The following is a 101,617-nucleotide window of genomic DNA, read 5'->3' as shown; positions in this document are numbered from 1 at the left end:
TGCAGGTTACATCTACACCTGTAGGACTCCCAAGTCCCTGCTCTTTGTCATGTCTTCTCATGTCATTTTCACATGGATTTCTGGAAGAATCAGGCTTTGTCTTTTTTGGAACTCTGACCACATTTTTGAGTTCTGGTTGGCAAGTTTCCAGCATATTTTTTTACCAAACGTAAGGATAAAATCGTGATAGTGAAAGTGAACTTTTCCTGTGAAATAACAAATCATAAAATGTTATGATCTGAATAGAACATCTACTTCTTCTCAGACCTGCATCTCTTGAAGTTCTTTTGCTAATTCTTTTACTAATTCCCTAAGTTTGTTTCAGCTTAGGGAATTAGCAAAAAAGAGACTCTTACCTTTTGATAGAGGCATTTTATTGCACACTAGTCACTAATTTGTGCTAAGTTTTCATACTCCTAATCATATTAATTTAATTAAATAAGGAAGTTAAGGAGCATCTACTCTGGAATTTATAAGGTCTTGTTTCCGCTCATACTGATTTCCATGTGTAGTACGGGTTGCAGTGCATATCAAATTAGGATAAAGAAGAAAAAGTAGCAAGTAACATGCAGAGCAAAGTATTTTCTGTATTAATAAACACTCAAGCAGTGCTGCCAAGTCTAAATTTGCAGTTATCTTGCAGGAAAACAAGTCCAAAATTTTTAGTATTGATCAACCCTTCACACTGAGATATCCACAAGAAAGACAGAAAGCAGATAATGCCTCTGGTTAATACGGCTTTAGGCTAGGCAAAAAAATAAATCAAATGCATTCACCATGTTAAGAGCAGCCATCACAAAACAGAGAAGTGTTCTCTTTCTTGAGGCACTTCTTTCTTGGTCACTGTTGTCAGGTAATTCAGAAAGGGTATGTATCATCCAGAACATACTTGGATTCCTCCTATTTGTGTATGTTGGATCACACAAATCATACCCAGGTAATGATTAGAGATCCATTTGTTGTCTACAGGCTATCAAAATGCTGAATGTTTTCTTTCTTGTGCATATGTATGACTAAATATAGGATTATTAGGAAGTTCTGATTTTTCCTGTTTTCCAGTGTGACATCTTCCTGCAATTAGTTTATTCCCAAGTAAGGAGAAATTCTTATACTGTGAGCATGTGTTAGTTACTTAAGTCCAACCAATTTGTCCCATATTCTCATGCTGCAGGAAAAAAAACCTAACCAGGTTCCTCTTGAATTATACTTTTGTGATGATCTCTTTGCTTACTAGAACAAGTTCATTTCAATCATCTTTAGTTTTCTTACATCACATGGGCTGTTCAAAATCAGATTTTGAAGGGTTTTGTCACCTACAGATATCCTGCAGAATTTGCAAAAGCAGCTTCATTAAGCCAGCTGGATTTAGAGTACAGGGTGCCTGCAGACATTCCGTTTGTCATTTGCTTGCATTTTTCAGTGGCTCTCTGGAAAGCTCTGGCTGAAGTGACCGCTATGATCTGCATTACAGATTTGCTTTGAGCACAGGTTATGTGTTGTCATTGGAATGATGTAGTTCAGTGACAGCTACTCTTTGGACAATGGCAAATTCTGGCAAAGATACAGCTGTAACAGCACAGAATTCCACGATCCATGGGTTTCAGATTTTGTCAAAGACCTTGAATTAGCCTGAACTCAGCTGGATAAATGGGAGCTCTGTCATTTTGGTGCAAGCACTTTTCCTTGTTGTTTTTTGGTTGTGGGTTTGTTGTTTTTTTTTTTCCCTGCAATTGCACATGGCAATGTGCAACTATCTCAGGATTCTGACCTGTTTTCTCTGTGTTTCAGTGCAACACAGAACCTTTGGGTAGTAACAGGGCCTCTGCACAGTGAGGAGAAGTTGATCACTGGTACAGAGCGGTAATGAGATCTCCATTTTCAGAAACTGAGATCTCAAATAGAGAGGGCCCTGAATACCCCGATTTCGACTGGCCCAGCTTTCAGCAAGACAGTGGTCCAGAGATATCTGGAGGTTCTGTTCAACCTAAAGTGAAGCTGCTCCCCTACCCATATTCTTTCCAGTCCTTGTGTTCCTGTGCTGCATCAGGCAGGACACTGACCAAAAGCCCTCACTGGTGCAACAGGACAATTTTCCATATGGATATGCCTGATTGCTATCCCACTGGGATGCCACTATTCAACATTAAATTGAGAATGGTTGTTCCATAATTCTTCTTATCAACTGCAACTGTAGGGACAAACAGACTCATTTGGAGAATGTCAGCAGAATGATGGAACTGGATTGTAATTACAATTAAAGAACTATTTTTTAAAAACATTATTTTGTGATCAGCATAGTATAGAATTTTATGATCACAGTAGTGCAGGATTTTTTTTAACTGGTATCAGTGTAGCAAGATTTTACAAGTATCATAGCACCAAAATTGAAACCACATCTTAACTGATGTTTCCCAATCACCTGGGCTCTCTGCAGACTGGGTGGTTGGCTTGCAGTGTAAATAAAACAATCATAATCTATAGTCAATCTTCAGAGGAAGCAGACAACAGAGGAGGAGTCCCTCGCCACTGAAGGATTGTGGGTTTTGTTGTCCAGCAGCAGCTGCGGGCCAAGTCACACTTAGAGCTTGTATTTCTCCATTTTACAGAGTGCTCTCTCTGTGTGATGTTATGTTTCATTTTTCTGTGATTGGGTCATCCCAAGTTGTTTGTCCAGGTGCCTGAGACCTTCAAGGCTGTAAGGAGGTGAGAAGGTGGGCTGGAAGTTCCCAGGAAACTTGGGGATGAAATAGTGGTGGGTAAGTCTGCCCAGTGTGTGGTATCTTCGACCTGATAAAGGGGAAGAAGGGAGCTGACACATGACTACTCAGTCACAGGAACAGCTCTTTGCCATATTAAATGGCATTAGTTGTGCTAATCATATTGCCATGTATCAGGAGCACAGAAATGTGGCACCAGAAACTGTGCAGGGAAAGAACAGACCCCTAGATTCAATAATGAGGGAGATTTCTGATATAACATAGGAAAAGGCACAAGATCCTGCTGGCAGTGGTCCTGTTGCATTGCTTTAGGTCCTTTTTTCAGGAACTGTGATTTTGAAATCATTGCAGTTAAATTCCAGAGCCTTCTGATAATAAAATTTAAATTAATTAATAAAAAAAATTCTCTTCATTCTGAATTTATTTCTAGTTTCTGTGGACTAAATAGGTTTTCTAATTAGGAAACACATCTGCTTTAAAGGATTTCACATCATATTTTTGGAATGTGTGGAAAAAGCAATTTGGAGTCTCACAAAGAGCTCCCAGATTTGCTAAAAAATTGGAAAAAAATTCTCCATTCCTTTTAACTCTTGTTCCCACTAGGCTTGGGATACCTAATTACTTTTTCAAGATGATAATGAAGAAGAAATAATACTTTACAGGCATCAACCTGTGTACTTCTCAAGAAAATTATCAGAATAATATCAGAACATGAGGATAATTCCTCATCATTTATTAATGACCAGCTTTCACTGGTCAGAGATTGGAAAGATTTCTTCATAATGAGCTTCTCAGCAGAGAAGTAGAACAGAAGCACAGACAGTTCTGCATGCTAAAAACCATTTCACTTCCTTAATAAATTGCAGGGAATTGAGGTATAACTCAAGTACAGAGACATCAGGAAACTAACACATGCAGCCATAAACATTCCTCTGAAAAGCTGAAACAGACACTGCAGCACAATGAATACAGCCTCAGCAAATGGGCAAGTAATCAGACCTCTGAAATACATTAGTGGCAACTACCAGGACAAGAGATGTGAGAAATTTCATAATCTTCTTTTCAAACTGGTCTGTATGAAGTAGGAAGGAAGGTGATATTGAACACAGGCTTCCAACAAGCCATCCATATATCTGGTGCAGTAATTTAGTCTGGATTCTATGAAAACACAAAGCATCATTTTGTAATTAAAGGCTAAATCATAGCAAGTGCAACAAAGATATTAAGTTTCTGCATGCAACTTTGACTTTAACATTTGCAAATCTACAGCGCAGGCAGACTATTATGTTATCAGTTTTGTTTTAACATTTCCCTGGTTCAAGCAGAACAACAAATTAGACTCTCAGAAGTCTTGTCCTACCTCATTTTCATAAGATTTTAGTTATCATAGAAAGAGGAACAGCTCTGCAGTTTTATTTTTCACATTGGCCATACATGTACTACTATTGGAAGATGGGCCTGCAGATTTTGCTGTTAATATCTTGCTGTTTGTGGATCTAATGAAGAAGAACGCTATTCCAGATAATCTGTGTCAGGTGTTGCTTCATGCCTCTGAGATTCAGCAACAGTCATTTTCAACATGTTTGTCTGTCTTGGTGCTCTTCTGTGCAGTAAACAGCTCCTATGGTCCTTCTCTGGCCCACAAGTTCCCTGATTCACAACTTTCCTGTCAGGTTCTGAATATCCATCAGGAACACAAACTGTGTTTGTAGCTCCTGATTGCAAACTGTATTGACAAAAAGGACTTTGTCTCTCTAACACCTGCATTTTCTACAAGTACATTTTGTAGGTTATTTTTCTTCTGTAGCTTGTACAAAAGAGGAGAATGATCACTAACCAAATCAAATACTGAGGAGTTTCATATTAATCAAGCTCCTACAATGGAAACATACACACAATAGCTGCTGGAGCCTGAAATTCTCATTCTACAAAGGGAGATAGTTTGGTGACTTGTACACCGGCACATGCTGCAAGACAACCAAGACAGCTCTGATTCTTTAATAAATTACTCCTATGCCTTGAGTCACTGTCCTCCTCTCTGACATTTCATCCCATTGGACTCAATGTAAGCTTAATTGCTCCCAATTAATGTCTACTGGCTTATGGATCTCCAAACGTGGCCGTTTTACATAATGAGAGATTTTGCAATTGCCTAGTGAGTAATCCAGACGCAGATTTGCATTTTAGCATGCTTGGAAACCATAAAAGGAGATTTAAACAAAATCAGATTGTTCAAATGCAGTCCGATGGCTGACTTCTCAGTTAGGATAATGTAACTCACTCAAATAATATAACTCAACCAAATGCCAGGGATTTTTCTGCACACACCTATTATAGCCTTTACACTTGTATTTGGTCTGGCTGAGGTGGAGTTCATTTTCCCACAGCAGCCCTCCCATTGCTGTGCTTTGCTTTAGGAGCTGAAAAGGTGTTGACAACACAGCATTGCCTTTGCTGCTGCTGAGCAGTGCTGGCACAGCACCAGCCTCTCTCTCCAGCACTCCACCCCACAGAGGCCAAAGGCTGGGGGTGGGCAGGATCCTGGGAGGGCACATAGCTGGGACAGCCAACCCCAACTGAACAAAGGGGTATTCCACATCATAGGATGTCTGTCCAGTTACAAAACCTAAGGGGAAGGAGGAGGAAGGTGTGGCCTTCGTTGTCTGTGGTGTTTGTATCCTGGACCATCTGCTGTGTTGAAGCCCTGCTTCCCAGGAAGAGACTGGATATCATTCACTGGTGGGAAATAAAGAATAAAATCTTTCAGGTTTTCTTCCCCCTTTGCTTGCACACGTGCAAAATTCTCTTTTGCTTTATTAAATTGACTTTATCTCAACCCATGAGAGTTTGTTTCCCATCTTCTTTTCTTTATGCTCCCACTGTGCTAAAGAGAATCATAGAGAAGCTTAGTTGGCTCCCAGGTCCCAGACAAGGTCAATGCACCATATCACTGTCCCCTTGAAGCCCCCAGAGTTCACCAAGTTTTTGAATATTCATAACAACAAAGAGACAAGAGGCTGCTGATTATCCACTGAAGACTTCTTAACAATCCATCTTTGGCAAAGAAACCTTTTTCCTTTTTTTGAGAAAAAGTGTTGGTTAAAACATTCATTGCAAATTCAAGTGGAGGGTGTCTGTCAGCTGGTGTCTGTGATCACTTTTAATAAAGAATAGTGAAATGCAGTGGCCTTTTAAATATAAAAAAGTATTTTTAGGGTGTTATATACTTTTCCACTGAAACATAAATGAAACTTGGGGAGAATTCAGATTAGACTTTCTTCTTCAACAGCAAAACATGAGGTACTGAATCATATGAATAGTTTAGATTTGAAGGAACATTTAAAGGTCATCTATTCCAACTCAGCCCTGCAACACACCTGAGCAGGGACATTCTTCAACTAGATCAAGCTGCTCAGAGCTCTGTCCAACCTGACCGCTTCTGGAATGGACCAAAGCAAAAAAAGCAGTATTTGCAAATTATTTCCTGAGGACTGCATCTCTTTAACTATCCCAATCCCCTACAAATTTTTATGTGGAACAGTAAGGAATGAGTACTACATCAGCTATTATAACTCAGCAAAATTCCATCTGTCAGTGCTACCATGTGCTTTGAAGGAACAGACGTACCAAAACTAGAGTTTATCTATATCTGCCTGTTGCTAGCCCTGATACATAATGCTCTGTGGAGAGAAACAATAAGAGTGTACATGCACTCTGCATTGCTCGAAAGCAAATAGTTTACTCATTTTTAGTTTCTCAAAGAATTGGTCGTTCATCCTCTTGAAGTGGGGAGTAGGTGCAACAGAAACTTTCGAAGTGAACTGACAGAGAAACTTTCTCTGCAGGCTGTGAATCTCATGGAGCCTTATGTGCGCCACTGGTTCTGACATTACTAGATGTCTGCTGGCAAAAAAGAAACAAAGAATAGACTTTGCTACTATTCCCACATGTGTTGTTGCCCAGAGGAGACATTGTCACAACTGTGGCCATAATGCAGCTGCCTGGAAGAGGGGATCTCAAGTGTATACAGATGCTTCCTCACTTTTCAGTAGCCAGTGTGGTGGGTTGACCCTGGATGGATGCCGAGTGCCCATCAAAGCCACTCTGTCACTTCCCAACTTCTCAACTGAAAAGAGAAGAGGAAACAGAACCAAAGGCTCGTGTGTCAAGATAAGGTCATGGAGAGATTACTCACTAATTACCATCAGAGATAAAATTGAATTGAGGAGATTTGTTTAAATAAAGACCTTAGAAACACCTTCCCTTGCACACCTCCCTCCCTACCAGCCCTACCTCCTCCCACTCAGCAGCACAAGGGAATGGGTGTTGTGGTCAGTTCAGCACATATTTCTGCTGCTGCTCAGGGACAGGCATCCTTCCCCTGCTCCACTCTGATGCCCCCCCTCACAGAAGATAGCTCTCCATGAGCTTACCCTATGTGAGTCCATCTCACATGCAACAGCTCTCCACAAACCACTTCCACAGGATGTAGTCCTTCAGGCACAGCCTGCTACAACGTGGGTCTCCCACAGGATTGAAAGTCCTTCCAGGAAACCTGCTCCAGCACTGGATCTTCTCTCCACTGGTCTGGAGGTCCTTGCCAGGATGCTGTTCCAGCTTGGGCATCCCACAGAGCCACAGCCTGCTCTCAGGCATTCACCTGCCCCAGCATGGGGCCCCTTCATGGGGTGCAGGTGGATCTTTACATCCCCATGGATCTCCATGGGGTGCATGGGAACAGCTGATTTACCATGGTCTGCACCATGGCTTGCAGGAGAATGTCAGCTCCGGGGTCTGAAGCACCTTCTACCCTTCCATCTCCACCAACTTCAGTGCTTTCAGAATGGTTCCTCTGACATATTCTCATTCCTCTTACATATTCTCACCCCTCTCTTCTCTGTCCACAGTTACATCTGCACAATAACTTTTTTTCCCTTCTTAAATATGTTATCAAAGAGGCATTACCACCATTTCTTATTGGCACAGCCTTGGTGAGCAGTGGGTCTGTCTTGGAAACATATGGCATTGGATCTGCCACACACAGGGGAAACTTCCAGCAGCTTCTCACAGAAGTGATTGTACCTCCTGACTATCAAAGCTTGGCCACACAAACCCAGTACACGAGCATTAATTCATGAATCAAAACCAATGCATGCCTTTCCGTATCTCTTACCTTAGAGGTTTGGTGAAACACAGTCTCATGAAGATTCACTTGGAAAGGCTGGCCTTCTGTTATAAGGTAAACTGAACTTTACCATAGTGGTTACAGTACAAAGAACTGACATTTTGGTTAATATTTAATAACAGTTTGTCCTTAGGTATAGTCTTTATTTTGTCCCATCTGCTGCTTGTCAGCTGCAATAATGTCAAACAAGGCCACTTCCAATGTAACACATCTCTCTAATTTGCAGTTCTTATGCTTGCCATGTAATGGGAATGCAAATGCTTTCATTGACCTTTTTTATTCCTTGATTCTGCCAGCTGGTACATTTATATAGTACAGTGTAGCAGTTCTGCTCCCTGGTGAGTGATGAAAAGTTCTCAGGTATTTTTTTCTATCGGCCACTCTTTTTATGGACCAGAACACTGTACCTTGCCTCTGTGATCTCATGTTCTTAGAGGCTTTAGCTCGTGGGTTATTATGAGCTACCCCAGCTCAGCAGTGAGTGCCATAGTTGGTTAACAATTAGCTTGCTCAGGAAGAACAGATTGTCAGAAAGGCAGAGTGATAAATAGCCGGTGAAATCATCTCTGTCTTGTATATTGGGCAGATTTCCAGCTGCTTGAAAATAAGCAGTATGCATGTTCATTCAGCTGTTATCTTGAACTGGAATCGTTAGCTTCTAACATGAAAATCTGGCTGCCTTTTGTATTAGCCAAGTGTAAATTCATTGGAGGATTAATAATGAGTGAAAATACTACCTCGTTATATGCATGTGAAATATTTACATTGCAGATTTAAAATTCTGAGTATTTTCTTTAGTTTTTATAAAACCCATATTATATTCATGAAAAACTCCACAAAATCATGGACAGTCATCTCACTGCAAGCTATTTTCTGAATTCAAACACAGACTTTTATAATACTTAACCACTAAGTCAATATGAGAGAAAAATATCAAGTACATTAACTTGACTACATTAAGTACATTTAACAAAATCACAGCAAATATTATGTAAGATGGCTGTTGCAGAGACACTTGACCCCCACCCATACCTTTGTTCATACTGACTAAGGAGAAACAGGCCTCATGCCCTGTGGTGTGTGCTCTTAAGCTCCTGGCTCCTGTATAAAGGAGTGAAAACGTCTCATAAAAACATTTCCAGAGACAGTTTCAAAACCCAAAAGTACAAGATAACTAAAGCACAGAACAAGACAGTACAGCTGAAATGAACACATCTGTCTTGTCTTTACTACTGATTAGCAGCCAACTACTTCACTCTGTAAATATGACTGTCAAAATGTGCCCAATTTGAGCTCTCCCTGAACTGCAGCTGAACTACATGCCAGGTGACTCCCCCATTCAGCACCAATGCCTCATGAGGTTTGAAATTCCTTACCTGAGATTAGGATAGCCTTCCTTACCCAACATGGAGAGATCCCTTATATTTGACAGATCCTCGGTAAATTATTGAAATAATGCTGATTTAATAGTAATGAAAGATTACTAATACATGATGATGATGATGATGATGATGATTGTTATTATTACTTTGTTATTATTGTTGTTGTTGTATAGGTTAATTTCATTGCACAAAACCCCAACACTAAGATTGGACTTAGCCCTCCCTAGGATTCCTAAGGAATTTAGAAAGGAAGGTGGCCTATTCTGAATGTTGTGACTTAACAAGGGGGTCTACCTCATTCTTTGTGTCTCTGGTCTCTGTGTGATTTGTTCTAACTGAATTCACTTATATTTTAGTAAAAACAATTTTTTGCTTCCTGAAATGTTCTACTATGATACTGTATGGTTCTTGTTCCTTCAGCTCAAGAGAGTTAAAAATGCTGGAGATGACTAGTACCAAAAAGCAGCCTGTTCTTTGAACTGCTCAGTAAGTAGTCCTCAATGGCATGTGTTCTCACCCGATTTAAGTGATTTGCAGCTCTTTGAACCTTCAAAGGAAAAATACACTTGCAAATACAGAATGATGTCAAATCTCTAAAATCCTGTCAACATGGTAATACTCTGATTATCACAGATGGTGTTCATATCACCAAGAAAACTCTGAGGAAGCTGTAGGTGCTTCTCTTCTCCTTCGATTGCCTCTGACAAGCAATGTAGTTCTATTCAAGTTGCATCAGTCTTCTGGGACAGCCGGATAGCTACAGAGCTATCTCCTAGCCAGATTTACTACTCAGAAGTGCTTCCCAATGTGATTCTAGCTTTATTTTTTTTTGTCGTAAATCAGGTTTTAATAAACTGCATTTTCTTCTTCTTTTCTTTTGCACTTTTTAAAATATCAGTTATTCATAATGTAAACAGCTGTCAGGACCAAGGAACCATCTCTTTCAGAGACAGAGAGAAACAAACTAGAAAAGATAGTTGATTATCTACTGCAACTGCAGAAGAAATGTAAGCATTAAGTTCATACATTCTTCTGAGAAATCAACAAAGAACTAGATAAAGACAACAGTTTTAACTTAATTTACAGAGTGATTAAACTGAGTCATTCTTCTAATAGTAACAAACAAATTAATTTTACAAAAATTTTGTCTAACAAGTCACTCTTACTGGCTGTCACAGTAAAGAAGTGATTTTAATTGGAATGATGTTGTACATAAAAGGAAATGAAAAGAAACTCAATTACAAGAAACACAGCAAGGATACAGTTCCAATATTATAACTATTGCTGAAAAATAGTTATATTCATCTTCACACATTTGAATCAGCTTTTTTCTCTTTCAGAACTAATTATTCTGGGAGTGCATTTTACTTTTTCTGGGGGTAAGTTAGAAGATGTTTAGACATAACAACAAACTGAAAGCATAGAATACCTCAATTAATCCCATTAAACTTGTGTTTTAGAGTATTGGAACATGACTGGATGATTAGAGGAAAGAAGATGAAGTAAAGTTTGGATATTTAGCTAATCAAGGTTAGCAGTTTTGCCCAATGTCTGTGTTAGTTCAGTCTTCATCTCTACAGTATGATATGAGCTAATGTCCTCCAAATGTATTGCCATAGCAAATATTTCCTACTACTGCAGTATGTGTAGCTGTAACTGTATTTGTGTTCAGGCTTTACTTTACATAGCTCACAAAACAGACATGCATATCATCAGTAATCACTGTGTCACACAAGTTTTCTGGAAGCTAAGTTGTGTTTGTTTTTCTTCTTTAGTTTCCTACACTTATTTATTAAGCAGTGGGCTATTTAGGGACCACAAACTGTGCCAAAGGATTTAAAACCGAATGCAATTTTTACACTAGTAAGCTCTTATTAAAATCAAAGTGAATATCTTATTGAGGAAACTGCCCTAGAAGGAGTTATTTTAGTCCCTATTAAAAAGTTCTACAAAATTTGGTAGGTGCTCTATTGCATGGTACAGGAACTTCCTCTGTTCCTTGATATAAAACCTACCTCAAGAAAGATGTGGTCAAAAGACATGAGCAGAACTTATATAAATTAGAGCCATAATGGGCTGGAGCATTGCTTTGCAGAGAAACAAACTCATCTTACTCCTGTAACCTTACGAATTTTCACAAGTCACTGGTAAGGAAGATGCAGCCTCTCCTCATGCACAGCCTTAGAAGTCAGGATAATAAAAACTCACAATTCACTAGTGTGGTTACATAGTTTAAAGTCACGGTTTACCTTGTCTACTGTATTTGATAGAAAATATTCTTCTGATAGAGATGCTTGACTAAAGCTGACCCAGATCAGGCACTGATTGATAAGTCTTTACTTAGTTGTCTGTAAGCCTCTGGGTAACTATGGACTGTGACTGTAAACCAGCGGGATTGTGTCAGATACCATCATTAGAAGCATCAGACAGCTGGGCAAAAATATCAACAGCCTCAGACTGGCTGCTGAATCCAGGTTAAAAATTATTGATATGATGTCTGATATATATGATCTAAGCACTGTATCTCAGTAACATCTTGATGGATCAGATGAATCTTTAGATTTAGGATGAGCTACTTTCTTATGAGTATTTTACAGGCAAGTGCTAAGCCAAAGAACATGGCTGATCCAAGTTTGACAATTCTCTGTCTCCAGTCACCCTGCTCCCCAGTTTCTGCCCCTAGTGATACGACAGAAAGAACAACAGAGTGGACAGTCTAACAGGGACAGAACAAATCATTGGTACCTCTTATTCAGCACAGTCAATGATTGTCTTCCTCAGGCTGAGTTAAAGATCCAATGTAGACATATCTTAAGATATCTGCATTTTAGAAGACTACTGTAATTAATTATTATTAATTAGATTATTTTCTCTTTAAATCCATCTAGGAATTCCACATCTAATGTCAAAATGCTTTGCCAATTACCATTTTATTGCTAATGGCACATTTCTGGGGAAAATTGCAGTTTGGCAAGCAATGCCTTTCCAAACAGTATACCGTACTCTGAAAGCTTTTAAATGGTTCTAGGAAGTGTCCAAGTTTTCCTCGAATATTTTGCCATTTCTCACTGCCCGTATTTCCAAGCATAAATGTACAAGATGTATGTCAGAGTATCTCCAATTTTTAACAGTTGAAGCCTACATTTGTTCTGTAGCTTAAATACATTGTCCAAAAGATGAAATATACCAAATAACTGGATCTCAAAAGTAGCTAAGTGCATGGAAATATTTCAATATTATCAGGCACATGACACCTTAAATTTATTCTAAGAATATTGTATTCCTGGCCTGTTATTGATCAGTTGGCATTTGAAAAGGGGATATAGAAAAACCCTAATGTGGCATCATCTCATCTTGGTGGTATAGCCTCAGGGTTGTTTTTTTTTTACTTTTTTAAATCTAACTTCTTGCTGGTATCTTATCACAACTGAATGAAGAAATAGTTATTTTCCTTAGCTTGGCACCTGTTTTTCAGTAGGATGGTATTTTCTGGTGCTTATAGGAACAGAAATTGAAGCAAAATTAAGTAAAGCTAAATATATTCAAATCTGAAACAAACACACACTTTGTAAAACCAACTAACATCACACATAAACAGTACATGCATAAAACCATCTCATCATATGTGTATATTTATACCTTTCACGTGCCTAAGCACTTTTTGTCTTTCTACTTGATTTCTTTTTCACTTGGATTTGTAAGAAGCTAAGCACCTGCATTTGCAAGACTCTTTTGAAGCGGAATATGGATGCAAGAAAGTTCCTTTACAGAAGACTCCAGTGTCTTCTGAGGAATTTTGTCCAAGCATTTAACGCAGCTCAGGTGCCACATTAGTGCCATAAAGCTAACTGTCTTGGGGAGGCAGTATGCTCCTGCTGCTTTCCAGCCCCAGCTCTGCTTGTTTATGATCAGCTCAGATTTCTCCTCATGAGGGTGTGCCCAGAAACCTTTGCCATAGAAAGAGATTGTGTGAGGCAATGCTATTATTAGATACCAGCGTCCTTCAGGCACACGCTCGTCTCGCACAATTTTTTTGTTAAATATGGAAGTGACATCTTGTCTGCTGCCTATGGAGATTTTTATCTCTTAGTAGCCTTCTCATATTAATGTAACTGATTTTGTTTGCAGTTTGTCTTCTCATTTGGCAGTTGCAAAGCATTATCTATGCTTGGAACATAGTGCTGTGAATCAGAGCTAAGTGATTCGAGGCAGTTGTTGGATGTTCAGTTGACTACCCCCCTACATTGTTATGCGCTGATTATATTGCATATTCCTAGTATTATATCCCTTCATAGAACAGTGGTGTTTCAAAATGCATGCTCTCCATTCCCGACAGACATCCTATCAGCATTATTCTGTTCTAATACTGTGTGCATCTCCTGGTGTTCATGAGGGTTTTGTAAGATTCCCTCCAGACAGGAAAAGTACTTTGGAAGTTTCACCTACAGAATAGTCTTACAAGCCTTCTTATAACCTCTACACAGTTCTCTTCCTTCAAGATACTGATATTTTTCCAAGGTAGCACCAGGGAGTGCCAAACTTCTCAGAACAGTGACCACAAACAGGCTGGTGCACGCATAATCCAAGTCACACGAACTCCTAAGAAACATGACTGCAATACTCTTGGATGTAATTCACAACCATCTATTTTATTTTCAATAGATATGCCCTTCCTAAGACTGTTGAAGTAACTATAACCACTATTTGGTCACTGTTGTTGCTGTGTCCCTGTGGATGGCTGTGGGTTAGTGTGAAATGTTCGTAATTGCAGCCTTCAAGTGAGCAGTTCTCCATACACCATTTTTGGGAGCTAGGTCCAAGGTTTCTGAACAGTAGCTTAGGTTTTCTGCCTAGGTTTCCTATACTATTGAGGTTAATGAAGTGGTTGGAGAGGGTAGGATAGAAAGAATGCCATTTTAATTATGAAAGGGACTGATAAGTGCAGACATGTTGTGGGTTTTTTGGAAAACAAGCTATGATGTTACAACATCAGGCTAGTAATTGCATAAGCATACTTGCAGTTAATTCTAAAGAATTATTGCCTTGCCTTGCCTTGCCTTCATCTGAGTTGGAAATGTACAGGTGCAATGGAGTATCCTAGTTCACAAAATCATGACAATTAAAACTACTGTGAAACGCAGAGCTCTGTTTCTCCTCTCACTGGCTGGCAGCTATGCTGGAGATATGTTATTGCATCATACTGGTATCATGTTTTATTTCCATGGTTTCACTTTCAGGAAAGAGAGTAATTTTTTCACTCTCTCATACCAGTCTATGGGAAAGCTAGCCATCATTCCGGAAATTATGTAGTTAAATCATTAGCTTTTGGAATTAATTGTAAAACTTCTGAAGGCCAATAGAGCTACATCAGTCTACTCATTCATATCCACAGTGTGGACCATTAACACTATAATATACACATAGTCTTGAGGACTGGGGTCTGTGTAAAACGTTTTCAAAAATTGATGCATTTAAAGTATTGTGTAAAGGAATAAAAGTAGACAGGACCAGTTAACTCTGAGTCCTTAGGCTGACATTTAATATTATTTGATTCTTACATGTTATGCTCTATTTCTTTCTTGTGTATTTTTTTTCCCTCTGAGACAATATCTTATTTTACTGTATGACTCAGTTCTGAAGGAATTACAACAGTGAAAGATGTCAAGAAAATAAAGGGAGCACCAGACCCTCTTTAGTGCATGAGAACTTCAGATAAATCCCCTCAGGAAAGCTGAACTACAAAATTACTTGTTTTCTTTAGTTCAAGGGCTTGTCAATACTTGAAAGGTATTGCAGATAAAACATTATTATCCAGTACTATGTCTTATGCCCAGAAACAGTTTTGTACATTAATGGTGCTTTCATTGCTGGTAATTACTCCCTGCATTTGGAGCCAGAGGTGGGAGGATTATGAGTTTCTAATCCATACCAAGTTTTGCTAACTGATAGTGATGCCTATCTGCTAAATGATGTTGCTTTTCAGCTATTTGGATTGTCTGTCAGTTCACATCTATAGCGTCTACTGGGTCAAAGTTAGCCTGACCAAATAGCCAGTTGATTTTTAATTTATGTTTCTGTACACCACCCAGAACTATCTTTCCCATCAGCCATTAGCTGCAAATTTCACATACCTGTGTGTGTGATTATATTTCTTACCCAAGAGTATTCATGCTACTATTTTGTGACTCAGGCTGCATTTACTTTCTCTGCAGAAGTCTTGTAAATATACTGTTACTCTAATAAGAAGAAAACCATGAAATCAGTATTTCTTAATGTGGTTGTGGACTAAATGTATGAACAGAGAGTTTACAAAGGACAGATGTAGACTATAATTTTAATATCAGCAACAATTCTATAACTAGTTTCTCACTAAAGAACATAATTAGCATCAAGCAGCAGCAAAAAGTCCCCATTAACTTCAATCTACTGCTTAGAATGGATAACAGGAATAAAAAGGAGCTAAAAGCATTACAATTTAAGCATTAGGATTAGCATTTAGTATGAAAGCATTACCATTCAAGCATTATTCCTTAAAAGAAAGAAAATAAAAGGATTGTATTAATACCTGATTTTTTTTTATTTAAAAACTTTGTAAAATAATTACAATGTTTGATCAGAAGCAAGGATATGTCTCTTCAACACAATGTTATTCAAGTAATTTGCTACCTGTCTTTCTCAAAGATTTGTTTTTAAAGGAACACTGCCAACATATGGATAGACTTTCAGTGAAATAAATACACCACTGAAAAATTCACCACAGGCAAGTCAAAAGAACTCTAGTTTCTGAATATATACTTGAACTAGAGCTCAAACACACCGGCCAGACTTTATGCTTTCTTGTTGTCTTGAGATGTTTTAAGTTAGATTACCTTGGCTTAATAGATGCCACTGGCATGGGCACCTTATTTAGCATATGGCATGTTCTCTATCCTTTAACATATGTGATCTGACTGAGGGCTACAATTTTGTTGCAAATAAAAGCTCTACAGTTTACTAAATAATTTAAGACTGAGAGCATCACTGAAGTAGGCTATTTTGCTACAGAAGTATTAGTCACAATGTTTTCACACTATTTTCTTTTATAATCTTTTTAATGGGTGCAAGGGGTTTTGTCCTCGTTGTCCTGTGCAAATAGAATCCAACTAGGGGTGTCAACACTGAACACTTCAGAGAAGTATGTGTAATAATACACATGGGTTACATGGTTTTACACTGACCATTCAACTACACCTGGTGCTTACTTCTGCTTTATGGAAGATCGAGGACACATCAACCAGCTTAGTATCTTATGGTAGGCATGTTCACAGAACTCAGCATATCAGAAGCAAAGTAACCCTAGATGGTTCATCAGTCTCATATTTCTCATATTCAATACTTGCCTGATTCACATCACTTAACTTTATAGTACTAGACAAAGATTAACAAATACATTAATAAAAATACATTAAATAAATCATGCTAGTTTTTTCACGACATCTGATAAGTGGCTGATAATTTCAGATCACAGCTCTTCAAGAGCTTTCCATTTTGAAAAAGAGAAAGTAATACTATTCAGTTGCTTAATGGGGTACTTTGGAGATGAGCCATGAACATGGATGACATAAATTCCAGTTTTATTCTGGCTATGGGGTACTTATGTTTGTATCTTATTTATCAAGCATCTTGTTTATATCTTATTCATTAAGAGCAGTAATTGAAGTTCTAAAAATCCATAACCATTGTTGCTTTACTACTGTTGATGTCATTTATTGTTGATTTCAAGAAAAAATAAGTCTTGTCAATACTAAGTCCTTTTAAAATGCTCTTTAAATGTGGATTTATTCTGGGCAGATTTCCTACTTTATAAAACTTCTGTCTTAGTGAAGCAATTTACTACCATTTTTTTCTCAGTATTTAAGAATGGATATTTTCAATGCTATATAGCTTCAGTTTATGGTGGATAAGAGAAAGTGACTGCTTCCTGAGCTGAATTGAGAATGGAATCACTGGAAAGAGAGACAAATCTAGAGATGATCTGTGGATCAGCTGAAGACCAGAACCCTAAGGGGCAGACTGGCACAGACAGTTCATTACTGGAAGCAGAGGAGAATTCTGAGCTGAGGTCACTTAGCTGCATATGTATGAGCTCTCTTGTTGCTATTATTATAAAGATACTTTGCAGATTCTGACAAAACTCTATGACCCAAAATTAATTTACCCACTGTTTGGTGAACTAGTTTTCTGCCAGGTCAGGCAGCTGAAGAATTAAAATCAGCCTTTAGAGGAATATAACAAGAACTAGAGTTAGTGTAAGGTAAGCAGTGAAACATGAGGCAAGAACTGAGCAGGGAAAAGGACATTGCCATTTTGGAAAGTGGCAAGCTGTTAGATCTGCCTAAACCATCACGCTTAATTGTATCCTAATTTCTCCTATGGAAAAAGCAACTTTTGAATCATGCCCCATAGCATGCCACAAAAACTGGTAAATTACTTCTGTGCTACCTGGTGGATATATTTATAGTAGTTTCTAGCTAGTACATGCTTTTTTAAAGAAATGAAACACTAGATGGAGGTCTTTAGAAGTTAATTATAAATATGCTAGCAATATGCCAAGAGAAAGAGAAAATTACACTGGTTTAATTGAAAGTTCTTACAGTAGTTTATTTATTTTTATGAATTAAACAAAATCAGCAAAACATGAAAAGCATTTATGGCAAAGTGACTATACTGCAATAAAATGTTCCACTGTTCTATCCCTGTTATGACTCTTCCTTACAATAGCTTGGGGTTTTTTTATCTGTAATGTAGCATTGTAACCTACCCAAAGGCTCATGTGCCACAGGTGTTTATTTCTACATAACTATTGAGAATGGGACTGCAACTGGGGCTGGACACCATGTCAAATCCTTGTTCTAGGCCACAGAGAACAAAAGCTTTCTGGATTCAAAGAAAATACACAGTGGACTAAATGTTTCTGAAAGAGACATGGAGAGAGGCAGGGTAACAGTGTTAACTTAACCACACTCTATTATAAAGAGGAACATAGATCTATGAAGTATTGCTGAAAGGTAGGTTGTAATATAAATAAAAAGCAGATAGCAATGACACTTCTGTGGAAGCAGCTGCTTCTTCTAGCAAGAATTTGCAATGAGTTAAGGTATGTAAAAACAACCATGCCTCATTTATCTCCATTGTTCACAAAATTATTTACTTTAATTATTTAACTGGATACACCTGTAGAAATAGATAGACACATAGATAAGGATATTTATTTTGCCAACACAGTGCTATGGATTGCTTGGGACAGTACCCTGTGCAAAAAGTGCCTACAAGGGGCTGTAGTTCCTGCTGGCAGGGGATGAGGGTCTCAGATTTGTTCAGAACGGTGCACGCAACAAAAAAACAAAAACCCAAAACCTCACATTCAGGAAGAAGTTAACGTATTAATCAATAGTACTAACCACTTCAGTCAATGAATGAAAAGAACTTCCCTATTCCTTATCTCACAGTTCAAGCTTTAGGCACAAGTATTTGTTGGGACAATTTTTTCATCTTATTTTAAGGTTGTCAGCCAAATGATTCACCAGTTCCACACCTGAGTCTGGGCTTCTTCTGACATGTTTCAGCAAGACTGATGAACCCTCACCATCCAGCCCCTGGAGGCCTGGCAACTTCTCAGCTACAAAGCTTTACTGTGTGTAGTTGCTTTCTATGTGCAGATACGGTTGAAAACAAGTGAAGACTTCCCACTGTGTCAAAGCACCCAAGTGTCTGCTGACACTTGTACTGTTCATGAAACATCTGTGCCTTTCACAAGAAAAATAAACCAGAAAAAGACAGTCTGAGTTATGTTTTCATGTGCCTAAAAGCTGGACAATCTAAAGCATTCTTTAGAGATGGCTTGTCTTCAAAGTTAACAGAAAGTGCAGGGTTGCTGCATAACATAAACATACTTTAACCCATGAAAAAAATCTTAATTTAGGTATTTTTGAATGAATGCTACCAAACTACGACACAATACAGGTTATTGCACATGCTGTAAGGATATATTTAGGGCTTTAAGCAATCACAGGAAGGTTTTATTCTGCATCTTTAAAAAAAATAAATATTGTGGTAATAGTTGACTTAAAATTTAAAAAAATGAACAATTTAAAATTCTTAATTTCTACAAACTCACAAGCTATAACTTGAAACTGTATTTATTTTATAGTGGAAAGGACCTATAACTTTTAGGTACTTTTTAAAATTATATTGTAGAAATTCTAGCTTTTTACCAACACAAGCAAAGATGGACTTTTAAATACATTAATTTTTTTTCCTAAATGATGTTATACAATACTACAGCAAAACCTTTATTCTTCTACTACAGTACAAATGGTGCTACAGTGAAATGAGCTCTATAACTGACTAATTCTGTATGACTAGTTCCCATTGTATTATCTTAAAACTCGATGTTAATAGGAAAATCTGGATATAGAAATCTCTGCACATGTAACGGAGCATGATCTTATTTTACCCCTTGCCACTTTCTTTACCCAAAGAACAATTAACTTCAGGGTTTTTTTAATTTTTAAAATAAATATGGGACAATAAAATTGTGTTCTTTGGGAGGAATCAATTTCCATTTTCTTCTTTCCCTAAGAAAAAGTCAATCAGATGATAGCAAAAGCATAGCTGTCAGGGAGCAGGGGGCAGGCAAGTCAATAATGAGGCTAGGTATTGAATGCATTTATATACATTGAATTATAAATTGAATGAATTTATATACATCCCTTTTCCAGGTTAAGTGTAGATGGCCTGTCCACCTTGATCAACATCAGGGAGTTTGTCCCAAATTGATGATATGTGACATATCACAGCATGATTCCTTTGTCATCTCTACACATAATCCCTCCCTGATGCCAAGAGGATTGCAGCAGCTTTAGGTTCATGGTGTTTGCCTTCAATCTTACGGCTCTTTGTTGATGTTCAGCCATAATCACAAGTTTTGTCTCTTGTGCCCCAAATCCTCTGGGGGTGCAGGGGCTGGCAGCAGGTATTACTGTCACCTATCAGTATTTCATTATACGTATTACAGCAATAAACACAGTAGTACAAGATGTTATGCAGATATTAAATATTATGTAAGTTAAGATGATACAGTACTACATGCTTTACTAGCAAACATGTACATAATGTCCACAGAAGTAAAAAGTGCCTTGAAAACCAAAGCATGGGTAATCCTCTGTCCTCAAACTGGAGAGACCCACGGCCTTCAAAAGTTCACAGTTGCCAAGACGCCACTTCCCATGTGTGCCAAGTGTAAAAGCCATAAATATAATATTTGTAGCATGTTTTAGTTTTTGAATTTGTTCCTGAAGATGTTTCTACTTTTCTACTTTTCCCACAGCAGACACTTCTAATGATGTTTTAATACTTTCATACTTTCTGGTGATATCCACCATGGATTCCTGGTTCTCTTTAACAAATACCAGGTCCCGTTTGTGTAATTCGTTATTTTGATCTCCTGTGTTTGGTTCCTGGAACACTGTCCAGTCTTTCTTTGTAGCATCATTTGATCACATTTCACACAGTTGGTTATGCCTTTTGATTTCTGCGTCTCGCACAGCAGAACACTACCAGATGACAAGGGAATAATTTATTTATTTGTTTAAATAAAAAAGTAAGGTTAAATTACGACGAAGAGGCACGGCAAGGAGATGCAGGCAAAGCCGGCCGGACGGCACTGCCACGGCCTGCGCGGCTACTGCGCCGCGGGCCCGGGCGCCGCCGCGGCCGGCTCCCCCCGGCTCTGCGGAGCTGCCCAAGGGCCGCCACATTCCGACACTCGCTCCCTCGGGTCCGGAGCCCGCCCCGGCATCCCCGGCGTGAGGCGGGCCCATGCGGGAAGGAGGCGGTGCCGCGGGGCCCAGCCAGGGGCGAGGAGGAAGCGAGCGTTGAGGCAGCGGCGGGTGGTGGCTGGCGGGAGCTGCGTCTCCTGAGAAAGCTGCCGAGCAGGGAGGGAGCCGCGGGCCGATAGCGCTGCGGCCCCCTTGGGGCGGTGCTGGCGGTGGGCAGGGACTGAGCCCGTCCTGGGAGCATGCGGCGGCAGGAGGAGGAGGAGTGAAGAGCTGTGGTAGCGCCTCCGCTGAGAGCGGACTCCGGGAGGAAGATGGAGCCCTTTCCCAGCGGTGAGTACCCGGGCCGCCGCCGGAGCCCGGGACGGGGCCGCGGGGCCTCCCGGCGGAGCCGTGTCCAGCGGGTGCTGCTTGCCCAGAGGAAACGAGAGGCTTCGTAGTCTTGCTGCCCCTGTGGTCTGCGGCTTGAAAATTGTCTCAGGTTAATTAGCAATAGGTGTCTTGAACGCCAGAGGTGAGAGGAGCTCCCTCGCTTTTCGGCGCTGTTGCGCTTATCGCTGCCCGGCCGGGGTCTCACTGACGCTGGGAAGCCGGGGCTAGCTGTACACCAGCTGTACATTCGCCGTGTGTGGCACCAATGAAGGAGCCTCATAGGCGTCTGGGGTTCCAAAGCCATAGGAACCAGACCCGCTGTTCATAGCATTTTCCTGATCGGGGCATTCTCACCAGAGCGTGCCTCCCCCACCACCCCCCCTCCCCCCGCCCCCCCGAGCAAAAGGAGAAGTAAAATACAGAACTATTAGCGGTGTACGAAATAGTGTTTCAGGTTGTTCATGAAAGCCAGAAAGCTTTCAGAGCTGCCCGTGCACTGACAGAAGTGCTTGGAATACCGACGTGGTTTGCATATGCTTAGACATAAGCATACGGGAGCGTTTGCTGGCATCGTGATACAGCAGTGTGTATGCATCCTGTGCTTGTGCCTGAAATGAAGCCATGAAAAGTCCGTGTTGCTGCTGCCTCTACTAATAGTAACACATTCTACCCGTCCAGGACAGAGGAGGAAATGCAGCTCTCAGATCAAACTGAAACTGAAGTATGTTTGGTTAGATTCACCATGGCCAAATATGGAATTAGACAGTGGGTAAAAAACTAGCCTTTCTGCTCAAAACGCAGCACTTTTGTTACAGGTGGGATTTGGTCTGTTAAATGACATGTTGGATAGCCATCGCTAGAGTACCAAGTAGTGTTTGCTGCATCGTATTTTAACTCCTCGGTGACCTGCCAAGTCAGAGTATGAAATTTGTGTCAAATTCAGAGACGACCCCATGCACTAAAATATAAATTTTCTGTCTCATGGCAGGGGGGTTGGGTGATCTTTAAGGTTCCTTCCAATACGTTCTGTGGTTCTATGAACCATGTCATGAATCTGAAAATACATCGTCATTGCTTTGCATTTCCCTTTTTTCAAACACATGAAATATCTCCTATAATTTGATGTTGCTGTTTAGAATCTGAAAGAAACTGAAGGTTATGAGCTCTGTGCATATTTTGGTGGCATAACTAGCAAGAGAGACCTTTTCCCTCTTTCTTCGCTTTGTATTGTCATGTCAAAATTGCAGTTTGTACAGTTGATGTTTTGGCTCTCTAGTTAATCTTGGCCTTGGTACAAGGTCTTTCAACTACAGCCTATTTCAGTCACAGGATTGTATTCTGCATTCTTGTATGCATAGTATAAAGAGCTTGTCTTTAATAGTAATGCAGTTCGGGGGAGAATTTTATTTTTAAGTCATCCTGCTATGGCCAAGCCCTTTGAAAGAGATGAAATGTTGTTTAAAAGGTCTGTTTGGCATAATACTATTGCTGCACTGTGCAACAAAACATTATAAAAATTCTCCTCCATGCAAATGGAAGAAATGGACCTGTGGGCTTGAGCATGTACTGAAAAGCAGTCTTCATACACTGAGCTTCCTAATTTTGTTCCCTGAAATGAAAAGCCTGCAGATGGTTAGAAGACTGGAAGAAAATATGGACCTGAAGTTGGTCAATAAATTTCTTTCTGAAAGCTCTGCTGGAAAGGACACTACAGAGAATATGCAAATATTAGAGCAAAGATGTTGCTCCGTATTTCTGATGATCTTGAAGGATGTTTGGTGCTCAATAGCAGCTGCAAAAATCTGAAATGAAGAGGATGCTTGCATTATTGGCTTTTTGAGTAGAATTTTCATTTTCATACCTGGAAAGCTTTTGGAAGCTTTTGTGGGCATCAAATTTTTCAAATAAACTGTGTTTTTGTTTTGTCTTTTACAATAGTTACGAGTTTTGTTTGTGAGTCTATGTGGACTTGCCAAGTGCTGTTTAAATTCAGAAGAAAGGATGCCTATCACCGGAAGCTTACGATATTATACTTGTTGATCTCCCAGTTCTTTGGGGCTTTTAGCCTTGTAAAACACAGAGAAGAGAGAAAAGACTGAATCTTAAGATTTTGCAAAAGCATTTTAGTTGGATTCAGAACTCTGATGCCCACTGGGAAAACTAGCAATGAGACAGTTTCTTGTTTCACTTTTTGGAAGTAGAGCTGTGTCAGAATGAGTATGTATCTTAAAATAGATTTTAAGGCAGCAAATGCACTATAGTGGATATAAAGCCTGGTTTCTCTAGTCCAGTATTTGGTGGGATATTTTTTTTCTTTTCCCTAAATAAAAGGAAAAAGCGCAGCCATTTCAAAAGTCAAAGAAACCCTTATCCTTTCTTTGAAATCCTAGTGGGTGTGCTAAACTCTTTACTGTTTGAATAGCTTCTCCAGTGGAAATGCTCTGATAAACTAAACTTTTTTTTTTTTACTTCACCCCTTACCCCTGTACTGTAGACTTAGTTTTGGACCTCTTTGAAGAGATCTAGGCTGTGTCTTCCCCCCTGCCTAGGAATTTAGGTGGAGATAATGTATGAGGTCTGTAGCTCTAGAAGAACTGTTAATTGCATATTTATTTTTAGCTCCTGGAATAGCTGAGTTAATCATAGAGTATCTCAAGTTGGAAGACAACTATAAGGATCATTAAGTCCAACTCCCTGATCCTCTTAAGACTACTTAAAACTAAACCATATAACTAAGTGTGGCATCTAGTTCCTTGATCTCTGGCAGGCTTGATGCCATAACCACATCCCTGTTCCAGTGACCAGCCACCCTCTCAATGAACAGCATTTTCCTGATGTCCCATTTGCACTTCCCCTTGAAAGTTATGAATGCTATAAATTAGTACCTATTCTAGAAATGGTTACTGGTAGGATTTTTTATGAGATGGATCCCTCTATTTTGCATGACTGTTCTTAATTTGAGATTTTTTCCTCAAGAATGTGTAATCAAAGTTTAATTAAAAGTTCATTAAAGTCTTCTTTATTGTTGCACATAATTATTTAAGTTATATGATCTCACATTCCTGTGAATTCTGCTCTGAATCAATGAGCAGAATTTATTTATTTTGACTAGTCACTTGTTACCTAAGCAGTTTCACTAAAATTTAAAGAAACAAATAAAAACAAGTGAATGAAGTTAAATACAGACTAAAGGGAATATGTAATGTAGTTTTGGACATATCTATTTTGGCCATCAATGCAAATTATTTAGCAAGTCTTTTGCTTATTTTTAAGATTGTATGTGCTTCTGGAAGGTCATTTAGTCATTTCCTGTTGAATATATTAAATATGTAAGTTTTCTACTTGAGTCGGAAAAAAGAGGTACAAGTGAGCTATTACTGAGTTTCTCATTTAAGACAAGTGACATGCATAAACTTGCAACTGCAGCTGGGATAACTTGTGATGATCTGTTGAAGTGCAAATAATGCTCACTTTCACTGACATTCCTGAATTATTTTTATCCTTTTCATGCACAACAGATGCAATCTTTGATAAATTTATGAACAAAATAAAAAGACTCTTATGGGAAGAAGCGTGGGATTTTTTTTAAAAGTAAAAATAAATCAAGTTAGGTAATGCTCTTTACAAAATGAAAATGTCATTTGCAAAGTCTAATTATTTCAGGTAGCTCCTGTCAATTCTAAAATGTTCTTGGTCTTTGTGTTAATTTTGTTCAGTACAGAAATGTATTGGAGGTTGCAGGAGCGTGTTCCTGTGTTGATAGCTTTAGTTGTACTGGGGGCAGAAGGCATAGCCTTGACTACCGATGTTTTACACTGTTGTGTCATGAAGCAGAAGGGTTCCTGTTTGTCTTAAATTGTTACTCAGTCCTAAACAACAGATTGAGTAATCTTTTTTTGGTAAGAGGTCAGTTCTTAATGTATTTATTTCTGACCTGTGTTTTGCCTATCCCATCAATTATTACTAGGAAAAAATGCTGGTTTAATCTGTTGATAAGTGTGAGTTTTATGTTGAGTGCATGGTGCTGGGTAGTAGTTTTCCACAAAGCCATGTTGTAGTATCTGCTCTTGTGTTCCTGTGTCAGCTCAGCTGAACAGGAACCTGTTTTTTTTAATGTGTTGGGTATGTGTTTGCTTTTAGTGCTTCACTGTGAACTCCCTGCCAAGCAGTGGATGTTCAGAAGGGGAATTCAGTAACTTAAAGAATGTCTAAAGATGAGAGTATAGGTGCTAACATTTGTATTTTTCCACTAAGTTAGTGCAACTTGCAGAATTAAACCATGGAGAATTTATGCGTGTTTATCTCATAAGTAAAAAGATGATGAATGCTTATGTTGATCACAGTATCTACCTGTAAAAGTATTCCAGGACTGTCTTGTGATCTTTTTTGGGAAGATAATGTAAAGTTGAGTAAGCCACATTGTTGAAGCTATGTCAATGTGTGGACAAAGCCTTGTAATGACTGCCATAAAAAATGGTAGAAACAAATAAAAGCAAGGATAAAACCGCCTCTGTTTGTTTCACTATTCAGAATACTTTTTTCATATCAGATGGGCATTGGTGTAACAATTGCATACAAAGAAGCTGAATTTTTCTTTATTTAAAGCATCATCTGATTTCAGTAGTGATGAATTCAGAGAATTCAAGTTTCTCTTTTCATCCTTTACCCATTGGTTTAAGAAAGTTCAGTGAATTTCCAGTTCTCCAGCACAATTTCTTTTTCATGAAGTACAGAAGTAAAGATTGTATAGAAGAACAAAAACATTAAGATTTCTTTATGATAGGGAACAGTATTATTCCCTTGTCTATCTAGAAATGTATGCATGGCAGCTGCTACTTAGACTTCTTTCCAACAGTACTTTAAAATAAGACCATACTAACTTTTAAAATAAACCAGGATTTTGTGTGATCTGGGTTTTAATTGCCTCAAAGTATTAAACAGTACATATGTATCTTTTGAAGTTGTGTTTTGACTACTTATGATACTGCTTTAAATAATGGAAGTATATTAACCTTAAATTGTAATAATCAAAAAAAGATCTGTGATTTGTGCCTTTTTGTACACAGAAATATGGATATTCCTGAAGGAAATTTGAAGTAAGGAGGGGAGGGAAAATGTCTGGAAAAGTCATCTAGTTGATCAGAGACAGGAATTTCAGGGTAATACAGTGTACTGGGTTCTGTGCAGTTTGTGTCTGTGGGGCACAGCTGATTCTTTATTGCTTCATGAGTGTTGTCTTAAAATAGATGTTCAAGAAAGACCTCAGAGTCTTCTTATGGATTTTTCAGGGCGTGTAGTAGTCTACTGAAGCAGTGGTGTACTTTACTACATCTGGTGGAGAGTGAAGAAGTGGAATCCTGATTCCACTGAAACATGAGATGCTTTCAATCACCTGTTTGTTCATGTGGAAATAAAGTGAGTTCTGATTTTGGGATTTGTTTTTTTATTCCAATCAAAACTCCCACCAAGATGTTTGGAGGAATATTTCAGTGTGCTTTACTAAGTAAAACTGTATGCAGAGAGCTTTCTTTTGTTTGTAATCGCTCTAACATTGAAGGATTATATAACATATATTCTGTTAACTGGAGTTCTTGTGTAACAATACTTCTACCAGACTGCCATTGACTTTTATGGAGAATCAGTTATGTTCAAAACTCAAAATTCAAAGAATGCCTAATTCACCTACTGTTCTAGGGACTAATAGTGGTTTCTTTTTAAACCTTTTTTTTGTATAAAAACTGACAGTTTCTTCAGTAACAATGAGTTGGTAGCGCATTAGTAGAACCACTTTTACTATTTTTCATGTGTCAAAAACAAAAGTTCTGGACATAGGACTTGTGTTATTGGGAGATCAAAACGTTTTGATATGCTTTACAGGCCTCATACTTCTGACCTGTAAACCATTACAAGAGAAAAACAAAGAGTAGGTTTTTAGAAAATGGGGGTGTGAATACAGTATTTGTAACCTGTGAGTTGCCATAAAAATTTCTGCTTTTTATCATTGATGGAGATAATAATGAGGCTTTAGTATCTTGTGTGGCACAAATGAATAATCATAAATGTGAATCATTGAATGATTTAGTTTGCAAGGGGCCTTCTGAAAAGTGTCTGATATCTGAGCTGCCCACACCCCCATGGTGATGGTTGTTATGATGATAATTTCAAAGCTGATATATCTGGATAGGGTTTTAGAGCAATTTACATCTGAGTATGTCCTAAGCTAGCAGGCAGGCACACTGCCACTTCTTTCTTTATCAATGCCTTTGTCTCGTTATATCATGAGACTGAGAAAAATGTAGGTAGGTGTATTTTTGCTCTGTTAAGATGATACAAAACTTACTCTGTCAAGAATCATAGGCAGTAACCTCTAGATACTGTTGAGTCTTGCTTTCTGTGAACTGGACTGCCCGTTACGGAGCAGTGAATGCATAATATTTGCTTGTGACCTACAAATGGTTGGCACGGTTGGAATTGTCAAGTGTGTATTAAGCTACAGTAGTAATCCAGAAGGCACATTGGGTTGCTTCAATAGAGAGTGTTCAAGACAAGAGGATGTGATTCTACCCATTTATTGCTAAAAGCAAACAAAAGAACAAAAAGATCAGTCAAGCGTGAGTTTGTGTACAGTCTATCAGATTCTATACCTAACTGTTAGATGTTTCAGAAAACTCTCAAATTTTTTCTTCTGAACAACTGATACCAGCAGAGAGATGTTTTGTATCCTTAGCTGTGATGAGCCTGGTATTTATCAGTCATGAAATTTATGGACAGATGTTGTGAAGAGGATGGTCATGAGTTCTGAATATGGGAATTGAGTAGCTCAAGAAATTTGAGACACAACTTCCTGGGTGTGTCTTAAGATTCAGGACCTTTTTGTTAGATTGTGGTTAAAAGCATTTTATGTGATTTGAATTGCAAAACATGTCTTCAGTAAGATTGAAATCAGGAAACTAAAACAGCCATATTCTATAATTAAAGCCAGAAGCTTCTTTCCTATCCATTTTTTTGTTCAACCAATGGCTGAGGATTGAACACTGCCTCAACCTTGTGGAAGGTTTTCCTTCTCAGTAGTTTACAAAGCGGAAAGTGTAATTTAAAACCACTTACTCTTTCCTTCCCTCCACTTCCCCACATTTTCTCATAGGAAATGTAACTAGTACCAGATTTAAACTTGAAAATATATAGTTAAATGTGAATGGATGTGATAGATATCTGTTGGATATCAAAATCTAGGCTAAACTTGGTTTGGTTAGCCTTAAGTTCTCTTATTTCCTCTTAGGTCCAGATAAATAATTATGACAAAAATAAGTCACAATTTTTTACCAGTTGTACAGGAGTACTCAGTAAATGATCCAGTCACTTTTTCCCTTCCTATGATACTTACTTTTTATTGATAACATAAAAATGAAAATTTGAGAAGAAGTCTCAATAGTAGCTTGGATATTTACATATAAATCTAATTGGTAAATGGTGATATGTAATTGGTCGAAGTGGTTCTTCAGCCTGAGGCCCTACTGAAGAAAAAGCAATGGTACTTTGCTTAAAAATCAGGAAGAGACTTTCAGAGAACCATTCAGAAGCGCCCAAGACTAATAAACAGTGACTTCCTTGAAATTACACTCCTTGCTCATGTTTCTTATGGCAACTTTAGATAAGTGAGGGTCTTAAAATACACAATCACACATTGCTTTAATTCCCATGATACAGTGAATTGGAAGGGTTTTGCACCAGTCTATGTGCAGAAGCTTGTCATTGAAGTATTTTTCTCACATTCATTTTAAAAACTCACATGAACAAGTAAACAGCAGAAGTAGACGTTGCAGGATAGCTTGAAGGGGCAAGTGACCTTGTAAGACTTGGAACTGGAGTTCCCTTTCACATTATGGAGTGGAAAGCAAAATTTCTCCTCCTTTGCAATACAGGAAAATCTATTAATTTTCAAGTTAGGTTTTTTGTTGTTTTTTTTTGAGAAAGAAGTTTGGTTTTTTTTTTTTCCCAAAACAAGCATCTGTTTTGAAGACCTTTTGTCTTTCCAGTGGAAGCCATGATATATGATTAACTATACAGATTCTTGTAAATTCTACCAGTTATTTGTATTTTGAAATCAAACCCTTGCAGAGTGGTTCAAGTTGTGAGCATATATTAGGTATTGTCTGCCTTTTGATAAGAATATTTATTAAAATCACAGAGTCATCCCATCTGTTTGCATGTAGATGTTGATACTACAAAAAACAGCAGACCCTCTTTTGTTTTACTGGAGTCTTTGTGCCTTATTTTTTTAAATTATTATATTTAATTATTTTTAAAAATTATTATTATTTTTTGTTGTTGCATTCAGCATACAGAAGTATATATAAGCATATATATGTCCTATTTCAGTCTATTAAAAATATGCAATGGATATATAGTTTTGCTGCATAGTGGGAATTAAGAACACGCTTTTAGCTTACCTGTTGCTTCTGTTGTGTATCTAAAATGCCGGCAAATCTCATGGGTGATTCAGGTTCTCATACCAATGCTTCATATTGCCTAATACTTCTTCATTTAAATTTTTTTTCCATTAGATTATTCTTTTTTTTTCAACTGAATTCAGTAATTTGAGAGAGAAAAATGGTGACATCTATCTTGTAGCAGCCTAACTTTTTTTTTTTCCCACAGAAATGTTGTTAGCCTGTAAAGGTTCTTAAAGTAAGGTTTAACACATTCTAAATAACTGCAAGCATGAAAGTTTTTTTTCCTAAATGTGCTTTCCTGTAAGTGGATGTATATTAACCCTTTACATTGACTGTACCGTGGAACCATGGTGAAATGAAGGCAAAGGTCTTTCCAGTAGGACTTGTGATTTCCTTGACATTCCAGTGGCTTGTTGTGTCTTTGTTAGCTGAGTAAAGATTATAACTATCTTCGTATTGCAGATAGATGCAGATTTGAAATTACGTGAATGACATTGTGTACTGTCCTGCTTTAGTAAGAGCAAATAATGTTTCTGTGTATGGAATTATTTTCTGGCTCAGAAGGAACTTAAAATGTATGGAATGATTAGGGAGACACAGTAAAGAAGGAGGAAATCTTTAGTCAGAATCTTAGCATAACTAACGTGTTTGTGGACATGGGCTTTGTTTGCTGAACAAGCTTGTTGGAAAAGATAAGATAAGCTTTTCTTCATTCCCTCCAAACACAGAATTTTTAATGGATGATTGGAGACAGCCTAGAGCGTAACAGTAAGTAAGCAGGAAGTAATCGGCATTATAGAAGGAAGAGCTAAATTGATATGACAGGGAATAACAATCATAAACAAAGAGGTTTTTAGAGCATGCTGAAAAGAGTATAAAATTAAAAGGCAGCCATGTAAAAAATCAATGCTTTCTTCAATTCAGTAATTTTTAATGTCTGGTTTGATGTATCTACTGATATTTACAAGAAGGAAAAGTGTAATGCAATATTTAAGTGTCAATACAGTGACCTTAATCACTGCTTTTACAAGACACAATTTTGCAGAAAGAATTTTGAAAATAAGAAGATTTTTACTTGTTTTACTATTCACTTATGTTTCACTTACACACTGTTCCACTAAAAAAGTACAGTATCTTTCAAAAATTAGATTTAATTTTTCAAGTAAATCTTCAGGAGGTTCTTTTGCCTGTAAATGTGTGAACTCAAATTTTAGAATGTCTTGAGTTTAAGGAGTTGTGCCTGTCTCCTATAAGATCCATGCAGTCAATTTTCAGAGCTTTTATGTTGAGTTCTGGCTCCAGAAATGGCATAAGATGAGTAATTTGCTTACATTAAGACTTTGAATAAATGTAACTCTTTGCTTGACATTCCTCCTCACACTTTCTTTCCTCTGGGGGTGGGTGGATAGAACCAGAAGCATCACTGCTTGCCTGACCCACAAAAGCTTGAGGTTTTACTTAGGATTTCAGATAGATTTCCCAATATACTGAGACATTTGGCATGTGATCATCAAGATCTTGTGCCAGTACCCTTGTACTCTTTCTGCAAGTGAATTTCTGTGTCCCAAAGAGCAAGCAGGTGGTGACAGGGATCTTTTACTGCCTATGCTGTAAATCAATTGTCTACGAGCAAAATTCAGCAAAACTGATATAACTTCTGTAAGGTGATATTTTAGAAGAACAGAAAAGCAGTTTTTAAAATTAGTATTTGTTAGTCAAGTTTTTTTTTCCCTTCAAAGTTGTTTGTTTTAATTGCTTCCTCCAAAATTTTGAGGCTTTTCTTTCCAAGCTATGACCAGACAAGACACACAGTGACAGAGCAGGGAGAGCTGGCAATTAGAAATGCTGATTGAGTACTATATCTTTGCATGGAAACCAAGGTAAGGAAGGAGGTAGTTAAGAGTTCATGACTGTCCCAGAGTTTCAGAATAAGTAAGTGCAATAATTCCTATGTTAACTGCTCCTGGAAATAGGCGTACAGTCCTACAGTGGATCAGTGAATGTAGTGCTCAGAGGAGAAGTAGGAAGAGCTTGCTCACATTTTTAATTATTTAATCTTCTGCTGGATAGGAGCACCTGGATGTCCAGAACTGTTACTCTGAAAGGAGAAAAAGAACAAAGAGGAGGATGGAAAGCAAGACAGTGTCTGCATTATCCTGAACACAGGTGTCTGGGAAAGGATAGTGGGATGTGGTGACGGGGGTAATGTGCCTTCTGTTAGAGGAAGCGGTGAGCTGGGTCGAGGAATAGGCCAAACAATGTTCAGGGTGATGTTCTACCAGTTTTAACAGCTGGGAGTACAGGATGGCATCAGCAAATAAATTGAGATAGTCTACACATTTTGCAATTTACTTAATTTAAGATTAACTTAAGATTTATAGAATTTATACTTAATATTAGAAGTACCCGTGCTAAGCAATTATTTATTGAATCACAGAATCATTTAGTTTGGAAAAGACCTTTAGGATCATGGAGTACAACCATTAACCTAACACTGGCAAGTCCACCACTAAACCATGTTCCTAAGTGCCACTTCCACAAGTCCTTGAATACCTCCAGTGATGATGACTCCATCACTTCCCTGGCCAGTCTGTTCCAAATCTTGATAATCCTTTTGGTGAAGAAATCTTTCCTAATATCCAATCAAAACCACTTGAACTTGAGGCCATTTCCTCTTGTCCTGTCACTTACTACCTGAGAGAAAAGACCAACACCCACCTCACTAACCTCCTTTCAGGTAGTTGGAGAGAAACTAAGTAACTTGGAAAATTCCTATCCTACTTAACTGTGGTTTGTTTTTGTGTTTTGATGTGGTTTTTGTTTTTTTCCAGAAGTAACTGGAATTTCGTGTAAAAATGTGAATTCTCTGTCTTGTGTGGAAATTGACATGCAGTTAAGAACTTAACTCAGCATTTTGGCTCGTCGTTTTTCCTTGTTATTTCAACTCTCTTAGATTTAAACTAATTTACCAGTTGATAGAAAATGAAATGAAAAAGAAATACCCCAAACCAGATTTAACCAAATAAGAATTAAATTTCTGGATAGAAGACATGAAATTTAGATGTTTTGACCCCATGCCCATACAGGAACTCAGACTGTCTGAGAACTTGGTGTGGAAATGCAAATGGAAAAGTTGCCTGTCAAGCCTCCAAATTGGGGCTTTTGTTTTTCAGCAAGAAATTAGTTTTAGGCTTCTGTTTGCTTGTTTCTTTTTTCTTTTAAATAACTCAGTCTTTACCCATATTTGCTGTATTTGAACAGCAGAAATCTTTAAAACACAGTCTGGGTACTTTCACACAAGTTTTAATTGAACAGCTACAAAAGCAGAACAGTTGAAAAGTGGAAATGTCAGTAATAAATAATTTTCTGAGTATTTTTGTTGGTCTTAGTTGGAGTTTACATATAATGAAATCGCAAAAAATGACTTTACAGGCCAGGAAAAAAGGATTGACGAACACAAGACACTGTGTGACTGTTCTTGGAGAAATTTGAGGACATCAGAATATCTGCTGCATAGAGGAGAGCACAGATGAGATGCTGTTTTCACTTGGACTGCTGAGATTCAAAGTAATTCATCCCAGAGAAGATCATTGATGAACTATCAAGTAACACCTTCATCTCTATTTTAGGCCTCTATTTTATAAAAGAGGAGAGAGGCCTACGCCTTGAAGAGCTGGTATCATTATGTTGTTGAGCATAGCCTTTGATTTTATTTTTCTGTTGTCTGCATCAGCAGTTTCAGAAATCAGACTCTCAACACCTGTGTGATGACAAGTTTTTAGTACTTACTCTACAACTTCAAGACTTGTTGAGCCACTAGAAGTCTTTTGTGTTCAGTTAACTGATGCCCAAACCTCTAAGAGCTGCATCTGACTCAACAGCTGTCACTGAAGGTGTCTACTCTCACTGCAGCCTAATCTACAGGCCAAATTAAACCTTTAGGCCAAGGGTTCCCTTGGAGCAACTTAATCTAAATGCAGATAAAATAGGAGTAAATGTCTTTAGAGGAATTATCTCAATTCTAAATAGATTGGAGAGTTTGTAAACTAGGGGAACTATTTTAAACCTGTCAGAATTTTATTTTCCAAAATTTTATAGTCTTGGGCATAGATTTATAGAATGCTGCTTGCTCAGACTGTCCAGAAGAGCTTATCAGGAAGCAATGAACAAAGAATTTAAGATGAAATCATATAGCAGTTCTCCTAACTGTTAATAAGCACAGGTCTGACCAACTGTTACTACCATTTCCTGGTAAAGGTATAAAATGTCTGCCTTTTTTTTCCTTTTTTTTTTTCTCAGTTTCAACTCTTTTGTTCCTTTTTTTTTTTGTAATCAATCTACAGCAACCACTGTGTGCTGATTTTGACTATCATGATGTACACAATTCATCAAGGAAAAATAGGACACTAGATCCCAGCAATTAACAGTTCATATAAAAGGCAAATCTAATCCTTAAAGAATGGTTGCTAGGCAGTAATGGGCAACCTGCAGTTTTGGGAATAATTCCATTCTGAGTGTGGAATATTGCTAGCAAATAAACTACAGAAACTTTGCAGTACTATCTGTAGCATTAGTGATACAATTGAGTGTTTATTTTTAAGTGCGCCTTTTTTTTTTTTTGTATGCTGAAGACTTTTTTCCTTGAGGTAGTTAAGTAATCAGTGAAATAGACAGAAGGTAGTGCTAAGGCACTGTAAAGGGTTGTGGGATACGGCTTCAGATTCATATATTGTCACTTTTTTTGGTGGGGGAATGGAATTACATGTAACATCTGTCTGGATTGACCATCAGCTGTTTTGTGTGTCTGTGACAACAGCAGCAACTGTATTGCATAGCTCCAGTCTGGATCCAGTCAGTACTGTACTCCTACTGTTAACTTCTCTGAGCAGAGACAGGAGCCAATTCTGCTTCAGAAGTGACTTTGGAGTTGGTCTCCTTTCAGATGCCAAAAGGTAATGGAGCTTCTATGTACTCATACTCAGTATTCAGGTGGATGGAGAGAGAGGCTCCAACCCATAGTTCTGGTCTGGCCATAAACATTAATATGACAGGTACTTCTGCATATGAGTGGGTCTGTTTGTTTATCTGTTTGCTTAACTACCTTTAAAAATCAAGGCATCATATTTATACTCCATGGTGAGAAAGCCCTGTTTTCCTTCCCTAGCTGCTGATGCTTCAACCACAGTGAATTGCAGTTTAAAGGTTACATACCAGTATGGTTGCTTTTAGCCAGTTGATTTAAGTGTCTCTTGTATAATTTTTGTTCAGATTTTGAAGTGCTTGCCTGAGCAAGCAACCTGTTGTAAGCCTTATTACAGAGCTGAGGTTATTTCTGATTTGATCAGTAGGTTTTGAAATAGCAGTAACACAGAAAGCATTTCTGAATCTGCATCCAAACATAGTGGAAGGCTTTTGATACCAGGAGGGTTTTTTGTCTTAAGCATTTACTTGTATACTGAGAATTTACTGGCATATGCTGACAGAGATCAGTCAATGCTGATGATTTGTATTCTTTGAGAATGTTATGAGAAAAAATTAGATTCACCTAGTGATGAGATAATGTCATTTATGTGTTAAAATCCTGTGCCAAATATCTTATAATTCGGCATATAAATAGGACATAATAGATATATATGGATTTGAATGATGCCTAAATAAATAGGGAAGTGGGATTGTGAAAAACAAAAAACCCTATTGCCTCAGTCATCTGTTGAGAGTTTTAGTCTTAAAATATTCATAGAAAACACTGTCAGTTTTTAAAGTTGTCACTTCTGTTTATTGATCTTTGTTTTTCTCTTATTTCATTTGCTGAAATGGTTAAGTAGGGTAGAATATTGATTCCTTCCCTGCTGAGTTTTTGAAACTCATTTCTATCATATTAGGTTATACAATTCGTAAACAGCACTAGGTAAAGTTTCCAGCCTTCTTTCATCTTTAGTTTTAGAAAAATTTATATCTAAGAAAATGTTAACAATTAATGTTTTAAGTGCGCATTTTCAAAGTCTACCAATGTAGCTGTCAATTTAACCTCTTCCTTACTGGCCACTTTACTGTTGGAAAAAAAAATCTGATAGACAATTGTATTTTATCTATACCCCAAGCTGTTCTTTTTTTCTGTTTAATTAAACTGTAATGGTGATTTGCACTAATAAAAACCCTTAACTAGTGATGTTTGGAGCTAGTGATTTTTAGTCTGCATTGAGGAAGTGATTGCTCTTTCTGAAATATTTCTCACCTTTTGGATTTCCAGTTAGTATTCGGAATCAAAATTTTCTTCAAAATGTATGCCAGTTTGAGTATCTGTGAAAATGAATCCGTTTTGGCACTCTCCTTTGGGTTGCCAATCTCTCATCTCTCCTCTCAGACAATGTAGAAACAATAACCAGGACAATGATTTGGGGTGGGAATAAGATGTAAGATTTGGAGCACATCTTAAGCAATTGAGTCTGGCATGAGGCGCACAAGTAAGAGTGAATGTTCCCTTCTGTCTTCTATAAAAACATTAATGTCTGGGAGTTCAGAAGTGGGGTGTTTGCTGCTTCCTATTAAGTAGAATTAGTGAACTGCCATTATTAAGAGCAGAGCCCAAGTATATAGTTTTAATTTTTGCAATTGTGTTAAAATTATATTTTCACTAAGTAACTTGGCATAAATAAATAGATTTATGGCTTTTATTACTTAGATGTATTTAGTTTGGCCTGTGATGAATTTAATTTTAAAATCCCCCAAACTTAGAAAAGGTGATTGAATACCAGGTGCTATGTTGCTTTTCCGTAGTAGCGCTTCTGAAATTTTAGATAGGGCAGTCCAAAGAGATTTGGTGTAGTAAGCATTTCTGTCTCTACCATCCCCCTATTTGAGGCTGAAGATTTGCATCAGACAGTTCAAGAAGAAAAGTGTAAAGCTTTAATAGTGTTTCCAAATCCTTAGTGCCTCGGATGTCCTTAAACACACTTTAGGTGACTCTTTAAAGTGAAAAATCATGGTTTTGTTTCTACAGTCAAGTCAAGCCTTTCTAGGAAAGAAAGGAGTATCCAGCTTTTTTTTTTTTATAGTGACAGCCTTAGTGGTTTGTGCATTTAAAATGTTGAGTTATTTTAAATTTAAATTGAAAGTAATAATAGAAACACATAACATTTCTGAAAGCTTGCTGAGTATCCAATATACTGTTCTCCTATAGCTTGTTTTGTTCCTTCTTGCATGCAAACTGTACAATGCAAATGCATCTGGTTTTAATTGGTTTTCATATTCAATCTTGTTCTGGTCACTAGCTTGGGATGAGTGAAAATGTAAAATTTGTGTGAGCAATTTCACTAAGTAGGTATATTTTTTGTTTCCTCTTTCATAAATATAAATGAGTACTGTACTGTGAGTGATGTGTTCATCTTTTCCCTAAAATAACAGATTCTGTGGCAGGTTCACCTATTATTTGCAAACTTTCTAGAGCCATGTCTGCACAAATCATATTACCTCTTAAAGGCAGTGCAGTTGTAGCAGAAAATTTCAATACATTTGTCATGACTAATAGGTTGTTCTAAATTTGTGCAGTGTTTTGAATTTTTTCCCTGATACAATGAGAAATTATTATTTCACTAAGCAAAGTATAAATTTTGATTTTTTTTTTTTTAACATCTGATTTTCACTTTTCAACCTCTTTTTTTTTCTTCTTTTTCTGGGAAATAGTTAAACTGAATGCAGTGCTTTTGATACGAGAGAGGGCAGTGACTCCATATGTGTCATTATTTCTGCAAAATTCCTTCATTGGTTTTTCCATGTGGTATAATGTTAGTTACTGGCAAGGACTAAATAACTGAAAGAGAGTAGATTTGCACAGTTTTCTATCCATGGCTATGTATCAGTGACCTGCTTTAGTTGTAACTACCACATTCCTTTCCCTTACTGCTTGTCCCAAAGACCAAGTAAAGGAGAGAAGGTCAGGTTCCATGAACTCTAACCAGCCTTTCTATTTTTAAAGTTGAGTTAGACATACATACAAGCATGTATCTTTCTGCTTGGAGCGGGCTTACATGCCATACACAAAGTATTTGGAAGTACTCAGAAGTGCTTCAAATAATTCCTCAGAGTCTTGGAAACAAGGAATTTTATGCTGTTTGCTAAACCTTAACAGGGTAGAAATAATTCTCCAATTATTAAGTAATAGTGGAACCTTTGTTCTTTTAGTTTTAGACTGTGTGATACAATATTTGTGCCAAATACCATCTTCTCCTCCAATTCACTTTACCATCCTGGTAGCAAGATCATTCATGTATTAGGAATTATATACTCTGATCTTAGTTCCTGTACTGAACTCTTGCAAATGTTTCACTGCTACTTCTAGCTGAGGTGGCATTTAGACAGTTACATGAAGATAAAACATATCTTTAGAGAGGAAAAAAATCCATCTGAGGTTGCTTTTTGCCCTGCTGGATGGCCTTAGCCAAAGAATCAGGCTTTTAATAGGAGCAAATTTATGTGGTTTGTCTGTGGAATTTGCTGTTTTGTCAGCAGTTGCTTCTGCCAAGAAAAGGGCCAATACTTTCAAATTTGGACATAAAAATTAGGTATACAGAACAGTATTATGGCTCCTAATTATTAATGGCATTGTTAAACTTCTATTCCTAAAATCACTGGACAAAATTATTCTTTGACATAATATCAGTGAGTTGCTTCATAGCAAAACAAGTAGCTTGGCTCACAGTTTTTCTGTTGTTTCCTGAGCCACCAGGCATGGGTGTCTGGTTTTGGGCAGGCTTAACTCTGCACCTTCTCTCCTATTATTTATATGCAGCTGCAGTAGTTTACGTTCACTGGGAATCAGTTTTTATTCCCGTTGGTTCCCACGCTTCATACTGCTTTACATGTTTGGTCTGGCCTTGTGTTTTGCTACTTTTGCTGATACATGCTATCCGATAGTTGTTTTGCTCCTAGGTTATTCCAGAATTACAGAAAGGTTCTCACTTATCTGCAGTGAGAGTTTGGTTGCTACAGCATGTAAGTTGTTACTGTATTCCACTAACATTTTTTTCAGTTAAAATATTGTATGATATCTACTCACTATTTAAAGATTGTATTGTGCTGAATTTCAGTCTCAGAAAGCAGCAACAATCAGTATGACTTGGATAGGATTGAATACCTGAAAAGGTATTTTTAGTTTTAGCCTTTTAATCAGAATTGAGAAATTGAAAAATAAAATGCCTTTGAGCATTTTCTGCATATCTTTTAAAAAGAAATGAACTCAATTAATGGGTAACATAGATTCATGTAAGAATTTTGAGTGGTGAGATTTCTACTCTGAGGTAGAATACCCAGACATGATAGACATAGACAAGAGACTACTGATTTTGTTTTGCAAGGGAAAAGTACCTACATCGAGAACTGAAAAGGTATCAGTAGCATTACAGGAAGATACTGTCTCTGAAATATAAAGGAATAATTTCTTTTTGTAGTCTACAGAATATTTATAATCGATTTCAAAAACCAAACATCATGAGATACTTTGTTGTTGCACACTCTAAGATGTAAAATATTGTGTTGCCTGTTAAACTTCAAGGAAAAGCTTACATTCTTCTCCTTAATGCAATTGGACCTCTTCAGACAAAATAAATTCTTGGAGCAAATGCTAGACTACTGTTTTACTCCAACACCTGATTATTCTCATAGGATCATGTTTCATACTGAACTTGAGTAGTGTGGTGAAGTTGCTTTAAAAATTTAAAGACTAACTTGTGAAAGTGTGTACAAGTGGAGAATGTATGTCTTGTAGGAACAAGCTGTGTGCCTAATTAATGGCTTGCCTTTGTGTCCTTAAGTCATACCGCTCTGTACCGCCTAGGTCACTTTACCAAAACCTATGGAGATTACATTGTCAAAGACTGCAGTACATATAGCAAGTTTATTGTACTGTTGTCTTGGTGCAGACTGCATTTGAAGTTCACATCTAATCATTCTGTGTCTTCACAGAAAATAATAGACCCAGCTTGTTATGATCCCTGAATATTGTAATGAGGAGATAACTTGCAGTGGGGTTTTGGGAATCTGTTATGCAGGAGGCAGCTCTAAAGAAGCTTTCAGAGCCATTCAATTTTGAGAAAATGTCTGCCTTCCTTCAGTTTTTCAGTATGAGGAAGATTAGTTTTCTGGATTTGTCGATCATATAGTAGTTAACCTCACATCTTTTCTCAGAATTGTTTCTAACTGTGAGTATTTGTATTATTTACCATTAAATGTGATGCTAGATCATGTATTGGGGAAGGTGTTTAAAATGTCTTGCTTTCAGAATAAAAATTTGTAGAATTGTGTAAAATCACTTCTGTTTAGGTGTGTTCAAGCTTTTAGCTGATATAGCTGAAAGCTTAAGCTTTAACCTTTAGGATCTTAGCATTTCATTAGTGCATTTCATTAGAGAGCAACAAGACTTGTCTCCAAGACTTTTTTCTTTTACCTCCTTGTTTACTCTCACACTAACCTGTGTTCAGCAAAGATTTAGATTTAAATTGCCATGCTTGATGGCAGATAGCTTTTGTAGTGCATTTTAGTAGCTCAGATCAGTACTTCCATTTTTGTGGACTGTGTAACCACGAATGTCCCTAGCGCACCAGCAACCTCTGGCATGACAGTGGTAGTTCACTGGAACCAAGCAGCTTCTTTCCAGGTTAATTTTCCTACTCTTGTATTTATGCTAATTTGTCCTGTGTTTTATTTGGAATCTGAATTTATCAGCTTTGTATGTGTTTTAAAATGGGAATGTTTGCTGCTTGGCCATACATGGTATGAGAGATGGCAGTGAAAAGTGATGCTTGCAATCATGCTCCTCAAGCTTCTCCTTACTCCTTGTGGCATGTTTCAGTTTAAGAAAACTTTTTTTCCCCCTTCATGTGACTGTTCAGCTCATGTAACAGCTCAAGGGTTAAAACTGAAATGTCATAAAAGTTCAATGCACTCACACTATCATGTTATCAGTGTCAGTGAACTAGCAGGAAGCAAAGAATTCAGTTTGTCTGAGTGTCAAACAAATTTTCCATGGTTCATCTCCAAAAAATGTATTCTGTGAATAAAGAAAATGATAAAAAGACTTTTATGTCAGCATAAATAGCTCTAGTAAGCTTTTGATAACTTGGTCTGTGTTCTTTCCAGTGCAGAGTAGTAGTCTGGTGATGCTTTTGATATGCAGTGAAGTTTTGATCTTACAGATTTTGATTACTTCCAATTTCTGCAAATATTTCTGTAGAAACTGTCTGTAACTGTTGTTTTCCTAGAAATTGATGTCTCTAGGTATTAAAACCGTGACTTGTCTTGAAGCTAACTTCTAGTTTAACTTTTCTATCTTAGTTTCAGTTTGAGACTTCTTAGTATAATAGTTCTTTTTGACTGAAAAAGTTGTTAGTACCTGCATGTGACTTTGAAAATATTGTCTTTAGATGAAGCTATTAGAGAATAAGCTCTTTGAAAAGCAAACTATTTTTTAAGCATCAGAGCTGATGAAACCTACTTTCTGCTAGATTTATGCACTTTATCTTTCTCCTCCTTCCCTCTGCAGTGCCTCCCCTGTCTTCTACCTCTTTTGCTGGCCATGCAGCTGCACATGCCATGGCTGGGGTTGGAGCTGTGTACTGATTGACTGCTACCTTTTGGAGTGGTTAAGATGTGAGTCTTAATACCTGCCTTTTCTACATAGCAGATACGGATTTGGGTGTCTTCCACCAACAGTTGGTTGTTTTGGGGTGGGATTACATTGGGATTTGAAGAAATTTGGTCTTGAGTCTGTTTTCAAATTTGATCAAAGCTAGTCAGACTTCAAAAGTGAACAGCTGAGGGTAGTAATCAAGAACTTCTGTTAGAAGTAGTATAGTGAATTCCTGATAAACTGCTCATGGGGAATTGTAAAAGGGTTTCTGCTGCACAATACTTTATTACCATGTTTTTCCTCCACTAGTTCGCCTGTGTGTTTTCACTTGTAACTTGGTTTTCTGTCCTCTCTATCCTGTGTGGCCCCCAATTTGACGTGTAAGTGCTCATGCTCCAGTGTAGAGATCATAGTGCTAGACTTGTATGCAGCTGCAGCCTGAAGGCTGCATGAGCACTGTGCTGGGAAATGCCATAAGAATAGAAAATTCTGCAAGCTGCTTTTGCCTCGAGGTTGGAGCAGTTAACCTCCTGAAGTCCCTTCCAGCCTCAGATATCTTGTGACCCTCTGATCCTGTTCCTTCTTAGAGCAAGTAGATCCAAATTTCACCAAACTCCCTGCTTTCATACCTCACTGTATCTCCTGTTCAGGTTGACTAGTTCACCTTTCTCTTACTAAATTTTCTGGGGAAAGATTTTTTATTTTCTTTTCACCCTATTTTAAGGCCTTTTTGTTGCTACAGCTACTGACACTCCCGTTTTTGAGTTTGTGGCCTTCAGCCAGGAAGTCTTGATACATTTAGACTGAATGTTGAAGAATTTAGTATATCTGGTTTGAAAACATTCTTGCTATATTTTCTGTAAAGTGTTCTGTTTTCACTTTTGAGATTTTCAGCCATATAGAAACTTGACTTTAATAAAATGAAAAAGAAAATAAATAATACATAATAATACTAGGATATTTATAGATTGCCTAATGTACGTTCTTGCCAGAAATTAATAAAAGTTACCCTACTTTACAGTATGTTTACATCCAGAACAAAAATCAACTTTCTTTTTCTGGAAACAAATAATGTGGAAGGTAGAGGTGTGATGTGAATATTGTTCAGTTGACAGTAGACATGAATGTCTGAAAGAGATTAGGTTCATTTCTGAACCCTTGCAGTTGGGCAAAAGTATTACTTAGTCCCTTGGATAGAACCTGTGACAGGAGACTAATTAGCTAAGAGATAACCTTTTAAATAAACTGTGATAGATATGATCAGAAGTGTCATTAAAATGTAACTGCATGCTATAAAAATGTGATTTTAAAATTGGTTATGAATTTCAATTCCTGATTTATATTCAGTGATCCATTATCTATTAAGGACAAATTTTATGGAGGCAAACAGTCTATTGGCACAGATTTCACTTTTTAGATGCGTGGATTGTTTCAACAGTTCTATGAGCTAAATCCTACATGAAGATGTCAATTGGAACTATAATTTTTATACTGATATTTTTACATGAGAAATAGTTTTATCTTTTTGCAATGTTTGTGAAAAATTAAGTTTAAAAATGTCAAATGGATGCTTTATTTGTGTGGCTGCCATTGGCAGATTTTCTTCTTTGCTAAAGAACTCAAAAAGTAGTATATGTGAAACACTTCTAGGGCTGTTATTGGCTGCTGTGCTTTACTGTGCAACATAAGAAATAATACTACTTAAAGAATTTAGTTGAATACAAATATAGTTTACTGGAGTAGATGAAATGCAGCCAAGCCAGTGACATCAGTGGACTGGGAGAGCAGTGCAGTGGTATAGCTGACTTCCAGTTATAGTATAAGATGCTTTTGATTACGCACAAAGAAAGCAATCTTTTGAAGATACTGAAAGCAAAATTACAGTCAGCAGAAAAGCATAAAAATATTTCCGGGACACAAACTTAGGAGAGGAAATGGAAGGCATCTTGATGGTATATATATACTGTAATTCAGTAAAATGTGTTAGAGGTGTTACACTCAAGACTGTTGTTTATGATGGTCATTTCTTTTTCAGATCGAATCCAGTTACCCAGGAATATGATTGAAAACAGTATGTTTGAAGAGGAGCCTGATGTGGTTGACTTGGCAAAAGAGCCTTGTTTACATCCACTGGAGCCTGATGAAGTGGAATATGAGCCAAGGAGCTCCCGTCTCTTAGTACGTGGCCTTGGAGAGCATGAAATGGATGATGATGAAGAAGATTATGAGTCATCAGCAAAATTGTTGGGGATGTCCTTCATGAACAGAAGCTCGGGTCTGCAGAATAACATGTCTGTATATAGACAAAATACAAATGGACCATGCTCAGTGCCCTCTACGAGGACCATGGTAGTTTGCACAGTTGTTTTTGTGATTGCATTTTCATTAATAATAGTGATTTATCTTCTTCCCAAGTGTACATTTACCAAAGAAGGCTGCCATAAAAAAAATCATACAATGGAACTAATATACCCTTTGGCAACCAATGGAAAACTATTTCCATGGGCAAAAATTAGACTTCCACCTGATGTTGTGCCACTGCACTATGATCTTGTCTTGCAGCCAAATTTAACTACTCTGAAATTTGCAGGCTCTGTAAAAATAGTTGTCAACATCCTCCATGTAACTCAGAAGATTGTACTTCACAGCTCAGGACTTAATATCACCAAGGCAACAATTAGTTCAGCACAAGGGCATCAAGCAAAGCCAGTTGAATTCCTGGAATATCCATTGCATGACCAGATTGCACTCATGGCTCCAGAGTCTCTCCTTGCAGGACAGAATTATACTGTCAACATGGAATATTCATCTAATTTATCAGACACCTACTACGGCTTCTACAAAATTTCTTACAAGGATGAGAACTCTAAGCAAAGGTATGCCCACTAATACAGCTTCTCTGTTCTGTCACTTCTAGATTGTGCTTTGATAACAGAAGTAAAAAGGTTGTTTTTTTAATTGGACATTTTATGCAAGTTATTCCTGTTGAGAAAAATAAGTCTTTAATTCTCTTGATTAATCTACCTGAAAATGTCTTTCATGGATGAGTTCCTTAAATCAGGGCAACCTCTCCCACTGTGAAATGTACTTCAGTGTGGAGGTTGTTGGTAGCCGTAGTGCGGCTTTTTTGGTTTGTTAAATTTTTAATTTCCCTCTTTGGAAATTCTTCCCACATTCCTTGAGCCTTTGAGCTTCAAGACAGGGACTGAGGAAATTAAGTCCCGTCATCATAAAAAGAGGTCAGGTTCAGGACCACCAGAGGAACCCTGTGGGGCCCAAAGGGATGCATCACACAGTCCTAGGGGAACTGGGAGATGTTATTGCCACGAAGCTCTCAATCATATATGAAAACGTCATAGCAGACAGGCAAAGTCTCAGGTGACTGGAGAAGAGGGAAGCATCACACTTAATTTTACAAAGAGTAAATTAGTGCTTTTTATTGAGGAGATTATTAAAAAATGGCCCTCCCCACTTCAAATGGGCCTTATGCTGGTCATGTAATTAACAGGGTTTGTACCTTTGTGGGTAAGTAACTATCCACACAGGTCTTCTAGAAACAGTGTGGTGCAATAAAAAAAGTGTGGGTCAGGTAAGCTATTATTGGAAGCATTGAAAACATGCATTCCCATGAAGTAAGCAGGCATACGAGTGCTGTGGGTGTAGAAGGCAAAAATCATGTAAATGGTTGAAACTCGGTTTTTTCCTATTCTGATGTAGCTGCAGCTTTCTTTTCTTTTTGTATTTACTGTATTAGAAAGATAATGCATAATTGTTCACAGAGAAAAAATGTGGTCTTCGAGTAATTTTTTGAGGTTTTCTCGCCTTCAGTCCCATGCTACCTGCTTTTGTTCAGGAGCAGAATGGTAACACATGTTTTAACCCGTGTGTTTTTCAGTAAATACTTTTCAGATAACTCCTTAGTTAGATTTAATAATTTCCATTGCCTTGTCTGCCTCTTCTTTTTGCAGGGGCATTATCTCTGTATGTCTGTTGTCTGTAGTTCTAACAAAAATGCAGATTACTCTGATAACCTCTGTTGTTACTGCACTTTCTGTATAAAACTCAAACTATCAAGTTGATTTTGCAAGAAAATACATTTTCTTTAGTTTAGTTTTGCTTTCTTTTGGATATCAAATTACCAAATGGCAAAATAACTCACTTAGCTTGTTGCCAAAAGCAACATAAAAAATATATAAATTTGGCCTTATTTATATTTTTATCCAGAATGGTTCTTTATTCTTTGTTTTTCTTCTGCACAATCTTGGGGTGAAACTATGTTAATTTGTCAGGGGGAAGAAAAGAGTTAGAAGTTGAAAGTGGGCATGCAGTTTAATCTAGTGAGTTGTCAGCACCGTGCCTTTTCAGAAATGCTGTATATTCAAAAATGGTTGAATCATGGTGCAGAAAAAATAAACCCCTCAAACACTTGTGGGTAGCTTGGCAGGTTAAAAAAAAAAAAGCAAGGAAAAAAAAGCACAATGTGTACCATCTCCATTTAGCTCCAGTAAATAGTTTAATTAAAAACTTGTTGAACTTTTGTTGTCTACAGGTGCAGAAGTCAGAGATGCTCTCTGTCAAAAGCTGTAATTTCTGTGGGTAGTTAGTATAAAAGTAGTGGAGAAGTCCTGAGAAGTTTTCTTGTGGTATGAACAGCTGTTGAATTAGAGACAGGACAGTACATGAACTTGGACAGAATCCATTTAACTAGCCAACGCAGGGAGCAGGCATGCAGTTAGATGACCTGTGGGAACATCTGCAGGAAATGGTCTGGCAATTACATTAAAAACCTTCCTTGCAGTCCAATCTACTGCAGAGGCTTCCGAACTCTTATTTAGTAGGCATGCTTGCTAATTTAATTTTTCAATCTTCCTTTTGTTCCCTCTCTCTGGAAACTGGCTGGCTTGTATTTTGGCGATTGTTTTGTAAGTGTGTTACTCCAGGTGCATTCTTCTTTGTTCAGGAAGCAAAAAATAGCCAAGAAGATTACTTCTCAGTTAAGTGTGTTACTGGGTTTTAAGGAAAAAATTGAGAATGAAACATTTATTCTGACTGGCCCAGCCTTGTCATCTACTGTTCAGAAAGCTATTCCCATAATAAGCTCTTAGAATGTTTGGGAGGAAAATTACTGTTCTTTCCTAAATAAACTGACATTTAATAATTCTTATTTTCCTCTTCTCCGCTCTTCCCATTAGGTGGTTTGCAGCAACTCAGTTTGAACCTCTGGCAGCAAGGTCTGCTTTTCCATGCTTTGATGAACCAGCATTTAAAGCTACTTTTTTAATCAAGATCAAGAGGGATGAGAAACTTTCCACTCTGTCAAATATGCCAAAGGTACCTGCTTTTGTAGGGAAATTTTGGTAGAGCTGCTGCCTAGGTTATCTGTTTCAGTGTTTTTGACTGTGTTTTTACTGCATTAATGTCCAGGGGATTAACCTGAGTGGGTAAGCTGCAAACTATATTACTTTATCAACTGTTTTGTTTTCAAAGACCTGAACTTTGCAGGGAAAACAGCTGTTCAATGCATTGCACAGTGTAAGATGTTACTGACAGGCAGTTGAATGATTGAAGGATTCCTGTTGAAATTTAATTTTTTAATTTTTTTTATTTTTTAAATTTAATTTCTTAAATGGACTGTCACCTCCTTATAAAACAAAAGCTGTAATAAAGGCAGAAATTTATTAATTCACTGGAGAAATTCAAAGATGGCATCCTGCTCTTATATAATGGTCAGAATAAATTATTATGGTGGTTATATCTTCAGGTTTAAAAATCCATTTCTCTTTAAGGCTGACAGTTAAGTTTTCAGTGACAGTTAAACATCAAAACATTGTTTGGTTTCAAATGATCTTGTCTAAAACTAAGGTTATTGTTGTTGGTTTTTAAATGCTTGTGGGTTCTGAAAATAAAATCATATATGAAGTTTCAGAACTTATGAACTGCTATCTCTCTCTGCAAACCTTTAGAATTCTTCACTGTAGTGGTTTTAAACATTTTGTGTTATTCTTTTTGTATTTTATGTTTTTGAAGGAATACATAGAAAAGTACTTTAAGGCATATAGCATGCTTTTCTAGGATTAGTATTAAAAATGACTGCACAAAAAGTAAGTTGAGGTATGGTACAGTATCTTGCTTCTGTATGGTATCTTATTGTGTGCTCAGAAAACTGGGCAAGCAGTTACTTTTGTCAGTGTGTTTAAGCTGGGCATGTTTTTGCTTTAAAGTTACTAAGATCTTAGGTTTTCATCAGTTTTCAAAATGTGTTCTCGATTTTGATTTGTAAAAGTGCTTCTGAGGAATATTTTGTTCGGTTTTAAAATAGTAAGCATGTCTGGTTATCTAGTTTTGCTGAGACTTACGGAAAGAGACAGATATTTAACTCATGTAACACCACTATTTTTAGTAGGCTGTGCTGAACTGTGTCTTTGATGTAGCCTAATGCTCCCTTGAATTAGTGCTGATCTATATGTTGACTTTAGATTATACTGGGACTTTAAATGTGAATCAAATTAGATTAGTTTTTCTACAACAGTAGTTATTTGGTAACAAACAGAGTTATTTGGTAATAATTCATAATAAAACTTGACAAATACTTTTTGTGTATATAAATGTAAATGTTTCATGTATTCTTAAGTTTGTTACATTGTTGTAAGCATCATCAATCTCACTGAAATACACCAAAAATACAAAGATACTATGTAAGCTTGCCTATAAACTGTTCATAGCATGAAATAATTCTATAACATTGATTTATTTTATCTCTTAGTGTTCTTTTGTCTGCATTAACAATATTTCATTTCCCCTGCAGAAAGCCACAACACCTGTGACAAATGGAATTGTTGAGGATGAGTTTTTTGTGAGTTTGAAGATGAGCACCTATCTAGTAGCTTTTGTTGTTGCAGACTTGAAAAACATCAGCAGGGAAACTAATGGGACTCTGGTATGTGTTTGTTTCACTTTAAGTTCTCCTTCACTCTTCCCAAGCTGACCAGGCTACTAAACAAAACAGGAAGATCCCCAAACCAACAAGCAAACGGTATCTTTTAAATTTATTTATCTTCTTGGTTTGATTATACTCATCATAGGTAAGGGACAGAAGCCATTCGCTGTAAAGTGGACTGTGGTCATACCAGACTGCATATACTTTTACAGCAAGGGACTCTGCATCAGGTCTTGTTAACAGTGGAAATTTACAAAATATAAAATTCCTAAGAGCTTTCAGAGCTGGAAGCCTTCAACTCTTCACTGCTTCATCTGTGAACAGTAATGTCATGCAAACCAGGAGATGTTCTGAGGATGTGAATAAATGTGAGAAGTTTCCAGGAGCACCTACACTGCTTGTGGTTTCCAGCAGTGCCACAAAAATTTTCTGTACCTGGCAAGATAACATATCTAAAAAACTTATGCCCTACAGTAAAGCAAATTTACGCTGACTTTAAATCTGCATTTAGTCACTTAAATACAATTATTTAATTCTGTTTTTCCAAAGGTTACAAACATCACACAGTGGGTCCTGCTTGAGCTTTGTCCTTTGCAAGTATGGCCTCTTTCTACAATGTGTGCCGTTAGAGCAACTAAAGAATAAACATGGTAACATTAGTAGTTGTTCCTTAATCTTACATTAGAAAGCGCAGAAGTTGCATGTAAGCAATGACTTCCGTGAATCTTAAGCAGAAACTGCCCCTTTGTGGTGAGATGTCAGAAGTGCCTATGAAATGTGCTATTTCTATGTGCTACTAGAAAAAGCCAGAGGGAATAGTGCCAGTAGCATTGTAGAAGGAGAAGCCCTCTCTAATCCAATAAACAAACCCAAGTAAGGATACTAGACAGGTTTTGATTCTGATCTAGACAAGTTTTTCTAATGAAAGCTGAATAGAACAGATTGTTACACTTTTTTGTTTCGCCTTGTGGCTTTTATTCAGGTCTGTGTTTGAACTGTACTCTGGTAAAACCATACAGTCAGTTCTTTGAGGCAGGTAACTTTTCAATTTAATATGAATACTTCCTACTTACCTTTAACTTATTATTTTCAACTTCTTATTTTTTTAAAATTAGTATTTTAATCTTACTAAGAGTACTTGCTACCTTGAAGGGAGAAAGCATAAGAATACCAAGTAAGGCCAGAGTTTTATTAGGTCTAAAGTAGTCTCATCAGTGTTTACAGGCCAATGAAGTCAGTAAAAAGGAAGCATATATTGATATCTTCCAGGAAATACTGGCACAGAATGCTTCCAGCAATTTGTGACTGGGAGATCGAAAGAATCTGAGCTTCACACAGAAAAAGTTTGTCATGAAAGCTTTAAGATAATATGGAGTTGAAATAACGTTGCTTCATGCTTGTAATTCAAGTTGAGATTTTTCTCAACTCCAGACGATGCTGGGAGCCTTTTATGTTTTGGTTTTGGTTTGGTTTTAAAATTTGCAGCAAATAATACTTTTGTATTCCAGGAGCACTAGACTAGATTATTATTTACATGTGCTTCATTCAGACTCAAAAATTAAAAGGTGACCTTTTCCATCTGTTTGAAATGTTGTTTGTTGAACTAATTTACAGCACAGGAAGAGGGACTCCTTTTTAATAGAACTGGAATATGGTTTCCCATATATTTTTTTGTTTGTGTAGGAAAGGGTGTCCGAAATGTGAATCTACCTGTAACCTAATCAAAGATTTTTTCTTGATACAGACAATTCAACATGAATAGAGGGATATTGTAACCTCTCAGTCTTCCTTCTTGCATCATGTCTAATGTGGCCATGCCTTAACAGGATTGAGCTTTATGCCAGTTATTATCTTTTGAGAGAATTTCCTGCAGATTATACTACTGCTATCATACTATAAATGCTATCATAGCCTAAAGATTATTTGAGGTGTAACAGGAGGGTCACTTAATAACTCATAAGGGATTTTAAAATTTATGTTATGTAGACCCTTCTTAAACACATTGCTTAAAGTTTTCATCCTTGAATTGTTCTTCCATACACAGAGTCTGTATTTTGACTAGTTAATAAGTTCTAGTAAGAAAAATAAGCTTTTTATGAGCAGCTTCATAAATACTGTCTGTAATTTGTGTATGTACTCACAAAAATATGTCTTATCTGTTTCAGGAACTCCTGTGAGGTCCTTCTTCAGTTCTAAACCTTTTGTAGCTATAAGTTCCAAAATACTTTCTCTTCTCTGTTTGGACTAGGTATCTGTCTATGCCATACCGCAGCATCTAAACCAAGTTGGGTATGCCCTAGACACAGCAGTGAGGCTTCTGGAATTTTACCAAAAATACTTTTTAATGAAATACCCTCTTGAAAAATTAGGTAAGTTCTTTAGGACTACTTTTGTAAAAAAAAAAAAACAAACAGAAGCAACTCAGATCTGAAAAATGCATGGGAATTTTCATATTTAAAAAAAGTATTACAATTACTAAATTATTTTTAAAACTAATTGCATGTTTGTCTGAGTGCAAATATTAAGTGAATCCCAAACTGGAAAGCTTTTGTAAGTTTTTGGAACCAGATTGCTTATATTTTCATTGTAAATTTACACAGAAGAACTTCTTTAGTGGTACTCAGCTTGGTAGTGAGGAAATTCTGTCAGTGAACCACGTTCACAGCTGCAAGATCTGTAGCCTGACTCTTCTACATGCATTAGTTTGACTGGAAAGATAGTGAAATGCAGTCTTCTAAGACACTACTTTTCATTGGTGTGCTTTTCAGGCCATCTCATTTCCATGTTACTTTTGTTCATGCAGGATCTATAGGCAGGGTCTCTTTAAAGTTGTTTGTATTAGAGTTCTGCTAGAGAAACATGATCATAAATCTATGGGGCTTCTGTACTTGAGATTTGAGTGTATATCCACATCACAGGGTTTAAATAATGAATTTTTTTAATGATTATATCATAGAATAGCTAGGCTTGAAATACAGGATTGCTTTAACTATCAATTTTCAAAATCTTTTTTCACATCTTTTCCAGATCTGGTAGCAATTCCTGATTTTCAGTCTGGTGCAATGGAAAACTGGGGTTTGATCACCTTCCGAGAAACAACACTCTTATTTGACAATAATACTTCTTCAGCAAGGGATAAAAAGCTAATAACTGCAGTGATAGCACATGAGCTTGCCCATCAGGTAGTAGTCTGGGAAGGTTATTGTTTTCTTTTTTAATTTCTTTGTTTTTTTAAGTGCAATTCTGTCCTTAAATTCACCCCTCCCCTCACTGTGACTGATGCCTTGAGAGGCTACCTAGAAGAGAGGCTAGATAGCGTTAAAAGAACAAAGTAGTTACTTATTAAAATATCTTTCAAAGGATACACCTGGGGCAGTACAAGAGCCCAGCCGTGGCTACACCCGAGATGGACGACGGGTCACACGTCTTCACACTTTTATAAGTTTTGGTTCATTTCCATATCGGGGCTAATTGTCCAATTACAGCTTCAGGTTATGAAGTTCCATCCTCCCAGATGACTCTCCTCAATTCACTGTTTATACTTTTTGAGCCTGAAAATGCAATGGTGTCCTTGGTTCTCGGGCTGGAAAAGGATTATTTTGTCTACACTGTGAAGAGAACTTGCTAATGCTCTATATGAAGTTCAGAGTATATACTAATGGAGTACAGAATCTGGAAAATATGAAAGCTAAAACTTCAGGCGTCATGACTGTGTATTGTATCTGTTCAGAAAACCTGCAGGTGTGTTTTCTACAGAACAACAGGCAGAGTGCAACTCTCATGCCGTGCTTAAGGAGTTGTTGCTGCAAAGGCTTTACTGTGATTTTAACTGACCTTCATTTTACCACAAGATAAGGCAGAGGATGGATTGAGTACTTCTCATTTGATTTTAATTCTTAGAAAATAATGATGTTTTGGTCTTTTGTAGTGGTTTGGAAATCTAGTAACTATGGAGTGGTGGAATGATCTCTGGCTGAATGAGGGATTTGCCACGTTCATGGAGTACTTCGCCATGGAGGAGGTTTTTCCAGAATTACATTCAGTAAGTAATTTCTGTAATTACATTTATTATTTTCTGTATTACCTTCACTATTACCTGATTTTAGTGCTGCCTATAAATGACTGATACTTACTGATACTTCAACTGATATTGAAATTAATTTTGGGCACCATTGAGATCATGCTACATCTCTGATTTGGCAGTTTATTATATTGGAAGTGTCTTTGAGAAGGGTACATTGTTTCTGTGGGGTTTAAAATTTTTTCTCTGGTAGTAAGCTACATGCAGTCTACTGTGTTTTGTGAAGGTTATATTCTGCGCAAAATGGCTGGTGTTAAGACATGTAGATGTCTATATATAAAATTATAACTTAAAATCTTTCTAGAACAAGTCCAGACGTGTTGTTGAACAAGTTTGTCTACTTCTGCTTTTCCTAATGGACCTAGGAAGCTTTAGGCTATTAAGTATGCCTGAGGTTGCAAGCACATGAAAGAAGCCTGGTCTGCAGTCATGGTATAATTTATTATTATAAATATGTTTATGTATTTATAAATACGTAACGTTTATTAGAAATGCACATAGTTTTTATAGTATTTACACTATTGGGTTAAAATAGTGTGAGGCTGGAAAGCCAATATTGTAATTGTTAGTAAGCTTGCTAAGCAGTAATTCTCCTGATGAATTCCCTAATAGTAACATCAGACTTTGCTCTTAAAAGATAAATGCTTATAGTTCTTTCTGCAAGCTGCTGTGTACCTGTTACTTTTTACATTTTTAAAAACTTTGTTACATCTCTACTGCTTCGACTGAATAGTCTTTTCTTTCTAACTAAATGCTTTTTGTTCTCCCAATTACAAGTTCCCTTTGTTTTCTTTCCCTATATATCCCCCTTTCTTTTTTTACTAAGTATAGCAAAGCTAGTACAGTGTGTCTCTGCATAAGCATTACCTGCTTTACATTTTGATGGATAAGCTGTTGAATATGAGAAAATACACATGGTAAACATAATATAATTATCAAAAGTGCTATGAGTCCTACTAGAGCAAAACCAACTACATGTTTGACCCAAGGTCCAAAGTGAAATCTTCCCAGCCTGAAGAACAGGCCGAAAGGATCCCATCCCTGATTTGACTGCAATTCTCCATACAGCTCCTTCAATTCCTCGATGCTTTTGTGAGTGGGTTTGGGGTGGTCACTCAGGTTCATATAGCACATTCCCTTGAAGTCTTCACAACCATGTCCTTGCGCTAACAGTAAAAAGTCTATTGCTGCAGTATTTTGCAATATTGCATGACGTATTCAGTTGACATCTGTTAACAATCCTGTTAAAGCATTCTAATTACATTAATAACACTAATAGCATTCTTTTCTTTTGCAAGCCAACAACCTAGTTTATTAATTGTGTTCAAGGCATGTGCAGTATCAGTAGAGTTAGCTAAGGAATTAAAAAATCTCTTTGCTCTATTTCAGAATTCAAACTCAGAGTCACAGTCAGACTAAATGACTCAGCATCATGTTTATTTCGTCTGTGTCATTGTGTCCAATTAGAGTTTTGAGACTGGGGTGAAACACAGTCAAATGACCAAAAGTACATGGACCTCCCACTGCTTTACTTGGAATGCCTTTCTATGCTCTGTTGCCACATATTAAAAATATGTTATCAGGCAGGCTTATTGCACTGGTCTCTGTTGAGATTTGTAAGGGAGTAGTAAAATTGCACCAGGCAGAAGCATTACAATAAATGCCAGTGCCACTTAGGTCAACCCCTGTGTTGTCTGCTTTTGGATCATTTTTAGATAATTAAGGTAAAAGCACACAGGAGCTTTTATAGAGCCTAGTATGTCCAGCTCTTGAGGCTACAGTGAGAGAGCAGGGAAGTTACTTACTTTTTTCATGCCTTCATCAGTATTGCCCAGGTACCATCCCACAGACTCTCCAGCATTAGCCTGCCATCATCCAAATCACCACAACGATCTACACTTACCTGGAGTTATACAATCACGTTAAGCTGATTGTAAAACTTGCTCCATTCATCCTTCTTCAAAGAAATGCCAACCAGACATGCCTGAAGTGGATCACTAGGACTGGTCATGGATATATGAAGGGTAGATTGGTTAATTGCTTGGTTGATGTGAGCCAAACATTGGTCTTTGGTCAATGTTTTGTTCACATTCATTGAGAATATGTGGAGGGTGCTAAAAAAGGTCACATATGTTGTGTCCAAACCCATTGCAACTGATTACCAAGCCAAAATTGTGATGCCTTCCAGTCTTCATTCCTTCTGTGGTGGGTTTTATGTTCTTCACAGGTAGCCAGTGAGCTCCTGTGGATAGAGAAACACAACCATAACCACACCCCCATGTTAGCAAAAGCACAGGGCCTAGCCATTGTCCACTCTGCAAGTCTTTGTAATAGACAGGTGGCTGAGAATCCATTAAAGCACCATGGGAAAACCTGCTTTCATTTGCTGTTTTCTTATCAAATCTGGAAATATTTAAGAAATTGAAAGCAAATGTTACTTTGTCCAGTTGTTCCTGAGGCATTGTACCAAGGGCATCCCCCCTCTTTTGTTTAATAAGCATATTCTTTAAAAGGGCATGCCTTTGTTCCACAACAGCTTGACCTGTTGAGGAATGAGGTAAACCAGTTAAGTGACATATACCCCAACAATGAAAAAAGGTTTTCATTGGTTGTGAAACATACGCTGCACCATTATCAGTTTTCACTACTTTCAGGACTTCTCAGGTAGCAATAATTCGCAACATGTGTTTAATGACATCTCCTGCCTTTTCCCCTTTATGAGTGCAGGAAACAAAAAATTTGGAATATGTGTCAACTGATACATGCACATATTTTAGGGTGCCAAAAGAGGAAATGTGTTGCTCTATTAGGAATGGCGAGAAGAACAACACAGACTCTCTGGGGAGTCGATCAGGAGAATTTCTCCCGGTTTATTGCTTTAGATCTTTTTTATAGACCGATACGTGGAAAGTACAGAAAAGAAACTCTTATTGGCTAGTTAACTAACACATCACCATCAGTGGTCAGTGGGGTACACCACCCCTCGACCTTCTCTTGCCAGAAAACAAGGAACAGACAAACAGCACCTGCAAGGCTGTTTTCTGTCTCTGAGGATTGTTTTAATTCCTCCCTATGATTTCCCAGGCCACTTTCTCAGGCAAGACTGAGAAAGCTATGTGGCCTGCAATTTCTGCAGGCACTATTCTGCCTGCTTCAGAGTCAGCATCCATAGAAATGTGTGTAGCATCCATTTTCCAGACTTCATTGACACCCAAACCTCTTGGATTTGTACCTACTGTGGCAGGTAAGAGTATTAAATGAGCACAATCAGGACAGGAATGAACAATTTATCTGGCTTGAGAAATGGTAAGATCAAATTGTTTACTCAAAGATTTTGCATTCTGGTGATAAAAGTCATGTGACAACTTTGATTATATGATTTGATTCGGAACTGTTGCCATCATTGTCAGAGGATCAGTGGCTGCAGTGCCTTCCACCAGAGGTCCAGGCAATGATGAGTGAGTCCTGAGATGCATAACATAAAAAAAAATGAGATGATATGACATCAAACATAATCATACAGAGTAGGTAACAGCATAAACAAATCCTTGTTGAGTACCTGCTTTAAAAGGTAATGTTCAATATGGTTTAAAATACCTACTACATACAAGGAATCTGATATTAAGTTGAAAGGTTGAAACATATATAGTCACTAGAAGTGGCTTCTAAACCTACTAATTGTGTTAACCTTGGCTGAAAAATCACAGTTTTCCCAGTCCCCTGTGGAGTTTTTCCAAACAAAAACTGCTTTCTGAGTTTTACCAGAGTTATCGATGAAAATTGTCTTTGCTCCAGTCAGGGACTGTGACGATGTTAGAAAATGTGTCTGTGATGAAAGATCTTTTAAAGATTGCAAAAGGGTTTTTTTTTTGCAAAAAATTAACAAGGTTTCCCAAAAAGTGTATCAGGGCAGCCTGTAAAGATAATGATTCTCAGAACATACCCTGAAAAGAGATAAAGGAATGTGACAAAGGAATGTGGATGTGAGAAGGACCTTCCCCACTAGGGTCTGGCATAATTTTCGTGCTGTGGAAACAAGTCTAACAATCACATCAAGCAGTGTAGTTACTGTTTTTGAAAATGTGTGAGGTAAAAATACCCACTCTATCATCCACAGTTGTTGCTTGTACACCACTGTGCAATTAGTTTGCATATGGTTGGAATTGAGCCAGGATAAGAAAAAGCCCCAGTGGTAACTGCTTGTCATCTGGATACAAAAGAGGTCTGAATTTCATTTGTTACAGGTTGCAATGCTTCAGGGGCTTCTGCATCCAGCTTGTGAGGAGAGGAGATAGTAAATCTGTGTCTCCCTTAAGTAAATTAAACAGGTGGCAGTTCCTCAGTGAACATACCAAGGGTAGGTCTGAGCCAAATAATAGTTTCTAATAATTTTTGCAAATCATTTAGTGTTGTAATAGAGGTCTTCAGCACAATGGACTGAGGAACAATTTTCTGTTTAAGTAATAGAAACCCAAGGTATTTCCATGGTGGGACAGTTTGAACCTTGCCTGCTGCAATACAAAGACCAAATTTATCAAGAGAAAGGCGCAAAAACGCAAAACATTTTTGCAATACTACAGAGTCACCTTTTGCTAGTAGTATATCATCCATATAATGATACAACAGAACCTTTGAAAAGTGCTTTTGCACTGGTTGTAAAGCACTTGCACCACAAACTGGCAAATTGTAGGACTGGTTTTCATTCCTATTGGTAACAAAATCCAGTGATACCTTTGCATAAGTTCAGTGTTGTTCAAGGATGATAATGAAAAAGCAAAATGAGGTGCAGCATCAGGGTGTAATGCAATTGTGAAAAAACAAGCTTTTAAGTCAACGATTTAAAGTTCCCATGTTTCAGGGATCATTGCTAGATTAGGAATTCTGAGTGTCCATCAGGGCTATTAGTGCACTGACAGCCCTCAGATCTTGTGAGAGTCTCTGTTTGCCAATCTTTTATGGAATCACAAATACTGGGGTGTTCCACGGGGTTCCAGTAGAAACTCTATTTCCCAGATCCAGCTGTTCTTTGACCAATTTTTGTGCTTGTTGCAGCCTATCTTTTTGAGGGGCTACTGAGGGACCCACACTGGAGTATTCATGTTCCATGTGAGTTTAAGTCTCAGCTGCACATCAGTGAGCCCTTTTCAAAATTTGTTGTCAGTCCCCACTGTGATAACAGATCTCTAGCCCACAGTGTGCATGTAGTAGAAGGTACATATATATGGTTTGAGCTGGCCCATATACCATGAGCCCCTTAGCTGGCTGCTGGGGCATCTGCTGACCTCTGATGCCTGTGACGGTCACTGATGGCATTGACAAGGGCCAGGTAGGTGGCCATTCACATTCACTGATGATGGGTTTGTCAGCTCTGGTATCTATTAATCCTGTAAGAGACTTGCCATCTACAACACAGGTTAGAAAAGGTTGCTGTACAGAATGAGTTTAGGCCAGTAAATGTGAGGACTGCCTGTGCTCCCAAAACCTCCAGTGCCCCTGTCAGCACTGACAGATGGTATCACCTGATCAGTTGATGGTATCAGTTGATCAATGCATGATCCTGCTGGAATAGTACAAGGTGGATTAGGAGTCCAAGCCATGATTTTTATTTTGCCACTAGAATCAGAGCCAATGATTCCTGGTGAAATAAAAAGCCCACCTTTAGATGATGATGATCTTCCTAGTAACAATTCATGACATTCAAAAGGAAGGGGTCCATTTAAACCTGTAGGTATAAAGTGAGCCAATGCGTCATTTACTGGCTGTGGTGGAAACTGCCAAGTCCATACCAGCACTGCCTGGGGTTCCCTGATGTTCCTTGAGCTTGAGCTGTGTGGGTTTGCTGTAGTTGTTTTGTTGCAGGGCAAAGGATTCTGAGCCTGTCTTTGAGTTTCCCTGCTGCAGCAGAGGTTTTCCATTTTGTTATACTTAGAAATGGCATTCATTCCTCCAGTGGTAACCTTCCTTGCATCTAGGGCAAAGTTTACTGGGTTTTTTATTCCCTTGTTTATTCTTTGAGTACTGCTTTTTCAGATGACCTTCCTCTCCACAGTCAAAACATTTGACTATTGCCCTAGCAACCTGTAGCTGTTGAGCTAAGGTGGTTGTTAGTAAGTCTACTTTGTATTGTTCTGTACCAACACATGCACAAGCTTTCATAAAGTCATGTAAGGAAACATCAGGTTTGTATTCAACTAGATCAAGGGCCTTGCGACGGTCAGTATTAGTATTTTCATAAGCTAAAGATTTGAGTAAAACTTCTGCTGCATCTGGTGAATCAATTTGCCTTGTCACAGCTGTCTGCAAACGATCAATAAAAGTAATGTGGGGCTCTTGAGGTTCCTGCCTTATAGTAGAGAAGCCAGGTTCAGTTTTATTAACATCCAGCACTCTTTTCAGAGCTCTTATAGCCAGCTCCCTTGCTTGGTTATATGTTTCTGGGGGCATCCTTAACTGTTCTCTTATCATTATCTGATCTCCAGTCCCTGTCAAATGATCCTTTCTTAGCACAGTGTTAGCAGTCTTTGTTAGCCCACACTTGATCTTCAGAAAGCCCATTGTACTCTGTTCACCATATAGAATATTGTGCTGCTGTCATAATTGATTTAAATAAAGCTTTCCAGTCAACAGGTAACATAACGTAGCTATCTGTGATATCTTCTATGTATAGGAAGATTGCAAACCATTCTCTTTCACAGATTTTCTTAATTCTTTAACCATTTCATAGGAAAGTTGCTTGTGTTGAGGCAGATTGCCTTGATAAACCATAGGCAAGGGGTGGAGCAATTCAACATCCCCTTGAAGCAAAGGTGTTTTTCTACAGGTATCTAAAAGGTATTTTGGCCTTTTGGCTCAGGGAGCAGCAAACTATCAAAAATTCAAAAAAAGAAAAAATTCACTATCAGTCACAAAGGGTTGTTTTGGCACCTTTGTGTTAGTAAATGGTGCTGCAGCCATAATTTTCAGCTGTTGTGATGGTATTTTAGAATGCGAATTGTAGCTTTTTCCTACAAGTTCGCTTTCTTTTTCCTCCCCAGTGGTCCCCTCCACATGCAAAGGAAGTGAATTAGAACATGAAAGCGTTGGTGTGGATGCAGGAGAGGCATCTGCAGGAGAATTTACTGTTTCAGACTTATGAAAAACTTGCAATACAGAATATATAATTTTCCATGTTATGAATTCACCTGAGTTAATCTCAGGTGTTTGTGTTTGATGTGCTTTTAAAGCATCCCCCACTCACTTCCAGTGATTGAGGTCATAGGACTCTTCAGGGCGGGTACCAGGAACAGTTAGTTTTCACCCATACAAGAAGTTGTATTAGTTTATTTTCCTGAATTTTAAGATTTTGCTCCTTTGCCATACATAATAAGAAGTCTTTATAGAAGGCTTCTAGTTTAGAGATATTTTATGAGGGAATTACCCAACAGTGTTGCTAACCTGTTTATTAGCCAGCAACGGAAGGAGGTCCTCTGTGATCCTTGGAGCTCACCATTGGTATAGTCAGGATGCACTGCCAGTCCAGGATTGCCTTAGGAGATTGTCTGTACCTGTTCAAGGACCCATTTGCAAGCACTTGAAGAAAGCCCAGTCCCCAGTCGTGGTATAGCCAGAGACGTTTATTAAAAGCGCAAATAGCTTTTATAATATTTTCACCATTGGGTTAGAGTAGCATGAGCCTGGATAGCCATTGTTATAATTGTTAATAACCTTGCTGACTAATAATATTCGTGATCAATTCCCCAGTAGCAACATCAGACTTTTCTCAAAGGTAAATGCTTATAATAATAGGTCCTTCTGCGAATTGCTGTGTACCTGCAACTTGTTACATTTTTAAAAACTTTATTACATCTCTGCTGCCTTGAGTGAATAGTCTTTTCTTTCTAACTAAATGTTCTTTTTCTCTCAATTACAAGTTCCCTTTGTTTTCTTTCCCTACAAGAGGTAACTTCGGTCTTCCCATCATCATGGTACTTGCTTGTGTCTTAATCAGTTTGGGTTTCACAAATGAGCTGACCTGGCATAAAAGAATCAAATGGCCCACCACAAAGGATTCTGATAGCACTAAGTTACACTTAATACAAAGCACTGCTCCCACAGGCACTTCTGTTTACATATATGGCTGAAGGATAGAATCTTTCTGATATAATAATGTACTGATTATTTACAAACTCATTCGGATACTAAGTGACCTAGCTTTTTAGACACTGGAAAACATGATGGATTCAAATTTGGTCTCTCTTCTCCAAGGAAAGGATTTATAGCTACTGCTAGAAAACTTTCTTGTCACTGAGAATGACAGACAGATAAACAAAGGTTAGTGGAATTAAATGTAGGGGGTAGTGTTGCATTCAGGATAAAGATATCTCCAAGGAGAAGACATACCTGAGCCCTGAAATCAACTTCTAGGAGTGTTTATGTGATTTGCTTTAGTCATGGGATTAAAAACCTGATTTGTACTAACTCTTTCCTGCCTGGATAGATTGTGTTCTTCTCAGCATTCTGGAGAAGTGTGAGTTTTGTGTTCTTAAATCACTCTTACTAGTATTAAGAAACTTGAGTTGCTAACTTGGTACAGTAGAATTCTTTTACAGCACTGGATGTTTCAAAACTTCTTCATTTGGCCTAGCTTGGTTGTTCAGTTGGATTGTCACCAAAAGTACGTAGCCATTCTGCTTGTTGGGTGCATATGTGCTGAGGGTGGGAGCCAAAAGTAGTGTCCTTTTTTAACAAGGACACATCTAACATCTGTGTACTTCATTCCAAAAGCTGTCTGACAAGCTGCCTTGACCAATATCTCATATAATTGTTTGATGGTGCCAGAATGTATTTTGGTAAAAATAAAAGACGTTGTCTTGAACCTCTCCACTCAAGAAGAATAGCCTTCTATTTCAGCTTCTGTTTTAACCAGCAGTTATTTTTATTGTATTTCACAGAGGGTTTTCATGGATTTGTTTCGTTGTTGTTGTTATTGTTGGGTTTTTTTGGTTTTTTTAAATTCTACTGTATAGAGAATTATTTGCTTGCCTTGATGAAATGAAATAGACAAATACCAATATGATCAGCTTCTTTTCAGAGTTTGTGGTTTTCTTGTTCTGGTACCAATGTATTAAAGTCAAATATCTTCATTCTAGAGGAAAATAAGTAAGGGACTCGTAATACTAGATAAGGTGGTGCTTATATTCTCCCAAACATTACAGTAGTGAATAATTTCTCTAGACTTCATGTTTGAGGTACATGAAGGTCATGTTTTTGTATTCCCTGCCTTCAGTAAATGAACTGAAAACAGTGGTGAGCCAAATGTGAAATTAGGCACACACTTAGAAGATGCATTTTGTCCACTGACACACTTGCCTGAGACAGGGGCTTAAGGGTCTGTATAATGATGCAAACTCAAAAGTGAGATTCCGCTGCTAAAATGTGGCTGGGAAATCATAGCTTTTATAAATGATACCTTGACAATTCTTTTGCCGCCTAGAGCAATGGAGGAGCAAAGCAGAGAGAGCTTTTACTTTTCTGCTTAACACATATGTTTCAGCTTTCTAAACAGTTAAAAATGTTTCTCTTCTAGGATGAAGATTTCCTTACTCTAATTTTCAAGGCTATGATGAAGGATGCCTTGAATTCTTCACATCCAGTCTCTTCTGCTGTTCAGTCTTCAGAGCAAATCGAAGAAATGTTTGATGCTCTTTCTTATATCAAGGTAACTAAAAATATTCCAGAATATTTGGAAAATTATACATTAGCTATTGAAAATATGAATGTGGAATCGCAAGTAAATAGGCACGTATTGACAAACCTTTGGAGGTTATTTACACCCAATTCAATGCAGGATTTCTCAATGTTTTTGAGAATCTATTATTGAGAGACCACCAGCTATTCACAACTCTTCACAGAAGTAAACGTGAATGCCGTTTATTTCTACCTTTAGCACACTTATATAGGGTTTTAGAGGGTCCATGGACCAAGCAAGTTACTGTTGGCTAATACACATAGGTTTACATTTTTTCTCCTGTACACAAGGATATTGTTTTGCTTTACTCTCTATTCTGCAGGAAGGTTTCAAGGACTTTAGCCTTTAATATCACGACTTATTTCAAAGACTGGTTTGTGCAGACAGGCCTTTACTAATATATAAAATATAGCAACAATCTATATAGCATTTAATTAGGAAAATATTATGTATTTGTGGCATTACTTACCACCTTGTTGAATGCTTGAGCACAAAATACAATACTCATGAAGATGTAAGAGGGGAACCAATAAATGAAGCAACATAACCAGCTATGCATATATTCTTCTGATAGCAGACTGTAACAAGTGATTGAAAAAAGAGTAAAAACAAAACACCACAAAAAGTGTGTGAGTAATCACTCAACTTTATACTCCTGCTGGTTTAAAAACCCGCAGTATTTTAGAGATATCCTGAACTGGAGGTTTACCTCTGAATGCAGATTATTATATTGCATATCCTGATGGTCTGAAATTGGATTATTTCTAATGTCTAGTGAGAGTTGTGTGTGAGGCTTATGTTGTTAAAACGTCTCAGTGCCTTGCTTAAAAATGCATGAAAGAAATATCTATATTTGCAGAATTTTTATTCACATTGTCTCAGGTTTTAGATATCAGATTTTGGTAGTGTTGGAGGACAGACTTTTGTTTGTTTATTTTGGATTAGCTGAGATTTTTTTCTATCACTGTCTTGTACTTTCATCTAATTGGAAATCATGACAACAGCTATTTTCTGCTAGAAAATAGTCAAATACTACATCTTCCTCTGCTTAGTGGAATGCAGTTCCCATAACAGTCTTGGTTTGTTTCCTCTGACTTCTTTTTGCAAGTCTCAGCATGTTATCTGGCATCCTTGAATAATATGGGATGCCAAATAGACCTTCGGCAGTGATGTGCTTCCATTTATTTTGAGCTCTGTTTTCTCAACTGCAAGAACAGATAGGTGAGATTTTCAGGTTACCTTGGTTGCCAAATGAATTTGGACTCTCTCCTTTTATCAAAAGGCATGGCTGTTGTTTCATGCTTCAGAGGTGCTGTCTCAAGTAATTCCCTTTTTGGAGAGCTTCTGGAAGCTATGCATTTGGCGTGATCATGTCTTTAGCCAACTTTAGAGATACAAATTCTGTCAGTCTTTGACTGATTGAAACTTCTGTATATAATTTTACTGGAAAAGTTCAGCAAGTGATTGGATTGGAGTTTCAGTCAATTAGTATAACATTATATTTGGAGAATTATTTTATTACTTTATTGCTACTAATAAGTATGTGCACATTTTTAATAGAATTGTACCAGCCTACACCTATAAAAACTGACCAAAAGAGGTTTTGCACATTGTCAGAAATAGTGTTTTCACAGTTGCTTTCTGTGTTTCAGAGGATTTCATTGCATGTCTTTTCATTCATGCATGAAGTTTTTGTATTCTATTGATCTTGTCCCTATAACTTACGTGAAGTTCTTGGCAATTCACATGAGAAGACACTTGCAGTGTAGTCCCTAATAAGCAAAGAGTTGTCTGTTATTGAATTGTTCGGCATAATTTGTTTTACTGGTCTGCCAACTGACACAGATTAACAGGTGACCTCTACATGGTACTGTCTGGAATAGAAATAATTGTACAGTATTTTTTTTAGTCTGACTGTTTTGCAGACTGCTAGTAACACCCATGGGTGGGACAAGATCCACCTGTAACAACAGAGTGTATGGAGGGATATGACAGTAGGAAAAAAAAAGGAACAGAACTGTAGGTTACGTATGGATGCATACAGGAGAGGAAATTGCAGCCATATTATTAAAACCTGTAGTAAGGACTATTCCTGATGTTTGATGAGTAGTGAATAACCAGGCAGCCTTCAGTTTCAGATGGGATGTTACTCAAATTCCAGAACTTGAGTTCAGAATACATGAGAACAATGCATTATTTCTTGAATATTTTGTCCTTTACTTCTTGTTTTTTTCCTAGAAGTAGTACCAAAAAATAAAAAGTGCACCTTTAAACTATTCTTGATCTATGGCTGCTCCTCTGTGTTCAGTTCTACAGTATGCAAGTTCTCAGTAAATTTACTTATTGGTGGCTTTGACAAAGAAGCATTCACAGCCCTATTGATACTAAAACTACTCAGTTACTACTTTTTTTTTTTTCTTTTCAAGACATGGCTGTATTTAAACACATCAAAGTGTTCTTGTTCTTCTGCAGTCAATTCCAGTCTACCAAGTGTATCTCATCTTTTTCCTGTGTTTTTAGGTTTTTGATACAACTTCACATCATAAGACTGTTAAACACTGATTCGCAAGTGCAGTTCTGTAGCATACAGATGAGCATTGGTAATGAAAAATGGTAGCCAGAAGAGACAGAAAGAAGACAATATTTTTCAGATTATGTTAATAGGAAAAATTGTCAAATTCTACTTGTCCATTTTGTAATTGTAGTTTGAGCCTTTAATTTTTTTTTTTCCAAAGCAGCTGAGAAAAGTTTTCAAACTCCATTAACCTTTTCTGTAACTGTATTTGAGTTTATAAAATAGTAAAAGAATATTTTTCCAAGGTAGCAGAGTGTAAAAGTAATTATTTGTAGGATAATATTTGGAATAAAATCTGCTAGCTTCTCACTTACTCCTGTACCGTGTAAGAGCTGTAGTATGCATATGCTTAAAAAAGTTCTGTAACTTCAATTTACTGATTCATTTTCCTCTTTTTTTCTCCCTAAAGGGGGCTTCACTTCTTTTGATGCTGAAGCATTATCTCACTAAGGATGTTTTCCAAGCTGGCATTGAGGTGTACTTGCATAATCACAACTACGGAACTGCCCATAGTGATGACCTGTGGGACAGCATGAATGAGGTATCAATCCTTGATTCGCTGTTCTTTTCTTTTTTTTTTTTATCTCCACTTCTTTAAGAGTATCATGTTTTTATTTATTTCCTTGTTTATGAAAAAAATAGAATAATGGACTGCAGATAAATACTCTTAATTTTTTTCTCATCCTATTCCAAAGTTCTCTCATATGCATAGGGAGACTACTGAAGCTTCTAGAGGTACATTGGGTATCATCCCAAAAAAGCACTGTGAGTGGGTACGTACTGCCATGCATGTCCATTCAGTGCAGACATACCCTCTCTAGAATTACATGGGTAGTGTGTTAAGACCAGGATGAAAGTAATAAAATTCAGGATAAAATTTACACTCAAGGAACAGCTAAATCCAGCCTTGCAGAGGGTTACTCTATACTACTGTAATTTTTTTGGTGATAGCTTCTGTTTTAATAAGTGTGATGAAATTTTAGGAAAGCAGACTGTACAAGCAGCTCTCAAATTAGAAGGCAGGCATAAGGCTGTGTCGAGTTTTAAAGTGAGCGTGAAGGGCTCAAGGAAGCATGGGTTTGGGCAGAAGAGAGTGAAGGCTAGAGACAGCAAGGCTGTGGGAGTCAGAGAGGCCAGGGAAAGGAGGGTGGAGAGACAGCAGGAAGGATAGGGGAAGGACTGAGGGTCCAGAGAACTACAGGTCTGCCTGTTGTTTCATGCTTCAGAGGTGCTGTCTCAAGCATTATACTACCCTGGCCTGAACTGAGTGCCAGGGTAGCTCATGGAGCAGATCATCTTTAGTACCATTACACAGCACATACAGGACAACCAGGGATCCGGCCCAGCTAGCATGGATTTAGGAGGGACAGGTCCTGCCTGACCAACCTGGTCTCCTTTTAAGATCAGGTGACTTGCCTGGTGGATGAAGGAGAGGTCGATGTTGCCTTCCTGATCTTCAGCAAAGTATCACTTTGATACTGTCTTCAAAAGCATTTTCCTGGAAAAACTGGCAGCTCACAGCCTGGACAGGTGCCCTCCTTGTTGGGTTAAAAACAATCTGCACAGCCAAGCCCAGAAAGTAGAGGGAAATGTACAAGTTCATTGTCAAAATGATTGTTTACAGATGCAAAACCATGCTACCACTTAATTGGTAACTTAAGAAGAAAATGAAGTGTTCTCCATTTGCTATTTTCTTGTTATGATTGTTTTTACAGATTACCAATGGAACACTAGATGTAAAGAAAATGATGAAGACTTGGATTGTGCATAAAGGATTTCCTTTAGTCACTGTTGTCCGAAAGGGAAAGATTATTTCAGTGCAACAGGAGAAATTTTTGTATCGTGTAGAACCAGAAAACTGGACATCAGATACAAGGTTATTACCTTCTTAATACCTTTTATCCGTTAAAAGAAAGGTGCTGTCTTAAACCTTGTACATCTTTCTCACTTGTATTCAGGCCTCTTAGTATTTCCTTTGAAGGCAGGTCGTAATAGAGAATTCAGCACAGAAATGCACACATATAGTATCTGCCTGATACTGATACTGATGTCTATTTCCACTGAATCAACTGGTAAAAATCAGTGACACCCTTTGTAGTCTGAATTTCTTACGTGCATTGTTTTCCTGAAGCTTTTAAGCTTGACATCATGAGATGGTTTTCAATACCAAAAGGCAGATCTCATAAGTAAAGGTTTCTTTACATTTGAGAAAGTTCTGTGTATCTAACAAGACTCTGTAGAAAGTCAGGTTAAGTAAGTTTTACAGAAGTTACAGATGCATGTATGCTACTTCAGAGCCTCTGCTTCTTACTTCCAAATTTCAAGTGTATACCTTGGGCTTTGCTACAAGACTATAGAGAAGCTAGAATCAATGCTTCCTTGGCTTCAGAATTATAAGATGACACTACTGCATGACAACAGGTGACCGAATATATAACAGAGACAATATCCATTGTACCAAAACCTAAAAGGAATTACATATGCAAATACTGAAGAAGATGTGGCAATTGATAATTTTAAAATTTTGTTTACTGCAAATGTTACTCACCTTATGACCCTCAACAGTGTCTTCTAACAAAAATATGTAAGTGTGAATTCTTTTGAGATTTTGCTGGTTTTATTCAGTTATTTGGAGTTTTAACAGGAACTGAGTCCATTGTATCTTCTTTCAGAAAATTAGATCTGTAAAAGAAATTTGTCTCTTGAAACATAGAAATTTAGAGGATTCTGTTTTGTTTTTATTATGTGGAGAAAAAAAAGCAATGTGGGGTTGAAAGGTAAGGGAAGAAGGAAGGATTTTTAAGATACATAATTTCTGTTTCTAGTTGATATAGATTTGGGGCATACATGAAAAGGTTTTGAAAAAGAGCACTCTTTTTTCAAAAAGAATCTTCTTTTTTACATGTGAGTCATATGTACATACAGAGGGGGTCCCTGTCAAAATCAGATTAATATGTGCAGTGTCTTTGATCCCACCCAGATTTATGTTTTTCTCTAAATAGACAAGTTCTTACCATCATCATGAGCCTCCTTATAATTTATTCTTCCAGCTGACAGTTTACTTAAGAAAGTCTTCATGGTATACAATTAATTATGATTTCTATACAATGATTTGGAATTTGAGTCTTGTACTTGGATAATATTTTTATTTAAAACTTGTAAAAGATCAGAAAAACAACGTTGGACTCAGGTAAAAATAATACTGGATGAATTTCTGATGCAGCCAGAGATTTACTGTAAGATTTTATACAAGCTACCTAGCATGCTGGAACTGGGAAAGAAGTACAAGGAAAAGTGGAGTCCATCAGGGACTAGTGTGGTTTAAGGTCTTCATCAGTGACATACACAGTTGGATCAAGTGCCCCTGCAGAGAATTTGTAGATGACACCAAGCAGAGTGGAGCAGTTGGTGTGCCTGGGGGAAGGGATGCCATCCAGAGGAATCTGGACAAACACAAGCAGTGGGCCCGTGGTCAGGGCAACCTCTGGTATCAACACAGGCTGGGGGATGAACAAATCAAGAGCAGCCTTGCAAAGGAGGGCTGGCGGGAGGGGCATGATGGTACTAGACACAGACCAGCAGTGTGCATTCACAGCCCAGAATTCCAGTTGTATCTTGGGCTGCATCCAAAGCAGCATGGGCAGCAAGGGGGAGGGAGAGGATTCTGCCCCTCTGCACCTCTCTGGTGAGATTCCACCTGGAACCCTGCATCCAGCTCTGGGGTCCCAGCACAGGAAGGACATGGACCTGCTGGAGCAAGTGTATAGGAGGTTCACAAAAACAATCAGGTGGACAGAACACTTTTCTATACAAGGACAGACAGACAGTTTGGGCTGTTCACCCTGGAGAACAAAAGGTTCTGTGGAGACCTCACTGCATTTTTTCAAGTACTTAAAGGAAAGATGGTGACAGACCTTTTAGCAGGTCCTGTCGTGACAGGACAAGGAATAATGGTTTTAAAATAAAAAGGATAGACTTAGACTAGATATAAGGAATAGTATTTTTACAATAAGGGTGGTAAAACAGTGGCAGTGATGGCCCAGAGAGGTGGTTGATGCCCCATCCCTGAAAACATTCAGGACCAGGTTCATTGTGACTCTAAGCAACCTGATCTAGTTGAAGATGTCCCTGCTCATTGCAGGGGAGCTGAGCTAGGTGACCTTAAAATGTCACTTTGAACTCAATCTATTCTCTAAAATGTACCCATTTATCAACATGGTGGGATTTTAGAAAATAATTTCTATGAAAGCTGTGCATTTATTCTTTCATCATATTCTGACTATATAAATGAGATTTATACTTTATTATTTTACACAGCATTCAGTGATCCTAGTATTATTAGTATACAGAAGTGCATAGACTAAAACAAAACAAACCATTCAAGGGAGATAATATGTATATAGCATGTCAGTAAACATTTTTTTTTCTTTGCAGTTACCTGTGGCATATTCCTCTCACTTACATAACAAATAAGTGCAACTTCACCCATTGTACTAATGCATTTTTACTGGATCAGAAGTCAGGTACGTGAGTAAAAGCTTTGGTAGCAAGTTATGTAAGTGTTACAGATACATGATTTTTCTGAGAACACCCTTGAGTAAGATGTGAAGCTGAAGACACACAGGGTACAAAATAATTCCAGAGATATGAAGCAAAGCATTGCTGGTATTTTCACCATCAGAGAGTTGGTTTCCTGTAGCACTGTGTGTATAAATACATGACAGCAACTGGAACAGAAGCACAGGTTTGAAATTTGTAAAAGCCTGTGCATTTCATCACAGTGCATACACACAGTCTCTCAAACTGCATGTTCTTTAGAGAACAAGTTATGTGGAAGTTGATCTGCCAGTTTGCTGAAATGTTAGGAAGTAACTTTCCACTGAAATGTTCATTTAATTGTATAGGAAGATACTTTATTTGGAATAGTAGATAAGACTGTTTGAAAGAACAACTGGACAAAAGGAGAAAAATTAACTGACACGACTTGGGGCAGACTGTGATAATGTTCATTCAATCAGATGTAGGAAGAAGAATGACAAAGTACAACCTGGAATTTTTGAGACGTCTTTTGAAACTTTTGTACTGGCTTTTCCTTCTTCATTGTAGAGGCCAATAGTGTGAAATAATTTATTGTCTCTCTGGAACTAGTCTACTTCATGGACTTTGAACAAACAGTTGCTAAATGTTTGTTTCTGCTGATAACACATTGTCTGTCCACTAGCTGTCATTGAACTTCCAGAAGAGGTGGAATGGATAAAATTCAATGTGGACATGAATGGCTATTATATGGTACACTATACTGAAGACTGGAAAACACTGATTGATCTGTTGAAAAAAAACCACACGGCTCTGAGTCCTAAAGACAGAGCGAATTTGATCAACAATATCTTCAACCTTGCACGGTAAGACTTCTATATTGGAAAAGGTATTGAAGGTGTTTCAAGGTTTTTCCAAGTCAGCAAAGATCAGGTTTAGTTTCTAAAGACAGCTACTTCAGAGAAAGTTTAATTCAGTCTTCAACAGCCTGGTCACTGATGCTCTAGATGTTATCTCCCTCTTCTTTATAGTACCATCTGTTTATTTGGATCACAGCCACATCATAGTTTCCATTTCTGGAAGACACTATTTTGTTTAGTGTCCAATAATCTGCCTGCTAGACTCTTTTCCTGTACTCTAATGCTCCACTTCAGAAAAGTAAGCTGTTTCCCTCTTGAATTTTTACGGGTGCCCTCTCATGTGTTCACCAGCACTGTCAGAACAGGCGAGGTTGAACATTATGGATAGTCTCTTAAGAAGCTGCTATTCTATCTGAGTACCCTTATTTATGACAAATATTTTCAGACATCCTTGCCACACTTCTTTACCCATTTTCAATTTTTTTTAATTGAAGGCATGTTAGTGTCCATTGTTGCTTTGTTGTAATCTTACTGAAGTTAAAAGTATGAAAAGTTCTACATGTAAATTGTTTCTTATATCATTCCCTCTATTTGCTTATCTCTCCATTAATGTAATGGAAAAGCATCACTTTTGATTGTTTCAGGGAGTTCTTCTGTTTCGTAATCCATTTTAATGCTTGTGTTCACTGACCTATAGTCTAGGAAGAGAGTCTCTGGAAAAGGCCTTTGAGTTGATTGATTACCTCAACAAAGAGAACAGTACTGCACCACTTACTCAAGCTTTGTTTCAGCTGAGTCTTATATACAGCCTTTTAGACAAAAAGGGTGAACAACAACTGGCAGCACGAGTCATGGTATGTCTTTATTTTTTATAAATGATAATTTTAAATAATTAGCTATAATGTTCTTTTTAGTTACATTCTCTTTTTACATGTTGACTGCTTAACATAGTCATTAATTTCACTAAGTTAGATGGGGATTCTAGAGAGTTGCCAGTCTTGCCAGCTTTTTCTAATGATCTCTTACCAAAATGCTACACTTTTTGGACTAGCTTCTTTCCCACTCCTTCCCCTGTTTCCACACCATACCCATATGTCCCAAAATGGTTGTAGGGAGTGTGGTGCAGTGGGAACACAGTGGTGTCTGGGGCTTTCTTAAAGTTCCCATACAGGTCAATTTAGTATAAACATGTAATTAAACAGATTCCATGTACTTTTTTTGTACAGAAAAGTTATTTTCAAAAGTAAGAGTGGCTAGAAATCGTAGATCTAATTGCTTTGTAGAGAGACAAGAGAAAAAACCAAAACTGTATACTGTATAAACAGAAACACAAGGATGGGTGTCACTGTCCTGTTCCAGTTGTGCAGTAAATACAGTAACACAATACAGTTTTACAGACTTGACAGTGAAACCAATATTGTAGGTTCAGTTCTTGATGATCATGTCTTTTATTCCTCTGTTTACCTTCTTATTATGGAGCTTCTTCTCCATATTCAACTACTGGTTTAAAATCACCTTTGCTGCTTTACGGTGTAAAACATCAGTAAAGAAATTTAGTTTATAAGAAAACTATTAAATTATTATATAAAATAGCAGATGATTTTTCTTTATGCTAGATAGGAATAATTAGTGAGTGCTTAAGTAAACAAGGAAAAAAAGCACTATTTTAATTTACCCAAAGTTGTTATGTATCTGCTATAAACATCCCAAGCTTTGGTTTGCAGTGTCAGCAGTTTTATTTAAGTTCAAAAGTTTTAGCTGAGATGTGGTAGCTGATCAGGCATCCAGCTGTGGTTTTGGCAAGCTGCAAAACTACAAAACTGAAAGATGTTCAGCCTGCAGACATACAAAAGTAGTTTCTTTTTGCTAGACAAAGGTGTATTTACTGTGACTTGATGAAGTTAAAAGCAGTTAAATATACAGAAGTTGTAGTATGTTGAGATTGTAAGCTGATTACAAGCAAGTCTGAGCTTTGGCTCAAAGAGTAGTCTTCAGTTTCCATGTGCAATTTAAGATGTAACTTGGCACATCTTTTGGATTTATGTGGTATCTGATACTTATTCCTACGGTTAAGAAATAGCACTAATAAGTTGGAAAACTACTACATTTAGCTTCCACAGTTCAAAAGGGTTTTTTTGGGGGTTTTTTTTTGGTTTGTGTTTTTTTTGGTTGTTGTTGTTTCTTGGGGTTTTTTTTTCTTATTTTAAACTAGTTTTGTGTATAGAAAATCCTTTTGGAAGGAATTAGCTATTGCTAGTAACTTTTTCCTCCTTTAGCATAGGATAGAGCACTTGCTTGGAGATAAAATTGATCAACAGCACTGGACAGATGATGGGGCCATGTCTGAACGAGATCTCCGGTCAACACTGCTGGCTTTTGCCTGCACCCATGATATAAGAAACTGTAGAGCAACTGCTGCTGAGAAGTTTGAGACATGGATGAAGTCTAATGGAACAATAAGGTACCACAAAAACTGACCTTCCACTCCCTTTACCTATCTAGTTTCCCGTTACATTGCCACCATTGGCAACAACACCACCATTGGCCACCCAACAACAAAAAGAACAATTAAAAAAAAAACCTTCACCACACCACCAAAACAACTTAGTATTGATAAAGAATGCAATTCTATCTTTAACTGTTCCATGTGTAGAAGGAATTGCTGTTTCACAATGAGAGGATGACTGCTAGACTTTATCTCCACTCTAATTAAGTTTAACTGCAAAACCAGCCATAAAATTTTCTTTCATCTCCATTTCCTGAGCTGCATGCTGAAAGAAGATTACTTTGTGGCAAAGCCAAAGCACACCTTTTATCATGCAGAATTCATTCTGCTTTGGATTCATGTGCATTTTGAGCCATGGAAAATTTTTAGTTTTCTACACAATTTTCTTTTTTTTCATGTGACTAGATGATTTGCCTTTTCCTAGTGACAGAAAGTATTAGATTGGCATGAAATTGAGTCATGACAAATCTTACCAATTGCTACAGAATCAAATTTCTCCAAGAGAAAGACATCTCCTTCCAGTTAATCTTTTAATTCTGTGACTTCTTTCCTCAGGTAAGTATTTTTCTGCCCCCTTTGCTTATTTGTTTTGTTGCTTTTGTTTTTCCCTGTAGTCTGCCTAGTGATGTTCTGAAAGCCATATTTGCAGTTGGAGCCAAGTCTAATGAAGGCTGGGAATTCCTCCTGAAGATGTACTTCTCTTCAGTTTCTGAAGCAGAGAAAAGCAAAATGATTGAAGCCTTGGCCAGCACAGAGGATGCCAGAAAGCTGATCTGGTATGAAGGAGCAAAAAAGTTGTATGCTGTGTAAATTACAAATGATAAAATGTTCTTGGAAAAGTACATTGCCTTTTTTCAATTGTTGAAAAAATTTCTGATTGCTAAAGAAAATCCATGCAGATGTTTTGCACAGGCTTCCATACACAGGAAGAACCTGAGATTTTTGACTTAAAAATTACTTACGTAACAGAGCAGCACAAAAAAACAAATTCTGAATATGCATAAAGAGAAAAGAATTGAATGTAAAGGCTTTGCACTGCTGGTAACACATAATTTCAGATTTTGCAGTGCAGGTAACAAAATTGCAAGCTGTTCTGTAGAACCCTAAAAGATTGATATGTCTTTATAATTCAAATAATAACTAGTTGAGGTATATTTTTTGTTTGCTATTTTTCCTCTTCTTTTTTTCCATTTCTTTCTTTGGGTGAAAATTTGACTTTACATTATATTCCTCTCTGTAGACTAAATCTTAATACTGCATGGAGAACACAAACTGCTAATTTAGTCTTCAGCTTCCCTCTCTTACCTCTTCGATGTATTGTTTTTCTTTTACAAGTTACTAGAATTTACTTCATCTTTTCCAACACCAGTGAAAATTCAGGTACTTGGATTAAAGCTAGGGTCACTCTGATTTCTGGAAATTAAAGCTAAGTAAATGCAGTTGTTGTGGTAAAATGTAACATTAATTTCTCCCAGATGCCAGAAGCTGCTTGCTTGAGGTATTATATCATCTTTTCCATCTAATTGAGGACTTTCAGGAAACCCATGTGGACATATGAATAGATGTTTTTTTCCTGTTTCTTTGCATATGCTTTGTCTCCTAGGCTAATGCAGAACAGTCTTGAAGGAGAAATCATCAGGTCACAGGAGCTTTCACATATCATAGCAACTGTTAGCCAGAGTTTGCCTGGATATTTGCTGGCCTGGGACTTCGTCAAAGAGAACTGGGAAAAACTTACACAAAAGTAAGGCATTTGATGCAGCTGAAACTTCAAACTCACAGTGGCAAAAGCACCTGTTTGTTTCTTTCAAACAAGACAATAAATAGTATCATTCATCTAAGAGGATTCATATAAAAATTCTGAACCATATTTTAAAATCAGAGTTTAAAAATATAACTTGCTACATAAAATTTGAAGTCTCAACTCAATTGTACTAAAGCCTCAGAGTAACTCTAAACAATCTTGATCTTAATTTCTCTTGAAAGGTTTCTGTCTCTAAGATGTTTGGTTCAGTTGCAAGATATTTATGTGGATCAAATGGATCCAAAAGGACATCCAGAGAATTAATGCAGTATTTATTTTTTTCTGAACTGTCACAGCACTCCTAAAACCAAGTAACCAAAATAACCCACTTGCTTCAGAAATACATTCTTTCACTGGCCTTGAAGGGTACCCAGCAGGAAAGCTGGCCCTGCAAGTCCTCAAAAAGCCAACAGTACTAGAAACCTCTGTTTCTAAATTCCAGCTTTGATTTTTAACAGTTTCACGCTGCTAAAAATGTTTCTCCTCTGTGAAAACTTCTTCTCTAGCAAGCTCTTTGTAACCAATATTACAGAGTTACCTCGCTTGGAAGAAACCTGGTAGCAAGTTCAGTTCTGGTAGAACTTCAGTGCACATACAGTACCACAAATACAGATCTTGATATTCACTGTGTGGTGTCCTCAGTTCTTTACTATTTGATCTGTGATAGAAGTTGGAAAATTTTCCATGGCTTTTGCTCTAACATTACATTTTTAGAGGGAATAAGGAGCTAGAAGCTTGGATTTCTAAGACCATGTATTTCTTTTGAAAAATAAGGTATGTAATTGTAATGTAAGGTATTGAATTTAACTGCTTTTAATATTTTCCAACTACTAAATAAAAAAGTAGAAACAGTAGAAAAGAATGCATACATATACCAAAACTGCATCTTAAAATGTCTCCTAGCTGAAAATACTTGTTTGTCTTTCAGGTTTCACCTAGGCTCATATACCATCCAGAATATCATTAGCTGGTCAACTTCTCAGTTTGCAACAAAGGCACATCTACTTGAGGTTGGTGGCTCAATCTGCTAGAAAGGGGTATTTTCTAGTGCCAGTGCTGTTTTCTTTTAGTTGAAGGATGAATGAAGCACATGTGAACATGTTATTTATATTCTTGACACCCTGGTGCAAGTATTTGTATCAGTTGCTTTCCCTGGTTCACACATGGCAAATATATGCATAGACATTGGGGGATTATATACTGAGTCTGTGACAGAGGTGCATTACAGAGTTGAACCCAGTTACTGGTTTTTACTGTTGTGTTTTCCTGTGCACTGGAATGCACCCTGTTCCTGCACCCTGTCTCACAAAATAATGATTTGAATTACATGTAATTTTGGTCTAGATTTTTTAAACAAGCTATGCTTTCTGTATTTCTGAAATGTGTTACTGTGCCATAAAAATTGCTTTATGCCTGTTTTTTTGTCAACAATCCCAAAGAGTTATTGTGGAAGTTGAGTATCTGCCAAGAGTTTAATAGCTTTTAGAAAGCTCAGTTGTTTTCCCTAAAAAGACCTTGAAGTTATTGTATCAAGAATCATTTACAGTTTAGTCTAGTGTTTTCATTCAGATTATTTGGTAGAGATAGGTGTTAATGGTTTGATCTATAAAAATGTAAGTGTTAGCATTGACAGTTACAATGATGATTGGGTGTGGAAGCTGTTCCAGAATGCTGAACAGGGTTGCTAGCAACGACCAATTCTTTGTCACAGAATGGAACTACTCTGTGTACTCTCTGTTAGCTTTGTGATAGGGTAAATGAATATCTGTTTATTGGCAAAATTGTATATTGAAACCAAATGAGTTACTGCTGCTGTATCCATGAAAAATGCTTTCCTTGCATTTTGGGAACTCCTTTGAGGGGTTTGCTTACTGCAGAGATACAAACAATTCTCAGAAATGGATTTCCTGCAACACGTGTATATCCTTTGCTGCTGAACCTATTTGTTTGGCTGGTGTTAATTTTAATTACAATTTTCTTTTTCCTTCTTTATTCTTGCTATGCAGGTCAAGTCATTTTTTGAGTCAAAATCAGAGGAGAGTTCTCAACTGCGTTGTGTAAAAGAGGCAATTGACACAATTCAGCTCAATATCCAGTGGATGGAGAGAAACTTGGCAAAGCTACAAGAACTGCTGTAGTGCATATGATACTGTGCTGTGTCAGCCATTTAGCAGCTCTGTGAGCAGTTACTGTGTTTCATTTGCAAAAGCCAGGGTGAAACCAGGCATCATGGCAACATTGCACTATTAAGGAATCTAGATAGCTCAGGGCATGTCTCAGATAAATTTTTATTTTCCTTTAAGCATTTTGAGCAATATATAAGTATTTACCCTGAAACTTTTCATCTATAGACCAAACATCTGCACAAATGATTAAATATAATTTTATACGTGAAACTTAGACCCTTCCTTCAGAGTTGTGTTAGAATTTCTTGGCAGTGGGTTAATGCTGACAGGTAAGAAAGAAAGAATTACCGTGAACTGTTACTTCTTTGCTGACTGCTCACTGAGCAGTAGATTTTTTTCTTAATGCAATACTGTATGTGGTTTCCACATTTGTAGATACAGAAGCTGTTGTGAAACAGAATTATATTTCGGATATGTAAGTAGTAGTGAATGTTATAAAGTTCAAGAGGTGAAATAAATACAATTACAATTCCATTTAAGTTTGGATTTTTTATTTTCATAGTGCTCTTTAGGTATTACACATAAAAAAAAAAAATCCTATGCTAATAATATGCAATTTGATATATAGAAGCAGCTGGATGGTAGTGTGGAAAAGAAGAAACAGCATCAAAAACAAGCATTTTTGGGATGTTTCCAGAAACAGTGGTGTGACTTTGGAACTTCTACTTTGAATTTATTAGAAAATTTTGAGAATCTCATCACTTATCATCAAACTTTAACTGATTTTGCTGTATTGGTCTCTGAACAACTGCACAAAATAGTATTTTTTCAGGTGAGTTCATTTGTTAGGCTGATACTGATTTGTGCCCTTTTGACTACTGACTGCCAATTTCACCACTTGTTGCAGAGGGTTTGTAGTTGACAGATTAGTTGTTCACTTCATTTTTGTAAACTTCTGGTCGTTCATTGCCTGGTAACTTGTAAATCACTGTGTAATTAGTCATCACTACTCACTCTTCATGGCATTAGTTTTAAGAAAGCTTCTAATTTAGATTTTAATGATTTTACTTTCTACTATTGTAAAAATATCTTGTGAGACAAATCCTCAAAGTCTTTTGAAGAATAGGAGCTAAAACCCTAATGTGCAACACTATAAAGATGAAATACGTGCAGTGCTGTCTATGTCTTTCATAAGTGGTGTGAAAAAAGCCATTTGGGAGGTATAATATATATATATATATATATATACAATATATTCAAGAGTAAACATCCTTTTTTTATCTTTTCATTTCACTTCCAATATATCTTTTGTGGATTCGTGCAAGCAGATTTAGAACTATTGTTAAATTATGGAATAAGAATTGCAATTCAGTATATTCTTGGAGTTTTTATACTGTCACGTGTTGCTACTTTGATTCCTCCTTTATTTTAAATCTTTGAAATTCTACAGAAATACTATTTCCATCTTTGACTATTTCTCTGTGTGTGTATATGTATGTGTTTGTATGTGTGTATATATACATATATATGTGCCAACTTTTTCTTCCTAGTCACTTCTTAAATTAAATGAGAAGTCAGTTTTAAACTTCTACTTTTCTATCCCTGCTGTCCCCTCACATGTGTTTTATTTTATCCCTGACCACAGTATTGAGTCTTAAAAAAATTAAAATCAAAACTGTGGAAGAGGATCCCATTTTCTGTTCTGGAATTTTATAAAATATACTATTCTATTAAAATGCTTTAGTAACAACTATGAAGCAATAACATGGAGCTGAGTTTTAGACAGGAAAGTGTACCAAGAAAGTTGGGGAGGTTTTTTCATTTTACCATTTGTCTCATACTTTTGTTATGTCAGTAGTAGAGGTCTTACAGAGAAACAATTTTAAGGGAGAGTCTCCTGCTCTATTAGTAAATTGTACTGGAGTCAATTCCTCCTTACATAATAAATGCTTAAATATAATTCTCCTTTTTCTGAGTGTATTGGGAATTGATGAAGTCTGAAATGGCTAACACCCAGTGCAAGGCAGACAGCTCATGGCAAGGCTCATGTTGGACATGTGCTTAGAGCCAGGGTGAGGGTCAGGAAAAGGGTGAGGTGTCAATGAAAGACAAAGAGTAGAAACGCAGTGTTAGGAGGGCTTGGAAAAACCCCCAAGGGAAGGTGAAGACTGCCACTCCACCCTGAGAGCCAGAAAGACTTGGATGTCCCATTAGCTGGATGCTGGTTAGGGCTAGTGTGAGTATGGCTAGCTAGTACGGCTAGTTAAGCATGGCCATAGATGCAGGACAAAAGCTTGAACCATTCGAGCTAACCCAGGTAATGCAGGATCATGGAATTCTTTGTATAACTAAGTACTTACTATGTGAGACTACCAACTGTGGGACACCAGGTATTAGGGGCTGTACAAAATGCAGACTAATAGGCTGAAATGCAGTAAGTAAATGTTTCCTTAGATGCCTTAGGAATCGACTTAATGAAGCAGTCTTAGCTATGCTAGAAGGATGACTACAGAATTTTATAATACAGCAGGACTTCTGAAAAAGGGGTGTGTCATTGGGGCAGGGTTGATTTGGGAGTGAAGGGCCATGTGACAAACCAGGCTTGGCCACTCCCAGAGTGATGTGGCTCCCAAATTACCTTCAGTGTCTTTGATGCTATTGGCACCGTTGTCCATTAAAAGATGGCAGAATCTTTTAATTGGTGGTGCATTTCCCCAGCTCAGAGGCTGTGCAAGGACAGAGTGGCCACATAGGGCTTGATCCTGCACTTGATACTGTCTTTCACCTCCCCTTCAGCTCCATATCTCCATTTCTAAAGCTCTAGGGTGGCAAGGGAGAAGGCTGCTCACATCAGCACTTGCAGCTGCAGAAAGTGTTCTTCCTGCAGAAAGCAGAGCCCGAGGGTACTGCCAGTGTGGGCACTTCTCTCCCATTGTAGCCAGCAGCAGGGATTTACCTTACCATTTCTTTCCACTCAGCATCTTCAGCCTCTTTCATACAGATCCCACCCAGCTCAGAGAGCAAGTCATGAGGGATGTGGTGCTCATCCAACTTGGTCCTGAGGATGAACTGTACCCACTGGGATGGGGTGTCTGGGATAGAAGACAAAACTCCATCCTATTACTATAGCTATCATGCTCACATTCAAAGGGGGCATCAGATGCGCACCAGTTCAGCCATTATTACTGGGCTAGGCGCTTTCCCCTAGGTCTGTGCAGGCCTGCCCAGAGCCATGGAGGAGAAACATCTATTTCACCTCTGCATAAGGACAGACTGCTTTCTTCCCCAACACTTCCATTTTTAAAGGCAGGATCCCTCTAAGGAAGATGTGTTTAGCTAAATTATGCACTTAAACTGCCTTAAAAAAAGAAAAAGTCTGGAAAAAGGTCATCTTGCTAAACAATGCCACTTTCCCTCAGAAGAACTAGCCCCATGGGACCTGCCTGTAGAAGACCTCAGGTAGTGCATCAAGGAGATTGGTGAGTGATGTGGATTGTTACATAATAGTCGTGGTCTTTGGGAGCAAAGTTCTCTTCTTTCTCATGCTTCCAGCTATCGGGTTCACGATGCCAGTGGCTGTGCCTGACCACTGGTATCTGCACACCCTTGCACCGGACTCAGATTCTGCAGAAAAGTGGCATTTGCTCTTGATATTGGGGAGCCAGCTGATGCAGAAACCACAATTAAATTAGTGCGTCCATCCCAGTTGGATGAAATCAACTTCTCTTGATTTCATTTTCACTGTATCCCTCAATGGTGCAGACCTGTCCTTTCTTCCAAATCCATTTTGCTCCAGCTTTGCAATAAGTGCTGGCAACAAGTGTTCCTGAAATTATGAAGCCTCTTCTCAAACTTCAGTTTTGGCTGGACAACTCAGATTTGTTCATGATGCAGCAGGGTTTTTTAAAATCTTTTCATGGTACAATGTGATAAGATCAAATCAGCCCTGTGATAATGAACTCAAAAACAAAACAAAACAAAACAAAAAATCGGAGACCAATGTTTGCAGCCATCACATTCTGACTGCTCCCAAGTTAGGAGCAGCCTCTGTGAGAAATTGAACTATGAATTGTCCAGCCCTGTGGTGAAGGCTCACACCAGAGCCTCTGGGGAGGCTTTCCCCCTTAGTTTAAAAGCTGTAAACTTTTTAAAAGCATGTGTAAATACCTGACTATTTGTGTAGTATCATAGCACATTCTGCTGCGCATGCTGTAACACTGTGCAACAGGCGTGGGGACTTTGTGCAATGGACAAACCCACAAGAGTGGTGGCCCTTCTACCAGGATCGCAACAGAGACTCCCAGCTTCTCATACTGAATATTGAAGGCATTGCTCATCATTCCCTGGTTACTTGCTGCCGCCTTCATCTGTACAGGAGGGGGAAGGTACAAGCTGGGGCTGGGTGTGTACAGCTCTCTGATGTCTTCCTAGGCATCACCCACCCCTGCATCCATGCAAGTCCATAACCATACATGGCTTCTCCTCCAGGCACAGTTCTGAAAACACAGGCTTGTAGTTTTTTCCATACCCATATTAAATAGCCTATGATATCACTTATATTGTATGCAGTGGGAATCTGAAAGTAGTTATTACAGAGGGAGAGGCTGAGAGTTTCAAACGAAAAATAAACTTCCTGCCCTGTTCCTGCACTTCCTAATGGGGAAAATAAAAGGTGAGTAGAGGGAAGGGGGGAATTTACAAACTGGGGAAAATACCAAACTGAAGCAAAACCAAAAACCTGCAGTTTTGACCACAGCAACTTTCAGTGTCCAGAGGTGACACCTACAGGCCTCCTTAGATCACACCTGGCCATGGGACATGGCCATCAATAAAAAAGGCCCTCAAGAACCTGCAAGGATGGAACTTCAGCCACACGAGGTTCAGGCTTCCCTTGGTGTAAACACACATTCCAAGGAAAACCTTTATCCTGTTTTTATTCTCTTTTTTGTCTTTTTTCCTCTTCTTTTCTCCTCTTTTTTTTTTTTTTCTCTTTTTCTCTCTTTTTTTTTTTTTTTTTAATATATTTTTTTTCCTCTCTTTTTTTTCTCTTTTTTTCCTTTTGCAAAAGCCAAAGGCCTAGAGCTCATGCCTACTTCGCCCAAAATACCACTGCTGGCACTGCATGAAGAGCATTTCTGCCTTAAGAGCCAAAGAACTACAGCAATAAATGGAAATAAATATTTCTGTTTCTCTTTTCCCCTGTAACCAAGGCAAGAGAAGGGGAAGAAGTTCTGGAAGAGCCAGATTTACTGAGTTGAGAGAAAGAAAAAAACCAGCCACATCTCACACTCAAGTCCAACTGCAGCTTGAAGGCAGGCAGCCTGGAGCCTAAGGCATGCTAGGCAGTTCAGGCTGCATGGACTACAGCCCTTTCCTTCTGGGGCAATGCCTGCTGAGCCAAAAGCATTCTCAGTGCCAAAGGCCCACTGTGTCCAGCCCACACTCCTCTTCCACATGTGCGCAATGGCCGATGGTGATTTAGTTGCTGTAGAAATAAAGTGGCCTGTTTTCACAGATAACCATGTATGCAGTCCCACTCATTCTCCTGTGTGAGGCAAGACCTCCGTGAGCTGGAACCTTCAAAATGCAGCTGTGGGCCGGCAGGTCAGGCACTAAGGGAAAGGGTCCCTCCAAAGGGCCAGAACTGTGCCAACTCAGAGAGGAGGGCAAGGGTGCAGTGGAATAAAGGAACACGGATCCTAGGGGTTTCCAGGTCTCAGGAAGAGCAGCTGGAAATGCAGTGTTTTAGGTGGCTGACATATGATCCTTCTGTGTGTGTGATGGTCAGCACACCAGGGAACTTGAAATTGGAGTCTGGATATCTGGGCAGGAACTATCCATCTCCTTGGTCTTCCTTAAACTTCATCAAAGGAAAGCTAAGGAAAATGGAATTTGGTCATCAAAGAGAGGAACTTGTTGGCAGTAACTGAAATGGCAGTCCAATGCACAGCCTCTGCTGTACCTCTCAAAATAGGGGTAGGCTATTTGGCAGTCCAATGGAAGCAACTAAATAAACAGGCTCAACTGTAAAGGGGGTCAAGCTTCTTGAAGGAGAATGACTTTTAACTAGAGTTCTTCATACTTAGTTTCTAAACACAAAAGAGCTTAGGCCTTGAGATGGTTATATTTGTTTAGTTGATTTTTCTATCTCAAGCAAAGATAATGAAAACAATGTCACAAATTTGTTTTAAAAATCAGAATGTGTTTTGCTTTTAATTGTTGTTGCTGCAAATTCTGTAGGTATTTTGGGTGGTGTGTAGGTGTAGGTGTTTTGGTTTCTGTGGTTCTGTGCCTTTAAGTTGCCCTTCCCCCTTACTTCCAGAGCCCAGCACCATACCCAGAAGATGGAACCAGTCCCTCTGTGACATCAGCCCCAGGGCCAAGGGCACAGCAGCAGTGCAGATTCTGTGGGCACTACATTAGCAGCTGCACTGGTGGTGACAAGCTTTCTCTCCTTGCAGCTAACTTGTGTCTCTGACAGCAATGATTTTGTTGTGCATCCTCATCCTGCTGGCTATGTGCGGGCCTGCACATGGCATCTGTGGGTAAGTAGTCCCAGGCTCTAAGGGGGCCCAGGCAAATGCTTCCCTGAGGTGCCCACTTGCCACCTGTGACCATACCAGTTTCCAAAACCCTGGGGGGGAATCTCAGTCTATCACCAGCACGCAGACTGCTGGCACCACTTGTCTATGGCGCTGGAGCAGAAACGGGCAGACATATGCATGCTCCAGGCAGTTCCCTGACCCTGCTGACTTTGCAACCAAAGCCTTGGGAGGGGAAGCTGGCTGACCTTCATCCTGCATAGCAGCTGAAGCCTTCTCAAAGGACAGTAATGACTTTCTGCTTACAGACAAACCTGTGGGCTCCGGCCCATGGGTACTGCCCTCGGCTCATCACGCGTTGTGGGTGGCACAGATGTCGCACCAGGCTCTGGAGCCTGGGCTGGGATTGCCAGTATCCGTTGCTTCTGGAACCCACCAGTATCTGTGCATGTCTGTGGAGGGACCCTCATCAGCTCAAAGTGGCTCCTGACAGCTGCCCACTGCTTCATCAACATCACAAAGTAAGGAGGACCTGGGCATGGGGATATATCCATACCACCAGTGAGTGCTTTCCCATCCCATTTCCTTTCAGTGTCCAAGACATTGCAGGGCACAGCTGAGAGTGCTCAAGGAGAAGACTGGGCTCATGCCACTGCTTCCTAGCAGCCTCCAGCTTAATGTATTTCGAGCCTACTTTCACTCTCTGCCATGCTTTTACCTCTCTATCTCATAAAGCAGAAGGCAGGGAAGTGCTGGGCTGTAACAGCACATGACATCCTTCTCACCCCTCTCTCCATCTGTCTTCCAGTCCCATCAGCCAGTGGGCCATCGTGCTTGGGGCCACCTCGTTGGGCCAGACAGGCCCTGATGTGGTAGTGCGCCGGATTAAGCGGCTGATCATGCATGAAAATTATATTCCTCAACTTGAGTATAACGACATCGCCTTGCTGGAATTGGACCGGCCAGTCCCATGCAGCTCCTCCATTCAGACCGCCTGCCTGCCTGGTCCTGGAGTGAAAGTGTCTGAGCTGAAAAACTGTTATGTTGCTGGCTGGGGTGACAGAATTGTAAAATGTGAGTTCCCATAAAGGACCTGTGCCTTGAGGGCAAGCTTGGTACACCAGGGAGAGGTTGCTGGGGCTTCCTGACAGCAGAGACCAAAATGAGAGTTGGGCTGTGCAACATATGCCTCTGGAGAGGTGGGTCTGGCTTTCTGCTCAACACCAGACAGCAGTGACACAGCACTCCCAACACCTCTCTAGAGACAGACCTAAGCCCTAGGGAAGGATTTCAACACAGACACAGGCCAGGAGAAGGGCAAGGAGCTGTTGGGAGCTCATTCCTTTCTCTGCTCACAGCTTCAGGTAGAGATATCCTGCAGCAGGCCAAGGTGCAAGTCGTGGATAACAAGCTCTGCAACAGTAGTGAGTGGCTGAATGGGTACATCTACGACTTCCACGTGTGTGCTGGGCAGGGCGGCGTTGGTACCTGCCAGGTAGGAGAGTGCTATGAATCCCCCACACCCCAGCATTTTGGGCAGCCCCATCACACCACCCAAATGCAGCCCAGCACCTGCTTTCCCTGGCTCTCCCAGCCCCAGTTCTGCACTGCTGCTGGAGCTTCCATCCCCTTTCCCATCCATGGATCCTTGCTCAGTGAGGTCCAGACACCAACCCTGAAACATCCAAGCACAGGGGAGACAGAGCCCTACCTTACAGGCCTCCAACCTGCTCCCAAAGGTGTCAAGGTTCTGCAGGTTCCAGCACTTGAGCCTTGCTCTGCCGGGAATCCAGTTCTGGCAGGAGCTGGGAGAATACAGGAGCCAACTCTTAACTGCTGACAGGGGCATGCCAAAGCACCTTAATCCTCTCTGCTCTGCTTCAGGGTGACAGTGGGGGGCCTCTTGTCTGCCAAGATAAGCATGCTGACTTCTTCTGGCAAATTGGTGTGACCAGCTGGGGAGTAGGCTGTGCTAGACCTAAACGGCCTGCAGTGTCCAGCGCCACTCAGTACTACTACAACTGGATCCGGACCACGATTGGAACAAGGCCAGCACCAACAGTTACTCCAACCCCCCTGCAGACGCCAGAACCAACAAAACCCTGTCCATTTCCACGTGAAAAGCTGCGGCAATTCTTTAATCTGCTGAAGGAGATCTTGCGGTTCCTAAAGGAAAAAATGTTTTGAACTGCAGAATGGACCAGCTGCAGTTCAGGGTATTGTGGACCACAACCCTTTCCGTCTGTGTTATATTAATTTGAATTTCATTAAACTGAATTAAATTTTAAATTGTAAGAAAAAAAAAAAAAGAGAGAAACCTGTATTTTCTGCTCTGAGAATACTCTGCATCCAAATTCTAGAAATTCCTGCTAGCTTGGTCATTGCCCAGGCAGCCCTAAACTCAGGGATCCCTTCACCCTCATCTAAGAAGAATTTGGCTTCACACACCCTTCTGCACAAATCAATGCCTTCCCTACAGATATACTGATACAGATACATCTACAGCAGAAAAGTAGCATCTGGAACCTGAAGTCTGCAACAAGTGCAAGAAACCCAACACTAGGAAAACAAGAGAAAGGGGGGAAAAAAAGTGCAGATATTGCCCTGACATTAAGAATGTGAAGCCCTTCACTGTCCTCTGTGCCCTAAGGATGATTTTTGTCCCTATCAGATGGTCACTAGGTTTTTTCACCAATGTAGAAACCTAAGCAGTAAAGAGTTAATGCATTGCTATGCCCTAAACACCAACAACCATCAGGCAGGCCAGTTATAGTAGGATGTGCCTGGAAAGGGGAGCCGTATGAAGGTAAGGCAGCACCATTCTGGAGCTGAATTTCCTGTTGCAGTCCATGATGACCACACAACATAAAGGACAGCTTTAAAGTGCAGGAATGGGGTCAAGGAGCAAGCAAGACCAATAGAGGGAGAATCAAGTCCACCAAAAACCCAAAAAGCCCCCCAGCCCATTTTCAGAAAGGTCCAGAATACTGGGCTGCACATGCTCACTTGTATGAAGAGTGAGAAACCTAATCCCTGAACTGGGAAAACTGTTTAAAACTGACTCCCAATCTATACTAATTCTTTTACTAGCTTTAATATAGGTGCAATAATATTGTGTACAGTTTTATGTCATCTATTAGATGACCTGTTTGGTTTATATCACGTAGTAACTAACTGATTAAGACCTTGTTTCAGTTATCTGCTGTCTGCTCAATAAATAACTCATTTTATAAATAAAATGAGTATATATAAATATCTGTAAAAGGAGGGCTGAGTGTCCTCAGGGTGGTAGTGAGAAGGGCTTGAGGAGTCAGGAGGGTATCTTGCTCCAGGGGCTTGGGCATTTCTTCATCTCCTCCTTGGGACAGCAAGGAACCAATGTTTCTCCATTTTATTATGTCCATTTTTCCATACTCTCCCCAGCTAAGCAGGGGCCTGCAGCATCCTCATGGTGGCTGGCAGTGAGAGCAACTTTGTATGCCCTGTTCCTCTGTGGTCCAGATGGGTGTAGCAGGACATCTTGCCCCAGAACAGCTTATCTGTTGCTTTTAGCTGGTGGAATAACAGAGCATCTTGCCCCAGAAGAACTTAGATGTTTCTTGCTAATTGGTAGAAAAATGCAAACATGACAAGCTGTCCTATAGTGAGTTATTTTCTCACCATGGGAGTAACACTCCCAGTTGACAACAAACATCTCACTGTGGGAGTGACATCTGGAAAGATAAGCTGGAATTTCTGACTGACAGACACCTCACCTTACAAATCATAAAATCTACACCAAATTTTCACAAAGCGGGAAGTTGTCTACACATTCCCTAAAATTGTGTGGGATTTTCCCCCAAAGTGCAGACAGCTGATTTGTGGTTACTCCTCTGAGGTTGAGTGAAAGGATTTGGTGTACACTATCATAATTTCAGCAGTAAATTACATCTGACTCCCAATCTATACTAACTCTTTTACTAGCTTTAATATAGGTGCAATAATATTGTGTACAGTTTTATGTCATCTATTAGATGACCTGTTTGGTTTATATCACGTAATAACTAACTGATTAAGACCTTGTTTCAGTTATCTGCTGTCTGCTCAATAAATAACTCATTTTATAAATAGACTTGATCTGCAGTCCTTAGAACTTGCAGACCAGAGTGATTTTAGGTGTGGGCCACCTAAATTTAAGTTGTCAAAAATCTGAGTTTAAGATAGGGTTTGGCTGAAGCTACCACTTGATCTGTGACAATGGGGAGGTCATGGTCCAGATGCTGCAGCCTCTCCTGGAGGAATATACAGAACAGCTGGTTGCTGGCACTGTCAATTTCATTGTGGGCCAATGCAGTGAGGAGGCCCAGAGGCTGCTGCTCTCCCATGCTGCTGGGAAGGAGGACAACAGCCCTGAGGCCAGTTCCCACTCCACCAGCTCCACCGGCTCCCAGGGAGGGACTCCCAGCTGGCATCCAACCCCTGCCAGCAGCCCTGCAGGCTCTGACATGGAGCACCAACCCAGCACATCAGAAGCTGCCCTCTGTGCCCTCCACATCCTCCAGCCATCTGTGCTGATTGGTACAGAGCAGGTGCAGCCCCAGAAAGAGCAGGGGGAGGTGGTGGTAGCAAGTTCCTCTGCCCAGGGTGTTGCCTAATGTCAAAAGAGAAAACTCTTGCACTAGTCTTAAAATAGGAAAAACCCACAGGTCTTCATTAGAAGCTTCCAGGTGCCCCCATGGTCATGGGCACGCCTGGCACTGTATTTCTACAATTTTTGTAAGTTTAACAAAGTAGCATATCTAAAAAATATTGTCCCATTAGAAGAGCAGTTGGTTAGTTTCTCTGGGTTCCGCCCCACTGGAGTTGTTCCAGGGGCTTTCTTGTTATGTCTTCTAAGTTCTAGTGGAAAACACAGTGTCCTTGCTAGCCTAAAAAGCAAGATTAAATACCATTTCAGGAATGTGTTAAAAGGTTAGCTTACTGTTCAAAAAAGTAGAGGGAAGAGTAGGAAAAGTACTAGAAGCTACAACCTGTGCTACAAGCCATGTATTAGTAGTCTACAAATCTACAAATATAAGAAAAATGTATAGAAAGCGGAAATCTCTAGGTATCAAGGGCAGCAGCCACCCCCCCACTGCCCCCTGTCAGGGCTAGGAACACTCTCACACTCCCACTTGGGTCCTGGCATTCCCAAGACAGGAGGGCTTCTGGCCCCAGGATTCTACCAAACCATGAAAGCAACCCACTTCATTGCCAGAATTAGCAGAGCTCCAGCACATTTTTCGACTGGAAAAAGGAAATACATTATTTCCCTCACACAGTCTCCGTCTGCTGCTTTCTCCCCCTTCTGGTGCCTTTCCCCTTCCCCTCGTGCCCCACTATGGTTGGCATTTGCCTGTTAGGGAGGCAGGCTATTGAGGAAGTTGCAGTTGCAATGAGAGTTGCAGGCTTGTAGAGATGAAAAAAGAGGGATGGGACAACCTTGCTTTGAGATGATTTATTGCTCAAGTAGCCAGATAAGATATCAGTCCCAAGGTGTGAGATTTAGAGGGGAGCAACAAGTCAGCCATAGCTCAAGGAAGTCACAAGTTTCTTCTTCACACGGCAATATATAACATTTTGGTCCAACAGACAGTTGACACAAAACTTGTTTCTACTTATTAACCTATCACCTTTGCTTAATTTTGCTGCACTGCATCTGTCTCTTAGCCAATAAGCTGACAGGTCACGTACTCATACACAGCTCTATTATAGCTTCTAGATCCCCAGCCTACTCTATAAGTCCCATTATTACAGCTCAAACCTCACACTATTTTACCTAATGTAATTTCTTACTTACTCAATACATTCTTACTTATAACTATAGGAACACAAGTTATAATTTTTCTACTTAATGTTTGTGTACCTTTATTATTTCATTAAACCAAGCTCTTTCCAAGGCTGCAGATTGAACCCTTCAACATCCGTAGAAAATTTCATTTTTCCATTTCCCACACAAGCTGAGCTCTGGCTGGGAGCCCAAGGCAAGAGACCATGAGCTGGTAACCCTTGGCACAGGAAGGGGCACAGGGACCTGTGGCACCATCAGGGACTGGACACTGAGACACAGAAGGGGCTGAGACCCCCCCCCAGACACTGGTGCTGTGAGGGTATGAAAGCTCAGGGGTTCCTTTGTTCAGGGTCCCTTCTCAGAGGCACCAGCTGGAGCTGTTGTTATTTAGTTATTCCACCACAATTAAGCTGTTTGAAGGACATGGATGTCTGAGAATCTGCTATGGGAAACCTGGGGTTGAGCTGAAATCCTGGTCTGACTGTGAGTGTGAGGAGTGTAAGCTGTGAAAGGGCTTCATTCCCAGCTCAGGTGGTGTGACTGCCAGAGTGCCTCCTGGATGGTCAGACAGGGAAGCTTCTTTAACAGCAGGGTTCAGGACTGCATCCAGGTGAAACCAGGCTGTGAAGGATCCTGTGGGTCTTCAGAAGCAGCCAGCTGGACAGCAGCCTTATGGGGAGAGCTGCAGGGAGGGCAGCATGGCCTGGCTGGAAACTGCCTGAACCTTACCTTGCATTTGGAAATGTCAGCCAGCCCATGACTCAGATTCCTGATCCTCTCTCCTCCTCTGCACAGCAGTGGTGTGTTGAAGAATGGCTTGCTTCTCGAGGCCATAGCTCCTTAGAAGGCCTGCACAACCCTGACTTTAAGCTAGCATGAGTCCTTGGCAAAATATTGTATCAAAGAAATGAAGAAGACTAATTTTTAATAAGACAATGAAGAATAGATGAGAATTTAGGATGAGAAATCTGCTAAATGTATCTTGTGAATGTATCTTATGAAGTTTGTCAGGATGTGAATTCTGCAGAATGTATCCTATATAACTGCTTAATATATCTTAATAAGTTTCACTAAAAAGTATCTTACAGAGCTCGCGTGTTATGAGCTGGACCAATAGAAATGTAGAAGTTAACACATGAAAAATAGCAATTATCCAATCATAATAGAATATAGATGGCATGTTACCTTTTCAAAATACTATAAAAATGTAGCTAAGATTGTAATAAATTTGGAACAAGCAGCTAACTCATATTGGGTCATCTCTTGATTCCCGAATCTGTCTCCTACAGTGGTGTCAGAGTTGGTGAAGTCCAGCAGCACCTGGGAAAAGAGAAGCTGCAGATGAGACCTGGGAGCAAACATGCACTCCAGCAGCAGCAGCAGTGTGACTCCACTCCTGGGCAAGATTTGCATGGTCCCTCAAGCTCTGCCCTTGAGCAGTCTTGGTGGGCTCCTGCTCCAGGAGTTCCTTGCAGGCCTGGGACAAAGGCCCTCAGCCAACCCTCTCGCAAGGCAGATGTCATCCTCTGCAGCTACTGTACTCCAAAAGAGCTTGGTGCCAGCCCCTGGTGCTTCCCCAGGGGAGTTAAGCACCCTCCCCACAGCACACTGCCTGCATAGCATTGATCTGGGTGTTGTCTATAAAACCTTAGATTGGCTTTTGCATGTGAGATTGTTTGTTGTTGTTGTTTAGAAGTTGTTCATTGTAGAATTGTACTGGTTGTTTTTTGTGTGTGTTCCAATTGAATGTTTGATTGTCATAAGCATTATCCCTATTTTTGTGGTCCCTTACTCATTTGTTTGTTGCTATTGATGCATTATTTGTAACTTTAATAATCCCTTTTAAGTTTGTTACTTTCAAGCTCTTCAAAGCAAATCCCCTCACCAGCAGCATCTTACAAAGAATTTTTAACCTGCCCCAGAAAACTTGTAGCTTGACACCACGGCAACAGTCCATACTAATGAGGAACTTTCCCTCCACAACCTCAGTTATCCCAACGACAGCAAACTGTTGGAGGAGAAAATGTTACCAGCACCAATCAACAGCTATAGGGGTGGGACTGCCAGCAACAAGCTGAGGGGACAGAGATTATAAAAGGACCTGTGAAGTTTGAAGAACTGCCCTTTAACTGTGGATTAGCTGCAGCTGAGGACCCAACACTGCAGACTCCGGTCTACATCTCTTTTAGAGACTTTTTTACATAAATTTGAGTGCAGATTAGCTGCATTCACTGCAGTGCTGCTGAGTTCTTGCTTTGGGACCAGAACGCCGGTTCGGCCAGAGGATTTCTCAATCCTCAGACCCGGGACTTTTTTTAAATTTCTTTTCTTTTTTTTCTCCCTCACCCATTATCCCTTCCCCCCCTTTGTTTTTTTTCTCTTAATAAACACCCTAGTTTATTTGAACCCCCAAAGTTGTGTCTTTTTCCTCACATGGGGACACAGGATTGGGCAATCCCTCCTATCTAGGGTGAGGAACAGCCCTGTGATGCCCACTCTTTCACAGGCCAGAGCTCAAAGATGTCATGCAGAACCTCATCAACTCTGGAGAGAGGAGAGTTGAGCAGCATTGCTTCCAGCATGGTGTCCACAGCTCTCAGGGTCTCCAAGGACAACAGAGAGTGATGACAGTGATTCTGCTGTTCCTTCCCACCCTGGAAGACTGGTCTGAACTCTCAGGGACAGGACAGGATGTACATGCTGCCCAGGAGAGAGACATGGGCAGAGAGTCTGCTAAATATACATAAATATACAAATACCAATTTCAGTTAAAAAAATTAATTAATTGCAGATTGCTACAACTGTATTGCCTGCATCTAAGCATGCAAATATCTGTATATCTATCTAAATATTCATCTACCTCTAGCTGTTTAAATACAACAATATAATACATCTATAAGTCTTAACTATATAGAAAGGGATCCCAGATAGTCCATTTTCACAATCTTTCCCCCAGTAGAGCAGCTCTTCTGGAAAGGTGCAGCAGATGGACATCTAGGAAGCAAAGTGAACACTGAGTCAACACTGGACCTTGTTTATGTCTCCCTTGGCAGCACACCTAGCAACTGGACTTCTATCAGAGACTATAAAACATGGCCTGTAAGAGCCTGAGACAAGAGGTGTGGGACAACAGGTGGCTCTTCAAAATGCTGTTTATTGCCTAGATGATTTTATAGTATTCATGGGTCATGGGTAACAGCCACACCTAAACCTGCCAGCTCCAGTTTATAGGCAAACCTGAAGCCCCATTAATTCTGGTTAGAATGTATTATACTTTTCTCTTTGCTGAACATCTCAATGCCTAACAACCAATCAGCATCATACACAATACCTTTACTATTACCTATAGCCTATCATAACTACTGCCATTACCATATTATGGTCATTACTATCCAACCACATGAGTTAGTATGTTACAGTTGAAGCTTAAAGTTGTTTTTCTGTTTTCTTGCAGTAGAAAATTCTTAGATATTTTCTCTACTGCTACATCAGCACATTTGTTTGCCTGTGGTATCTTCTGCTTTTCCTAAGACCTATTTCTGCTTGGTAAAAACACCTTTTTTGTTTGTGGCCAACATATCCTTTGCTCTAGCCATAAAAGCTCTGTCCAGCTTGACGTAACCTTTGCTTTCTTAGTTATCCAGTAACAACTGGCTCAGCAATTCCTAATTTAGACATCTATTATTCTTCTATATCAAAACTTGCTTTCATCTCTATTCCGCTTTCAGGTTCTACTTTCAGAGAGCTTTCTGCCAAGCATACATATGTGTGAAACTTTCTTGCCAAACTTTCCTCTTTCCCAACAATGTCCTGAAAGGCAGGCTCTTCCTTGGGAATTTGAGGCCTGGTGTTTAAAGAATAGGGATTTTTCCAAGTTTTCAAAACTTTAAAGCTTTGAAGTACCCTGATAAAAACTGCAGCTCTAGCCCCATAAATGGCACCCACAAGAACTTTGAACAGAGACATTCACATCTCATGAAAAGAATTCTAGCCTTGTTTCTTCTCTGTACTGACAAAGAGACCTCCGTAATTACATAAAAGCTAAAAACTGGTAGATAGGCACTGTGAGATGAGTTATTAACTAACATTACCTGGGATTGAGAGACTACCCTTTGAAGTGAGTAACAGCTCATCAAACTCTACCATCAGCTCTCCTGGATCAACTACTCTGCTCTCCCCTTTCTGTAAAAGTCAGGCTCAGAGTAGCTCAGTCGTCTCTAAAAACATATAGACTTTCTTCTTACAAGGGTCCTCTGGCTCAAGGGAACTGTTCCCACAGGTCATGTTGCCAAGTGAAGCTCTCTGTTCCACCACAATGTTCACAGGCTTACTTCCTGAAGACTCACACTGAACCAAAATAGTCTCCTTAAAAAACAAAATAAAATAAAATAAAATAAATAAATAAAAAAAACAAACAAAAAAACCCCAAAGATCGCTTGCTATTTTCTTGTAATAATTTTTGGGACACAGGAATAACTGTTCTTCTCCACCCTGAAAGGACAAGTAACATGAGGTTAACGTGGTTTACATGGCAAGTGTTTTAAATTCAGCTGTTTGCCAAATTGAAACTCAAACTCTTACAAAGTACCTATTGATCAAAACACAAAACCAAAAAAACAGAACACAGCAAGTGAGAATACATGTCCTCACAGTCTGAACTTTGCTCTTGCTTATGACACTAGCTATGAGAAACAAGAAGAAACCCATAGGGAGAAATCAAGCTTAGTCACCTTCCTAGTTATCACTAGACTTACACATGTATTATACTGAGACATCTCACTCAAACCACTGCACAGGTTTGTGTGGTGCAAAACTGCACATGCAAAAATTTATGAGCCATACATTTCTGGCTGTGAATCTCACCCCACATCATCCAAATACTAAGTCTAATTAATAATTTAATAATTATTAAATTATAACATGTTTCTTGCTTTTTGGAGCTGCTCTCTCCTGCTCCATATGTATTTTGTAGGCAACTATTTACTGCATGGGTCTGTTTCCATGATTATGTGGCAAAAATCTATAGGGTTAAAAAAAACTCATAAAGCTAGACAACCTAGTTAGGTTTCTGTTCCACTGAGGAAGTAAAGGCCTGAAGTTAAGTACCTGGAATTTACTTTAGACAGAAAGATATTCTCATTATCACCTGTTCAAGAATAAAAGTCTCTTCTGCAAACAGGCTAGCCATCAGTGCCTTGAAGATGAAAGATTGTTTAGAGCCTGCAACACTTCCTTCTATTAAGGAAAAGAAGGCTTTTGAAAACTGGAATGTGTGAGTTTATAGAAGACAAAAGGACACTGGGTAACAGGATCATCACACTGGGTAATAGGATATGGATAATTCAAAATAATCACACTCCCCACCTTGTATCTGGTCTTACTCAAATATTTAAAGGGCAATGCCTGTGTATATTAATAGAAAAAGACTTTTTTTGATGAAGCCATATAAAAATATGCAAAAAAGGCTGGGTCTACACAGGAGCTAAACACCCAGGGAAGTCTGGGAAGAGCCAAAAGTTAAAGAAAGCAAATTTTTAACCAAAAGAGGGAACCTATCAAACCAAAGGCCTAGTAGTCCCTAAACTACTCTTCAACACAGAATAAGTTGCAAATCTTTAACCACTTTATATCCAGGACCAACAACACCCTTCTTACCACATACATACATAACTCATGAGGACTCAAAACCAAAACACCTGTTCTCCAACAACTCCTTGATCCACACACTTAACCCCTCTATCACTAAGAAAGAAATCTGGGCCCTAATTGCCAAAGCCCTCAGAAATGGAAAATATATACTTGTCAAAACACTGTTCAAAAGCTGTCAAAACATACAAAGTTCAAAGTGCAGGCAAGAAAATTCACTTAGTGGGCACTAAGGAAGGAGTCCTGCCACCACTGTGTGCTCCTCTGTACCCAGCACTAAACAGAACAGCCCAGTCTGGGCTGGAGCTTTGTAGGGGATTCATCAGAATATACATCTATTTGGAAAGATGCCCAAGAGGAAGATGACTAATTGCTGCAACACAGAGAGCAACAGTGGCAAGTTTGCACCAGCCAAGGGTTTACCACCTAGAAACTTAATTGAAGGCATCAAAATACTGAGGGGACAGTAAAACAGTAGCTTCAACACACATATTTCAAGTGCCTACATTCTAGGCAGGTCTCATGAAGCAGCAAGAGATGCAGCCAACCTCTTTCTTTCCCTTTGTGCTCAAAAGCAAAAGGAGACACTGCATTTGGTGCTGTAACAGAATGACCTCTCTCATGCCCCTCTCTGCACGAGACTTACGGTTTTCTACACAACAAGGACCAGCCACAGGTAGAGCAAAGGACACATACAGCTTGTTAAGTGCCATAAAGTATGAACCTGTGAAGATGCTTTGTACCAACCAAATGTTCACAAATTGTGAACATAGAAAACATAAAACATGTTCCATAAAACAATTCCATAGAAAACATAAAACAAGTTACTCCATTTAACCACTTCCCTGAATCTTCAAAAAAAATGTTTGCCTTCAGTGGCAATTCTCAAAATACTCTTTAGGATCAAAGACATAACCTAAAAAGCTTCCACTTCATCTACATGAATGAATCTACTTATGTGCATTTTTCCCCTGAAAATGAGCACCGAATTTGGCCAACACAAGCAATCGTGTCGTGCTCTGGAATGCGGGATAGTTTTGATTCGCTTGTCTTTTTTAAATTTTGCTTTAATAAACAAGCACTGAACTAAAGATGCTTTTACTTCTCGGGCACGTGACGCCGCTGAAAATGTCTCAGTGCACACCCCAGCTTCGCCATTGCATAGGGCCGCCTCCAAAAAGGCAGCTAATTCAGGGTTTGACAAAGGAACGCCTGACACACAACCTCGATGTCGGCCGGGCCGGGGCTGACGGCGGCGGGGGCGGCGGCGACAGTCGCGACACACGCGGGCGCGCGGCCCCGCCCGCCCAACGGCCGAGCGCGAACGGCCGCGGCGCGAGGGCCGCGCTGGCCCCGCCCCCCCGCGCGAGCCCGGGCCCAGCGGGGGGCGCTGTGCTCCGCCGTCCCTCAGGTACTCGGCGCGACCCTACAGTGAACCTCTGGAACATCGATGAGGTCACCAGTCACGGAAAATTTAGAACTGAGGAATCCTTCAGGCTCGAAGTCACCTCACAAGATCTCTCCTTCAGCCTTCTGCTCAAAGCAGTTATTCATCGGGTCAGACCAGGTTGCCTGGGGCTTTACCAATTAAAGGATGCAAATCCTCTCTGGGCCCTCACTTCACCACATTGTCTTAAGCTTTTCCTTACCTCCAGCACAAGCCTCTCCAGCTTCAGCTGATGCCACTTCCTCTTTTCTCCTGCCAGGCACCTCTGTGAAGAGCTTGGCCTCAGCCCCTTGATCCCAGTCCATAGCCTCAAGGTGCTTCCAAATGCCTTACAGCTGACTCTGCTCCAGAGTGAACCTGTCCTGGACTCAGCCTCACCTATCAGAGTCAGTGCTCCAGCCCCACTCTCATGGTGGTCTTCCCTGAGTTTGTGAGAAAAAATTATTTTGCCAATTTCCATCTTGACTTGTGGATCAGGACCTGGATGCAGGATCCATTTGTGGTCTGACAAATGCCAAGCAGAAGTGATAATCCCTTTTTTTTCCTTGCTGAATTTGATGGGATTCCTTTTAGCTCATTCCTTCCCCCAGTTCTGGTGCCTGTGGATGATAGCCCTGCTCCCGTACATATTGACAAACTCTTCCTCTTCCTCCTCCTCCTCCTCCTCCTCCTCCTCTTTCCTAGTTTATCATCATCTGCCAGCATCACAATGGGTCTCCTTTGTCTTGCCCATTGCCCACAGGTAAAGCAAGAAACATCCCAGGTCAGATCCCTGCTGGATTGCACTTGTTGCTAGATATTTCCTTCATTGTTTTGCTGTCAGGAATCATTCTTGGCATATGCATTTCTGCTGCATCTGGGAAAACAATGCCTTTCCTCACCCTGCAGGAAATGGTAAAGTTTAAATATTTGCATTTGTACTTATAACAAGGTTTTTGTTTACAGTTGGACTTGATCATAAGGGTCTTTCCCAATGCAAATAATTCAATACTGCTATAACCTGGACTGAGGAATTATCAAGTGCTTCATTCAGGGTGATGAGCAGCTCTTGCCTTTGTGCCATGCTATAAAGCATGCACACACAAGTCTTTGTCTGCTGCACATTGTTTTAGCATGTGTTTGACAGCAAATATTTGAATGCTCACTCCAATGACTTCTCTGCTGTAGGCTGCAGCTTTGGTAGCCCTCTTTGTATCTAAATGTCTTAGCAGATGGGTATTGGATTTAACTGGCTTTCTTGTGTTTGTACCAGGATGAATATCCACACCTGGCAACACTGAGTTGGTATCTGTTGTTTAGACATTCACACGTAAGAAAAAGGGCAAGCTGAGAGAGCTTGTGTTACATGTGAAATTGCATGTGATAAAGAAAATTAAGAGACATTTACTAATTAACAAAAAGCAAAGGAATATTTCACTAGACTCAGCTAGAATAGCACTGCAGAAGACAAAGGACATATTTATTTGAACTTTTTATTTTATAATACTTTGTACCACTTTTACATATGTAAGACAGAAGGATAGTACCAGTAAGTAAAGCTATTAATAGAGGAAAATGTCCCTTTTAACTCCTTATTACAGATGAACTAGTTGTAATCAGTTTTCTCAGGGAACATGCTACTGACATTCTGCAAAGCATGATATTTGATTACAGTTTGCTTCTAGTGAATAAGGAATGCTAATCTAGCAATTCTAGACAGAGCTGTGTCAGAACTTTTTTTTGGTATGGCTTACAGATATTTTCTCCCCAATATTTTCTGACTTTCTTTTCCTTCCTTACACTACTAAATAAATAAAATGTGGTTTAAATGTGGTCTTCCAGCCGTTTCTGACAAAATACATATATACACTGAGGATATGAAAGCCTGGAGGATAAATTTTATATCTTCTGCTGGTTTTGTGGGGCAGGTGGTCAGTGGTATCTCAATCTATTTGTGTTAACCACTTCCAACATGTTGATTACCAACAGCAGCAAGTCCTTTTGTGTGTAGAAACAGATACTACAAGGCTCAAAGCCAAACTGCTGATGCTTTATTAGCATCACCAGTGATTCCGTTTTATTTTATCAGAGACTCTGATTATTCACAGGCATCAAAGGTCAGATGCAAAATTTGTATACTTCTGTTTTGATTATTGCAATTCAAAAGACCATGGAAGTGGCAAGATCACTAAAAAACTTCTGCCTTCACAGAATCATTTGCAGTTATTTCCAGCCTGGACAATACCCCTGTGCATGTGGGGGTGCATGCCCAAAAACTCCAGGGAAACATTCTCCTCTCACTTACTTGGAGCAAGGATTTTTTTCCCATTCCTCTTACATTTCTACAGAGCCATGAAATGAAAGGACTTTTGACCCTGTTTTGATAGTAATAATCCATTTTATACACTGAACTTCCTAAATCATTTCTTCAATGCACCTCTGTCACATGCTATTGACTTTAATACTACCATCATTGCTCTTTCAAGTGATGAATCTTCTTTCACAAGGCTGGGAAGACAAAAATCCATTTCAGAGTCTCCGACAGGGAGTCAATTTATCATTACTTCAGTAAGCATTCTTAGCTGCCTAGGGCATTAATTCTCTCTCTTGGTCCTTCATATCAATATCCATATCCTTCAGGGCCCTTCCTGAAATACTTCTTATTTGATAAAATACTGCTAATTTTTATTCATGATGATGGGCAACTGAGATGTTATTGTCCAATTTTTATGCTCTTTCCTTTCAGCCACTGGATCCTGTCAATTACATATACAACTAATGTATGTATTTATTTTCTTTACATTTCTAATGGACAAGCATTCTAGGGTTAATAAAAAATTGTATTAAATACAGTAGTATATAGTATGTAGTTTGAAACTTAACAAAAAGTATCTTTTGTGTCTGTCCATCTATCTGCCTGTCCAGCTATCTACCTACCTACCTACCTACCTACCTACCCACCTACTCACCTACCTTTGACTCTGTAAGTTTGAGAACAGCTTTTGTAGTAATCATCTCCCTTTACACTAATTTTCAGATATAAACCCAAGGATGCATTCACTGAAAAAGACCTGTTGAGCACTAATTCATACTGCCCACCTGGTCCAGTTGAATTGTGAGCTGAAAACAATTCTACAGCCTAAAAAGGGAGAAGATTGAGGAGCAAGAGACCCATTTTGTTGTGGGGTTTCCTTTATCAGAGAAGGTATATTTTTTATTTGTTCTTATTGTTCTAATTCTCTACTTCTAATGAAAGTGGAGAAAAAAGGAAGTGGAAGAAATACACCCAAAGACCCATCTTTCTAATGTGGAAATGAGTTTAGAATGTTTTTGCAAAGACCTCTGCGAAAGGAGCCGGGTTGTGGATCTGACTCTATAGTTGAATATTTGTTCCTTCAGGTCATTATTTTTGTGGGGTTTGACCTGGTCTCCCCCGTCAAAGGGACTCTATTGCTTCCACAATGCTTGTACATCTTTTAACTACTTCATTCCAGAAACAATGCTGGCCTCATAGGAGTGCTGAAATACTTGGCAGGAAAAGGGAAAAATGAAACTGGGTGTGGGTCAGATGCATAAGCACAAATCCTGCCCAAAATAAGGAAACCAAATCCACCTAAAAATTCACAGGAATATCCATAGAAATGCAGTGATGAACTGGTATTTAAACTGGAGACATGGCCAAGGCCTTGGTGACTAGCATTTAACTGTGGTGGTGAGCCAAAGACATGGGTGAGAAGAGAGAGTGTAACATGGAGCTGCAGTAGCCTTGGATGTATGTGTAGAGGCACGTGGAAATGCAGGGATGGATATCCCATTGTAACATTGCTGGGTGGGAGGATGGCATCATCAGGAGATGGACTGTAACCTAGCATCCCTCACTGCTTATTTTCAGGGGCCAGACATCCATTTGACTGTGACATCACTGGGTGGTGGAAAATAACATCACCAGAAGATGGACTGTGATATCACATCCTTCACTGGTTATGTGCGTGCCTGCGGAGCCTTGCTGGGCCAGCTTAGCTCAAGCCTGGACTTCTGCTGAGTGTGCCTGCAAGTGGGAGCTCCTTCTATAGCTCTCAGCTCTCCCCAGCCTGCTTCAGCAAGACATGGCCACAAGGGCAGATCGGAGCTGCCCCATCTGCCACAGCAATCGGAGTGATGTGGCATCTGCTGTGCCCTGTAATGACCGGTTCTGCCTGGGCTGCATCCTGCGGTGGGCAAAGACAAATCCAGTGTGCCCAGTCTGCAGCAGACGTATGGAGACTGTCAGGTTTTCTGAGCGGAACAAACGGGACTATCTACAGTTTGCCATCACAGCCTCAGAAGTGTTGGCAGAGGACAGCAGCCAGGCAGGGAGTGCTCCATTCCACCTGGCCCGAAAGAGACTCCATCACCCCAGGGTGTCCCCTCCACCTTCTCCACAAAGGATGCTGTCTCCAGATGAGCAGGGGACTGCAGAGCCAGTGTTCATGGGTGGCCTATTGCCTGGGGTCTGGGCAGAACTTTTCCAAAGGCAACAGCAACTGCTGGACCCTGTGCTTCCCTGGCTGCGCTGGAGGCTGGAAGCAGTCTATCACGATCAGTGGTGGCGAGCAGAGGCTGCAGAGAGCTCCATCCTGCATGGCCTCTGTGTCTGTGGTCCAAATGCAGAGATCTTAATTGAGCTGCTGGAACCTCTCCTCAACGGGCACACAGCATCGCTGGTTTATGGCATCATGAATGTCATTGCAGGCCAGTGCAGTGACAAAGCCCAGAGGCTGCTGTGCTTCCATCATGCCAGTACCAACTCCAGTAGCTCCAGCTACACTAGATCCCAGGAAGTGACTCTTGCCAGTGGAACGACAGGCTCTGAGGTAGAGGAGGAAGCCAGTACATCAGAAACTGGTCTCCAACAGAGTCCCAGCCATCCCCCATCTATGCCCACCTCCTCAGAGCAGGACCAGCGCCAGGAAGAGCAGGAGCAGACAGTGGTGGCAGCAGGTCCATCTGCTCAGGGCTGCAGCTCCTCTCCTCCTGACCAGGGCAGGGACCACTCTTCTAGGCAGCCTCGGCATGCTCGGAAGAAGAGAGCCCGCCGCCCCCACGATTCTCCCTGCCCAAAGAAGAGGCCACCCCGGCAGCAGCACTAGCAGACCTCCAGGAACTCTTCAGCCAAGAAAAAGGAAATAAATTGTCATTTCCCTGACAAAGTCTCTGAGTGCTGCCTTCTCCCCCTTCTGGTGCCTTTCTCTGGCCCCCATACTCCACCATCAGCCAAGAGTGCCCAGGACTCCAAGGTCATTTCAGCAGTGCCTTCTCACACAGGAAATGATGCTGCAGCTGTGATGATTGAAAAACTTTCAAACAAGCACTGGGGTGATGCTACCAGAGGTATCAGGAGTGAAAGACTGACCAGGCATTTATCACATGAGAAGAGGAAAACTCTGATAGCGCCTAACACAATTTCTGCCTAAAACATTAGTGCCAAATGTACAGTTTGATGATGTCAGATACA

General features: G+C 39.1%; 3 protein-coding genes across 4 annotated transcripts; all 3 read left to right on the top strand.

Annotated features, from left to right (window-relative positions):
* The first annotated feature begins 21,193 nt into the window (after window positions 1-21,193).
* On the top strand, window positions 21,194-77,234 carry LNPEP (leucyl and cystinyl aminopeptidase). 2 transcript variants are annotated; one of them, XM_014260981.2, is made up of 19 exons: window positions 21,210-21,433; window positions 41,462-41,568; window positions 43,584-44,424; window positions 46,741-46,879; window positions 48,354-48,485; window positions 50,734-50,854; window positions 51,513-51,667; window positions 52,414-52,527; window positions 62,132-62,263; window positions 65,278-65,409; window positions 66,584-66,744; window positions 69,303-69,391; window positions 70,090-70,270; window positions 70,962-71,118; window positions 72,541-72,725; window positions 73,385-73,546; window positions 74,374-74,514; window positions 75,503-75,584; window positions 76,581-77,234. In XM_014260981.2, the coding sequence occupies exons 3-19, from the start codon at window positions 43,607-43,609 to the stop codon at window positions 76,710-76,712; spliced, it is 3,033 nt and encodes a 1,010-aa protein (XP_014116456.1). In that variant the 5' UTR covers window positions 21,210-21,433; window positions 41,462-41,568; window positions 43,584-43,606; the 3' UTR covers window positions 76,713-77,234. The 2 variants fall into 2 exon arrangements, with proteins under 2 accessions (XP_005532480.1, XP_014116456.1); XM_005532423.3 differs by lacking the exon at window positions 41,462-41,568 and having other exon boundaries at window positions 21,194-21,433.
* A 124-nt stretch (window positions 77,235-77,358) lies between these two features.
* Window positions 77,359-85,429, top strand: LOC102109508 (acrosin-like). The gene is made up of 6 exons (XM_005532424.3): window positions 77,359-77,532; window positions 83,023-83,245; window positions 83,551-83,763; window positions 84,051-84,316; window positions 84,601-84,737; window positions 85,127-85,429. Exons 2-6 carry the CDS (start codon window positions 83,184-83,186, stop codon window positions 85,427-85,429), a joined length of 981 nt encoding a protein of 326 aa, XP_005532481.1. The 5' UTR covers window positions 77,359-77,532; window positions 83,023-83,183.
* Window positions 85,430-100,229: 14,800 nt separating this feature from the next.
* Window positions 100,230-101,308, top strand: LOC148184478 (uncharacterized). The gene is made up of 2 exons (XM_088054627.1): window positions 100,230-101,090; window positions 101,165-101,308. Exons 1-2 carry the CDS (start codon window positions 100,230-100,232, stop codon window positions 101,306-101,308), a joined length of 1,005 nt encoding a protein of 334 aa, XP_087910753.1.
* The last annotated feature ends 309 nt before the right edge of the window (window positions 101,309-101,617 follow it).

Source organism: Pseudopodoces humilis, chromosome 4 (genome assembly GCF_049639895.1).
Source record: "Pseudopodoces humilis isolate 2021_Gansu_Grassland_sample_001 chromosome 4, ASM4963989v1, whole genome shotgun sequence".
In the NCBI taxonomy this organism is placed as follows: Eukaryota; Metazoa; Chordata; class Aves; order Passeriformes; family Paridae; genus Pseudopodoces; species Pseudopodoces humilis.
The sequence above is the reverse complement of the archived record's forward strand: the minus strand, read 5'-3'. Positions and strand labels throughout refer to the sequence as shown.

Bases quoted from the DNA above. Each gene is read 5' to 3' on its own strand.
- LNPEP (XM_005532423.3), top strand. The intron at 50,855-51,512 runs GTAAGTTCTTTA...CATCTTTTCCAG, and splicing joins ATACCCTCTTGAAAAATTAG to ATCTGGTAGCAATTCCTGAT. The intron at 62,264-65,277 runs GTAACTAAAAAT...TTCTCCCTAAAG, and splicing joins ATGCTCTTTCTTATATCAAG to GGGGCTTCACTTCTTTTGAT.
- LOC102109508 (XM_005532424.3), top strand. From the start codon at position 83,184: ATGATTTTGTTGTGCATCCTCATCCTGCTGGCTATGTGCGGGCCTGCA. The intron at 83,764-84,050 runs GTAAGGAGGACC...TCTGTCTTCCAG, and splicing joins TGCTTCATCAACATCACAAA to TCCCATCAGCCAGTGGGCCA. The intron at 84,317-84,600 runs GTGAGTTCCCAT...CTCTGCTCACAG, and splicing joins GGGTGACAGAATTGTAAAAT to CTTCAGGTAGAGATATCCTG.
- LOC148184478 (XM_088054627.1), top strand. From the start codon at position 100,230: ATGGCCACAAGGGCAGATCGGAGCTGCCCCATCTGCCACAGCAATCGG. The intron at 101,091-101,164 runs GTGGTGGCAGCA...CCACTCTTCTAG, and splicing joins AGGAAGAGCAGGAGCAGACA to GCAGCCTCGGCATGCTCGGA.